This window comes from Hemiscyllium ocellatum, unplaced genomic scaffold (assembly GCF_020745735.1).
Source record: "Hemiscyllium ocellatum isolate sHemOce1 unplaced genomic scaffold, sHemOce1.pat.X.cur. scaffold_776_pat_ctg1, whole genome shotgun sequence".
Lineage (NCBI taxonomy): Eukaryota > Metazoa > Chordata > Chondrichthyes > Orectolobiformes > Hemiscylliidae > Hemiscyllium > Hemiscyllium ocellatum.
This window is the reverse complement of record NW_026869228.1, coordinates 54,948-196,708: the sequence shown is the minus strand read 5'-3', so window position 1 is coordinate 196,708 and position 141,761 is coordinate 54,948. Positions and strand designations below refer to the sequence as shown.

General features: G+C 53.3%; 1 protein-coding gene across 1 annotated transcript; it reads left to right on the top strand.

The window, feature by feature from the left end:
• The first annotated feature begins 33,091 nt into the window (after window positions 1-33,091).
• prpf19 (pre-mRNA processing factor 19) lies at window positions 33,092-106,292 on the top strand. Its single transcript, XM_060823457.1, has 16 exons — window positions 33,092-33,159; window positions 39,939-40,088; window positions 44,799-44,875; window positions 46,944-47,085; window positions 86,777-86,850; window positions 89,066-89,128; window positions 90,050-90,091; window positions 91,610-91,684; window positions 92,534-92,609; window positions 94,561-94,670; window positions 95,681-95,836; window positions 96,622-96,691; window positions 100,849-100,934; window positions 101,850-102,020; window positions 103,486-103,591; window positions 104,789-106,292. The coding sequence occupies exons 1-16, from the start codon at window positions 33,141-33,143 to the stop codon at window positions 104,884-104,886; spliced, it is 1,515 nt and encodes a 504-aa protein (XP_060679440.1). The 5' UTR covers window positions 33,092-33,140; the 3' UTR covers window positions 104,887-106,292.
• The last annotated feature ends 35,469 nt before the right edge of the window (window positions 106,293-141,761 follow it).

The window sequence follows — 141,761 nt, the reverse complement described above, 5'->3', positions numbered from 1 at the left end:
CAAAATTGTCGCACAGTGTTCAGGGATGTGTAGGTTAGGGTGGATTGGCCGTGCTAAATTGTCCCACAGTGTTCAGGATGTGTAGGTTAGGGTGGATTGGCCGTGCTAAATTGTCCCACAGTGTTCAGGGATGTGTAGGTTAGGGTGGATTGGCCGTGCTAAATTGTCCCATAGTGTTCAGGGATGTGTAGGTTAGGGTGGATTGGCCGTGCTAAATTGTCCCACAGTGTTCAGGGATGTGTAGGTTAGGGTGGATTGGCCGTGCTAAATTGTCCCACAGTGTTCAGGGATGTGTAGGTTAGGGTGGATTGGCCGTGCTAAATTGTCCCATCGTGTTCAGGGATGTGTAGGTTAGGGTGGATTGGCCGTGCTAAATTGTCCCACAGAGTTTAGGGATGTGTAGGTTAGGGTGGACTGGGCGTGCTAATTTGTCCCACAGTGTTCAGGGATGTGTCGGTTATGGTGGATTGACCGTGCTAAATTGTCTCATTCTGTTTAGGGATGTTTAGGTTATGGTGTATTGGCCGTCCTAAATTGTCCCATAGTGTTCAGGGATGTGTAGGTTATGGTAGATTGGCCGTGCTAAATTGTCCCATAGTGTTCAGGGATGTGCAGTTTAGGGTGGATTGGCCGTGCTAAATTGTCCCACAGTGTTTGGGGATGTGTAGGTTAGGGTGGATTGGCCGTGCTAAATTGTCCCATAGTGTTCAGGGATGTGTAGGTTAGGGTGGATTGGCCGTGCTAAATTGTCCCACAGTGTTTAGGGATGTGTAGGTTAGGGTGGAATGGCCGTGCTAAACTGTCCCATAGTGTTCAGGGATGTGTAGGTTAGGGTGGATTGGCGTGCTAAATTGTCCCATAGTGTTCAGGGATGTGTAGGTTAGGGTGGATTGGCCGTGCTAAATTGTCCCACAGTGTTCAGGGATGTGTAGGTTAGGGTGGATTGGCCGTGCTAAATTGTCCCACAGTGTTTAGGGATGTGTAGGTTAGGGTGGATTGGCCGTGCTAAATTGTCCCACAGTGTTCAGGGATGTGTAGGTTAGGGTGGATTGGCCGTGCTAAATTGTCCCACAGTGTTCAGGGATGTGTAGGTTAGGGTGGATTGCCCGCGCTAAATTGTCCCACAGTGTTCAGGGATGTGTAGGTTAGGGTGGATTGGCCGTGCTAAATTGTCCCGTAGTGTTCAGGGATGTTTAGTTTAGGGTGGATTGGCCGTGCTAAATTGTCCCATAGTGTTCAGGGATGTGTAGGTTAGGGTGGATTGGCCGTGCTAAATTGTCCCATAGTGTTCAGGGATGTGTAGGTTAGGGTGGATTGGCCGTGCTAAATTGTCCCATAGGGTTTAGGGATGAGTAAGTTAGGGTGGATTGGCCATGCAAATTTGTCGCACAGTGTTCAGGGATGTGTAGGTTAGGGTGGATTGGCCGTGCTAAATTGTCCCATAGTGTTCAGGGATGTGTAGGTTAGGGTGGATTGGCCGTGCTAAATTGTCCCACAGTGTTAGGGATGTGTAGGTTAGGGTGGATTGGCCGTGCTAAATTGTCCCACAGTGTTCAGGGATGTGTAGGTTAGGGTGGATTGGCCGTGCTAAATTGTCCCACAGTGTTCAGGGATGTGTAGGTTAGGGTGGATTGGCCGTGCTAAATTGTCCCACAGTGTTCAGGGATGTGTAGGTTAGGGTGGATTGGCCGTGCTAAATTGTCCCACAGTGTTCAGGGATGTGTAGGTTAGGGTGGATTGGCCGTGCTAAATTGTCCCATAGTGTTCAGGGATGTGTAGTTTAGGGTGGATTGGCAGTGCTAAATTGTCCCACAGTGTTCAGGGATGTGTAGGTTAGGGTGGATTGGCCGTGCTAAATTGTCCCATAGTGTTCAGGGATGTGTAGGTTAGGGTGGATTGGCCATGCTAAATTGTCCCATAGTGTTCAGGGATGTGTAGGTTAGGGTGGATTGGCAGTGCTAAATTGTCCCACAGTGTTCAGGGATGTGTAGTATAGGGTGGATTGGCCGTGCTAAATTGTCCCACAGTGTTCAGGGATGTGTAGTTAGGGTGGATTGGCCGTGCTAAATTGTCCCATAGTGTTCAGGGATGTGTAGGTTAGGGTGGATTGGCCGTGCTAAATTGTCCCATAGTGTTCAGGGATGTGTAGTTTAGGTTGGATTGGCCGTGCTAAATTGTCCCACAGTGTTCAGGGATGTGTAGGTTAGGGTGGATTGCCCGTGCTAAATTGTCCCATAGTGTTCAGGGATGTGTAGGTTAGGGTGGATTGGCCGTGCTAAATTGTCCCACAGTGTTCAGGGATGTGTAGGTTAGGGTGGATTGGCCGTGCTAAATTGTCCCATAGTGTTCAGGGATGTGTAGGTTAGGGTGGATTGGCCGTGCTAAATTGTCCCATAGTGTTCAGGGATGTGTAGGTTAGGGTGGATTGGCCGTGCTAAATTGTCCCGTAGTGTTCAGGGATGTTTAGTTTAGGGTGGATTGGCCGTGCTAAATTGTCCCATAGTGTTCAGGGATGTGTAGGTTAGGGTGGATTGGCCGTGCTAAATTGTCCCATAGTGTTCAGGATGTGTAGGTTAGGGTGGATTGGCCGTGCTAAATTGTCCCACAGTGTTTAGGGATGTGTAGATTAGGGTGGATTAGCCGTGCTAAATTGTCCCATAGTGTTCAGGGATGTGTAGGTTAGGGTGGATTGACCGTGCTAAATTGTCCCATAGTGTTCAGGGTTGTGTAGGTTAGGGTGCATTGGCCGTGCTAAATTGTACCACAGTGTTCAGGGATGTGTAGGTTAGGGTGGATTGGCCGTGCTAAATTGTCCCACAGTGTTCAGGGATGTGTAGGTTAGGGTGGATTGGCCGTGCTAAATTGTCCCATAGTGTTCAGGGATGTGTAGTTTAGGGTGGATTGGCCGTGCTAAATTGTCCCACAGTGTTCAGGGATGTGTAGGTTAGGGTGGATTGGCCGTGCTAAATTGTCCCACAGTGTTTAGGGATGTGTAGTATAGGGTGAATTGCCCGTGCTAAACTGTCCCACAGTGTTCAGGGATGTGAAGGTTAGGGTCGATTGGCCGCGCTAAATTGTCCCACAGTGTTCAGGGATGTGTAGGTTAGGGTGGATTGGCCGTGCTAAATTGTCCCACAGTGTTCAGGGATGTGTAGGTTAGGGTGGATTGGCCGTGCTAAATTGTCCCACAGTGTTTAGGGATGAGTAGGTTAGGGTGGATTGGCCGTGCTAAATTGTCCCACAGTGTTCAGGGATGTGTAGGTTAGGGTGGATTGGCCGTGCTAAATTGTCCCATAGTGTTCAGGGATGTGTAGGTTAGGGTGGATTGGCCGTGCTAAATTGTCCCACAGTGTTCAGGGATGTGTAGGTTAGGGTGGATTGGCCGTGCTAAATTGTCCCATAGTGTTCAGGGATGTGTAGGTTAGGGTGGATTGGCCGTGCTAAATTGTCCCACAGTGTTCAGTGATGTGTAGGTTAGGGTGGATTGGCCGTGCTAAATTGTCCCATTGTGTTCAGGGATGTGTAGTTTAGGTGGATTGGCCGTGCTAAATTGCCCATAGTGTTCAGGGATGTGTAGGTTAGGGTGGATTGGCCGTGCTAAATTGTCCCACAGTGTTCAGGGATGTGTAGTTAGGGTGGATTGGCCGTGCTAAATTGTCCCATAGTGTTCAGGGATGTGTAGGTTAGGGTGGATTGGCCGTGCTAAATTGTCCCATAGTGTTCAGGGATGTGTAGGTTAGGGTGGATTGGCCGTGCTAAATTGTCCCATAGTGTTCAGGGATGTGTAGGTTAGGGTGGATTGGCAGTGCTAAATTGTCCCACAGTGTTCAGGGATGTGTAGTATAGGGTGGATTGGCCGTGCTAAATTGTCCCACAGTGTTCAGGGATGTGTAGTTAGGGTGGATTGGCCGTGCTAAATTGTCCCATAGTGTTCAGGGATGTGTAGGTTAGGGTGGATTGGCCGTGCTAAATTGTCCCATAGTTTTCAGGGATGTGTAGTTTAGGTTGGATTGGCCGTGCTAAATTGTCCCACAGTGTTCAGGGATGTGTAGGTTAGGGTGGATTGCCGTGCTAAATTGTCCCATAGTGTTCAGGGATGTGTAGGTTAGGGTGGATTGGCCGTGCTAAATTGTCCCACAGTGTTTAGGGATGAGTAGGTTAGGGTGGATTGGCCGTGCTAAATTGTCCCACAGTGTTCAGGGATGTGTAGGTTAGGGTGGATTGGCCGTGCTAAATTGTCCCATAGTGTTCAGGGATGTGTAGGTTAGGGTGGATTGGCCGTGCTAAATTGTCCCGTAGTGTTCAGGGATGTTTAGTTTAGGGTGGATTGGCCGTGCTAAATTGTCCCATAGTGTTCAGGGATGTGTAGGTTAGGGTGGATTGGCTGGCCTAAATTGTCCCATAGTGTTCTGGGATATGTAGGTGAGGGTGGATTGGCCGTGCTAAATTGTCCCATAGTGTTTAGGGATGTGTAGGTTAGGGTGGATTGGCCATGCAAAATTGTCGCACAGTGTTCAGGGATGTGTAGGTTAGGGTGGATTGGCCGTGCTAAATTGTCCCACAGTGTTTGGGGATGTGTAGGTTAGGGTGGATTGGCCGTGCTAAATTGTCCCATAGTGTTCAGGGATGTGTAGGTTAGGGTGGATTGGCCGTGCTAAATTGTCCCACAGTGTTCAGGGATGTGTAGGTTAGGGTGGATTGGCCGTGCTAAATTGTCCCATAGTGTTCAGGGATGTGTAGGTTAGGGTGGATTGGCCGTGCTAAATTGTCCCATAGTGTTCAGGGATGTGTAGGTTAGGGTGGATTGGCCGTGCTAAATTGTCCCACAGTGTTCAGGGATGTGTAGGTTAGGGTGGATTGGCCGTGCTAAATTGTCCCACAGTGTTTAGGGATGTGTAGGTTAGGGTGGATTGGCCGTGCTAAATTGTCCCACAGTGTTCAGGGATGTGTAGGTTAGGGTGGATTGGCCGTGCTAAATTGTCCCACAGTGTTCAGGGATGTGTAGGTTAGGGTGGATTGCCCGCGCTAAATTGTCCCACAGTGTTCAGGGATGTGTAGGTTAGGGTGGATTGGCCGTGCTAAATTGTCCCGTAGTGTTCAGGGATGTTTAGTTTAGGGTGGATTGGCCGTGCTAAATTGTCCCATAGTGTTCAGGGATGTGTAGGTTAGGGTGGATTGGCCGTGCTAAATTGTCCCATAGTGTTCAGGGATGTGTAGGTTAGGGTGGATTGGCCGTGCTAAATTGTCCCATAGGGTTTAGGGATGTGTAGGTTAGGGTGGATTGGCCATGCAAATTTGTCGCACAGTGTTCAGGGATGTGTAGGTTAGGGTGGATTGGCCGTGCTAAATTGTCCCATAGTGTTCAGGGATGTGTAGGTTAGGGTGGATTGGCCGTGCTAAATTGTCCCACAGTGTTTAGGGATGTGTAGGTTAGGGTGGATTGGCCGTGCTAAATTGTCCCACAGTGTTCAGGGATGTGTAGGTTAGGGTGGATTGGCCGTGCTAAATTGTCCCACAGTGTTCAGGGATGTGTAGGTTAGGGTGGATTGGCCGTGCTAAATTGTCCCACAGTGTTCAGGGATGTGTAGGTTAGGGTGGATTGGCCGTGCTAAATTGTCCCACAGTGTTTAGGGATGAGTAGGTTAGGGTGGATTGGCCGTGCTAAATTGTCCCACAGTGTTCAGGGATGTGTAGGTTAGGGTGGATTGGCCGTGCTAAATTGTCCCATAGTGTTCAGGGATGTGTAGGTTAGGGTGGATTGGCCGTGCTAAATTGTCCCATATGTTCAGGGATGTGTAGGTTAGGGTGGATTGGCCGTGCTAAATTGTCCCACAGTGTTCAGGGATGTGTAGGTTAGGGTGGATTGGCCGTGCTAAATTGTCCCACAGTGTTCAGGGATGTGTAGGTTAGGGTGGATTGGCCGTGCTAAATTGTCTCACAGTGTTTAGGGATGTGTAGGTTAGGGTGGATTGGCCGTGCTAAATTGTCCCATAGTGTTCAGGGATGTGTAGTTTAGGGTCGATTGGCAGTGCTAAATTGTCCCACAGTGTTTAGGGATGTGTAGTATAGGGTGAATTGCCCGTGCTAAATTGTCCCACAGTGTTCAGGGATGTGTAGGTTAGGGTCGATTGGCCGCGCTAAATTGTCCCACAATGTTCAGGGATGTGTAGGTTAGGGTGGATTGGCCGTGCTAAATTGTCCCACAGTGTTCAGGGATGTGTAGGTTAGGGTGGATTGGCCGTGCTAAATTGTCCCATAGTGTTCAGGGATGTGTAGGTTAGGGTGGATTGGCCGTGCTAAATTGTCCCACAGTGTTCAGGGATGTGTAGGTTAGGGTGGATTGGCCGTGCTAAATTGTTCCACAGTGTTTTGGGATGTGTAGGTTAGGGTGGATTGGGCGTGCTAAATTGTCCCACAGTGTTCAGGGATGTGTAGTATAGGGTGGATTGCCCGTGCTAAATTGTCCCACAGTGTTCAGGGATGTGTAGGTTAGGGTGGATTGGCCGTGCTAAATTGTCCCACAGTGTTTAGGGATGTGTAGGTTAGGGTGGATTGGCCGTGCTAAATTGTCCCACAGTGTTCAGGGATGTGTAGGTTAGGGTGGATTGGCCGTGCTAAATTGTCCCACAGTGTTCAGGGATGTGTAGGTTAGGGTGGATTGGCCGTGCTAAATTGTCCCATAGTGTTCAGGGATGTGTAGGTTAGGGTGGATTGGCCGTGCTAAATTGTCCCATAGTGTTCAGGGATGTGTAGTTTAGGGTGGATTGGCCGTGCTAAATTGTCTCACAGTGTTTAGGGCTGTGTAGGTTAGGGTGGATTGGCCGTGCTAAATTGTCCCATAGTGTTCAGGGATGTGTAGGTTAGGGTGGATTGGCCGTGCTAAATTGTCCCATAGTGTTCAGGGATGTGTAGGTTAGGGTGGATTGGCCGTGCTAAATTGTCCCATAGTGTTCAGGGATGTGTAGGTTAGGGTGGATTGGCCGTGCTAAATTGTCCCACAGTGTTTAGGGATGTGTAGGTTAGGGTGGATTGGCCGTGCTAAATTGTCCCACAGTGTTCAGGGATGTGTAGGTTAGGGTGGATTGGCCGTGCTAAATTGTCCCATAGTGTTCAGGGATGTGTAGGTTAGGGTGGATTGGCCCGTGCTAAATTGTCCCACAGTGTTTAGGGATGTGTAGGTTGGGTGGATTGGCCGTGCTAAATTGTCCCATAGTGTTCAGGGATGTGTAGGTTAGGGTGGATTGGCCGTGCTAAATTGTCCCATAGTGTTCAGGGATGTGTAGGTTAGGGTGGATTGGCCGTGCTAAATTGTCCCATTGTGTTAGGGATGTGTAAGTTAGGGTGGATTGGCCGTGCTAAATTGTCCCACAGTGTTCAGGGATGTGTAGGTTAGGGTGGATTGGCCGTGCTAAATTGTCCCATAGTGTTCAGGGATGTGTAGGTTAGGGTGGATTGGCCGTGCTAAATTGTCCCACAGTGTTTAGGGATGTGTAGGTTAGGGTGGATTGGCCGTGCTAAATTGTCCCACAGTGTTAGGGATGTGTAGGTTAGGGTGGATTGGCCGTGCTAAATTGTCCATAGTGTTCAGGGATGTGTAGGTTAGGGTGGATTGGCCGTGCTAAATTGTCCCACAGTGTTCAGGGATGTGTAGGTTAGGGTGGATTGGCCGTGCTAAATTGTCCCATAGTGTTCAGGGATGTGTAGTTTAGGGTGGATTGGCTGTGCTAAATTGTCACACAGTGTTCAGGGTTGTGTAGGTTAGGGTGGATTGGCCGTGCTAAATTGTCCCACAGTGTTCAGGGATGTGTAGGTTAGGGTGGATTGGCCGTGCTAAATTGTCCCACAGTGTTTAGGGATGTGTAGGTTAGGGTGGATTGGCCGTGCTAAATTGTCCCATAGTGTTCAGGGATGTGTGGTTAGGGTGGATTGGCCGTGCTAAATTGTCCCATAGTGTTCAGGGATGTGTAGGTTAGGGAGGATTGGCAGTGCTAAATTGTCCCATAGTGTTCAGGGATGTGTAGGTTAGGGAGGATTGGCAGTGCTAAATTGTCCCACAGTGTTCAGGGATGTGTAGGTTAGGTTGGATTGCCGTGCTAAATTGTCCCATAGTGTTCAGGGATGTGTAGGTTAGGGTGGATTGGCACTGCTAAATTGTCCCATAGTGTTTAGGGATGTGTAGGTTTGGGTGGATTGGCCGTGCTAAATTGTCCCACAGTGTTCAGGGATGTGTAGGTTAGGTTGGATTGGCCGTGCTAAATTGTCCCATAGTGTTCAGGGATGTGTAGGTTAGGGTGGATTGGCAGTGCTAAATTGTCCCACAGTGTTTAGGGATGTGTAGGTTAGGGTGGATTGACCGTGCTAAATTTTCCCATAGTGTTCAGGGATGTGTAGGTTAGGGTGGATTGGCCGTGCTAAATTGTCCCTTAGTGTCAGGGATGTGTAGGTTAGGGTGGATTGGCCGTGCTAAATTGTCCCATAGTGTTCAGGGATGTGTAGGTTAGGGTGGAACGGCCATGTTAAATTATCGCATATGTTCAGGGATGTGTAGGTTAGGGTGGATTGGCCGTGCTAAATTGTCCCACAGTGTTTAGGGATGTGTAGGTTAGGGTGGATTGGCCGTGCTAAATTGTCCCATAGTGTTCAGGGATGTGTAGGGTAGGGTGGATTGGCCGTGCTAAATTGTCCCACAGTGTTCAGGGATGTGTAGGTTAGGGTGGATTGGCCGTGCTAAATTGTCCCATAGTGTTCAGGGATGTGTAGTTTAGGTGGATTGGCAGTGCTAAATTGCCCATAGTGTTCAGGGATGTGTAGGTTAGGGTGGATTGGCGTGCTAAATTGTCCCATAGTGTTTAGGGATGTGTAGGTTAGGGTGGATTGGCCGTGCTAAATTGTCCCACAGTGTTTAGGGATGTGTAGGTTAGGGTGGATTGGCCGTGCTAAATTGTCCCATAGTGTTCAGGGATGTGTAGTTAGGTGGATTGGCCGTGCTAAATTGTCCCATAGTGTTCAGGGATGTGTAGGTTAGGGTGGATTGGCCGTGCTAAATTGTCCCATAGTGTTCAGGGATGTGTAGGTTAGGGTGGATTGGCCGTGCTAAATTGTCCCATAGTGTTCAGGGATGTGTAGGTTAGGGTGGATTGGCAGTGCTAAATTGTCCCATAGCATTTAGGGATGTGTAGATTAGGGTGGATTGGCCGTGCTAAATTGTCCCACAGTGTTTAGGGATGTGTAGGTTAGGGTGGATTGGCCGTGCTAAATTGTCCCACAGTGTTCAGGGATGTGTAGTTAGGGTGGATTGGCCGTGCTAAATTGTCCCATAGTGTTCAGGGATGTGTAGGTTAGGGTGGATTGGCCGTGCTAAATTGTCCCATAGTGTTCAGGGATGTGTAGGTTAGGGTGGATTGGCCGTGCTAAATTGTCCCATAGTGTTCAGGGATGTGTAGGTTAGGGTGGATTGGCCGTGCTAAATTGTCCCATAGTGTTCAGGGATGTGTAGGTTAGGGAGGATTGGCAGTGCTAAATTGTCCCATAGTGTTCAGGGATGTTTAGTTTAGGGTGGATTGGCCGTGCTAAATTGTCCCATAGTGTTCAGGGATGTGTAGGTTAGGGTGGATTGGCCGTGCTAAATTGTCCCATAGTGTTCAGGGATGTGTAGGTTAGGGTGGATTGGCCGTGCTAAATTGTCCCATAGGGTTTAGGGATGTGTAGGTTAGGGTGGATTGGCCATGCAAAATTGTCGCACAGTGTTCAGGGATGTGTAGGTTAGGGTGGATTGGCCGTGCTAAATTGTCCCATAGTGTTCAGGGATGTGTAGGTTAGGGTGGATTGGCCGTGCTAAATTGTCCCACAGTGTTAGGGATGTGTAGGTTAGGGTGGATTGGCCGTGCTAAATTGTCCCACAGTGTTCAGGGATGTGTAGGTTAGGGTGGATTGCCGTGCTAAATTGTCCCACAGTGTTCAGGGATGTGTAGGTTAGGGTGGATTGGCCGCGCTAAATTGTCTCACAGTGTTTAGGGATGTGTAGGTTAGGGTGGATTGGCCGTGCTAAATTGTCCCATAGTGTTCAGGGATGTGTAGGTTAGGGTGGATTGGCCGTGCTAAATTGTCCCATAGTGTTCAGGGATGTGTAGGTTAGGTGGATTGGCCGTGCTAAATTGTCCCACAGTGTTCAGGGATGTGTAGGTTAGGGTGGATTGGCCGTGCTAAAATGTCCCACAGTGTTTAGGGATGTGTAGGTTAGGGTGGATTGGCCGTGCTAAATTGTCCACAGTGTTCAGGGATGTGTAGTTAGGGTGGATTGGCCGTGCTAAATTGTCCCATAGTGTTCAGGGATGTGTAGGTTAGGGTGGATTGCCTGCGCTAAATTGTCCCACAGTGTTCAGGGATGTGTAGGTTAGTGTGGATTGGCCGTGCTAAATTGTCCCATAGTGTTCAGGGATGTGTAGTTAGGGTGGATTGGCCGTGCTAAATTGTCCCACAGTGTTCAGGGATGTGTAGGTTAGGGTGGATTGCCCGCGCTAAATTGTCCCACAGTGTTCAGGGATGTGTAGGTTAGGGTGGATTGGCCGTGCTAAATTGTCCCATAGTGTTCAGGGATGTGTAGGTTAGGGTGGATTGGCCGTGCTAAATTGTCCCATAGTGTTCAGGGATGTGTAGGTTAGGGTGGATTGGCCGTGCTAAATTGTCCCATAGGGTTTAGGGATGTGTAGGTTAGGGTGGATTGGCCATGCAAAATTGTCGCACAGTGTTCAGGGATGTGTAGGTTAGGGTGGATTGGCCGTGCTAAATTGTCCCATAGTGTTCAGGAATGTGTAGGTTAGGGTGGATTGGCCGTGCTAAATTGTCCCACAGTGTTTAGGGATGTGTAGGTTAGGGTGGATTGGCCGTGCTAAATTGTCCCACAGTGTTCAGGGATGTGTAGGTTAGGGTGGATTGGCCGTGCTAAATTGTCCCATAGTGTTCAGGGATGTGTAGGTTAGGGTGGATTGGCCGTGCTAAATTGTACCACAGTGTTCAGGGATGTGTAGGTTAGGGTGGATTGCCCGTGCTACATTGTCCCACAGTGTTCAGGGATGTGTAGGTTAGGGTCGATTGGCCGCGCTAAATTGTCCCATAGTGTTCAGGGATGTGTAGGTTTGGGTGGATTGGCCGTGCTAAATTGTCCCATAGTGTTCAGGGATGTGTAGTTTAGGGTGGATTGGCAGTGCTAAATTGTCCCACAGTGTTCAGGGATGTGTAGGTTAGGGTGGATTGGCCGTGCTAATTTGTCCCACAGTGTTTAGGGATGTGTAGTATAGGGTGAATTGCCGTGCTAAATTGTCCCACAGTGTTCAGGGATGTGAAGGTTAGGGTCGATTGGCCGCGCTAAATTGTCCCACAATGTTCAGGGATGTGTAGGTTAGGGTGGATTGGCCGTGCTAAATTGTCCCACAGTGTTTAGGGATGTGTAGGTTAGGGTGGATTGGCCGTGCTAAAATGTCCCACAGTGTTTAGGGATGAGTAGGTTAGGGTGGATTGGCCGTGCTAAATTGTCCCACAGTGTTCAGGGATGTGTAGGTTAGGGTGGATTGGCCGTGCTAAATTGTCCCATAGTGTTCAGGGATGTGTAGGTTAGGGTGGATTGGCCGCGCTAAATTGTCCCACAGTGTTCAGGGATGTGTAGGTTAGGGTCGATTGGCCACGCTAAATTGTCCCACAGTGTTCAGTGATGTGTAGGTTAGGGTGGATTGGCCGTGTTAAATTGTCCCATAGTGTTCAGGGATGTGTAGATTAGGTGGATTGGTCGTGCTAAATTGCCCATAGTGTTCAGGGATGTGTAGGTTAGGGTGGATTGGCAGTGCTAAATTGTCCCATAGCATTTAGGGATGTGTAGATTAGGGTGGATTGGCCGTGCTAAATTGTCCCACAGTGTTTTGGGATGTGTAGGTTAGGGTGGATTTGCCGTGCTAAATTGTTCCATAGTGTTCAGGGATGTGTAGGTTAGGGTGGGTTGGCAGTGCTAAATTGTCCCATAGCGTTCAGGGATGTGTAGGTTAGGGTGGACTGGCCATGCTAAATTGTCCCATAGTGTTCAGGGATGTGTAGGTTAGGGTGGATTGGCAGTGCTAAATTGTCCCACAGTGTTTAGGGATGTGTAGGTTAGGGTGGATTGGCCGTGCTAAATTGTCCCACAGTGTTCAGAGATGTGTAGTTAGGGTGGATTGGCCGTGCTAAATTGTCCCATAGTGTTCAGGCATGTGTAGGTTAGTGTGGATTGGCCGTGCTAAATTGTCCCATAGTGTTCAGGGATGTGTAGGTTAGGGTGGATTGGCCGTGCTAAATTGTCCCACAGTGTTCAGGGATGTGTAGGTTAGGGTGGATTGGCCGTGCTAAATTGTCCCACAGTGTTCAGGGATGTGTAGGTTAGGGTGGATTGGCCGTGCTAAATTGTCCCATAGTGTTCAGGGATGTTTAGTTTAGGGTGGATTGGCCGTGCTAAATTGTCCCATAGTGTTCAGGGATGTGTAGGTTAGGGTGGATTGGGCGTGCTAAATTGTCCCACAGTGTTTAGGGATGTGTAGGTTAGGGTGGATTAGCCGTGCTAAATTGTCCCACAGTGTTCAGGGATGTGTAGGTTAGGGTGGATTGCCCGTGCTAAATTGTCCCACAGTGTTCAGGGATGTGTAGGTTAGGGTCGATTGGCCGCGCTAAATTGTCTCACAGTGTTTAGGGATGTGTAGGTTAGGGTGGATTGGCCGTGCTAAATTGTCCCATAGTGTTCAGGGATGTGTAGTTTAGGGTGGAATGGCAGTGCTAAATTGTCCCACAGTGTTTCGGGATGTGTAGGTTAGGGTGGATTGGCCGTGCTAAATTTGTCCCACAGTGTTCAGGGATGTGTAGTTTAGGGTGGATTGGCCGTGCTAATTTGTCCCACAGTGTTCAGGGATGTGTAGTATAGGGTGAATTGTCCGTGCTAAATTGTCCCACAGTGTTCAGGGATGTGAAGGTTAGGGTCGATTGGCCGCGCTAAATTGTCCCACGATGTTCAGGGATGTGTAGGTTAGGGTGGATTGGCTGTGCTAAATTGTCTCACAGTGTTTAGGGATGTGTAGGTTAGGGTGGATTGGCCGTGCAAATTGTCCCATACTGTTCAGGGATGTGTAGGTTATGGTGGATTGGCCGTGCTAAATTGTCCCATAGTGTTCAGGGATGTGTAGTTTAGGGTGGATTGGCCGTGCTAGATTTTCCCATAGTGTTCAGGGATGTGTAGGTTATGGTGGATTGGCGATGCTAAATTGTCCCACAGTGTTCAGGGATGTGTAGTTTTGGGTGGATTGGCCGTGCTAAATTGTCCCATAGTGTTCAGGGATGTGTAGGTTAGGGTGGATTGGCCATGCTAAATTGTCCCACAGTGTTCAGGGATGTGCAGTTTAGAGGGGATTGGCCGTGCTAAATTGTCCCGTAGTGTTCAGGGATGTGTAGGTTACGGTGGATTGGCCGTGCTAAATTGTCCCACTGTGTTCAGGGATGTGTAGGTTAGGGTGGATTGGCATGCTAATTTGTCCCACAGTGTTCAGGGATGTGTAGTATAGGGTGGATTACCCGTGCTAAATTGTCCCACAGTGTTCAGGGATGTGTAGGTTATGGTCGATTGGCCGTGCTAAATTGTCCCACAGTGTTTAGGGATGAGTAGGTTAGGGTGGATTGGCCGTGCTAAATTGTCCCATAGTGTTCAGGGATGTGCAGGTTAGGGTTTAATTGGCCGTGCTAAATTGTCCCATAGTGTTCAGGGATGTGCAGGTTAGGGTGGATCGGCCATGCTAAATTATCGCATAGTGTTCAGGTATGTGTAGGTTAGAGTGGATTGGCCGTGCTAAATTGTTCCACAGTGTTTAGGGATGTGTAGGTTAGGGTGGATTGGCCGTGCTAAATTGTCTCACAGTGTTCATGGATGTGTAGGTTAGGGTGGATTGGCCGTGCTAAATTGTCCCACAGTGTTTAGGGATGTGTAGGTTAGGGTGGACTGGGCGTGCTAATTTGTCCCACAGTGTTCAGGGATGTGTAGGTTATGGTGGATTGGCCGTGCTAAATTGTCTCATACTGTTTAGGGATGTTTAGGTTAGGGTGTATTGGCCGTGCTAAATTGTCCCATAGTATTCAGGGATGTGTAGGTTATGGTGGATTGGCCGTGCTAAATTGTCCCATAGTGTTCAGGGATGTGCAGTTTAGGGTGGATTGGCCGTGCTAAATTGTCTCACAGTGTTTAGGGATGTGTAGGTTAGGGTGGATTGGCCGTGCAAATTGTCCCATACTGTTCAGGGATGTGTAGGTTATGGTGGATTGGCCGTGCTAAATTGTCCCATAGTGTTCAGGGATGTGTAGTTTAGGGTGGATTGGCCGTGCTAGATTTTCCCATCGTGTTCAGGGATGTGTACGTTAGGGTGGATTGACCGTGCTAAATTGTCCCGTATTGTTTAGGGATGTGTGGGTTATGGTGGATTGGCGATGCTAAATTGTCCCACAGTGTTCAGGGATGTGTAGTTTTGGGTGGATTGGCCATGCTAAATTGTCCCACAGTGTTCAGGGATGTGCAGTTTAGGGGGATTGGCCGTGCTAAATTGTCCCGTAGTGTTCAGGGATGTATAGGTTACGGTGGATTGGCCGTGCTAAATTGTCCCACTGTGTTTAGGGATGTGTAGGTTAGGGTGGATTGGGCATGCTAATTTGTTCGACAGTGTTCAGGGATGTGTAGTATAGGGTGGATTACCCGTGCTAAATTGTCCCACAGTGTTCAGGGATGTGTAGGTTATGGTCGATTGGCCGCGCTAAATTGGCCCACAGTGTTCAGGAATGTGTAGGTTAGGGTGGATTGGCCGTGCTAAATTTCCCATAGTGTTCAGGGATGTGTAGGTTAGGGTGGATTGGCAGTGCTAAATTGTCCCATAGCGTTTAGGGATGTGTAGATTAGGGTGGATTGGCCGTGCTAAATTGTCCCACAGTGTTTAGGGATGTGTAGTATAGGGTGGATTAGCCGTGCTAAATTGTCCCAGTGTGTTCAGGGATGTGTAGGTTAGGGTGGATTGCCCGCACTAAATTGTCCCACAGTGTTCAGGAATGTGTAGGTTAGTGTGGATTGGCCATGCTAAATTGTCCCATAGTGTTCAGGGATGTTTAGTTTAGGGTGAATTGGCCGTGCTAAATTGTCCCATAGTGTTCAGGGATGTGTAGGTTAGGGTGGATTGGCCGTGCTAAATTGTCCCATAGTGTTCAGGGATGTGTAGGTTCGGGTGGATTGGCTGTGCTAAATTGTCCCATAGGGTTTAGAGATGTGTAAGTTAGGGTGTATTGGCCATGGTAAATTGTCCCACAGTGTTTAGGGATGTGTAGGTTAGGGTGGAGTGGCCGTGCTAAATTGTCCCATAGTGTTCAGGAATGTGTAGGTTAGGGTGGATTGGCCGTGCTAAATTGTCCCATAGTGTTCAGGGATGTGTAGGTTAGGGTGGATTGGCAGTGCTAAATTGTCCCACAGTGTTTAGGGATGTGTAGGTTAGGGTGGATTGACCGTGCTAAATTGTCCCATGGTGTTCAGGGATGTGTAGGTTAGGGTGGATTGGCCGTGCTAAATTGTCCCACAGTGTTTAGGGATGAGTAGGTTAGGATGGATTGGCCATGCTAAATTGTCCCATAGTGTTCAGGGATGTGCAGGTTAGGGTTTAATTGGCCGTGCTAAATTGTCCCATAGTGTTCAGGGATGTGCAGGTTAGGGTGGATCGGCCATGCTAAATTATCGCATAGTGTTCAGGGATGTGTAGGTTATGGTGGATTGGCTGTGCTAAATTGTCCCATAGGGTTTAGGGATGTGTAAGTTAGGGTGTATTGGCCATGGTAAATTGTCCCACAGTGTTTAGGGATGTGTAGGTTAGGGTGGAGTGGCCGTGCTAAATTGTCCCATAGTGTTCAGGGATGTGTAGGTTAGGGTGGATTGGCCGTGCTAAATTGTCCCCCAGTGTTTAGGGATGTGTAGGTTATGGTGGATTGGCCATGCTAAATTGTCCCATAGTGTTCAGGGATGTGTAGATTAGGGTGGATTGGCAGTGCTAAATTGTCCCACAGTGTTTAGGGATGTGTAGGTTAGGGTGGATTGACCGTGCTAAATTGTCCCATGGTGTTCAGGGATGTGTAGGTTAGGGTGGATTGGCCGTGCTAAATTGTTCCACAGTGTTTAGGGATGTGTAGGTTAGGGTGGATTGGCCGTGCTAAATTGTCCCACAGTGTTCAGGGATGTGTAGGTTAGGGTGGATTGGCCGTGCTAAATTGTCCCATACTGTTCAGGGATGTGTAGGTTATGGTGGATTGGCCGTGCTAAATTGTCCCATAGTGTTCAGGGATGTGTTGTTTAGGGTGGATTGGCCATGCTAAATTGTCCCATATTGTTTAGGGTTGTGTAGGTTATGGTGGATTGGCGATGCTAAATTGTCCCACAGTATTCAGGGATGTGTAGGTTAGGGTGGATTGGCCGTGCTAAATTGTCCCACAGTGTTTAGGGATGTGTAGGTTAGGGTGGACTGGGCGTGCTAATTTGTCCCACAGTGTTCAGGGATGTGTAGGTTATGGTGGATTGGCTGTGCTAAATTGTCCCATAGGGTTTAGGGATGTGTAAGTTAGGGTGTATTGGCCATGGTAAATTGTCCCACAGTGTTTAGGGATGTGTAGGTTAGGGTGGGGTGGCCGTGCTAAATTGTCCCATAGTGTTCAGGGATGTGTAGGTTAGGGTGGATTGGCCGTGCTAAATTGTCCCCCAGTGTTTAGGGATGTGTAGGTTATGGTGGATTGGCCATGCTAAATTGTCCCATAGTGTTCAGGGATGTGTAGGTTAGGGTGGATTGGCAGTGCTAAATTGTCCCACAGTGTTTAGGGATGTGTAGGTTAGGGTGGATTGACCGTGCTAAATTGTCCCATGGTGTTCAGGGATGTGTAGGTTAGGGTGGATTGGCCGTGCTAAATTGTCCCACAGTGTTTAGGGATGAGTAGTTTAGGATGGATTGGCCGTGCTAAATTGTCCCATAGTGTTCAGGGATGTGCAGGTTAGGGTTTAATTGGCCGTGCTAAATTGTCCCATAGTGTTCAGGGATGTGCAGGTTAGGGTGGATCGGCCATGCTAAATTATCGCATAGTGTTCAGGTATGTGTAGGTTAGAGTGGATTGGCCGTGCTAAATTGTTCCACAGTGTTTAGGGATGTGTAGGTTAGGGTGGATTGGCCGTGCTAAATTGTCTCACAGTGTTCAGGGATGTGTAGGTTAGGGTGGATTGGCCGTGCTAAATTGTCCCATACTGTTCAGGGATGTGTAGGTTATGGTGGATTGGCCGTGCTAAATTGTCCCATAGTGTTCAGGGATGTGTTGTTTAGGGTGGATTGGCCATGCTAAATTGTCCCATATTGTTTAGGGTTGTGTAGGTTATGGTGGATTGGCGATGCTAAATTGTTCCACAGTATTCAGGGATGTGTAGGTTAGGGTGGATTGGCCGTGCTAAATTGTCCCACAGTGTTTAGGGATGTGTAGGTTAGGGTGGACTGGGCGTGCTAATTTGTCCCACAGTGTTCAGGGATGTGTAGGTTATGGTGGATTGGCCGTGCTAAATTGTCTCATACTGTTTAGGGATGTTTAGGTTAGGGTGTATTGGCCGTGCTAAATTGTCCCATAGTATTCAGGGATGTGTAGGTTATGGTGGATTGGCCGTGCTAAATTGTCCCATAGTGTTCAGGGATGTGCAGTTTAGGGTGGATTGGCCGTGCTAAATTGTCTCACAGTGTTTAGGGATGTGTAGGTTAGGGTGGATTGGCCGTGCAAATTGTCCCATACTGTTCAGGGATGTGTAGGTTATGGTGGATTGGCCGTGCTAAATTGTCCCATAGTGTTCAGGGATGTGTAGTTTAGGGTGGATTAGCCGTGCTAGATTTTCCCATAGTGTTCAGGGATGTGTAGGTTATGGTGGATTGGCGATGCTAAATTGTCCCACAGTGTTCAGGGATGTGTAGTTTGGGTGGATTGGCCGTGCTAAATTGTCCCATAGTGTTCAGGGATGTGTAGGTTAGGGTGGATTGGCCATGCTAAATTGTCCCACAGTGTTCAGGGATGTGCAGTTTAGGGGGATTGGCCGTGCTAAATTGTCCCGTAGTGTTCAGGGATGTATAGGTTACGGTGGATTGGCCGTGCTAAATTGTCCCACTGTGTTTAGGGATGTGTAGGTTAGGGTGGATTGGGCATGCTAATTTGTTCCACAGTGTTCAGGGATGTGTAGTATAGGGTGGATTACCCGTGCTAAATTGTCCCACAGTGTTCAGGGATGTGTAGGTTATGGTCGATTGGCCGCGTTAAATTGGCCCACAGTGTTCAGGAATGTGTAGGTTAGGGTGGATTGGCCGTGCTAAATTTCCCATAGTGTTCAGGGATGTGTAGGTTAGTGTGGATTGGCCGTGCAAAATTTCCCATAGTGTTCAGGGATGTGTAGGTTAGGGTGGATTGGCAGTGCTAAATTGTCCCATAGCGTTTAGGGATGTGTAGATTAGGGTGGATTGGCCGTGCTAAATTGTCCGACAGTGTTTAGGGATGTGTAGTGTAGGGTGGATTAGCCGTGCTAAATTGTCCCACAGTGTTCAGGGATGTGTAGGTTAGCGTGGATTGCCCGCACTAAATTGTCCCACAGTGTTCAGGAATGTGTAGGTTAGTGTGGATTGGCCATGCTAAATTGTCCCATAGTGTTCAGGGATGTTTAGTTTAGGGTGAATTGTCCGTGCTAAATTGTCCCATAGTGTTCAGGGATGTGTAGGTTAGGGTGGATTGGCCGTGCTAAATTGTCACATAGTGTTCAGGGATGTGTAGGTTCGGGTGGATTGGCTGTGCTAAATTGTCCCATAGGGTTTAGGGATGTGTAAGTTAGGGTGTATTGGCCATGGTAAATTGTCCCACAGTGTTTAGGGATGTGTAGGTTAGGGTGGATTGGCCGTGCTAAATTGTCCCATAGTGTTCAGGAATGTGTAGGTTAGGGTGGATTGGCCGTGCTAAATTGTCCCATAGTGTTCAGGGATGTGTAGGTTAGGGTGGATTGGCAGTGCTAAATTGTCCCACAGTGTTTAGGGATGTGTAGGTTAGGGTGGATTGACCGTGCTAAATTGTCCCATGGTGTTCAGGGATGTGTAGGTTAGGGTGGATTGGCCGTGCTAAAGTGTCCCACAGTGTTTAGGGATGAGTAGGTTAGGATGGATTGGCCGTGCTAAATTGTCCCATAGTGTTCAGGGATGTGCAGGTTAGGGTTTAATTGGCCGTGCTAAATTGTCCCATAGTGTTCAGGGATGTGCAGGTTAGGGTGGATCGGCCATGCTAAATTATCGCATAGTGTTCAGGTATGTGTAGGTTAGAGTGGATTGGCCGTGCTAAATTGTTCCACAGTGTTTAGGGATGTGTAGGTTAGGGTGGATTGGCCGTGCTAAATTGTCTCACAGTGTTCAGGGATGTGTAGGTTAGGGTGGATTGGCCGTGCTAAATTGTCCCATACTGTTCAGGGATGTGTAGGTTATGGTGGATTGGCCGTGCTAAATTGTCCCATAGTGTTCAGGGATGTGTTGTTTAGGGTGGATTGGCCATGCTAAATTGTCCCATATTGTTTAGGGTTGTGTAGGTTATGGTGGATTGGCGATGCTAAATTGTCCCACAGTATTCAGGGATGTGTAGGTTAGGGTGGATTGGCCGTGCTAAATTGTCCCACAGTGTTTAGGGATGTGTAGGTTAGGGTGGACTGGGCGTGCTAATTTGTCCCACAGTGTTCAGGGATGTGTAGGTTATGGTGGATTGGCCGTGCTAAATTGTCTCATACTGTTTAGGGATGTTTAGGTTAGGGTGTATTGGCCGTGCTAAATTGTCCCATAGTATTCAGGGATGTGTAGGTTATGGTGGATTGGCCGTGCTAAATTGTCCCATAGTGTTCAGGGATGTGCAGTTTAGGGTGGATTGGCCGTGCTAAATTGTCTCACAGTGTTTAGGGATGTGTAGGTTAGGGTGGATTGGCCGTGCAAATTGTCCCATACTGTTCAGGGATGTGTAGGTTATGGTGGATTGGCCGTGCTAAATTGTCCCATAGTGTTCAGGGATGTGTAGTTTAGGGTGGATTGGCCGTGCTAGATTTTCCCATAGTGTTCAGGGATGTGTACGTTAGGGTGGATTGGCCGTGCTAAATTGTCCAATATTGTTTAGGGATGTGTAGGTTATGGTGGATTGGCGATGCTAAATTGTCCCACAGTGTTCAGGGATGTGTAGTTTTGGGTGGATTGGCCGTGCTAAATTGTCCCATAGTGTTCAGGGATGTGTAGGTTAGGGTGGATTGGCCATGCTAAATTATCGCATAGTGGTCAGGGATGTGTAGGTTAGGGTGGATTGGCCGTGCTAAATTGTCCCACTGTGTTTAGGGATGTGTAGGTTAGGGTGGATTGGCCGTCCTAAATTGTCCCACTGTGTTTAGGGATGTGTAGGTTAGGGTGGATTGGCCGTGCTAAATTGTCCCATAGTGTTCAGGGATGTGTAGGTTAGGGTGGATTGGCCGTGCTAAATTGTCCCACTGTGTTTAGGGATGTGTAGGTTAGGGTGGATTGGCCGTGCTAAATTGTCCCATAGTGTTCAGGGATGTGTAGTTTAGGTGGATTGGCCGTGCTAAATTGTCCCATAGTGTTCAGGGATGTGTAGGTTAGGGTGGATTGGCCGTGCTAAATTGTCCCACAGTGTTCAGGGATGTGTAGGTTAGGGTGGATTAGCCGTGCTAAATTGTCCCATAGTGTTCAGGGATGTGTAGATTAGGGTGGATTGGCCGTGCTAGTTTGTCCCATAGGGTTTAGGGATGTGTAAGTTAGGGTGGATTGGCCGTGCTAAATTGTCCCACAGTGTTCAGGGATGTGTAGGTTATGGTGGATTGGCGATGCTAAATTGTCCCACAGTGTTCAGGGATGTGTAGTTTTGGGTGGATTGGCCGTGCTAAATTGTCCCATAGTGTTCAGGGATGTGTAGGTTAGGGTGGATTGGCCATGCTAAATTGTCCCACAGTGTTCAGGGATGTGCAGTTTAGGGGGGATTGGCCGTGCTAAATTGTCCCGTAGTGTTCAGGGATGTGTAGGTTACGGTGGATTGGCCGTGCTAAATTGTCCCACTGTGTTTAGGGATGTGTAGGTTAGGGTGGATTGGGCATGCTAATTTGTCCCACAGTGTTCAGGGATGTGTAGTATAGGGTGGATTACCCGTGCTAAATTGTCCCACAGTGTTCAGGGATGTGTAGGTTATGGTCGATTGGCCGTGCTAAATTGTCCCACAGTGTTTAGGGATGAGTAGGTTAGGGTGGATTGGCCGTGCTAAATTGTCCCATAGTGTTCAGGGATGTGCAGGTTAGGGTTTAATTGGCCGTGCTAAATTGTCCCATAGTGTTCAGGGATGTGCAGGTTAGGGTGGATCGGCCATGCTAAATTATCGCATAGTGTTCAGGTATGTGTAGGTTAGAGTGGATTGGCCGTGCTAAATTGTTCCACAGTGTTTAGGGATGTGTAGGTTAGGGTGGATTGGCCGTGCTAAATTGTCCCACTGTGTTTAGGGATGTGTAGGTTAGGGTGGATTGGCCGTCCTAAATTGTCCCACTGTGTTTAGGGATGTGTAGGTTAGGGTGGATTGGCCGTGCTAAATTGTCCCATAGTGTTCAGGGATGTGTAGGTTAGGGTGGACTGGCCATTCTAAATTGTCCCATAGTGTTCAGGGATGTGCAGGTTAGTGTGGATTGGCCGTGCAAAATTTTCTCACAGTTTTCAGGAATGTGAAGGTTAGGGTGGATTGGCCGTGCTAAATTGTCCCACAGTGTTTAGGGATGTGTAGGTTAGTGTGGATTGACCGTGCTAAATTTTCCCATAGAGTTCAGGGATGTGCAGGTTAGGGTTTAATTGGCCGTGCTAAATTGTCCCACAGTGTTCAGGGATGTGTAGGTTAGGGTGGATTGGCCGTGCTAAATTATCGCATAGTGTTCAGGGATGTGTAGTTTAGGGTGGATCGGCCATGCTAAATTATCGCATAGTGGTCAGGGATGTGTAGGTTAGGGTGGATTGGCCGTGCTAAATTGTCCCACTGTGTTTAGGGATGTGTAGGTTAGGGTGGATTGGCCGTCCTAAATTGTCCCACTGTGTTTAGGGATGTGTAGGTTAGGGTGGATTGGCCGTGCTAAATTGTCCCATAGTGGTCAGGGATGTGTAGGTTAGGGTGGATTGGCCGTGCTAAATTGTCCCACTGTGTTTAGGGATGTGTAGGTTAGGGTGGATTGGCCGTGCTAAATTGTCCCATAGTGTTCAGGGATGTGTAGTTTAGGTGGATTGGCCGTGCTAAATTGTCCCATAGTGTTCAGGGATGTGTAGGTTAGGGTGGATTGGCCACGCTAAATTGTCCCACAGTGTTCAGGGATGTGTAGGTTATGGTGGATTGGCCGTGCTAAATTGTCCCACAGTGTTCAGGGATGTGCAGGTTAGGGTGGATTGGCCGTGCTAAATTGTCCCTAAGTGTTCAGGGATGTGTAGGTTAGGGTGGATTGGCCGTGCTAAATTGTCCCACAGTGTTCAGGGATGTGTAGGTTAGGGTGGATTGGGCATGCTAATTTGTCCCACAGTGTTCAGGGATGTGTAGTTTAGGGTGGATTGGCAGTTCTAAATTGTCCCATAGTGTTCAGGGATGTGTAGGTTAGGGTGGATTGGCCGTGCTAAATTGTCCCACAGTGTTCAGGGATGTGTAGGTTAGGGTGGATTAGCCGTGCTAAATTGTCCCATAGTGTTCAGGGATGTGTAGATTGGGGTGGATTGGCCGTGCTAGTTTGTCCCATAGGGTTTAGGGATGTGTAAGTTAGGGTGGATTGGCCGTGCTAAATTGTCCCACAGTGTTCAGGGATGTGTAGGTTAGGGTGGATTGGCCATGCTAAATTGTCCCACAGTGTTCAGGGATGTGTAGGTTAGGGTGGATTGGCAGTGCAAAATTGTCCCATAGTGTTCAGGGTTGTGTACGTTAGGGTACATTGGCCGTGCTAAATTGTCCCACAGTGTTCAGGGATGTGCAGGTTAGGGTGGATTGCCCGTGCTAAATTGTCCCACAGTGTTCAGGGATGTGTAGGTTAGGGTCGATTGGCCGCGCTAAATTGTCTGACAGTGTTTAGGGATGTGTAGGTTAGGGTGGATTGGCCGTGCTAAATTGTCCCACAGTGTTCAGGGATGTGTAGGTTATGGTGGATTGGCCGTGCTAAATTGTCCCATAGTGTTCAGGGATGTGCAGTTTAGGGTGGATTGGCCGTGCTAAATTGTCTCACAGTGTTTAGGGATGTGTAGGTTAGGGTGGATTGGCCGTGCAAATTGTCCCATACTGTTCAGGGATGTGTAGGTTATGGTGGATTGGCCGTGCTAAATTGTCCCATAGTGTTCAGGGATGTGTAGTTTAGGGTGGATTGGCCGTGCTAGATTTTCCCATAGTGTTCAGGGATGTGTACGTTAGGGTGGATTGGCCGTGCTAAATTGTCCCATATTGTTTAGGGATGTGTAGGTTATGGTGGATTGGCGATGCTAAATTGTCCCACAGTGTTCAGGGATGTGTAGTTTTGGGTGGATTGGCCGTGCTAAATTGTCCCATAGTGTTCAGGGATGTGTAGGTTAGGGTGGATTGGCCATGCTAAATTATCGCATAGTGGTCAGGGATGTGTAGGTTAGGGTGGATTGGCCGTGCTAAATTGTCCCACTGTGTTTAGGGATGTGTAGGTTAGGGTGGATTGGCCGTCCTAAATTGTCTCACTGTGTTTAGGGATGTGTAGGTTAGGGTGGATTGGCCGTGCTAAATTGTCCCATAGTGGTCAGGGATGTGTAGGTTAGGGTGGATTGGCCGTGCTAAATTGTCCCACTGTGTTTAGGGATGTGTAGGTTAGGGTGGATTGGCCGTGCTAAATTGTCCCATAGTGTTCAGGGATGTGCAGTTTAGGTGGATTGGCCGTGCTAAATTGTCCCATAGTGTTCAGGGATGTGTAGGTTAGGGTGGATTGGCCGTGCTAAATTGTCCCACAGTGTTCAGGGATGTGTAGGTTAGGGTGGATTAGCCGTGCTAAATTGTCCCATAGTGTTCAGGGATGTGTAGATTAGGGTGGATTGGCCGTGCTAGTTTGTCCCATAGGGTTTAGGGATGTGTAAGTTAGGGTGGATTGGCCGTGCTAAATTGTCCCACAGTGTTCAGGGATGTGTAGGTTATGGTGGATTGGCGATGCTAAATTGTCCCACAGTGTTCAGGGATGTGTAGTTTTGGGTGGATTGGCCGTGCTAAATTGTCCCATAGTGTTCAGGGATGTGTAGGTTAGGGTGGATTGGCCATGCTAAATTGTCCCACAGTGTTCAGGGATGTGCAGTTTAGGGGGATTGGCCGTGCTAAATTGTCCCGTAGTGTTCAGGGATGTGTAGGTTACGGTGGATTGGCCGTGCTAAATTGTCCCACTGTGTTTAGGGATGTGTAGGTTAGGGTGGATTGGGCATGCTAATTTGTCCCACAGTGTTCAGGGATGTGTAGTATAGGGTGGATTACCCGTGCTAAATTGTCCCACAGTGTTCAGGGATGTGTAGGTTATGGTCGATTGGCCGTGCTAAATTGTCCCACAGTGTTTAGGGATGAGTAGGTTAGGGTGGATTGGCCGTGCTAAATTGTCCCATAGTGTTCAGGGATGTGCAGGTTAGGGTTTAATTGGCCGTGCTAAATTGTCCCATAGTGTTCAGGGATGTGCAGGTTAGGGTGGATCGGCCATGCTAAATTATCGCATAGTGTTCAGGTATGTGTAGGTTAGAGTGGATTGGCCGTGCTAAATTGTTCCACAGTGTTTAGGGATGTGTAGGTTAGGGTGGATTGGCCGTGCTAAATTGTCCCACTGTGTTTAGGGATGTGTAGGTTAGGGTGGATTGGCCGTCCTAAATTGTCCCACTGTGTTTAGGGATGTGTAGGTTAGGGTGGATTGGCCGTGCTAAATTGTCCCATAGTGTTCAGGGATGTGTAGGTTAGGGTGGACTGGCCATTCTAAATTGTCCCATAGTGTTCAGGGATGTGCAGGTTAGTGTGGATTGGCCGTGCAAAATTTTCTCACAGTTTTCAGGAATGTGTAGGTTAGGGTGGATTGGCCGTGCTAAATTGTCCCACAGTGTTTAGGGATGTGTAGGTTAGTGTGGATTGACCGTGTTAAATTTTCCCATAGAGTTCAGGGATGTGCAGGTTAGGGTTTAATTGGCCGTGCTAAATTGTCCCACAGTGTTCAGGGATGTGTAGGTTAGGGTGGATTGGCCGTGCTAAATCATCGCATAGTGTTCAGGGATGTGTAGTTTAGGGTGGATCGGCCATGCTAAATTATCGCATAGTGGTCAGGGATGTGTATGTTAGGGTGGATTGGCCGTGCTAAATTGTCCCACTGTGTTTAGGGATGTGTAGGTTAGGGTGGATTGGCCGTCCTAAATTGTCCCACTGTGTTTAGGGATGTGTAGGTTAGGGTGGATTGGCCGTGCTAAATTGTCCCATAGTGGTCAGGGATGTGTAGGTTAGGGTGGATTGGCCGTGCTAAATTGTCCCATAGTGTTCAGGGATGTGTAGGTTAGGGTGGATTGGCCGTGCTAAATTGTTCCATAGTGTTCAGGGATGTGTAGGTTAGGGTGGATTGGCCGTGCTAAATTGTCCCATAGTGTTCAGGGATGCGGAGGTTAGGGTGGATTGGCCGTGCTAAATTGTCCCACAGTGTTCAGGGATGCGTAGGTTAGGGTGGATTGGCCGTGCTAAATTGTCCCACAGTGTTCAGGGATGTGCAGGTTAGGGTGGATTGGCCGTGCTAAATTGTCCCTTAGTGTTCAGGGATGTGTAGGTTAGGGTGGATTGGCCGTGTTAAATTGTCCCACAGTGTTCAGGGATGTGTAGGTTAGGGTGGATTGGGCATGCTAATTTGTCCCACAGTGTTCAGGGATGTGTAGGTTAGGGTGGATTGGGCATGCTAATTTGTCCCACAGTGTTCAGGGATGTGTAGTTTAGGGTGGATTGGCAGTTCTAAATTGTCCCATAGTGTTCAGGGATGTGTAGGTTAGGGTGGATTGGCCGTGCTAAATTGTCCCACAGTGTTCAGGGATGTGTAGGTTAGGGTGGATTAGCCGTGCTAAATTGTCCCATAGTGTTCAGGGATGTGTAGATTAGGGTGGATTGGCCGTGCTCGTTTGTCCCATAGGGTTTAGGGATGTGTAAGTTAGGGTGGATTGGCCGTGCTAAATTGTCCCACAGTGTTCAGGGATGTGTAGGTTAGGGTGGATTGGCCATGCTAAATTGTCCCACAGTGTTCAGGGATGTGTAGGTTAGGGTGGATTGGCAGTGCAAAATTGTCCCATAGTGTTCAGGGTTGTGTACGTTAGGGTACATTGGCCGTGCTAAATTGTCCCACAGTGTTCAGGGATGTGCAGGTTAGGGTGGATTGCCCGTGCTAAATTGTCCCACAGTGTTCAGGGATGTGTAGGTTAGGGTCGATTGGCCGCGCTAAATTGTCTGACAGTGTTTAAGGATGTGTAGGTTAGGGTGGATTGGCCGTGCTAAATTGTCCCACAGTGTTCAGGGATGTGTAGGTTAGGGTGGATTGGCCGTGCTAAATTGTCCCACAGTGTTCAGGGATGTGTAGTTTAGGGTGGATTGGCCGTGCTAAATTGTCTCACAGTGTTTAGGGATGTGTAGGTTAGGGTGGATTGGCCGTGCTAAATTGTCCCATACTGTTCAGGGATGTGTAGTTTACGGTGGATTGGCCGTGCTAAATTGTCCCATAGTGTTCAGGGATGTGTAGGTTAGGGTGGATTGGCCGTGCTAAATTGTCCCACAGTTTTCAGGGATGTGTAGGTTAGGGTGGATTGGCCGTGCTAAATTGTCCCATAGTGTTCAGGGATGTGTAGGTTAGGTTGGATTGGCCGTGCTAAATTGTCCCACAGTGTTCAGGGCTGTGTAGGTTAGGGTGGATTGGCCGTGCTAAATTGTCCCATAGTGTTCAGGGATGTGTAGGTTAGGTTGGATTGGCCGTGCTAAATTGTCCCACAGTGTTCAGGGCTGTGTAGGTTAGGGTGGATTGGCCGTGCTAAATTGTCCCACAGTGTTCAGGGATGTGTAGGTTAGGGTGGATTGGCCGTGCTAAATTGTCACATAGTGTTCAGGGATGTGTAGGTTAGGGTGGATTGGCCGTGCTAAATTGTCCCATAGTGTTCAGGGATGTGTCGGTTAGGGTGGATTGGCCGTGCTAAATTGTCCCATAGTGTTCAGGGATGTGTAGGTTAGGGTGGATTGGCCGTGCTAAATTGTTCCATAGTGTTCAGGGATGTGTAGGTTAGGGTGGATTGGCCGTGCTAAATTGTCCCATAGTGTTCAGGGATGTGTCGGTTAGGGTGGATTGGCCGTGCTAAATTGTCCCATAGTGTTCAGGGATGTGTAGGTTAGGGTGGATTGGCCGTGCTAAATTGTTCCATAGTGTTCAGGGATGTGTAGGTTAGGGTGGATTGGCCGTGCTAAATTGTCCCATAGTGTTCAGGGATGTGGAGGTTAGGGTGGATTGGCCGTGCTAAATTGTCCCACAGTGTTCAGGGATGCGTAGGTTAGGGTGGATTGGCCGTGCTAAATTGTCCCATAGTGTTCAGGGATCTGTAGGTTAGGGTGGATTGGCCATGCTAAATTGTCCCACAGTGTTCAGGGTTGTGTAGGTTAGGGTGGATTGGCCGTGCTAAATTGTCCCATAGTGTTCAGGGATGTGCAGGTTAGGGTGGATTGGCCGTGCTAAATTGTCCCACAGTGTTCAGGGATGCGTAGGTTAGGGTGGATTGGCCGTGCTAAATTGTCCCATAGTGTTCTGGGATGTGCAGGTTAGGATGGATTGGCCGTGCTAAATTGTCCCACAGTGTTCAGGGATGTGCAGGTTAGGGTGGATTGGCCGTGCTAAATTGTCCCACAGTGTTCAGGGATGTGCAGGTTAGGATGGATTGGCCGTGCTAAATAGGTCTTGCAAGGGGTGAGCGTGGGTAAGTGGCGTTGAAATGCCCATCATCCATAACTGAATGGCGAGTGGACTCGATGGGCCAATTGGTCTTATCTCTGCTCCTATGTCTTATGGTCTAAGGTCGTAAAACACAGAATTTATAGCAAAAGACGACAGTGTGGTGAAACCGAAGTGATTTACTGACCAAATCTGGATTGTTATTTTTCCTCTTTCTTGCTTTTATGCAGAAATGTGATCTCTGTGTCGATGTGTGCGATTTATTCACTCCCCGCTGAGCCGGCAGCTCGTGGTGTCGAAAGTTTAAATATCAGACAGCACTGGGTTCTCGTGTAACCTGATTTTATCGTCCACAACTACCTGATGAAGAAGCGTCGCTCCAAAAGCTAGTGCTTCCAATTAAACCTGTCGGACTATAACCTGGTATCTGTGAATTTTTAACCAGAAGATAATAAGAGGCCATAAGACATAGGAGTGGAAGTAAGGCCATTCGGCCCATCGAGTCCACTCCGCCATTCAATCATGGCTAATGGGCATTTCAACTCCACTTACCCGCATTCTCCCCGTTGCCCTTAATTCCTTGTGACATCAAGAATCTATCAATCTCTGCCTTGAAGACATTTAGCGTCCCTGCCTCCACTGCGCTCTGCGGCAATGAATTCCACAGGCCCACCACTCTCTGGCTGAAGAAATGTCTCCGCATTTCTGTTCTGAATTGACCCCCTCTCATTCTAAGGCTGTGTCCGCAGGTCCTAGTCTCCTCACCTAACGGAAACAATTTCCTAGCGTCCACCCTTTCCAAGCCTCTCCCTCTCTCTCCCCTCCCCCTCCCCCATCCCTCTCTCTCTCTCTCTCTCCCCCATCTCTCTCCCTCTCCCCCATCTCTCTCCCTCTCCCTCCCTCCCTTTCTCTCTCCCTCCCTCTCTCTCCTCACCTCTCCCTCCTCCCTTTCTCTTGTAAGTTTCTATTAAATCTCCCCTTAATCTTCTAAACTCCAATGAATACAATCCCAGGATCCTCAGCCGTTCCTCGTATGTTGGACCAACCATTCCAGGGATCATCCGTGTGAATCTCCACTGGACATGTTCCAGTGCCAGTATATCCTTCCTGAGGTGTGGGGACCAAAACTGGACACAGTACTCCAAATGGGGCCTAACCAGAGCTTTATAAAGTCTCAGTAGCACAACGGTGCTTTTATATTCCAACCCTCTTGAGATAAATGACAACATTGCATTCGCTTTCTTAATCACGGAGTCAACCTGCATGTTTACCTTTAGAGAATCCTCGACTAGCGCTCCCAGATCTAGACAGTATCCAGGCTTGGGCTGACAGGTAGTTAGTAACATTCCCACCACACAAATGGGCACCTCCAGAGACAGCCCCTCAGCGTTACCATCAACTCTCAACCTCCTGGAGGGAAACCCAACTGGACTCTCCGCATAAACCCAGTGGCTACCAGAGCAGGGTCAGGGGCCGGGAATCCTGCAGCGAGTAACTCCCCTCCTGACTCTCCCCCCGAAGCCTGTCCCACCATCTACACGGCAAGAATGAATTAAGGAAAAAAGTGGTTTTGTGTTGAAGGCAAAATGGAGGTGACCAGGCCCAGAGACCGGAATATGTGAATGGAAATGGGAAAACAAGGAGATAACGGACAGTGGGCCGGCAGAGGGGAACACAGTGAGGACACGGGTGAGTGGGACTGAAAACCAAGCAGTGGTTACAACTCAATCCTGGGGGAGCAGACTCTGTGCCAAAGGGGAGCATTGGAGGCTGCGGACGGGTGATGTGAGATGGCTAGGCCTGGAGTGTGGGGGTGAGGACAGGGCCTGGTGTGTGTGGGGGTGGGGACAGGGCACGGTGTGTGTGAGGGTGGGAGCAGGGCCTGCTGTGTGTGAGGGTGGGGACAGGGCCTGGTGTGTGTGGGGGGGTGGGGACAGGGCCTGGTGTGAGTGTGGGGGGGTGGGGACAGGGCCTGGTGTGTGTGGGGGGTGGGGACAGGGCCTGGTGTGTGTGAGGGTGGGGACAGGGCCTGGTGTGTGTGGGGGTGGGGACAGGGCCTGGTGTGTGTGAGGGAGGGGACAGGGCCTGGTGTGTGTAGGGGTTGGGGGCTGGGCTGGGGTGGATAGATAAATGTGAGGGGTGTGTGGGCCAAAGATAGCATAGAGTACAATAGGTGAGGGGGGAGGGGATGGAGGTGATAGGTCATGGCGAGGGTGGGGGGTGGATAGGTGGGAAAGGAGACAGGCAGGTAGGACAGGTCATGGGGACAGTGCTGAGCTGGAAGTTTGGAACTAGAGTGTTGTGGGGGGAAGGGGGAATGAGGAAGCTGTTGAAGTCCACATTGATGCCCTGGGGTTGAAGTGTTCCAAGGTGGAAGATGAGGTGTTCTTCCTCCAGATGTCTGGTGGTGAGGGAGCGGTGGTGAAGGAGGCCCAGGACCTCCATATTCCTCAGCAGAGTGGGAGGGGGAGTTGAAATGTTGGGCCACAGGGCGGTGTGGTTGATTGGTGCGGGTGTCCCGGAGATGTTCCCTAAAGCGCTCTGCTGGGAGGTGTCCAGTCTCCCCAATGTAGAGGAGACCGCATCAGGAGCAACGGATACAATAAATGATATTGGCGGATGTGCAGGTAAAAACTTTGATGGATGTGGAAGGCTCCTTTAGGGCCTTGGATGGAGGTGAGGGAGGAGGTGTGGGTGCAGGTTTTACAGTTCCTGCGGTGGCAGGGGAAGGTGCCAGGACGGGAGGGTGGGTTGAAGGGGGGCGTGGACCTGACCAGGTCGTCACAGAGGGAAGGGTCTGTGTGGAAGGCAGAAATGGGTGCGGAGGGAAATATATCCCTGGTGGTGGGGTTTGTTTGGAGGTGGCGGAAATGTTGGCGGATGATTTGGTTTGTGCGAAGGTTGGTAGGGTGGAAGGTGAGCACCAGGCGTGTTCTGTCCTTGTTATGGTTGGAGGGGTGGGGTCTGAGGACGGAGGTGTGGGATGTGGACGAGATGTGTTGGAGGGCATCTTTAACCACGTGGGAAGGGAAATTGCAGTTTCTGAAGGAGGCCATCTGGTGTGTTCTGTGGTGGAACGGGTCCTCCTGGGAGCAGTTATGGGATGGCATTTTTGTAAGAGGAAGGGTGGGTAGAGGTGTAATCCAGGTAGCTGTGGGAGTCAGTGGGTTTGTAAAAAATGTCAGTGTCAAGTCGGTCGTCATTAATGGAGATGGAGGGGTCCAGGAAGGGGAGGGAGGTGTCAGAGATGGTCCAGGTAAATTTTAAGGTCAGGGTGGAATGTATTGGTGAAGTTGATGAATTGCTCAACCTCCTCGTGAGAGCACGAGGTGGCGCCAAGGCAGTCATCAATGTCGCGGAGGAAGAAGTGGGGTGTGGTGCTGGTGTAATTACAAAAGATCGACTGTTCTATATAGCCAGCAAAGAGATTGGCATAGCTGGGGCTCATACGGGTGCCCATGGCAACCCCTTTGGTCTGGAGGAAGTGGGAGGATTCGAAGGAGAAATTGTTAATGGTGAGGACCGGTTCTGCCAAACGAATGAGTGTCGGCGTAAGGGTACTCTTGGAGAAGTTGGGAGAGGAAGAACTGGAGAGCTTGGAGGCCCTGGTCATGGCGGATGGAGTTGTAGAGGGATGGGATATCCATGGTGAAGATGAGGCGTTGGGGGTTGGGGAAACGGAAGTCTTGGAGGAGGTGGAGGGCGTGGGTGGTGTTTCGAACGTATGTGGGGAGTTCCTGAACTGGGGGGGAATAGGACAGTGTCGAGGTAGGTAGAAATGAGTTCAGTGGGACAGGTGCATGCTGGGACAATGGGTCGGCCAGAGCGGCCAGAGCGGTCAGGCTTGTGGGCCTCGGGAAGGGGGTACGGGTGGGAGAGTCCACCCCCCCACCACCCCCCCGGGCGGAGAACGTGTTTGTTTTGTGTCGATTGTCGCTGGAGACCCCACTCCAGGCCCCAGGCCCAGGGGGGTCAGGGGTCAGGGGTCAGGGGAGGACGGTGCGGGGGGAGGGGGGGGTGGAAGCTCGGGGCCGTTCCTGTGTTACATTGGTGTCCCGGACACCAACGGTCCATCCCGCCTTTCCAAAAGCCCAATGGACAGAGAGACAGTGGGGGGGGGGCGAGCACATGGCCAACTGCATGGGGGCTGAATGGCCTCCTCTGGCTCTGATCACGTGCTCCTGAGTCAAGGGGGCGGGGCCCGTCTGCCTTTTACGTGTCTCCTGTTGGCGCTGCATTTCAACCCCGCCCCCTTTACCCCAAGCATGATGATGTTTCGACACTGCTCCGCCCCCTTTACCCCAAGGATAATGACGATTAGACACTGCCCCGCCCCTTTACCCCAAGCGTGATGACGTTTGGACATTGTTGCGCCCTGGCGCGCTGACGCTCAGTCCAGTACCGCCCCCTTCACCACAAGCGTGATGACGTTTAGACAATGCCCCACCCCTGGTACCCCTCCGCGATGACGCTCAGTCCAGCACCGCCGCCTTTACCCCGAGCGTGATGACGTTTAGACACCGCCCCGCCCCCCTTTACACCTCAGCGCGATGACGCACCCGCCAGCACCGACCCCTTTGCCGCAGTATGATCACGCTTTCCAGCAGTCTCCGCCCCCTTCATCCCCGGCGTGATGACGCCGAGCGAAGTCCCCGCCCCGTGTTCCCAGGCGTGATGACGCCAGAGCGCAGTCACCACCCCAAGTCCCCCAGCGTGATGACGCTTCCTCACAGTCCCCGCCCTCAGCGTGCCGATGACGCACCCGCCAGCCGCGCCGTACCACCCCCAGCGTGATGACGTATCCTACAGCGGCCCTGCGAGGTGACGCTGACCGACAGCGTCCCCGCCCCCTGAAACCCTCGGCGTGATGACGCTTCCCACCTTGTACCGCCCACTTTACCCTGCGCGATGACGCTACCCTTCAGTCCCCGCCCTCTTCCCACCCGGTGCGGTGACGCTGACTGGCGGTCCCCGCCCCTTTCCGTCAACTCGATGACGCTGCGCTCTGGCTCCGCCCCTCCAATGACGTCACATCCCCTCCCGCCATTTTGCAGTTGCCCCGGGAGCCGCCGCCGCCGCCGCCGCCATGTCGCTGCTTTGCTGGAGTAAGTGAGAGGGACCGGGACCGGGACCGGGGGGAGGGACACACCCCCACCCCCACCCCCACCCCCACCCCCCACCCCCACCCCCACCCCCCCACCCCCACCCCCACCCCCACCCCCACCCCCACCCCCCACCCTCACTCCCGGGGCCTACTCCAGGGGCATGGGGCCTGGGGCCTACTCCAGGGACGGGGGCCCGGGGCCTACTCCAGGGACGGGGGCCCGGGGCCTATTCCAGGGTCTGGGGCCCGGGGCCTACTCCAGGGACTGGGGCCCGGGGCCTATTCCAGGGACTGGGGCCCGGGGCCTACTCCAGGGACGGGGGCCCGGGGCCTTCTCCAGGGCCCGGGGCTCACTCCAGGGCCCGGGGCTCGGGGCTTACTCCAGGGTCTGGGGCCCGGGGCCTATTCCAGGGACTGGGGCCCGGGGCCTACTCCAGGGACGGGGGCCCGGGGCCTACTCCAGGGACGGGGGCCCGGGGCCTACTCCAGGGACGGGGGCCCGGGGCCTACTCCAGGGTCTGGGGCCCGGGGCCTACTCCAGGGTCTGGGGCCCGGGGCCTACTCCAGGGACTGGGGCCCGGGGCCTACTCCAGGGACTGGGGCCCGGGGCCTACTCCAGGGACGGGGGCCCGAGGCCTACTCCAGGGACGGGGGCCCGGGGCCTACTCCAGGGTCTGGGGCCCGGGGCCTACTCCAGGGCCATGGGTGTGGGAAGGTAGGCCCTGCCACCCTTGGAAGGGGCAGACTGTGCTGTCAGGATCCTCCCCCCTCCCCCCGACACAGACAGACAGGCGTCATGAAGCTGTAGGTGGTCTCTGTTGTGTCGTGTGGGGTCGGTGGGGGGAGGGGGGGGGAGGGTGACACTCACTCCCACAGCCTCCAGTCACACCCCTCAGAGAGAGAGGGGAATCTGGCCGACCTCGGGAAGGTGATGGGCTGACCATCCTTAGGGGAGGGGGCTCATGTGGACCCTTCTCCCCAAAATACGTGCGCAGCCACACCATCTCTGTGCTCTCCCTCCGCTATCATTCCCTCAGGGGTGTGGGGTGGGGGACCCTCACACAGGGATTCACACACCCTCACAGACAGCTCTGCAGACTCCAACCTCCTGGCGGTACATACCAGTTCAGTATCAGACGGACTCTGCCTTCCTGTGGGTAAGACAGTCCCCTTTACCTCCTCTGCTCAGTCACACAGGGAGGCCGGTATAATTATCAATGAAACCACCGACTGAACAGTTCCTGACTTCCGACAAGTTAAATAGCTTTCGCTGCTCTCAAGAAGTGCTAATGAGAGACGTCCAGCAGGGAAACAGACCCTTCGGCCCGACAGGTCCATGCCGACCCAGATATCCCAACCCAATCTAGTCCCACCTGCCAGCACCCACCCCCCAAACCCTTCCTATCCATATCCCCATCCAAATGCCTCCTAAATGTTGTCATTGTACCAGCCCCCACCACATCCTCTGGCAGCTCATTCCACACACGTACCACCCTCTGGGGGAAAAAGTTGCCCCTTAGGTCCCTTTTATATCTTTCCCCTCTCACCCTAAACCTATGCCCCTCTAGTTCTGGACTCCCCCACCCCAGGGAAAAGACTTTGCCTATTTACCCTATCCATGCCCCTCATGATTTTATAACCCTCTATAAGGTCACCCCTCAGCCTCCGACGCTCCAGGGAAAACAGCCCCAGCCTGTTCAGCCTCTCCCTGTAGCTCAGACCCTCCAACCCTGGCAACATCCTTGTAAATCTTTCCTGAACCCTTTCAAGTTTCACAACATCTTTCCGATAGAAGGGAGACCAGAATTCATATTCCATTTATATATTAATATAAAATGACCATTTGCCTACACACACATGGATATATGATTAGATTAGATTCCCTACAGTGTGGAAACAGACCCTTCGGCCCAACTAGTCCACACCGACCCTCCGAAAAGTAACCCACCCTGACCTGTTTCCCTCTGACTAATGCACCTACACTGTGGGACAATTTATCACGGCCAATCCACCCTAACCTGCACATCCCTGAACACTGTGGGACAATTTAGCACGGCCAATCCACCCTAACCTGCTCATCTTTGGACTGTGGGAGGAAACCGGAGCACCCGGAGGACACAGACACGGGGAGAATGTGTAAACTCCACACAGTCACTCTCACGCCCCCTCAGGCTGGGATCGAACCTGGGGCCCTGGTGCTGTGAGGCAGCAGCACTCACCACTGAGCCACTGTGCTGCCTACGTATATAGATTTGAAAAACTAATTGACGGGATGAGTATTCCTTGCCTATCCCTACTTGCCCAGAGGGCAGGTAAGTTCCACCCACATTGCTGTGGGTCACATGTAGGCCAGAGCAGGTGAGGCTGGCATATCCCCCTCCCCCCCAGCCCCCAAAAGGACATTAATAAATGATTTTTCCTACCAGCAGTGGTGAAGTAGTCACCATTACGTTGTATCTCTGATTGAAATCAGCTCTCACCATCTACCATCATGTCCCTGGAACACTCATGTGGGCTTCCGGATTGCTAGCCCAGAGACCTCACCAGGGCCCAATCCCGGAGTCTTTTTATTGGCATCAATATATTTACCGTACATGTGTTCTTTCAAGTTAACATCTGAACACAATTATCAGTGAGGAGAAAGCGAGGACTGCAGATCAGAGCTGAAAATGTGTTGCTGGAAAAGCGCAGCAGGTCAGGCAGCATCCAAGGAGCAGGAGAGTCGATGTTTCGGGCACAAGCCCTTCATCACAAATTCCTGATGAAGGGCTTGTGCCCGAAACGTCGATTCTCCTGCTCCTTGGATGCTGCCTGACCTGCTGCGCTTTTCCAGCAACACATTTTCAGCCGTAATTATCAGTGTGTAAAGAGATATGAAAATGTTACCTGACTTGATTCAGTTTTTGCGACAACAAACCATGTTTCATTCGATTATTTGTCCAGCTCCCCAGTGCTTCCCAAACACCTTCTACACCAAAGCAGGACACACCGGGAGATATTGGATCACCTTGGCTGGAGGCCAGGTGAACGAGGGAGGGTTTGAGGGGGTCTCGGGAAGAGGGGGGGCTTCACGGCTGGCAGTGGTGGGGTGAGCTTGGTATACATCAGTGCGCACAATGCAGGTTGGGGGGTGGGGGTGAAGGACTGTGCTTTACGACATGGGGTTGATGATGGGGTGGGATCAGTGAAACCTTCTGGGTGGACGGGGGTCTGTCCTTTGGAAAACCGGAGGATTCGCATTGGCAGCTGCTCAGAGGCATCTGCAGTGAGATCTGAATCAAACAAGAGATCAGCAACTCTGGCAGCGTCACGGACAGAAGTCAAGAGTTAACGTTTTGAGAGTCACAGGATGAGACTGTACAGCATGACCTGCCAGCCCCTGTCCTCAGTACCAGGGCAGCTCAGTGGTTAACCCTGCTGCCTCACGGTTCCAGGGGACCCGGGTTCAATTCCAGCCTCAAGCAACTGGGTGGAGTTTCCACATTCTCGCCCCGTGTCTGCGTGCATCTCTTGCGGGTGTTATGGTTTCCTCCCACACTCCAAAGATGTGCAGGTCAGGGTGGATTGGCCGTGCTAAATTGTCCCACAGTGTTCAGGGATGTGTAGGTTAGGGTGGATTGGCCGTGCTAAATTGTCCCACAGTGTTCAGGGATGTGTAGGTTAGGCCCCATAGGATTAGGTGCATTAGTCAGAGGGCGATACAGGATGGTTTACTCTTCAGAGGGTCACTGTGGACCTGTTGGGCCTGTTTCCAGACTGTAGGGAATGTAAGTAATCTGGTTTGGCTGTGTGTGGGCTCATACCTGCGAGAAATGGTGTAGCCTTCTGAGAAAGTATGTGGTCCGTATCCACTGGAACTCAGAGGGACGTACAGTTAGCTTTCTGACACACGTCAGACCGTCAGGGTGAATACTGGAAGGTCGGTTCCCGTTATCGGGGACCGTTTATTCATGGGGGGTGTAAGGAAGAAGGTTTATCTCTGATGAGGCGAAGGGTTCCTGCAGACCAGGGGACGTGGAGGCCGTTGTAATTTTGTTGAGCTGGAGGTGTGTCAACTCTTGGCCAGAACAACCGAGCCAAAGGTGATTGGGGACAGACAGGAAAGGATGGTCGGCCTGACACCAGGGATGGAGTGAACCCGACAAGACGGGAGAAACTGGCATTGTTTCCCTCAGAGAGGGGAGGGAGGTGGTCCCCGGGGAGATTGAATTGAGGGGAGAGGTCGGAGTCAATGGGGCGGAACTGTTCCCAGTGCCGGGGGAGTTGGGGAGCAGAGGGACGCTGATTGAAGTGGGAAGGCAGGTTACGTTGATCACGACAGGCAGCTGGGAGTAGAGGGAGACACCGACAGGGGGAGTTAGATATCCACCGGAGGGCAAACATGGCAGTGCAATGGAACAGGGAGCCCGGACACACCTGGCTGAGTGGCCTCATCCCAGTTTTTCACTATCTCACACCCTCTCTCCCTCCCCCCACCCTCTCTCTCTCTCCCCCCCCACCCTCTCTCTCCCTCCCCCACCCTCTCTCTCTCCCCCCCCCACCCTCTCTCTCTCTCCCCCCCACCCTCTCTCTCCCTCGCCCCACCCTCTCTCTCTCTCTCCCCCCCACCCTCTCTCTCTCTCCCCCCACCCTCTCTCTCTCTCTCTCCCCCACCCTCTCTCTCTCTCTCCCCCCACCCTCTCTCTCTCTCCCCCCCACCCTCTCTCTCTCTCCCCACCCTCTCTCTCTCTCCCCCCACCCTCTCTCTCTCTCCCCCCCACCCTCTCTCTCTCTCCCCCCCACCCTCTCTCTCTCTCTCCCCCCCCCCCTCTCTCTCTCTCCCCCCCCCACCCTCTCTCTCTCTCCCCCCCCACCCTCTCTCTCTCCACCCCCACCCTCTCTCTCTCCCCCCCCCCCTCTCTCTCTCTCTCCCCCCCACCCTCTCTCTCTCTCCCCCACCCTCCCTCTCTCTCCCCCCCACCCTCCCTCTCTCTCCCCCCCACTCTCTCTCTCTCCCCCCCCACCCTCTCTCTCTCCCCCCCCCACCCTCTCTCTCTCTCCCCCCACCCTCTCTCTCTCTCCCCCCCACCCTCTCTCTCTCTCCCCCCCCACCCTCTCTCTCTCTCCCCCCACCCTCTCTCTCTCCCTCCCTCCACCCTCTCTCTCTCTCCCTCCCCCCACCCTCTCTCTCTCCCCCCCACCCTCTCTCTCCCCCCCCACCCTCTCTCTCTCTCTCTCTCCCCCCACCCTCTCTCTCTCTCTCTCCTCCCCCCACCCTCTCTCTCTCTCCCCCCCACCCTCTCTCTCTCCCCCCCACCCTCTCTCTCTCCCCCCCACCCTCTCTCTCTCCATCACACTCTCTCCCCCCACTTCCCGTGTGTGTGTTTTTCTCTCTCTGTCCGGCCCCCCCCCAATCTCACTCTCTCTCTCTCACACACACTTTTTTTCTCCTCTCCCTCCCTCTTTCTCTCTCACTCCCCTGACTCTTCTCTCTCCCTCATCCCCCTTCCCCTTCTCTCCCTGTCCCTCACCCCCTCCCCCTTCTCTCACCCCCCTCCCCCTTCTCTCACCCCCCCTCCCCCTTCTCTCACCCCCCCTCCCCCTTCTCTCACCCCCCTCCCCCTTCTCTCACCCCCCTCCCCCTTCTCTCACCCCCGTTCCCCCTTCTCTCACCCCCCTCCCCCTTCTCTTACCCACCCTCCCCCTTCTCTCACCCCCTCCCCCTTCTCTCTCCCCCGCCCCCTTCTCTCTCCCCCCCCTTTCTCTCTCCTCCCCCTTCTCTCTCTCCCCTCCCTGTGTCTGACAGAGCGATGTGAGATCAGTGATTGTGCCAGAGCACAGATGGCGTCGAGAGTTACCCCGGCGTTTTCTGTGTGTGTTTGAAATTGATGAGGCGCCCCTTGTTTATTTTTTAGGGGGGGGGGTGTGTAGGGGGCTGGATCCACTCGGAGATGTGGTGTTTGCGGGAGCACTTACTTTGCTCTTGCTGCTGTCCCAGGTGTCAGTGCCCACTGTCTGGGTCTTTCACAGGCAGCCTTTCCTCAGGGAAAACAGCATTCCCTGTTTTCCATGATCTTCCCTCACGGCTTTCTGATTTAATGGGATCCGCACGTCCCTTTGGGAAGGTGGGTTTCCGCTCTGTCCCAAATGGGTTATAATCATCCCAACACAGGGTCAGGTAGGACAGCAGGTTACACTCTCAGCCAGGAGGGGCTGGAGGGGGGTTACAGAGATAGGGAGGGGGTGTAGGGGCTGGAGGGGGTTACAGAGATAGGGAGGGGGTGTAGGGGCTGGAGGGGGTTACAGAGATAGGGAGGGGGGGGTAGGGGCTGGAGGGGGTTACAGAGATAGGGAGGGGGTGTAGGGGCTGGAGGGGGTTACAGAGATAGGGAGGGGGTGTAGGGGCTGGAGGGGGTTACAGAGATAGGGAGGGGGTGTAGGGGCCAGAGGGGGGTTACAGAGATAGGGAGGGGGTGTAGGGGCTAGAGGGGGGTTACAGAGATAGGGAGGGGGTGTAGGGGCTGGAGGGGGTGACAGAGATAGGGAGGGGGTGTAGGGGCTGGAGGGGGTTACAGAGATAGGGAGGGGGTGTAGGGGCCTGAGGGGGGTTACAGAGATAGGGAGGGGGTGTAGGGGCCTGAGGGGGGTTACAGAGATAGGGAGGGGGTGTAGGGGCTGGAGGGGGTTACAGAGATGGGGAGGGGGTGTAGGGGGTTACAGAGATAGGGAGGGGGTTCCAGCCCCCCTGGTTCTCCCCCTTTGCCCGGGTATTGAGACTGTGTCCCCTGTGTGCCTGTGCAGTTTCGAACGAGGTGCCGGAACATCCGTGCGTGTCTCCGGTCTCCAACCACGTGTTCGAGCGGCGGCTGATCGAGAAGTACATTGTGGAGAATGGAACCGATCCCATCAACGGGCAGCCCCTGTCTGAGGACCAACTCATCGACATCAAAGGTAAGGCCTGGGCCGCACTGCGCTGCGCCTCGCGGGGGCTCCTGGGGAACCGGGGCCGGGCTGGGGGAATGGGCCCAGACCAAACACGGTGAGCCCAGGCCTGCCCACCGGACCCACCCACCCCCAGATTGACCCCGTTCCCTCCCGGCGCCAGTGCCTGCCACCCCACCCGGTGGTCCAGAAGTCTGACTCAGTCTGTCTGAGGCCATTTGTCATCTCCCCATCCCCGTACCCTCATAGGCTGCTCATCGCTGCGTCAGCCCCTGGCTCTGTTTTGGGAGGGGTTCCTCAGAACTAGGTGGGTGCTCACCACGCCTCGTTGACAAGGACGGGGCAAGGAACGCCGGCTAAGCAAAACTAGAGATGGAGGACTCTGCAAGTGATAGGGCCAAAGGCAGTGCCTCGTCTCCGTCTGGAGGATGTGGCCATTCCTTGCTCCTGGAGGTGGGGTCAGCTGCTTTCCCAAACCTCCTGGGCCAGGCGGAAAGCTGCTGTGCAGTTCAGACGGCTCTCCCAGGGCTACGCGACGCACTGTCTGAGACCCCCAGGCAGCGTCTTCCCATCCCCACAGCCCACTTCCATCTCAATTGGCCCCATACCCACCCCCACACACAGCCCCTCCCTCCCACCACCGACGCTCAGTAGCAGCAGGGGGGACCATCTACAAGGGGCACTGCAGAAACTCCCCAAAGACCCTCAGGCAGCACCTTCCCCCAAACCCCACAGCCCCCTCCCATCCAGAAGGGCAAGGGGGCAGCAGGTACATGGGAACACCCCCCCCCCCCCCCGCAAGTTCCCCTCCGAGACACTCCCCATCCCGACTCGGAAACATATTGCCGTTCCCTTCACGGTCAGAATCCTGGAATTCCCTCCCTCAGGGGCATTGTGGGTCTGCCCACAGCTGCAGCGGGTCAAGATGGCCGGTTTTGGACATCTCTTTCAGAAAGGGGGCAGAGCTTTGGGTAGACGGAATAATTACAGTCCCCCCTTTATCATGGGCAAATGGTTATACTCCGTTCTGAGAGACAGGACGAAGTGTCACTCATTAAAAGAGGGTGGTACGGTGGCTCAGTGGTTACTGCTGCTGCCTCATGGAGCCAGGGTCCTGGGTTCGATCCCAGCCTCAGGGGGGGACTGTCTGTATGGAGTTTGCACATTCTCCCCGTGTCTGTGTGGGTTTGCTCCGGGTGCTCCGGTTTCCTCCCACAGTCCAAATGTGTGTAGGTTAGGGTGGATTGGCCGTGCTAAATTGTCCCACAGTGTTCAGGGATGTGCAGGTTAGGGTGGATTGGCCGTGCTAAATTGTCCCAGAGTGTTCAGGGATGTGTAGGTTAGGGTGGATTGGCCGTGCTAAATTGTCCCACAGTGTTCAGGGATGTGCAGGTTAGGGTGGATTGGCCGTGCTAAATTGTCCCACAGTGTTCAGGGATGTGTAGGTTAGGGTGGATTGGCCGTGCTAAATTGCCCCACAGTGTTCAGGGATGTGTAGGTTAGGGGGGATTAGTGAGGGGGAAGTGTAGAGTCATGGGGAATGGGTCTGGGTGGGTTACTCTTCTGAGGATCGGTGTGGACGTGTTGGACTAAGGGGCCTGTTTCCGCACTGTGTGTGTGTTGGAAATGGTGTGGATTGATCAAAAGGAGAGGTTACGTCTGAGGAAGTAATGAGCATTTGTGTGCAGGATTGTGGATTGTGTTTGTCTTTTGTTTAAACGGACTCCCAGGTGACAGGCTGTTGTGCACAGGAGAGAAACAAGCAAGGACCGCTCCCAGGATCCAGGGCAATGTCACAAGGCACACACAGGAATAGCTCAGGGACAGGGTCAAAGGTGACTGGCGTGTTTTTGAGCCCATAATGTTCAAGTTGGGGAGGAGGCCGAGGTGAGACGCTGGGCCGTCTGCCCGGTGGCCGATGAGACGGGGTGGGCTGGTCGAATCGAAGCACAATACTGGCCCGTTCACTGGAGAATGCCGCGCGGTGCGCAGGACATGAGGGAGCGCCCGTGCCCAGCCCCCTTGGAGGCACATCGGTCAAAGGAGTTGGGCAGCTGGAAGGACCGAAGTGTTGAAGGAGGAAGGGCACATTCAAACAAAGGCACAAGTGGCTGGAGAAACGCCGCAAGTTTGGACAGAGTTACTGTTGCGTGGCCAGTGATCCGGGACCACACTTAAGGCCTGTCCCTTCTTACACGTGAGGGGTCAGAAGGATCCAAAGGAGAGGCAGATTGGACTCCGAACATTAACACACACGCTCTGTCTCACTCTCACTGTCTCTCTCTCTCTCTCTCTCTCTCTCACTTACTCACTTTGTCTCACTCACTCTCTGTTTCACTCTCTGTCTCTGACTCACACTGTCTGTCTCTCTCACTGTCACGCACACTCTCTCTCACTCTCTCTGTTTCTCACTCTGTCTCTCTCACACGCACACTCTCTGTCTCTCTCAATCACTCTTGTCTTTCACTCTCACGCACACTCTCTCTCACTCTGTTTCTCACTCTGTCTCTCCCTCACACGCACACTGTCTCACACTCTGTCTCTCACACGCTCTCACTCTCTCTCTCACTCTCTCTGTCTCTCTCACTCTCACGCACACTCTCTCTCACTCTCTGTTTCTCACTCCGTCTCTCTCTCACACGCACACTCTCTGTGTCTCTCTCTCTCTCTCTCACACTCACACGCACACTCTCTGTCTCTCTCACTCTCTCACACGCACACTCTCTGTCTCTCTCACTCTCTCTGTCTCTCTCACACGCTCTCACTCTCTCTGTCTCTCTTCCTCCCCCCCCCTCTCTCTCTCTCTCTCTCTCTTTCCCCCCACGGATGGTGCCAGTCGTGCTGATTCTCTCCAGCCTTTTCTGTGCGAGGTTCAGACCGCGGTATTCTCTTCGCACTCTGATAAATCATCTGTCAGCTCGAAGCCGAGATGCTGCGTTTGGTTATGCACCTCTCGGCATCGAGTGGACGGAGAGGAGATTTTCCTGGAAAATGCTCCACCATTTTTATTAAAAACCCCCCAAAGAACTGCGGACACTGGAAATGAGAAACAGCCGGGAGAAACTCCGCAGATCTGACAGCGTCCGTGCGCAGAGAGAGAGAGGAAGCCGAGTTAGCGTGGTGGATAGCGATCTTCCTTCACAACAGGAAAACAGTGTCGCCCTGAGGCAGGGGGTGAGGCAGCTCCCCAGTGGGGAGCTCCAGGAGGGCCCAAGGGGGGGTGGAATCCTACTGAGGTTTGGGGACCCTGGAGGGAACAGGTGGGGACGGACCTGTTTGTGTCAGCGTTTGTCAGGGTGAGCTTGGAAACGCAGGCTGGAAAGGTTTTGAGAGAAAACGAGGCTGATAAGATCCTGGAGTGCAGAGGAAAGGCCCGAACTCTCGACCGGGTTAAAACCCCATCCTCATGGTGCACCCCGGAGGGTTTCTAACTAACTCTTCGGAGATATCGGGGTGGATATGAAGTCCGACCCGGAGTTATAGAGATGTACAGCATGGGAACAGACCCTTCGGCCCATCTCATCCATGCCGACCTGATAGCCCAACCAATTAAACTCCACCTGCCACTTCTCAGCCCATTGGGCCCTCTACTTTTTGTCATTTACATAAATGATTTGGATGTGACCATAAGAGGTACAGTTAGTAAGTTTGCAGATGACCCCAAAATTGGAGGGTGTAGTGGACAGCGAAGAGGGTTCCCTCAGATTACACCAGGATCTGGACCAGATGGGCCAATGGGCTGAGAAGTGGCAGATGGAGTTTAAATCAGATAAATGTGAGGTGCTGCATTTTGGGAAAGCAAATCTTAGCAGGACTTATACACTTAATGGTAAGGTCCTGGGGAGTGTTGCTGAACAAAGAGACCTTGGAGAGCAGGTTCATAGCTCCTTGAAAGTGGAGTCGCAGGTAGATAGGATAGTGAAGGCAGCGTTTGGTATGCTTTCCTTTATTGGTCAGAGTATTGAGTACAGGAGTTGGGAGGTCATGTTGCGGCTGTACAGGACATTGGTTAGGCCCCTGTTGGAATATTGGGTGCAATTCTGGTCTCCTTCCTATCGGAAAGATGTTGTGAAACTTGAAAGGGTTCCGGAAAGATTTACAAGGATGTTGCCAGGGTTGGAGGGTCTGAGCTACAGGGAGAGGCTGAACAGGCTGGGGCTGTTTTCCTTGGAGCGTCGGAGGCTGAGGGGTGACCTTATAGAGGTTTATAAAATCATGAGGGGCATGGATAGGGTAAATAGACAAAGTCTTTTCCCTGGGGTGGGGGAGTCCAGAACTAGAGGGGCATAGGTTTAGGGTGAGAGGGGAAAGATATAAAAGGGACCTAAGGCGCAACTTTTTCCCCCAGAGGGTGGTACGTGTATGGGATGAGCTGCCAGAGGATGTGGTGGGGGCTGGTACAATGACAACATTTAAGAGGCATTTGGATGGGGATATGGATAGGAAGGGTTTGGGGGGATATGGGCCGGGGGCTGGCAGGTGGGACTAGATTGGGTTGGGATGGACAGGTTGGGCCGAAGGGTCTGTTTGTGTGCTGTGTGACTCTCAATGCCCTCCTGACCCTCCTGTGCAGGAGCTGTTGTGGTTGTATATGCTGTTGCATCCAACGAGGTGCAGCCCCAGGGGCGGCAGGGGATCCGGTTTCTCCGGCACTGACCAGCGGTTGCTCAGGCAGCACTAAGTCCCGGTGTTTATTTGAGGATTTCTTTGTGTCTGTAGCGAGCCACCCCATCAGACCGAAGCCTCCGTCAGCGACCAGCATCCCAGCAATCCTCAAAGCTCTGCAGGACGAGTGGGTAAGTGAATCTCCGTCAAACAGCACTCCGCGCCCCTTTCTGTCCATCGTTCACCCAATTCATACCCCACAAAGGGCATCATCTCCAGGCCCTCCCGAACCTCACACGTCTTTCATCTCACACACACACACCAGCGAGGGCAGGCCAGGGAGAATAACTCATACCCCGGGAGGGAGTTACAGACTGGAATCTAATCGAGGGGTTCAGGGTGGGTTATATACAGAATAACAGATACCCCGGGAGTGAGTTACAGACTGGAATCTAATCGAGCGGTTCAGGATGGGTTATATACAGAATAACAGATACCCCGGGAGTGAGTTACAGACTGGAATCTAATCAAGGGGTTCAGGGTGGGTTATATACAGAATAACAGATACCCCGGGAGTGAGTTACAGACTGGAATCTAATCGAGGGGTTCAGGGTGGGTTATATACAGAATAACAGATACCCGGGAGGGAGTTACAGACTGGAATCTAACCGAGGGGTTCAGGGTGGGTTATATACAGAATAACAGATACCCCAGGAGTGAGTTACAGCCTGGAATCTGATGGAGGGGTTCAGGGTGGGTTATATACAGAATAACAGATACCCCGGGAGTGAGTTACAGCCTGGAATCTAATCGAGGGGTTCAGGGTGGGTTATATACAGAATAACAGATACCCGGGAGTGTGTTACAGACTGGAATCTAATCGAGGGGTTCAGGGTGGGTTATATACAGAATAACAGATACCCCGGGAGGGAGTTACAGACTGGAATCTAATCGAGGGGTTCAGGGTGGGTTATATACAGAATAACAGATACCCCGGGAGGGAGTTACAGACTGGAATCTAATCGAGGGGTTCAGGGTGGGTTATATACAGAATAACAGATACCCCGGGAGGGAGTTACAGACTGGAATCTAATCGAGGGGTTCAGGGTGGGTTATATACAGAATAACAGATACCCCGGGAGGGAGTTACAGACTGGAATCTAATCGAGGGGTTCAGGGTGGGTTATATACAGAAAACAGATACCCCGGGAGGGAGTTACAGACTGGAATCTAATCGAGGGGTTCAGGGTGGGTTATATACAGAATAACAGATACCCCGGGAGGGAGTTACAGACTGGAATCTAATCGAGGGGTTCAGGGTGGGTTATACACAGAATAACAGATACCCCGGGAGTGAGTTACAGACTGGAATCTGATGGAGGGGTTCAGGGTGGGTTATATACAGAATAACAGATACCCCGGGAGTGAGTTACAGACTGGAATCTAATCGAGGGGTTCAGGGTGGGTTATATACAGAATAACAGATACCCGGGAGGGAGTTACAGACTGGAATCTAACCGAGGGGTTCAGGGTGGGTTATATACAGAATAACAGATACCCCGGGAGGGAGTTACAGACTGGAATCTGATGGAGGGGTTCAGGGTGGGTTATATACAGAATAACAGATACCCCGGGAGTGAGTTATAGACTGGAATCTGATGGAGGGGTTCAGGGTGGGTTATATACAGAATAACAGATACCCCGGGAGTGAGTTACAGACTGGAATCTAATCGAGGGGCTCAGGGTGGGTTATATACAGAATAACAGATACCCCGGGAGTGAGGTACAGACTGGAATCTGATGGAGGGGTTCAGGGTGGGTTATATACAGAATAACAGATACCCCGGGAGTGAGTTACAGCCTGGAATCTAATCGAGGGGTTCAGGGTGGGTTATATACAGAATAACAGATACCCGGGAGTGTGTTACAGACTGGAATCTAATCGAGGGGTTCAGGGTGGGTTATATACAGAATAACAGATACCCCGGGAGTGAGTTACAGACTGGAATCTAATCGAGGGGTTCAGGGTGGGTTATATACAGAATAACAGATACCCCGGGAGTGAGTTACAGACTGGAATCTGATCGAGGGGTTCAGGGTGGGTTATTTATAGAGTACGTGATACCCGGGAGGTTACTGTGTGTCTCTCTGTCTCTGTGCTGTCTGTGTTGGTGGGCCCACCCCTATCACTGCCTGTGTGAGGTGGGTAAATCTCCCAGCAGAACGGTCCTGACCGTGTATTTGCCATGTTGTCTGCAGGATGCCGTGATGTTGCACAGCTTCACTCTCCGACAGCAGCTGCAGACCACCCGCCAGGAGCTATCTCATGCCCTATACCAACACGATGCTGCCTGCAGAGTCATAGCACGTCTCACCAAGGAGGTGACCGCAGCTCGAGAAGGTGAGGCCATGGTCATCATCAGCAGGAGGGGCTCAGAGAGAGAGTGGGAGGGTGGGTTACACAGAGACAGAAAGGCTGGCAGGGTGGGTTAGAGAGGGAGGGAGAGGGTCACAGTGTGGGTTAGAGAGAGGGAGAGAGTAGGTCACAGTGTGGGGTAGAGAGAGAGAAAGAGAGAGGGTCACAGTGTGCGTTAGAGAGAGAGAGAGTCACAGTGTGGGTTAGAGAGGGAGAGGGTCACTGTGGTTTAGAGAGAGAGAGAGAGGGTCACAGTGTGGGTTAGTGAGAGGGAGAGGGTCACAGTGTGGGTTAGAGAGAGAGAGAGGGTCACAGTGTGGGTTAGTGAGAGGGAGAGGGTCACAGTGTGGGTTAGAGAGAGAGAGAGAGGGTCACAGTGTGGGTTAGGGAGAGAGAGAGGGTCACAGTGTGGGTTAGAGAGAGGGTCACAGTGTGGGTTAGAGAGAGAGAGAGTCACAGTGTGGGTTAGAGAGAGAGTCACAGTGTGGGTTAGAGAGAGGGTCACAGTGTGGGTTAGAGAGAGAGAGAGAGTCACAGTGTGGGTTAGAGAGAGAGTCACTGTGGGTTAGAGAGAGGGTCACAGTGTGGGTTAGAGAGAGAGAGAGTCACAGTGTGGGTTAGAGAGAGAGTCACAGTGTGGGTTAGAGAGAGAGAGAGTCACAGTGTGGGTTAGAGAGAGGGTCACAGTGTGGGTTAGAGAGAGAGTCACAGTGTGGGTTAGAGAGAGAGAGAGTCACAGTGTGGGTTAGAGAGAGAGTCACAGTGTGGGTTAGAGAGAGAGAGAGTCACAGTGTGGGTTAGAGAGAGGGAGAGAGTCACAGTGTGGGTTAGAGAGAGAGAGGGTCACAGTGTGGGTTAGAGAGAGAGAGGGTCACTGTGGGTTAGAGAGAGAGAGAGGGTCACAGTGTGGGTGAGAGAGAGGGTCACAGTGTGGGTTAGAGAGAGAGAGAGAGGGTCACAGTGTGGGTTAGAGAGGGAGAGAGAGGGTCACAGTGTGGGTTAGAGAGAGGGTCACAGTGTGGGTTAGAGAGAGAGAGGGGGTCCCAGTGTGGGTGAGAGAGAGAGAGGGTCACAGTGTGGGTTAGAGAGAGGGTCACAGTGTGGGTGAGAGAGAGAGAGAGGGTCACAGTGTGGGTTAGAGAGAGAGGGTCACAGTGTGGGTTAGAGAGAGGGAGAGGGTCACAGTGTGGGTTAGAGAGAGAGAGGGGGACACAGTGTGGGTTAGAGAGAGAGAGAGGGGGTCCCAGTGTGTGTGAGAGAGAGAGAGAGGGTCACAGTGTGGGTTAGAGAGAGAGGGTCACAGTGTGGGTTAGAGAGGGAGAGAGTAGGTCACAGTGTGGGTTAGAGAGAAGGAGAGTCACAGTGTGGGTTAGAGAGAGGGAGAGAGAGGGTCACAGTGTGGGTGAGAGAGGGAGAGGGTCACAGTGTGGGTTAGAGAGAGGGAGAGGGTCACAGTGTGGGTTAGAGAGAGAGAGAGGGTCACAGTGTGGGTTAGAGAGAGAGGGTCACAGTGTGGGTTAGAGAGGGAGAGGGTCACAGTGCGGGTTAGAGAGAGAGAGAGGGTCACTGTGGGTTAGAGAGGGAGAGGGTCACAGTGTGGGTTAGAGAGAGAGAGAGGGTCACAGTGTGGGTTAGAGAGAGAGAGGGTCACAGTGTGGGTTAGAGAGAGAGAGAGGGTCACAGTGTGGGTTAGAGAGAGAGTAGGTCACAGTGTGGGTTAGAGAGGGAGAGAGGAGGTCACAGTGTGGGTTAGAGAGAGAGGGTCACAGTGTGGGTTAGAGAGGGAGAGAGTAGGTCACAGTGTGGGTTAGAGAGGGAGAGAGAGGGTCACAGTGTGGGTTAGAGAGGGAGAGAGAGGGTCACAGTGTGGGTTAGAGAGAGAGAGAGGGTCACAGTGTGGGTTAGAGAAAGGGTCACAGTGTGGGTTAGAGAGGGAGAGAGAGGGTCACAGTGTGGGTTAGAGAGAGAGGGGGTCACAGCGTGGGTTAGAGAGGGAGAGAGTAGGTCACAGTGTGGGTTAGAGAGGGAGAGAGAGGGTCACAGTGTGGGTTAGAGAGAGAGAGAGAGAGAGTCACAGTGTGGGTTAGAGAGAGAGAGGGTCACAGCGTGGGTTAGAGAGGGAGAGAGTAGGTCACAGTGTGGGTTAGAGAGGGAGAGAGTAGGTCACAGTGTGGGTTAGAGAGAGAGAGGGTCACAGTGTGGGTTAGAGAGAGGGTCACAGTGTGGGTTAGAGAGAGAGAGGGTCACAGTGTGGGTTAGAGAGAGAGAGGGTCACAGTGTGGGTTAGAGAGAGGGTCACAGTGTGGGTTAGAGAGAGAGAGGGTCACAGTGTGGGTTAGAGAGAGGGAGAGAGAGGGTCACAGTGTGGGTTAGAGAGAGAGAGAGTCACAGTGTGGGTTAGAGAGAGAGAGGGTCACAGTGTGGGTTACAGAGAGGGAGAGAGTAGGTCACGGTGTGGGTTAGAGAGAGAGAGAGGGAGAGAGTCACAGTGTGGGTTAGAGAGGGAGAGAGTAGGTCACAGTGTGGGTTAGAGAGAGAGAGGGTCACAGTGTGGGTTAGAGAGGGAGAGAGAGGGTCACAGTGTGGGTTAGAGAGAGAGAGAGTCACAGTGTGGGTTAGAGAGAGGGTCACAGTGTGGGTTAGAGAGAGGGTCACAGTGTGGGTTAGAGAGAGAGAGGGTCACAGTGTGGGTTAGAGAGGGAGAGGGTCACAGTGTGGGTTAGAGAGAGGGTCACAGTGTGGGTTAGAGAGAGAGAGAGGGTCACAGTGTGGGTTAGAGAGAGGGTCACAGTGTGGGTTAGAGAGGGAGAGAGTAGGTCACAGTGTGGGTTAGAGAGAGGGTCACAGTGTGGGTTAGAGAGAGAGAGAGGGTCACAGTGTGGGTTAGAGAGGGAGAGGGTCACAGTGTGGGTTAGAGAGAGAGAGGGTCACAGTGTGGGTTAGAGAGAGTGAGAGAGTAGGTCACGGTGTGGGTTAGAGAGAGAGAGAGAGAGGGTCACAGTGTGGGTTAGAGAGAGGGAGAGAGTAGGTCACGGTGTAGGTTAGAGAGAGAGAGAGGGTCACAGTGTGGGTTAGAGAGAGGGAGAGAGTAGGTCACGGTGTGGGTTAGAGAGAGAGAGAGGGTCACAGTGTGGGTTAGAGAGAGAGTCACAGTGTGGGTTAGAGAGGGAGAGAGTATGTCACAGTGTGGGTTAGAGAGAGAGAGAGGGTCACAGTGTGGGTTAGAGAGAGAGAGAGTCACAGTGTGGGTTAGAGAGGGAGAGGGTCACAGTGTGGGTTAGAGAGAGAGAGGGTCACAGTGTGGGTTAGAGAGAGAGGGTCACAGTGTGGGTTAGAGAGAGAGTCACAGTGTGGGTTAGAGAGAGAGAGGGTCACAGTGTGGGTTAGAGAGGGAGTCACAGTGTGGGTTAGAGAGAGAGAGGGTCACAGTGTGGGTTAGAGAGAGAGAGAGTAGGTCACAGTGTGGGTTAGAGAGGGAGAAGAGAGTCACAGTGTGGGTTAGAGAGAGAGTAGGTCACAGTGTGGGTTAGAGAGGGAGAGAGAGGGTCACAGTGTGGGTTAGAGAGAGAGAGAGAGAGTAGGTCACAGTGTGGGTTAGAGAGGGAGAGGGTCACAGTGTGGGTTAGAGAGAGGGAGAGAGTAGGTCACAGTGTGGGTTAGAGAGAGGGAGAGAGTAGGTCACGGTGTGTGTTAGAGAGAGAGAGAGGGTCACAGTGTGGGTTAGAGAGAGGGAGAGAGTCACAGTGTGGGTTCGAGAGGGAGAGAGTAGGTCACAGTGTGGGTTAGAGAGAGAGAGAGGGTCACAGTGTGGGTTAGAGAGAGAGGGTCACAGTGTGGGTTAGAGAGAGAGAGAGTAGGTCACAGTGTGGGTTAGAGAGAGGGAGAGAGTAGGTCAGAGTGTGGGTTAGAGAGAGGGTCACAGTGTGGGTTAGAGAGAGAGAGGGTCACAGTGTGGGTTAGAGAGGGAGAGAGTAGGTCACAGTGTGGCTTTGAGAGAGGGTCACAGTGTGGGTTAGAGAGAGAGAGAGGGTCACAGTGTGGGTTAGAGAGAGGGTCACAGTGTGGGTTAGAGAGGGAGAGGGTCACAGTGTGGGTTAGAGAGGGAGAGAGAGGGTCACAGTGTGGGTTAGAGAGGGAGAGGGTCAAAGTGTGGGTTAGAGAGAGAGAGAGTAGGTCACAGTGTGGGTTAGAGAGAGAGAGTCACAGTGTGGGTTAGAGAGGGAGAGAGTAGGTCACAGTGTGGGTTAGAGAGAGAGAGAGTAGGTCACAGTGTGGGTTAGAGAGGGAGAGGGAGGGTCACGGTGTGGGTTAGAGAGAGAGAGGGTCACAGTGTGGGTTAGAGAGGGAGAGGGTCACAGTGTGGGTTAGAGAGAGGGAGAGAGTAGGTCACAGTGTGGGGTAGAGAGAGAGAAAGAGAGAGGGTCACAGTGTGCGTTAGAGAGAGAGAGAGTCACAGTGTGGGTTAGAGAGGGAGAGGGTCACTGTGGTTTAGAGAGAGAGAGAGAGGGTCACAGTGTGGGTTAGTGAGAGGGAGAGGGTCACAGTGTGGGTTAGAGAGAGAGAGAGGGTCACAGTGTGGGTTAGTGAGAGGGAGAGGGTCACAGTGTGGGTTAGAGAGAGAGAGAGAGGGTCACAGTGTGGGTTAGGGAGAGAGAGAGGGTCACAGTGTGGGTTAGAGAGAGGGTCACAGTGTGGGTTAGAGAGAGAGAGAGTCACAGTGTGGGTTAGAGAGAGAGTCACAGTGTGGGTTAGAGAGAGGGTCACAGTGTGGGTTAGAGAGAGAGAGAGAGTCACAGTGTGGGTTAGAGAGAGAGTCACTGTGGGTTAGAGAGAGGGTCACAGTGTGGGTTAGAGAGAGAGAGAGTCACAGTGTGGGTTAGAGAGAGAGTCACAGTGTGGGTTAGAGAGAGAGAGAGTCACAGTGTGGGTTAGAGAGAGGGTCACAGTGTGGGTTAGAGAGAGAGTCACAGTGTGGGTTAGAGAGAGAGAGAGTCACAGTGTGGGTTAGAGAGAGAGTCACAGTGTGGGTTAGAGAGAGAGAGAGTCACAGTGTGGGTTAGAGAGAGGGAGAGAGTCACAGTGTGGGTTAGAGAGAGAGAGGGTCACAGTGTGGGTTAGAGAGAGAGAGGGTCACTGTGGGTTAGAGAGAGAGAGAGGGTCACAGTGTGGGTGAGAGAGAGGGTCACAGTGTGGGTTAGAGAGAGAGAGAGAGGGTCACAGTGTGGGTTAGAGAGGGAGAGAGAGGGTCACAGTGTGGGTTAGAGAGAGGGTCACAGTGTGGGTTAGAGAGAGAGAGGGGGTCACAGTGTGGGTTAGAGAGAGAGAGAGGGGGTCCCAGTGTGGGTGAGAGAGAGAGAGGGTCACAGTGTGGGTTAGAGAGAGGGTCACAGTGTGGGTGAGAGAGAGAGAGAGGGTCACAGTGTGGGTTAGAGAGAGAGGGTCACAGTGTGGGTTAGAGAGAGGGAGAGGGTCACAGTGTGGGTTAGAGAGAGAGAGGGGGACACAGTGTGGGTTAGAGAGAGAGAGAGGGGGTCCCAGTGTGTGTGAGAGAGAGAGAGAGGGTCACAGTGTGGGTTAGAGAGAGAGGGTCACAGTGTGGGTTAGAGAGGGAGAGAGTAGGTCACAGTGTGGGTTAGAGAGAAGGAGAGTCACAGTGTGGGTTAGAGAGAGGGAGAGAGAGGGTCACAGTGTGGGTTAGAGAGGGAGAGGGTCACAGTGTGGGTTAGAGAGAGGGAGAGGGTCACAGTGTGGGTTAGAGAGAGAGAGAGGGTCACAGTGTGGGTTAGAGAGAGAGGGTCACAGTGTGGGTTAGAGAGGGAGAGGGTCACAGTGCGGGTTAGAGAGAGAGAGAGGGTCACTGTGGGTTAGAGAGGGAGAGGGTCACAGTGTGGGTTAGAGAGAGAGAGAGGGTCACAGTGTGGGTTAGAGAGAGAGAGGGTCACAGTGTGGGTTAGAGAGAGAGAGAGGGTCACAGTGTGGGTTAGAGAGAGAGTAGGTCACAGTGTGGGTTAGAGAGGGAGAGAGGAGGTCACAGTGTGGGTTAGAGAGAGAGGGTCACAGTGTGGGTTAGAGAGGGAGAGAGTAGGTCACAGTGTGGGTTAGAGAGGGAGAGAGAGGGTCACAGTGTGGGTTAGAGAGGGAGAGAGAGGGTCACAGTGTGGGTTAGAGAGAGAGAGAGGGTCACAGTGTGGGTTAGAGAAAGGGTCACAGTGTGGGTTAGAGAGGGAGAGAGAGGGTCACAGTGTGGGTTAGAGAGAGAGGGGGTCACAGCGTGGGTTAGAGAGGGAGAGAGTAGGTCACAGTGTGGGTTAGAGAGGGAGAGAGAGGGTCACAGTGTGGGTTAGAGAGAGAGAGAGAGAGAGTCACAGTGTGGGTTAGAGAGAGAGAGGGTCACAGCGTGGGTTAGAGAGGGAGAGAGTAGGTCACAGTGTGGGTTAGAGAGGGAGAGAGTAGGTCACAGTGTGGGTTAGAGAGAGAGAGGGTCACAGTGTGGGTTAGAGAGAGGGTCACAGTGTGGGTTAGAGAGAGAGAGGGTCACAGTGTGGGTTAGAGAGAGAGAGGGTCACAGTGTGGGTTAGAGAGAGGGTCACAGTGTGGGTTAGAGAGAGAGAGGGTCACAGTGTGGGTTAGAGAGAGGGAGAGAGAGGGTCACAGTGTGGGTTAGAGAGAGAGAGAGTCACAGTGTGGGTTAGAGAGAGAGAGGGTCACAGTGTGGGTTACAGAGAGGGAGAGAGTAGGTCACGGTGTGGGGTAGAGAGAGAGAGAGGGAGAGAGTCACAGTGTGGGTTAGAGAGGGAGAGAGTAGGTCACAGTGTGGGTTAGAGAGAGAGAGGGTCACAGTGTGGGTTAGAGAGGGAGAGAGAGGGTCACAGTGTGGGTTAGAGAGAGAGAGAGTCACAGTGTGGGTTAGAGAGAGGGTCACAGTGTGGGTTAGAGAGAGGGTCACAGTGTGGGTTAGAGAGAGAGAGGGTCACAGTGTGGGTTAGAGAGGGAGAGGGTCACAGTGTGGGTTAGAGAGAGGGTCACAGTGTGGGTTAGAGAGAGAGAGAGGGTCACAGTGTGGGTTAGAGAGAGGGTCACAGTGTGGGTTAGAGAGGGAGAGAGTAGGTCACAGTGTGGGTTAGAGAGAGGGTCACAGTGTGGGTTAGAGAGAGAGAGAGGGTCACAGTGTGGGTTAGAGAGGGAGAGGGTCACAGTGTGGGTTAGAGAGAGAGAGGGTCACAGTGTGGGTTAGAGAGAGGGAGAGAGTAGGTCACGGTGTGGGTTAGAGAGAGAGAGAGGGTCACAGTGTGGGTTAGAGAGAGGGAGAGAGTAGGTCACGGTGTGGGTTAGAGAGAGAGAGAGGGTCACAGTGTGGGTTAGAGAGAGAGTCACAGTGTGGGTTAGAGAGGGAGAGAGTAGGTCACAGTGTGGGTTAGAGAGAGAGAGAGGGTCACAGTGTGGGTTAGAGAGAGAGAGAGTCACAGTGTGGGTTAGAGAGGGAGAGGGTCACAGTGTGGGTTAGAGAGAGAGAGGGTCACAGTGTGGGTTAGAGAGAGAGGGTCACAGTGTGGGTTAGAGAGAGAGTCACAGTGTGGGTTAGAGAGAGAGAGGGTCACAGTGTGGGTTAGAGAGGGAGTCACAGTGTGGGTTAGAGAGAGAGAGGGTCACAGTGTGGGTTAGAGAGAGAGAGAGTAGGTCACAGTGTGGGTTAGAGAGGGAGAAGAGAGTCACAGTGTGGGTTAGAGAGAGAGTAGGTCACAGTGTGGGTTAGAGAGGGAGAGAGAGGGTCACAGTGTGGGTTAGAGAGAGAGAGAGAGAGTAGGTCACAGTGTGGGTTAGAGAGGGAGAGGGTCACAGTGTGGGTTAGAGAGAGGGAGAGAGTAGGTCACAGTGTGGGTTAGAGAGAGGGAGAGAGTAGGTCACGGTGTGTGTTAGAGAGAGAGAGAGGGTCACAGTGTGGGTTAGAGAGAGGGAGAGAGTCACAGTGTGGGTTCGAGAGGGAGAGAGTAGGTCACAGTGTGGGTTAGAGAGAGAGAGAGGGTCACAGTGTGGGTTAGAGAGAGAGGGTCACAGTGTGGGTTAGAGAGAGAGAGAGTAGGTCACAGTGTGGGTTAGAGAGAGGGAGAGAGTAGGTCAGAGTGTGGGTTAGAGAGAGGGTCACAGTGTGTGTTAGAGAGAGAGAGGGTCACAGTGTGGGTTAGAGAGGGAGAGAGTAGGTCACAGTGTGGCTTTGAGAGAGGGTCACAGTGTGGGTTAGAGAGAGAGAGAGGGTCACAGTGTGGGTTAGAGAGAGGGTCACAGTGTGGGTTAGAGAGGGAGAGGGTCACAGTGTGGGTTAGAGAGGGAGAGAGAGGGTCACAGTGTGGGTTAGAGAGTGAGAGGGTCAAAGTGTGGGTTAGAGAGAGAGAGAGTAGGTCACAGTGTGGGTTAGAGAGAGAGAGTCACAGTGTGGGTTAGAGAGGGAGAGAGTAGGTCACAGTGTGGGTTAGAGAGAGAGAGAGTAGGTCACAGTGTGGGTTAGAGAGGGAGAGGGAGGGTCACGGTGTGGGTTAGAGAGAGAGAGGGTCACAGTGTGGGTTAGAGAGGGAGAGGGTCACAGTGTGGGTTAGAGAGAGAGAGAGTAGGTCACAGTGTGGGTTAGAGAGAGGGAGAGAGTAGGTCACAGTGTGGGTTAGAGAGAGAGAGGGTCACAGTGTGGGTTAGAGAGAGAGTAGGTCACAGTGTGGCTTAGAGAGAGGGTCACAGTGTGGGTTAGAGAGAGAGAGGGTCACAGTGTGGGTTAGAGAGAGAGTAGGTCACAGTGTGGGTTAGAGAGAGAGAGGGTCACAGTGTGGGTTAGAGAGAGGGTCACAGTGTGGGTTAGAGAGAGAGAGAGTAGGTCACAGTGTGGGTTAGAGAGGGAGAGGGAGGGTCACGGTGTGGGTTAGAGAGAGAGAGGGTCACAGTGTGGGTTAGAGAGAGGGAGAGTAGGTCACAGTGTGGGTTAGAGAGGGAGAGAGGGTCACAGTGTGGGTTAGAGAGAGAGAGAGTAGGTCACAGTGTGGGTTAGAGAGGGAGAGGGAGGGTCACGGTGTGGGTTAGAGAGAGAGAGGGTCACAGTGTGGGTTAGAGAGAGGGTCACAGTGTGGGTGAGAGAGAGAGAGAGAGGGTCACAGTGTGGGTTAGAGAGAGGGTCACAGTGTGGGTTAGAGAGAGAGAGGGTCACAGTGTGGGTTAGAGAGAGGGTCACAGTGTGGGTTAGAGAGAGAGAGAGGGTCACAATGTGGGTGAGAGAGAGGGTCACCGTGTGGGTTAGAGAGAGAGAGAGGGGGTCACAGTGTGGGTTAGAGAGGGAGAGGGTCACAGTGTGGGTTAGAGAGAGAGAGAGAGGGTCACAGTGTGGGTTAGAGAGAGGGAGAGGGTCACAGTGTGGGTTAGAGAGAGAGAGAGAGGGTCACAGTGTGGGTTAGGGAGAGAGAGAGGGTCACAGTGTGGGTTAGAGAGAGGGTCACAGTGTGGGTTAGAGAGAGAGAGAGTCACAGTGTGGGTGAGAGAGAGAGTCACAGTGTGGGTGAGAGAGAGGGTCACAGTGTGGGTTAGAGAGAGAGAGAGAGTCACAGTGTGGGTTAGAGAGAGAGTCACTGTGGGTTAGAGAGAGGGTCACAGTGTGGGTTAGAGAGAGAGAGAGTCACAGTGTGGGTTAGAGAGAGAGTCACAGTGTGGGTTAGAGAGAGAGAGAGTCACAGTGTGGGTTAGAGAGAGGGTCACAGTGTGGGTTAGAGAGAGAGTCACAGTGTGGGTTAGAGAGAGAGAGAGTCACAGTGTGTGTGAGAGAGAGAGTCACAGTGTGGGTTAGAGAGAGAGAGAGTCACAGTGTGGGTTAGAGAGAGGGAGAGAGTCACAGTGTGGGTTAGAGAGAGAGAGGGTCACAGTGTGGGTTAGAGAGAGAGAGGGTCACTGTGGGTTAGAGAGAGAGAGAGAGTCACAGTATGGGTTAGAGAGAGAGAGAGAGAGAGGATCACAGTGTGGGTTAGAGAGAGGGTCACAGTGTGGGTTAGAGAGAGAGAGGGTCACAGTGTGGGTTAGAGAGAGAGAGAGGGTCACAGTGTGGGTTAGAGAGAGAGAGTCACAGTGTGGGTTAGAGAGAGAGAGAGAGTCACAGTGTGGGTTAGAGAGAGAGAGTCACAGTGTGGGTTAGAGAGAGAGAGAGTAGGTCACGGTGTGTGTTAGAGAGAGAGAGAGGGTCACAATGTGGGTTAGAGAGAGGGAGAGAGTCACAGTGTGGGTTCGAGAGGGAGAGAGTAGGTCACAGTGTGGGTTAGAGAGAGAGAGAGGGTCACAGTGTGGGTTAGAGAGAGAGGGTCACAGTGTGGGTGAGAGAGAGAGAGAGAGTAGGTCACAGTGTGGGTTAGAGAGAGGGAGAGAGTAGGTCACAGTGTGGGTTAGAGGGAGGGTCACAGTGTGGGTTAGAGAGAGAGAGGGTCACAGTGTGGGTTAGAGAGAGGCTCACAGTGTGGGTTAGAGAGAGAGAGAGAGTAGGTCACAGTGTGGGTTAGAGAGAGGGAGAGAGTAGGTCAGAGTGTGGGTTAGAGAGAGGGTCACAGTGTGGGTTAGAGAGAGAGAGGGTCACAGTGTGGGTTAGAGAGGGAGAGAGTAGGTCACAGTGTGGCTTTGAGAGAGGGTCACAGTGTGGGTTAGAGAGAGAGAGAGGGTCACAGTGTGGGTTAGAGAGAGGGTCACAGTGTGGGTTAGAGAGAGGGTCACAGTGTGGGTTAGAGAGGGAGAGGGTCACAGTGTGGGTTAGAGAGGGAGAGAGAGGGTCACAGTGTGGGTTAGAGAGGGAGAGGGTCAAAGTGTGGGTTAGAGAGAGAGAGAGTAGGTCACAGTGTGGGTTAGAGAGAGAGAGTCACAGTGTGGGTTAGAGAGGGAGAGAGTAGGTCACAGTGTGGGTTAGAGAGAGAGAGAGTAGGTCACAGTGTGGGTTAGAGAGGGAGAGGGAGGGTCACGGTGTGGGTTAGAGAGAGAGAGGGTCACAGTGTGGGTTAGAGAGGGAGAGGGTCACAGTGTGGGTTAGAGAGGGAGAGAGTAGGTCAGAGTGTGGGTTAGAGAGAGGGTCACAGTGTGGGTTAGAGAGAGAGAGGGTCACAGTGTGGGTTAGAGAGGGAGAGAGGGTCACAGTGTGGGTTAGAGAGAGGGTCACAGTGTGGGTTAGAGAGAGAGAGAGGGTCACAGTGTGGGTTAGAGAGAGGGTCACAGTGTGGGTTAGAGAGAGGGTCACAGTGTGGGTTAGAGAGGGAGAGGGTCACAGTGTGGGTTAGAGAGGGAGAGAGGGTCACAGTGTGGCTTTGAGAGAGGGTCACAGTGTGGGTTAGAGAGAGAGAGAGGGTCACAGTGTGGGTTAGAGAGAGGGTCACAGTGTGGGTTAGAGAGAGGGTCACAGTGTGGGTTAGAGAGGGAGAGGGTCACAGTGTGGGTTAGAGAGGGAGAGAGAGGGTCACAGTGTGGGTTAGAGAGGGAGAGGGTCAAAGTGTGGGTTAGAGAGAGAGAGAGTAGGTCACAGTGTGGGTTAGAGAGAGAGAGTCACAGTGTGGGTTAGAGAGGGAGAGAGTAGGTCACAGTGTGGGTTAGAGAGAGAGAGAGTAGGTCACAGTGTGGGTTAGAGAGGGAGAGGGAGGGTCACGGTGTGGGTTAGAGAGAGAGAGGGTCACAGTGTGGGTTAGAGAGGGAGAGGGTCACAGTGTGGGTTAGAGAGAGAGAGAGTAGGTCACAGTGTGGGTTAGAGAGAGGGAGAGAGTAGGTCACAGTGTGGGTTAGAGAGAGAGAGGGTCACAGTGTGGGTTAGAGAGAGAGTAGGTCACAGTGTGGCTTAGAGAGAGGGTCACAGTGTGGGTTAGAGAGAGAGAGGGTCACAGTGTGGGTTAGAGAGAGGGAGAGAGTAGGTCACAGTGTGGGTTAGAGGGAGGGTCACAGTGTGGGTTAGAGAGAGAGAGGGTCACAGTGTGGGTTAGAGAGAGAGAGGGTCACAGTGTGGGTTAGAGAGAGGGTCACAGTGTGGGTTAGAGAGAGAGAGAGAGTAGGTCACAGTGTGGGTTAGAGAGAGGGAGAGAGTAGGTCAGAGTGTGGGTTAGAGAGAGGGTCACAGTGTGGGTTAGAGAGAGAGAGGGTCACAGTGTGGGTTAGAGAGGGAGAGAGTAGGTCACAGTGTGGCTTTGAGAGAGGGTCACAGTGTGGGTTAGAGAGAGAGAGAGGGTCACAGTGTGGGTTAGAGAGAGGGTCACAGTGTGGGTTAGAGAGGGAGAGGGTCACAGTGTGGGTTAGAGAGGGAGAGAGAGGGTCACAGTGTGGGTTAGAGAGAGGGGGTCACAGTGTGGGTTAGAGAGGGAGAGGGTCAAAGTGTGGGTTAGAGAGAGAGAGAGTAGGTCACAGTGTGGGTTAGAGAGGGAGAAGAGAGTCACAGTGTGGGTTAGAGAGAGAGTAGGTCACAGTGTGGGTTAGAGAGGGAGAGAGAGGGTCACAGTGTGGGTTAGAGAGAGAGAGAGAGAGTAGGTCACAGTGTGGGTTAGAGAGGGAGAGGGTCACAGTGTGGGTTAGAGAGAGGGAGAGAGTAGGTCACAGTGTGGGTTAGAGAGAGGGAGAGAGTAGGTCACGGTGTGTGTTAGAGAGAGAGAGAGGGTCACAGTGTGGGTTAGAGAGAGGGAGAGAGTCACAGTGTGGGTTCGAGAGGGAGAGAGTAGGTCACAGTGTGGGTTAGAGAGAGAGAGAGGGTCACAGTGTGGGTTAGAGAGAGAGGGTCACAGTGTGGGTTAGAGAGAGAGAGAGTAGGTCACAGTGTGGGTTAGAGAGAGGGAGAGAGTAGGTCAGAGTGTGGGTTAGAGAGAGGGTCACAGTGTGGGTTAGAGAGAGAGAGGGTCACAGTGTGGGTTAGAGAGGGAGAGAGTAGGTCACAGTGTGGCTTTGAGAGAGGGTCACAGTGTGGGTTAGAGAGAGAGAGAGGGTCACAGTGTGGGTTAGAGAGAGGGTCACAGTGTGGGTTAGAGAGGGAGAGGGTCACAGTGTGGGTTAGAGAGGGAGAGAGAGGGTCACAGTGTGGGTTAGAGAGGGAGAGGGTCAAAGTGTGGGTTAGAGAGAGAGAGAGTAGGTCACAGTGTGGGTTAGAGAGAGAGAGTCACAGTGTGGGTTAGAGAGGGAGAGAGTAGGTCACAGTGTGGGTTAGAGAGAGAGAGAGTAGGTCACAGTGTGGGTTAGAGAGGGAGAGGGAGGGTCACGGTGTGGGTTAGAGAGAGAGAGGGTCACAGTGTGGGTTAGAGAGGGAGAGGGTCACAGTGTGGGTTAGAGAGAGAGAGAGTAGGTCACAGTGTGGGTTAGAGAGAGGGAGAGAGTAGGTCACAGTGTGGGTTAGAGAGAGAGAGGGTCACAGTGTGGGTTAGAGAGAGAGTAGGTCACAGTGTGGCTTAGAGAGAGGGTCACAGTGTGGGTTAGAGAGAGAGAGGGTCACAGTGTGGGTTAGAGAGAGAGTGGGTCACAGTGTGGGTTAGAGAGAGAGAGGGTCACAGTGTGGGTTAGAGAGAGGGTCACAGTGTGGGTTAGAGAGAGAGAGAGTAGGTCACAGTGTGGGTTAGAGAGGGAGAGGGAGGGTCACGGTGTGGGTTAGAGAGAGAGAGGGTCACAGTGTGGGTTAGAGAGAGGGAGAGTAGGTCACAGTGTGGGTTAGAGAGGGAGAGAGGGTCACAGTGTGGGTTAGAGAGAGAGAGAGTAGGTCACAGTGTGGGTTAGAGAGGGAGAGGGAGGGTCACGGTGTGGGTTAGAGAGAGAGAGGGTCACAGTGTGGGTTAGAGAGAGGGTCACAGTGTGGGTTAGAGAGAGAGAGAGAGGGTCACAGTGTGGGTTAGAGAGAGGGTCACAGTGTGGGTTAGAGAGAGAGAGGGTCACAGTGTGGGTTAGAGAGAGGGTCACAGTGTGGGTTAGAGAGAGAGAGAGGGTCACAATGTGGGTGAGAGAGAGGGTCACCGTGTGGGTTAGAGAGAGAGAGAGAGGGGGTCACAGTGTGGGTTAGAGAGGGAGAGGGTCACAGTGTGGGTTAGAGAGAGAGAGAGAGGGTCACAGTGTGGGTTAGAGAGAGGGAGAGGGTCACAGTGTGGGTTAGAGAGAGAGAGAGAGGGTCACAGTGTGGGTTAGGGAGAGAGAGAGGGTCACAGTGTGGGTTAGAGAGAGGGTCACAGTGTGGGTTAGAGAGAGAGAGAGTCACAGTGTGGGTTAGAGAGAGAGTCACAGTGTGGGTTAGAGAGAGGGTCACAGTGTGGGTTAGAGAGAGAGAGAGAGTCACAGTGTGGGTTAGAGAGAGAGTCACTGTGGGTTAGAGAGAGGGTCACAGTGTGGGTTAGAGAGAGAGAGAGTCACAGTGTGGGTTAGAGAGAGAGTCACAGTGTGGGTTAGAGAGAGAGAGAGTCACAGTGTGGGTTAGAGAGAGGGTCACAGTGTGGGTTAGAGAGAGAGTCACAGTGTGGGTTAGAGAGAGAGAGAGTCACAGTGTGGGTTAGAGAGAGAGTCACAGTGTGGGTTAGAGAGAGAGAGAGTCACAGTGTGGGTTAGAGAGAGGGAGAGAGTCACAGTGTGGGTTAGAGAGAGAGAGGGTCACAGTGTGGGTTAGAGAGAGAGAGGGTCACTGTGGGTTAGAGAGAGAGAGAGAGTCACAGTATGGGTTAGAGAGAGAGAGAGAGAGAGGATCACAGTGTGGGTTAGAGAGAGGGTCACAGTGTGGGTTAGAGAGAGAGAGGGTCACAGTGTGGGTTAGAGAGAGAGAGAGGGTCACAGTGTGGGTTAGAGAGAGAGAGTCACAGTGTGGGTTAGAGAGAGAGAGTCACAGTGTGGGTTAGAGAGAGAGAGAGTAGGTCACGGTGTGTGTTAGAGAGAGAGAGAGGGTCACAGTGTGGGTTAGAGAGAGGGAGAGAGTCACAGTGTGGGTTCGAGAGGGAGAGAGTAGGTCACAGTGTGGGTTAGAGAGAGAGAGAGGGTCACAGTGTGGGTTAGAGAGAGAGGGTCACAGTGTGGGTTAGAGAGAGAGAGAGAGTAGGTCACAGTGTGGGTTAGAGAGAGGGAGAGAGTAGGTCACAGTGTGGGTTAGAGGGAGGGTCACAGTGTGGGTTAGAGAGAGAGAGGGTCACAGTGTGGGTTAGAGAGAGGCTCACAGTGTGGGTTAGAGAGAGAGAGAGAGTCGGTCACAGTGTGGGTTAGAGAGAGGGAGAGAGTAGGTCAGAGTGTGGGTTAGAGAGAGGGTCACAGTGTGGGTTAGAGAGAGAGAGGGTCACAGTGTGGGTTAGAGAGGGAGAGAGTAGGTCACAGTGTGGCTTTGAGAGAGGGTCACAGTGTGGGTTAGAGAGAGAGAGAGGGTCACAGTGTGGGTTAGAGAGAGGGTCACAGTGTGGGTTAGAGAGAGGGTCACAGTGTGGGTTAGAGAGGGAGAGGGTCACAGTGTGGGTTAGAGAGGGAGAGAGAGGGTCACAGTGTGGGTTAGAGAGGGAGAGGGTCAAAGTGTGGGTTAGAGAGAGAGAGAGTAGGTCACAGTGTGGGTTAGAGAGAGAGAGTCACAGTGTGGGTTAGAGAGGGAGAGAGTAGGTCACAGTGTGGGTTAGAGAGAGAGAGAGTAGGTCACAGTGTGGGTTAGAGAGGGAGAGGGAGGGTCACGGTGTGGGTTAGAGAGAGAGAGGGTCACAGTGTGGGTTAGAGAGGGAGAGGGTCACAGTGTGGGTTAGAGAGGGAGAGAGTAGGTCAGAGTGTGGGTTAGAGAGAGGGTCACAGTGTGGGTTAGAGAGAGAGAGGGTCACAGTGTGGGTTAGAGAGGGAGAGAGGGTCACAGTGTGGGTTAGAGAGAGGGTCACAGTGTGGGTTAGAGAGAGAGAGAGGGTCACAGTGTGGGTTAGAGAGAGGGTCACAGTGTGGGTTAGAGAGAGGGTCACAGTGTGGGTTAGAGAGGGAGAGGGTCACAGTGTGGGTTAGAGAGGGAGAGAGGGTCACAGTGTGGCTTTGAGAGAGGGTCACAGTGTGGGTTAGAGAGAGAGAGAGGGTCACAGTGTGGGTTAGAGAGAGGGTCACAGTGTGGGTTAGAGAGAGGGTCACAGTGTGGGTTAGAGAGGGAGAGGGTCACAGTGTGGGTTAGAGAGGGAGAGAGAGGGTCACAGTGTGGGTTAGAAAGGGAGAGGGTCAAAGTGTGGGTTAGAGAGAGAGAGAGTAGGTCACAGTGTGGGTTAGAGAGAGAGAGTCACAGTGTGGGTTAGAGAGGGAGAGAGTAGGTCACAGTGTGGGTTAGAGAGAGAGAGAGTAGGTCACAGTGTGGGTTAGAGAGGGAGAGGGAGGGTCACGGTGTGGGTTAGAGAGAGAGAGGGTCACAGTGTGGGTTAGAGAGGGAGAGGGTCACAGTGTGGGTTAGAGAGAGAGAGAGTAGGTCACAGTGTGGGTTAGAGAGAGGGAGAGAGTAGGTCACAGTGTGGGTTAGAGAGAGAGAGGGTCACAGTGTGGGTTAGAGAGAGAGTAGGTCACAGTGTGGCTTAGAGAGAGGGTCACAGTGTGGGTTAGAGAGAGAGAGGGTCACAGTGTGGGTTAGAGAGAGGGAGAGAGTAGGTCACAGTGTGGGTTAGAGGGAGGGTCACAGTGTGGGTTAGAGAGAGAGAGGGTCACAGTGTGGGTTAGAGAGAGAGAGGGTCACAGTGTGGGTTAGAGAGAGGGTCACAGTGTGGGTTAGAGAGAGAGAGAGAGTAGGTCACAGTGTGGGTTAGAGAGAGGGAGAGAGTAGGTCAGAGTGTGGGTTAGAGAGAGGGTCACAGTGTGGGTTAGAGAGAGAGAGGGTCACAGTGTGGGTTAGAGAGGGAGAGAGTAGGTCACAGTGTGGCTTTGAGAGAGGGTCACAGTGTGGGTTAGAGAGAGAGAGAGGGTCACAGTGTGGGTTAGAGAGAGGGTCACAGTGTGGGTTAGAGAGGGAGAGGGTCACAGTGTGGGTTAGAGAGGGAGAGAGAGGGTCACAGTGTGGGTTAGAGAGAGGGGGTCACAGTGTGGGTTAGAGAGGGAGAGGGTCAAAGTGTGGGTTAGAGAGAGAGAGAGTAGGTCACAGTGTGGGTTAGAGAGAGAGAGTCACAGTGTGGGTTAGAGAGGGAGAGAGTAGGTCACAGTGTGGGTTAGAGAGAGAGAGAGTAGGTCACAGTGTGGGTTAGAGAGGGAGAGGGAGGGTCACAGTGTGGGTTAGAGAGAGAGAGGGTCACAGTGTGGGTTAGAGAGAGAGTAGGTCACAGTGTGGCTTAGAGAGAGGGTCACAGTGTGGGTTAGAGAGAGAGAGGGTCACAGTGTGGGTTAGAGAGAGAGTAGGTCACAGTGTGGGTTAGAGAGAGAGAGGGTCACAGTGTGGGTTAGAGAGAGGGTCACAGTGTGGGTTAGAGAGAGAGAGAGTAGGTCACAGTGTGGGTTAGAGAGGGAGAGGGAGGGTCACGGTGTGGGTTAGAGAGAGAGAGGGTCACAGTGTGGGTTAGAGAGAGGGAGAGTAGGTCACAGTGTGGGTTAGAGAGGGAGAGAGGGTCACAGTGTGGGTTAGAGAGAGAGAGAGTAGGTCACAGTGTGGGTTAGAGAGGGAGAGGGAGGGTCACTGTGTGGGTTAGAGAGAGAGAGAGTCACAGTGTGGGTTAGAGAGAGAGGGTCACAGTGTGGGTTAGAGAGAGAGAGGGTCACAGTGTGGGTGAGAGAGAGGGTCACAGTGTGGGTTAGAGAGAGGGTCACAGTGTGGGTTAGAGAGAGAGAGAGAGGGTCACAGTGTGGGTTAGAGAGAGGGTCACAGTGTGGGTTAGAGAGAGAGAGGGTCACAGTGTGGGTGAGAGAGAGGGTCACAGTGTGGGTTAGAGAGAGGGTCACAGTGTGGGTTAGAGAGAGAGAGAGAGGGTCACAGTGTGGGTGAGAGAGAGGGTCACAGTGTGGGTTAGAGAGAGAGAGAGAGGGGGTCACAGTGTGGGTTAGAGAGGGAGAGGGTCACAGTGTGGGTTAGAGAGAGAGAGAGAGGGTCACAGTGTGGGTTAGAGAGAGGGAGAGGGTCACAGTGTGGGTTAGAGAGAGAGAGAGAGGGTCACAGTGTGGGTTAGGGAGAGAGAGAGGGTCACAGTGTGGGTTAGAGAGAGGGTCACAGTGTGGGTTAGAGAGAGAGTCACAGTGTGGGTTAGAGAGAGGGTCACAGTGTGGGTTAGAGAGAGAGAGTCACAGTGTGGGTTAGAGAGAGAGTCACTGTGGGTTAGAGAGAGGGTCACAGTGTGGGTTAGAGAGAGAGAGAGTCACAGTGTGGGTTAGAGAGAGAGTCACAGTGTGGGTTAGAGAGAGAGAGAGTCACAGTGTGGGTTAGAGAGAGGGTCACAGTGTGGGTTAGAGAGAGAGTCACAGTGTGGGTTAGAGAGAGAGAGAGTCACAGTGTGGGTTAGAGAGAGAGTCACAGTGTGGGTTAGAGAGAGAGAGAGTCACAGTGTGGGTTAGAGAGAGGGAGAGAGTCACAGTGTGGGTTAGAGAGAGAGAGGGTCACAGTGTGGGTTAGAGAGAGAGAGGGTCACTGTGGGTTAGAGAGAGAGAGAGAGTCACAGTATGGGTTAGAGAGAGAGAGAGAGAGAGGATCACAGTGTGGGTTAGAGAGAGGGTCACAGTGTGGGTTAGAGAGAGAGAGGGTCACAGTGTGGGTTAGAGAGAGAGAGAGGGTCACAGTGTGGGTTAGAGAGAGAGAGTCACAGTGTGGGTTAGAGAGAGAGAGAGAGTCACAGTGTGGGTTAGAGAGAGAGAGTCACAGTGTGGGTTAGAGAGAGAGAGAGAGAGGGTCACAGTGTGGGTTAGAGAGGGTCACAGTGTGGGTTAGAGAGAGAGAGAGTCATAGTGTGGGTTAGAGAGAGAGTCACAGTGTGGGTTAGAGAGAGAGAGAGAGGGTCACAGTGTGGGTTAGAGAGGGAGAGGGTCACAGTGTGGGTTAGAGAGAGAGAGAGAGGGTCACAGTGTGGGTTAGAGAGAGAGAGGGTCACAGTGTGGGTGAGAGAGAGGGTCACAGTGTGGGTTAGAGAGAGAGAGAGAGGGTCACAGTGTGGGTTAGAGAGGGAGAGAGAGGGTCACAGTGTGGGTTAGAGAGAGAGAGGGTCACAGTGTGGGTGAGAGAGAGGGTCACAGTGTGGGTTAGAGAGAGAGAGGGAGGGTCACAGTGTGGGTTAGAGAGGGAGAGAGAGGGTCACAGTGTGGGTTAGAGAGAGGGTCACAGTGTGGGTTAGAGAGAGAGAGGGGGTCACAGTGTGGGTTAGAGAGAGAGAGAGTGGGTCCCAGTGTGGGTGAGAGAGAGAGAGGGTCACAGTGTGGGTTAGAGAGAGGGTCACAGTGTGGGTGAGAGAGAGAGAGAGGGTCACAGTGTGGGTTAGAGAGAGAGGGTCACAGTGTGGGTTAGAGAGAGGGAGAGGGTCACAGTGTGGGTTAGAGAGAGAGAGTGGGTCACAGTGTGGGTTAGAGAGAGAGAGAGGGGGTCCCAGTGTGGGTGAGAGAGAGAGAGAGGGTCACAGTGTGGGTTAGAGAGAGAGGGTCACAGTGTGGGTTAGAGAGGGAGAGAGTAGGTCACAGTGTGTGTTAGAGAGAAGGAGAGTCACAGTGTGGGTTAGAGAGAGGGAGAGAGAGGGTCACAGTGTGGGTTAGAGAGGGAGAGGGTCACAGTGTGGGTTAGAGAGAGGGAGAGGGTCACAGTGTGGGTTAGAGAGAGAGAGAGGGTCACAGTGTGGGTTAGAGAGAGAGGGTCACAGTGTGGGTTAGAGAGGGAGAGGGTCACAGTGTGGGTTAGAGAGGGAGAGAGTAGGTCACAGTGCGGGTTAGAGAGAGAGAGAGGGTCACTGTGGGTTAGAGAGGGAGAGGGTCACAGTGTGGGTTAGAGAGAGAGAGGGGTCACAGTGTGGGTTAGAGAGAGAGAGGGTCACAGTGTGGGTTAGAGAGAGAGAGAGGGTCACAGTGTGGGTTAGAGAGAGAGAGAGGGTCACAGTGTGGGTTAGAGAGAGAGAGAGGGTCACAGTGTGGGTTAGAGAGGGAGAGAGTAGGTCACAGTGTGGGTTAGAGAGAGAGGGTCACAGTGTGGGTTAGAGAGGGAGAGAGTAGGTCACAGTGTGGGTTAGAGAGGGAGAGAGAGGGTCACAGTGTGGGTTAGAGAGGGAGAGAGAGGGTCACAGTGTGGGTTAGAGAGAGAGAGAGGGTCACAGTGTGGGTTAGAGAAAGGGTCACAGTGTGGGTTAGAGAGGGAGAGAGAGGGTCACAGTGTGGGTTAGAGAGAGAGCGGGTCACAGTGTGGGTTAGAGAGAGAGAGAGGGTCACAGTGTGGGTTAGAGAGAGAGTAGGTCACTGTGTGGGTTAGAGAGGGAGAGAGTTGGTCACAGTGTGGGTTAGAGAGAGAGGGTCACAGTGTGGGTTAGAGAGGGAGAGAGTAGGTCACAGTGTGGGTTAGAGAGGGAGAGAGAGGGTCACAGTGTGGGTTAGAGAGAGAGAGAGAGAGAGTCACAGTGTGGGTTAGAGAGAGAGAGGGTCACAGCGTGGGTTAGAGAGGGAGAGAGTAGGTCACAGTGTGGGTTAGAGAGGGAGAGAGTAGGTCACAGTGTGGGTTAGAGAGAGAGAGGGTCACAGTGTGGGTTAGAGAGAGGGTCACAGTGTGGGTTAGAGAGAGAGAGGGTCACAGTGTGGGTTAGAGAGAGAGAGGGTCACAGTGTGGGTTAGAGAGAGGGTCACAGTGTGGGTTAGAGAGAGAGAGGGTCACAGTGTGGGTTAGAGAGAGGGAGAGAGAGGGTCACAGTGTGGGTTAGAGAGAGAGAGAGTCACAGTGTGGGTTAGAGAGAGAGAGGGTCACAGTGTGGGTTACAGAGAGGGAGAGAGTAGGTCACGGTGTGGGTTAGAGAGAGAGAGAGGGAGAGAGTCACAGTGTGGGTTAGAGAGGGAGAGAGTAGGTCACAGTGTGGGTTAGAGAGAGAGAGGGTCACAGTGTGGGTTAGAGAGGGAGAGAGAGGGTCACAGTGTGGGTTAGAGAGAGAGAGAGTCACAGTGTGGGTTAGAGAGAGGGTCACAGTGTGGGTTAGAGAGAGGGTCACAGTGTGGGTTAGAGAGAGAGAGGGTCACAGTGTGGGTTAGAGAGGGAGAGGGTCACAGTGTGGGTTAGAGAGAGGGTCACAGTGTGGGTTAGAGAGAGAGAGAGGGTCACAGTGTGGGTTAGAGAGAGGGTCACAGTGTGGGTTAGAGAGGGAGAGAGTAGGTCACAGTGTGGGTTAGAGAGAGGGTCACAGTGTGGGTTAGAGAGAGAGAGAGGGTCACAGTGTGGGTTAGAGAGGGAGAGGGTCACAGTGTGGGTTAGAGAGAGAGAGGGTCACAGTGTGGGTTAGAGAGAGGGAGAGAGTAGGTCACGGTGTGGGTTAGAGAGAGAGAGAGAGAGGGTCACAGTGTGGGTTAGAGAGAGGGAGAGAGTAGGTCACGGTGTGGGTTAGAGAGAGAGAGAGGGTCACAGTGTGGGTTAGAGAGAGGGAGAGAGTAGGTCACGGTGTGGGTTAGAGAGAGAGAGAGGGTCACAGTGTGGGTTAGAGAGAGAGTCACAGTGTGGGTTAGAGAGGGAGAGAGTAGGTCACAGTGTGGGTTAGAGAGAGAGAGAGGGTCACAGTGTGGGTTAGAGAGAGAGAGAGTCACAGTGTGGGTTAGAGAGGGAGAGGGTCACAGTGTGGGTTAGAGAGAGAGAGGGTCACAGTGTGGGTTAGAGAGAGAGGGTCACAGTGTGGGTTAGAGAGAGAGTCACAGTGTGGGTTAGAGAGAGAGAGGGTCACAGTGTGGGTTAGAGAGGGAGTCACAGTGTGGGTTAGAGAGAGAGAGGGTCACAGTGTGGGTTAGAGAGAGAGAGAGAGTAGGTCACAGTGTGGGTTAGAGAGAGAGAGAGTAGGTCACAGTGTGGGTTAGAGAGGGAGAGGGTCACAGTGTGGGTTAGAGAGAGGGAGAGAGTCACAGTGTGGGTTAGAGAGGGAGAGAGAGTAGGTCACAGTGTGGGTTAGAGAGGGAGAGGGTCACAGTGTGGGTTAGAGAGAGGGAGAGAGTAGGTCACAGTGTGGGTTAGAGAGAGGGAGAGAGTAGGTCACGGTGTGTGTTAGAGAGAGAGAGAGGGTCACAGTGTGGGTTAGAGAGAGGGAGAGAGTCACAGTGTGGGTTCGAGAGGGAGAGAGTAGGTCACAGTGTGGGTTAGAGAGAGAGAGAGGGTCACAGTGTGGGTTAGAGAGAGAGGGTCACAGTGTGGGTTAGAGAGAGAGAGAGAGTAGGTCACAGTGTGGGTTAGAGAGAGGGAGAGAGTAGGTCACAGTGTGGGTTAGAGGGAGGGTCACAGTGTGGGTTAGAGAGAGAGAGGGTCACAGTGTGGGTTAGAGAGAGGCTCACAGTGTGGGTTAGAGAGAGAGAGAGAGTAGGTCACAGTGTGGGTTAGAGAGAGGGAGAGAGTAGGTCAGAGTGTGGGTTAGAGAGAGGGTCACAGTGTGGGTTAGAGAGAGAGAGGGTCACAGTGTGGGTTAGAGAGGGAGAGAGTAGGTCACAGTGTGGCTTTGAGAGAGGGTCACAGTGTGGGTTAGAGAGAGAGAGAGGGTCACAGTGTGGGTTAGAGAGAGGGTCACAGTGTGGGTTAGAGAGAGGGTCACAGTGTGGGTTAGAGAGGGAGAGGGTCACAGTGTGGGTTAGAGAGGGAGAGAGAGGGTCACAGTGTGGGTTAGAGAGGGAGAGGGTCAAAGTGTGGGTTAGAGAGAGAGAGAGTAGGTCACAGTGTGGGTTAGAGAGAGAGAGACACAGTGTGGGTTAGAGAGGGAGAGAGTAGGTCACAGTGTGGGTTAGAGAGAGAGAGAGTAGGTCACAGTGTGGGTTAGAGAGGGAGAGGGAGGGTCACGGTGTGGGTTAGAGAGAGAGAGGGTCACAGTGTGGGTTAGAGAGGGAGAGGGTCACAGTGTGGGTTAGAGAGAGAGAGAGTAGGTCACAGTGTGGGTTAGAGAGAGGGAGAGAGTAGGTCACAGTGTGGGTTAGAGAGAGAGTAGGTCACAGTGTGGCTTAGAGAGAGGGTCACAGTGTGGGTTAGAGAGAGAGAGGGTCACAGTGTGGGTTAGAGAGAGGGAGAGAGTAGGTCACAGTGTGGGTTAGAGGGAGGGTCACAGTGTGGGTTAGAGAGAGAGAGGGTCACAGTGTGGGTTAGAGAGAGAGAGGGTCACAGTGTGGGTTAGAGAGAGGGTCACAGTGTGGGTTAGAGAGAGAGAGAGAGTAGGTCACAGTGTGGGTTAGAGAGAGGGAGAGAGTAGGTCAGAGTGTGGGTTAGAGAGAGGGTCACAGTGTGGGTTAGAGAGAGAGAGGGTCACAGTGTGGGTTAGAGAGGGAGAGAGTAGGTCACAGTGTGGCTTTGAGAGAGGGTCACAGTGTGGGTTAGAGAGAGAGAGAGGGTCACAGTGTGGGTTAGAGAGAGGGTCACAGTGTGGGTTAGAGAGGGAGAGGGTCACAGTGTGGGTTAGAGAGTGAGAGAGAGGGTCACAGTGTGGGTTAGAGAGAGGGGGTCACAGTGTGGGTTAGAGAGGGAGAGGGTCAAAGTGTGGGTTAGAGAGAGAGAGAGTAGGTCACAGTGTGGGTTAGAGAGAGAGAGTCACAGTGTGGGTTAGAGAGGGAGAGAGTAGGTCACAGTGTGGGTTAGAGAGAGAGAGAGTAGGTCACAGTGTGGGATAGAGAGGGAGAGGGAGGGTCACGGTGTGGGTTAGAGAGAGAGAGGGTCACAGTGTGGGTTAGAGAGGGAGAGGGTCACAGTGTGGGTTAGAGAGAGAGAGAGTGGGTCACAGTGTGGGTTAGAGAGAGGGAGAGAGTAGGTCACAGTGTGGGTTAGAGAGAGAGAGGGTCACAGTGTGGGTTAGAGAGAGAGTAGGTCACAGTGTGGCTTAGAGAGAGGGTCACAGTGTGGGTTAGAGAGAGAGAGGGTCACAGTGTGGGTTAGAGAGAGAGTGGGTCACAGTGTGGGTTAGAGAGAGAGAGGGTCACAGTGTGGGTTAGATAGAGGGTCACAGTGTGGGTTAGAGAGAGAGAGAGTAGGTCACAGTGTGGGTTAGAGAGGGAGAGGGAGGGTCACGGTGTGGGTTAGAGAGAGAGAGGGTCACAGTGTGGGTTAGAGAGAGGGAGAGTAGGTCACAGTGTGGGTTAGAGAGGGAGAGAGGGTCACAGTGTGGGTTAGAGAGAGAGAGAGTAGGTCACAGTGTGGGTTAGAGAGGGAGAGGGAGGGTCACGGTGTGGGTTAGAGAGAGAGAGAGTCACAGTGTGGGTTAGAGAGAGAGGGTCACAGTGTGGGTTAGAGAGAGAGAGGGTCACAGTGTGGGTTAGAGAGAGGGTCACAGTGTGGGTTAGAGAGAGAGAGAGAGGGTCACAGTGTGGGTTAGAGAGAGGGTCACAGTGTGGGTTAGAGAGAGAGAGGGTCACAGTGTGGGTGAGAGAGAGGGTCACAGTGTGGGTTAGAGAGAGGGTCACAGTGTGGGTTAGAGAGAGAGAGAGAGGGGGTCACAGTGTGGGTTAGAGAGGGAGAGGGTCACAGTGTGGGTTAGAGAGAGAGAGAGAGGGTCACAGTGTGGGTTAGAGAGAGAGAGAGAGGGTCACAGTGTGGGTTAGAGAGGGAGAGGGTCACAGTGTGGGTTAGAGAGGGAGAGGGTCACAGTGTGGGTTAGAGAGAGAGAGAGAGGGTCACAGTGTGGGTTAGAGAGGGAGAGAGAGGGTCACAGTGTGGGTTAGAGAGAGAGAGGGTCACAGTGTGGGTTAGAGAGGGAGAGGGAGGGTCACAGTGTGGGTTAGAGAGGGAGAGAGAGGGTCACAGTGTGGGTTAGAGAGAGAGAGGGTCACAGTGTGGGTTAGAGAGGGAGAGGGAGGGTCACAGTGTGGGTTAGAGAGAGGGTCACAGTGTGGGTTAGAGAGAGAGAGAGGGTCACAGTGTGGGTTAGAGAGAGAGAGTCACAGTGTGGGTTAGAGAGAGAGAGAGAGTCACAGTGTGGGTTAGAGAGAGAGAGTCACAGTGTGGGTTAGAGAGAGAGAGAGAGAGGGTCACAGTGTGGGTTAGAGAGGGTCACAGTGTGGGTTAGAGAGAGAGAGAGTCATAGTGTGGGTTAGAGAGAGAGTCACAGTGTGGGTTAGAGAGAGAGAGAGAGGGTCACAGTGTGGGTTAGAGAGGGAGAGGGTCACAGTGTGGGTTAGAGAGAGAGAGAGAGGGTCACAGTGTGGGTTAGAGAGAGAGAGGGTCACAGTGTGGGTGAGAGAGAGGGTCACAGTGTGGGTTAGAGAGAGAGAGAGAGGGTCACAGTGTGGGTTAGAGAGGGAGAGAGAGGGTCACAGTGTGGGTTAGAGAGAGAGAGGGTCACAGTGTGGGTGAGAGAGAGGGTCACAGTGTGGGTTAGAGAGAGAGAGAGAGGGTCACAGTGTGGGTTAGAGAGGGAGAGAGAGGGTCACAGTGTGGGTTAGAGAGAGGGTCACAGTGTGGGTTAGAGAGAGAGAGGGGGTCACAGTGTGGGTTAGAGAGAGAGAGAGGGGGTCACAGTGTGGGTGAGAGAGAGAGAGGGTCACAGTGTGGGTTAGAGAGAGGGTCACAGTGTGGGTGAGAGAGAGAGAGAGGGTCACAGTGTGGGTTAGAGAGAGAGGGTCACAGTGTGGGTTAGAGAGAGGGAGAGGGTCACAGTGTGGGTTAGAGAGAGAGAGGGGGACACAGTGTGGGTTAGAGAGAGAGAGAGGGGGTCCCAGTGTGGGTGAGAGAGAGAGAGAGGGTCACAGTGTGGGTTAGAGAGAGAGGGTCACAGTGTGGGTTAGAGAGGGAGAGAGTAGGTCACAGTGTGGGTTAGAGAGAAGGAGAGTCACAGTGTGGGTTAGAGAGAGGGAGAGAGAGGGTCACAGTGTGGGTTAGAGAGGGAGAGGGTCACAGTGTGGGTTAGAGAGAGGGAGAGGGTCACAGTGTGGGTTAGAGAGAGAGAGAGGGTCACAGTGTGGGTTAGAGAGAGAGGGTCACAGTGTGGGTTAGAGAGGGAGAGGGTCACAGTGTGGGTTAGAGAGGGAGAGAGTAGGTCACAGTGCGGGTTAGAGAGAGAGAGAGGGTCACTGTGGGTTAGAGAGGGAGAGGGTCACAGTGTGGGTTAGAGAGAGAGAGAGGGTCACAGTGTGGGTTAGAGAGAGAGAGGGTCACAGTGTGGGTTAGAGAGAGAGAGAGGGTCACAGTGTGGGTTAGAGAGAGAGTAGGTCACAGTGTGGGTTAGAGAGGGAGAGAGTAGGTCACAGTGTGGGTTAGAGAGAGAGGGTCACAGTGTGGGTTAGAGAGGGAGAGAGTAGGTCACAGTGTGGGTTAGAGAGGGAGAGAGAGGGTCACAGTGTGGGTTAGAGAGGGAGAGAGAGGGTCACAGTGTGGGTTAGAGAGAGAGAGAGGGTCACAGTGTGGGTTAGAGAAAGGGTCACAGTGTGGGTTAGAGAGGGAGAGAGAGGGTCACAGTGTGGGTTAGAGAGAGAGCGGGTCACAGTGTGTGTTAGAGAGAGAGAGAGGGTCACAGTGTGGGTTAGAGAGAGAGTAGGTCACAGTGTGGGTTAGAGAGGGAGAGAGTAGGTCACAGTGTGGGTTAGAGAGAGAGGGTCACAGTGTGGGTTAGAGAGGGAGAGAGTAGGTCACAGTGTGGGTTAGAGAGGGAGAGAGAGGGTCACAGTGTGGGTTAGAGAGAGAGAGAGAGAGAGTCACAGTGTGGGTTAGAGAGAGAGAGGGTCACAGCGTGGGTTAGAGAGGGAGAGAGTAGGTCACAGTGTGGGTTAGAGAGGGAGAGAGTAGGTCACAGTGTGGGTTAGAGAGAGAGAGGGTCACAGTGTGGGTTAGAGAGAGGGTCACAGTGTGGGTTAGAGAGAGAGAGGGTCACAGTGTGGGTTAGAGAGAGAGAGGGTCACAGTGTGGGTTAGAGAGAGGGTCACAGTGTGGGTTAGAGAGAGAGAGGGTCACAGTGTGGGTTAGAGAGAGAGAGAGTCACAGTGTGGGTTAGAGAGAGAGAGGGTCACAGTGTGGGTTACAGAGAGGGAGAGAGTAGGTCACGGTGTGGGTTAGAGAGAGAGAGAGGGAGAGAGTCACAGTGTGGGTTAGAGAGGGAGAGAGTAGGTCACAGTGTGGGTTAGAGAGAGAGAGGGTCACAGTGTGGGTTAGAGAGGGAGAGAGAGGGTCACAGTGTGGGTTAGAGAGAGAGAGAGTCACAGTGTGGGTTAGAGAGAGGGTCACAGTGTGGGTTAGAGAGAGGGTCACAGTGTGGGTTAGAGAGAGAGAGGGTCACAGTGTGGGTTAGAGAGGGAGAGGGTCACAGTGTGGGTTAGAGAGAGGGTCACAGTGTGGGTTAGAGAGAGAGAGAGGGTCACAGTGTGGGTTAGAGAGAGGGTCACAGTGTGGGTTAGAGAGGGAGAGAGTAGGTCACAGTGTGGGTTAGAGAGAGGGTCACAGTGTGGGTTAGAGAGAGAGAGAGGGTCACAGTGTGGGTTAGAGAGGGAGAGGGTCACAGTGTGGGTTAGAGAGAGAGAGGGTCACAGTGTGGGTTAGAGAGAGGGAGAGAGTAGGTCACGGTGTGGGTTAGAGAGAGAGAGAGAGAGGGTCACAGTGTGGGTTAGAGAGAGGGAGAGAGTAGGTCACGGTGTGGGTTAGAGAGAGAGAGAGGGTCACAGTGTGGGTTAGAGAGAGGGAGAGAGTAGGTCACGGTGTGGGTTAGAGAGAGAGAGAGGGTCACAGTGTGGGTTAGAGAGAGAGTCACAGTGTGGGTTAGAGAGGGAGAGAGTAGGTCACAGTGTGGGTTAGAGAGAGAGAGAGGGTCACAGTGTGGGTTAGAGAGAGAGAGAGTCACAGTGTGGGTTAGAGAGGGAGAGGGTCACAGTGTGGGTTAGAGAGAGAGAGGGTCACAGTGTGGGTTAGAGAGAGAGGGTCACAGTGTGGGTTAGAGAGAGAGTCACAGTGTGGGTTAGAGAGAGAGAGGGTCACAGTGTGGGTTAGAGAGGGAGTCACAGTGTGGGTTAGAGAGAGAGAGGGTCACAGTGTGGGTTAGAGAGAGAGAGAGAGTAGGTCACAGTGTGGGTTAGAGAGAGAGAGAGTAGGTCACAGTGTGGGTTAGAGAGGGAGAGGGTCACAGTGTGGGTTAGAGAGAGGGAGAGAGTCACAGTGTGGGTTAGAGAGGGAGAGAGAGTAGGTCACAGTGTGGGTTAGAGAGGGAGAGGGTCACAGTGTGGGTTAGAGAGAGGGAGAGAGTAGGTCACAGTGTGGGTTAGAGAGAGGGAGAGAGTAGGTCACGGTGTGTGTTAGAGAGAGAGAGAGGGTCACAGTGTGGGTTAGAGAGAGGGAGAGAGTCACAGTGTGGGTTCGAGAGGGAGAGAGTAGGTCACAGTGTGGGTTAGAGAGAGAGAGAGGGTCACAGTGTGGGTTAGAGAGAGAGGGTCACAGTGTGGGTTAGAGAGAGAGGGTCACAGTGTGGGTTAGAGAGAGAGAGAGAGTAGGTCACAGTGTGGGTTAGAGAGAGGGAGAGAGTAGGTCACAGTGTGGGTTAGAGGGAGGGTCACAGTGTGGGTTAGAGAGAGAGAGGGTCACAGTGTGGGTTAGAGAGAGAGAGGGTCACAGTGTGGGTTAGAGAGAGGCTCACAGTGTGGGTTAGAGAGAGAGAGAGAGTAGGTCACAGTGTGGGTTAGAGAGAGGGAGAGAGTAGGTCAGAGTGTGGGTTAGAGAGAGGGTCACAGTGTGGGTTAGAGAGAGAGAGAGGGTCACAGTGTGGGTTAGAGAGAGAGAGGGTCACAGTGTGGGTTAGAGAGAGAGAGGGTCACAGTGTGGGTTAGAGAGAGGCTCACAGTGTGGGTTAGAGAGAGAGAGAGAGTAGGTCACAGTGTGGGTTAGAGAGGGAGAGAGTAGGTCACAGTGTGGCTTTGAGAGAGGGTCACAGTGTGGGTTAGAGAGAGAGAGAGGGTCACAGTGTGGGTTAGAGAGAGGGTCACAGTGTGGGTTAGAGAGGGAGAGGGTCACAGTGTGGGTTAGAGAGGGAGAGAGAGGGTCACAGTGTGGGTTAGAGAGGGAGAGGGTCAAAGTGTGGGTTAGAGAGAGAGAGAGTAGGTCACAGTGTGGGTTAGAGAGAGAGAGTCACAGTGTGGGTTAGAGAGGGAGAGAGTAGGTCACAGTGTGGGTTAGAGAGGGAGAGGGAGGGTCACGGTGTGGGTTAGAGAGAGAGAGGGTCACAGTGTGGGTTAGAGAGGGAGAGGGTCACAGTGTGGGTTAGAGAGAGAGAGAGTAGGTCACAGTGTGGGTTAGAGAGAGGGAGAGAGTAGGTCACAGTGTGGGTTAGAGAGAGAGTAGGTCACAGTGTGGCTTAGAGAGAGGGTCACAGTGTGGGTTAGAGAGAGAGAGGGTCACAGTGTGGGTTAGAGAGAGGGAGAGAGTAGGTCACAGTGTGGGTTGGAGGGAGGGTCACAGTGTGGGTTAGAGAGAGAGAGGGTCACAGTGTGGGTTAGAGAGAGAGAGGGTCACAGTGTGGGTTAGAGAGAGGGAGAGAGTAGGTCAGAGTGTGGGTTAGAGAGAGGGTCACAGTGTGGGTTAGAGAGAGAGAGGGTCACAGTGTGGGTTAGAGAGGGAGAGAGTAGGTCACAGTGTGGCTTTGAGAGAGGGTCACAGTGTGGGTTAGAGAGAGAGAGAGGGTCACAGTGTGGGTTAGAGAGAGGGTCACAGTGTGGGTTAGAGAGGGAGAGGGTCACAGTGTGGGTTAGAGAGGGAGAGAGAGGGTCACAGTGTGGGTTAGAGAGAGGGGGTCACAGTGTGGGTTAGAGAGGGAGAGGGTCAAAGTGTGGGTTAGAGAGAGAGAGAGTAGGTCACAGTGTGGGTTAGAGAGAGAGAGTCACAGTGTGGGTTAGAGAGGGAGAGAGTAGGTCACAGTGTGGGTTAGAGAGAGAGAGAGTAGGTCACAGTGTGGGTTAGAGAGGGAGAGGGAGGGTCACGGTGTGGGTTAGAGAGAGAGAGGGTCACAGTGTGGGTTAGAGAGGGAGAGGGTCACAGTGTGGGTTAGAGAGAGAGAGAGTAGGTCACAGTGTGGGTTAGAGAGAGGGAGAGAGTAGGTCACAGTGTGGGTTAGAGAGAGAGTCACAGTGTGGGTTAGAGAGAGAGAGGGTCACAGTGTGGGTTAGATAGAGGGTCACAGTGTGGGTTAGAGAGAGAGAGAGTAGGTCACAGTGTGGGTTAGAGAGGGAGAGGGAGGGTCACGGTGTGGGTTAGAGAGAGAGAGGGTCACAGTGTGGGTTAGAGAGAGGGAGAGTAGGTCACAGTGTGGGTTAGAGAGGGAGAGAGGGTCACAGTGTGGGTTAGAGAGAGAGAGAGTAGGTCACAGTGTGGGTTAGAGAGGGAGAGGGAGGGTCACGGTGTGGGTTAGAGAGAGAGAGAGTCACAGTGTGGGTTAGAGAGAGAGGGTCACAGTGTGGGTTAGAGAGAGAGAGGGTCACAGTGTGGGTGAGAGAGAGGGTCACAGTGTGGGTTAGAGAGAGGGTCACAGTGTGGGTTAGAGAGAGAGAGAGAGGGTCACAGTGTGGGTTAGAGAGAGGGTCACAGTGTGGGTTAGAGAGAGAGAGGGTCACAGTGTGGGTGAGAGAGAGGGTCACAGTGTGGGTTAGAGAGAGGGTCACAGTGTGGGTTAGAGAGAGAGAGAGAGGGTCACAGTGTGGGTGAGAGAGAGGGTCACAGTGTGGGTTAGAGAGAGAGAGAGAGGGGGTCACAGTGTGGGTTAGAGAGGGAGAGGGTCACAGTGTGGGTTAGAGAGAGAGAGAGAGGGTCACAGTGTGGGTTAGAGAGAGAGAGAGAGGGTCACAGTGTGGGTTAGAGAGGGAGAGGGTCACAGTGTGGGTTAGAGAGGGAGAGGGAGGGTCACAGTGTGGGTTAGAGAGAGAGAGTCACAGTGTGGGTTAGAGAGGGAGAGAGTAGGTCACAGTGTGGGTTAGAGAGAGAGAGAGTAGGTCACAGTGTGGGTTAGAGAGGGAGAGGGAGGGTCACGGTGTGGGTTAGAGAGAGAGAGGGTCACAGTGTGGGTTAGAGAGGGAGAGGGTCACAGTGTGGGTTAGAGAGAGAGAGGGTCACAGTGTGGGTTAGAGAGAGAGAGGGTCACAGTGTGGGTTAGAGAGAGAGAGAGTAGGTCACAGTGTGGGTTAGAGAGAGGGAGAGAGTAGGTCACAGTGTGGGTTAGAGAGAGAGAGGGTCACAGTGTGGGTTAGAGAGAGAGTAGGTCACAGTGTGGCTTAGAGAGAGGGTCACAGTGTGGGTTAGAGAGAGAGAGGGTCACAGTGTGGGTTAGAGAGAGAGTAGGTCACAGTGTGGGTTAGAGAGAGAGAGGGTCACAGTGTGGGTTAGAGAGAGGGTCACAGTGTGGGTTAGAGAGAGAGAGAGTAGGTCACAGTGTGGGTTAGAGAGGGAGAGGGAGGGTCACGGTGTGGGTTAGAGAGAGAGAGGGTTATAGTGTGGGTTAGAGAGAGGGAGAGTAGGTCACAGTGTGGGTTAGAGAGGGAGAGAGGGTCACAGTGTGGGTTAGAGAGAGAGAGAGTAGGTCACAGTGTGGGTTAGAGAGGGAGAGGGAGGGTCACGGTGTGGGTTAGAGAGAGAGAGAGTCACAGTGTGGGTTAGAGAGAGAGGGTCACAGTGTGGGTTAGAGAGAGAGAGGGTCACAGTGAGGGTGAGAGAGAGGGTCACAGTGTGGGTTAGAGAGAGGGTCACAGTGTGGGTTAGAGAGAGAGAGAGAGGGTCACAGTGTGGGTTAGAGAGAGGGTCACAGTGTGGGTTAGAGAGAGAGAGGGTCACAGTGTGGGTGAGAGAGAGGGTCACAGTGTGGGTTAGAGAGAGGGTCACAGTGTGGGTTAGAGAGAGAGAGAGAGGGTCACAGTGTGGGTGAGAGAGAGGGTCACAGTGTGGGTTAGAGAGAGAGAGAGAGGGGGTCACAGTGTGGGTTAGAGATGGAGAGGGTCACAGTGTGGGTTAGAGAGAAGGAGAGTCACAGTGTGGGTTAGAGAGAGGGAGAGAGAGGGTCACAGTGTGGGTTAGAGAGGGAGAGGGTCACAGTGTGGGTTAGAGAGAGGGAGAGGGTCACAGTGTGGGTTAGAGAGAGAGAGAGGGTCACAGTGTGGGTTAGAGAGAGAGGGTCACAGTGTGGGTTAGAGAGGGAGAGGGTCACAGTGTGGGTTAGAGAGGGAGAGAGTAGGTCACAGTGCGGGTTAGAGAGAGAGAGAGGGTCACTGTGGGTTAGAGAGGGAGAGGGTCACAGTGTGGGTTAGAGAGAGAGAGAGGGTCACAGTGTGGGTTAGAGAGAGAGAGTTTCACAGTGTGGGTTAGAGAGAGAGAGAGGGTCACAGTGTGGGTTAGAGAGAGAGTAGGTCACAGTGTGGGTTAGAGAGGGAGAGAGTAGGTCACAGTGTGGGTTAGAGAGAGAGGGTCACAGTGTGGGTTAGAGAGGGAGAGAGTAGGTCACAGTGTGGGTTAGAGAGGGAGAGAGAGGGTCACAGTGTGGGTTAGAGAGGGAGAGAGAGGGTCACAGTGTGGGTTAGAGAGAGAGAGAGGGTCACAGTGTGGGTTAGAGAAAGGGTCACAGTGTGGGTTAGAGAGGGAGAGAGAGGGTCACAGTGTGGGTTAGAGAGAGAGCGGGTCACAGTGTGGGTTAGAGAGAGAGAGAGGGTCACAGTGTGGGTTAGAGAGAGAGTAGGTCACAGTGTGGGTTAGAGAGGGAGAGAGTAGGTCACAGTGTGGGTTAGAGAGAGAGGGTCACAGTGTGGGTTAGAGAGGGAGAGAGTAGGTCACAGTGTGGGTTAGAGAGGGAGAGAGAGGGTCACAGTGTGGGTTAGAGAGAGAGAGAGAGAGAGTCACAGTGTGGGTTAGAGAGAGAGAGGGTCACAGCGTGGGTTAGAGAGGGAGAGAGTAGGTCACAGTGTGGGTTAGAGAGGGAGAGAGTAGGTCACAGTGTGGGTTAGAGAGAGAGAGGGTCACAGTGTGGGTTAGAGAGAGGGTCACAGTGTGGGTTAGAGAGAGAGAGGGTCACAGTGTGGGTTAGAGAGAGAGAGGGTCACAGTGTGGGTTAGAGAGAGGGTCACAGTGTGGGTTAGAGAGAGAGAGGGTCACAGTGTGGGTTACAGAGAGGGAGAGAGTAGGTCACGGTGTGGGTTAGAGAGAGAGAGAGGGAGAGAGTCACAGTGTGGGTTAGAGAGGGAGAGAGTAGGTCACAGTGTGGGTTAGAGAGAGAGAGAGGGTCACAGTGTGGGTTAGAGAGAGGGTCACAGTGTGGGTTAGAGAGGGAGAGAGTAGGTCACAGTGTGGGTTAGAGAGAGAGAGAGGGTCACAGTGTGGGTTAGAGAGGGAGAGGGTCACAGTGTGGGTTAGAGAGAGAGAGGGTCACAGTGTGGGTTAGAGAGAGGGAGAGAGTAGGTCACGGTGTGGGTTAGAGAGAGAGAGAGAGAGGGTCACAGTGTGGGTTAGAGAGAGGGAGAGAGTAGGTCACGGTGTGGGTTAGAGAGAGAGAGAGGGTCACAGTGTGGGTTAGAGAGAGGGAGAGAGTAGGTCACGGTGTGGGTTAGAGAGAGAGAGAGGGTCACAGTGTGGGTTAGAGAGAGAGTCACAGTGTGGGTTAGAGAGGGAGAGAGTAGGTCACAGTGTGGGTTAGAGAGAGAGAGAGGGTCACAGTGTGGGTTAGAGAGAGAGAGAGTCACAGTGTGGGTTAGAGAGGGAGAGGGTCACAGTGTGGGTTAGAGAGAGAGAGGGTCACAGTGTGGGTTAGAGAGAGAGGGTCACAGTGTGGGTTAGAGAGAGAGTCACAGTGTGGGTTAGAGAGAGAGAGGGTCACAGTGTGGGTTAGAGAGGGAGTCACAGTGTGGGTTAGAGAGAGAGAGGGTCACAGTGTGGGTTAGAGAGAGAGAGAGAGTAGGTCACAGTGTGGGTTAGAGAGGGAGAGAGAGGGTCACAGTGTGGGTTAGAGAGAGAGTAGGTCACAGTGTGGGTTAGAGAGGGAGAGAGAGGGTCACAGTGTGGGTTAGAGAGAGAGAGAGAGAGTAGGTCACAGTGTGGGTTAGAGAGAGGGAGAGAGTCACAGTGTGGGTTAGAGAGGGAGAGAGAGTAGGTCACAGTGTGGGTTAGAGAGGGAGAGGGTCACAGTGTGGGTTAGAGAGAGGGAGAGAGTAGGTCACAGTGTGGGTTAGAGAGAGGGAGAGAGTAGGTCACGGTGTGTGTTAGAGAGAGAGAGAGGGTCACAGTGTGGGTTAGAGAGAGGGAGAGAGTCACAGTGTGGGTTCGAGAGGGAGAGAGTAGGTCACAGTGTGGGTTAGAGAGAGAGAGAGGGTCACAGTGTGGGTTAGAGAGAGAGGGTCACAGTGTGGGTTAGAGAGAGAGAGAGAGTAGGTCACAGTGTGGGTTAGAGAGAGGGAGAGAGTAGGTCACAGTGTGGGTTAGAGGGAGGGTCACAGTGTGGGTTAGAGAGAGAGAGGGTCACAGTGTGGGTTAGAGAGAGAGAGGGTCACAGTGTGGGTTAGAGAGAGGCTCACAGTGTGGGTTAGAGAGAGAGAGAGAGTAGGTCACAGTGTGGGTTAGAGAGAGGGAGAGAGTAGGTCAGAGTGTGGGTTAGAGAGAGGGTCACAGTGTGGGTTAGAGAGAGAGAGGGTCACAGTGTGGGTTAGAGAGGGAGAGAGTAGGTCACAGTGTGGCTTTGAGAGAGGGTCACAGTGTGGGTTAGAGAGAGAGAGAGGGTCACAGTGTGGGTTAGAGAGAGGGTCACAGTGTGGGTTAGAGAGAGGGTCACAGTGTGGGTTAGAGAGGGAGAGGGTCACAGTGTGGGTTAGAGAGGGAGAGAGAGGGTCACAGTGTGGGTTAGAGAGGGAGAGGGTCAAAGTGTGGGTTAGAGAGAGAGAGAGTAGGTCACAGTGTGGGTTAGAGAGAGAGAGTCACAGTGTGGGTTAGAGAGGGAGAGAGTAGGTCACAGTGTGGGTTAGAGAGAGAGAGAGTAGGTCACAGTGTGGGTTAGAGAGGGAGAGGGAGGGTCACGGTGTGGGTTAGAGAGAGAGAGGGTCACAGTGTGGGTTAGAGAGAGAGAGAGTAGGTCACAGTGTGGGTTAGAGAGAGGGAGAGAGTAGGTCACAGTGTGGGTTAGAGAGGGAGAGGGAGGGTCACGGTGTGGGTTAGAGAGAGAGAGGGTCACAGTGTGGGTTAGAGAGAGAGAGAGTAGGTCACAGTGTGGGTTAGAGAGAGGGAGAGAGTAGGTCACAGTGTGGGTTAGAGAGAGAGAGGGTCACAGTGTGGGTTAGAGAGAGAGTAGGTCACAGTGTGGCTTAGAGAGAGGGTCACAGTGTGGGTTAGAGAGAGAGAGGGTCACAGTGTGGGTTAGAGAGAGAGTAGGTCACAGTGTGGGTTAGAGAGAGAGAGGGTCACAGTGTGGGTTAGATAGAGGGTCACAGTGTGGGTTAGAGAGAGAGAGAGTAGGTCACAGTGTGGGTTAGAGAGGGAGAGGGAGGGTCACGGTGTGGGTTAGAGAGAGAGAGGGTCACAGTGTGGGTTAGAGAGAGGGAGAGTAGGTCACAGTGTGGGTTAGAGAGGGAGAGAGGGTCACAGTGTGGGTTAGAGAGAGAGAGAGTAGGTCACAGTGTGGGTTAGAGAGGGAGAGGGAGGGTCACGGTGTGGGTTAGAGAGAGTCACAGTGTGGGTTAGAGAGAGAGGGTCACAGTGTGGGTTAGAGAGAGAGAGGGTCACAGTGTGGGTGAGAGAGAGGGTCACAGTGTGGGTTAGAGAGAGGGTCACAGTGTGGGTTAGAGAGAGAGAGAGAGGGTCACAGTGTGGGTTAGAGAGAGGGTCACAGTGTGGGTTAGAGAGAGAGAGGGTCACAGTGTGGGTGAGAGAGAGGGTCACAGTGTGGGTTAGAGAGAGGGTCACAGTGTGGGTTAGAGAGAGAGAGAGAGGGTCACAGTGTGGGTGAGAGAGAGGGTCACAGTGTGGGTTAGAGAGAGAGAGAGAGGGGGTCACAGTGTGGGTTAGAGAGGGAGAGGGTCACAGTGTGGGTTAGAGAGAGAGAGAGAGGGTCACAGTGTGGGTTAGAGAGAGAGAGAGAGGGTCACAGTGTGGGTTAGAGAGGGAGAGGGTCACAGTGTGGGTTAGAGAGGGAGAGGGAGGGTCACAGTGTGGGTTAGAGAGGGAGAGGGTCACAGTGTGGGTTAGAGAGAGAGAGAGAGGGTCACAGTGTGGGTTAGAGAGGGAGAGAGAGGGTCACAGTGTGGGTTAGAGAGAGAGAGGGTCACAGTGTGGGTTAGAGAGGGAGAGGGAGGGTCACAGTGTGGGTTAGAGAGGGAGAGAGAGGGTCACAGTGTGGGTTAGAGAGAGAGAGGGTCACAGTGTGGGTTAGAGAGGGAGAGGGAGGGTCACAGTGTGGGTTAGAGAGAGGGTCACAGTGTGGGTTAGAGAGAGAGAGAGGGTCACAGTGTGGGTTAGAGAGAGGGTCACAGTGTGGGTTAGAGAGAGAGAGAGAGGGTCACAGTGTGGGTTAGAGAGAGAGAGAGGGTCACAGTGTGGGTTAGAGAGGGAGAGAGAGTCACAGTGTGGGTTAGAGAGGGTCACAGTGTGGGTTAGAGAGAGGGTCACAGTGTGGGTTAGAGAGAGAGAGAGGGTCACAGTTTGGGTTAGAGAGAGGGTCACAGTGTGGGTTAGAGAGAGAGAGAGGGTCACAGTGTGGGTTAGAGAGAGGGTCACAGTGTGGGTTAGAGAGAGAGGGTCACAGTGTGGGTTAGAGAGAGAGAGAGGGTCACAGTGTGGGTTAGAGAGAGGGTCACAGTGTGGGTTAGAGAGGGAGAGAGAGGGTCACAGTGTGGGTTAGAGAGAGAGAGGGTCACAGTGTGGGTTAGAGAGAGGGTCACAGTGTGGGTTAGAGAGAGAGAGAGAGGGTCACAGTGTGGGTTAGAGAGGGAGAGAGGGGGTCACAGTGTGGGTTAGAGAGAGAGAGAGAGGGTCACAGTGTGGGTTAGAGAGAGAGAGAGAGGGTCACAGTGTGGGTTAGAGAGAGGGTCACAGTGTGGGTTAGAGAGAGAGAGAGGGGGTCACAGTGTGGGTTAGAGAGAGGGTCACAGTGTGGGTTAGAGAGGGAGAGGGAGGGTCACAGTGTGGGTTAGAGAGGGAGAGGGTCACAGTGTGGGTTAGAGAGAGAGAGAGAGGGTCACAGTGTGGGTTAGAGAGGGAGAGAGAGGGTCACAGTGTGGGTTAGAGAGAGAGAGGGTCACAGTGTGGGTTAGAGAGGGAGAGGGAGGGTCACAGTGTGGGTTAGAGAGGGAGAGAGAGGGTCACAGTGTGGGTTAGAGAGAGAGAGGGTCACAGTGTGGGTTAGAGAGGGAGAGGGAGGGTCACAGTGTGGGTTAGAGAGAGGGTCACAGTGTGGGTTAGAGAGAGGGTCACAGTGTGGGTTAGAGAGAGAGAGAGGGTCACAGTGTGGGTTAGAGAGAGGGTCACAGTGTGGGTTAGAGAGAGAGAGAGAGGGTCACAGTGTGGGTTAGAGAGAGAGAGAGGGTCACAGTGTGGGTTAGAGAGGGAGAGAGAGTCACAGTGTGGGTTAGAGAGGGTCACAGTGTGGGTTAGAGAGAGGGTCACAGTGTGGGTTAGAGAGAGAGAGAGGGTCACAGTGTGGGTTAGAGAGAGGGTCACAGTGTGGGTTAGAGAGAGAGAGAGGGTCACAGTGTGGGTTAGAGAGAGGGTCACAGTGTGGGTTAGAGAGAGAGAGAGGGTCACAGTGTGGGTTAGAGAGAGGGTCACAGTGTGGGTTAGAGAGAGAGGGTCACAGTGTGGGTTAGAGAGAGGGTCACAGTGTGGGTTAGAGAGAGAGAGAGGGTCACAGTGTGGGTTAGAGAGAGGGTCACAGTGTGGGTTAGAGAGGGAGAGAGAGGGTCACAGTGTGGGTTAGAGAGAGAGAGGGTCACAGTGTGGGTTAGAGAGAGGGTCACAGTGTGGGTTAGAGAGAGAGAGAGAGGGTCACAGTGTGGGTTAGAGAGGGAGAGAGAGGGTCACAGTGTGGGTTAGAGAGAGAGAGAGAGGGTCACAGTGTGGGTTAGAGAGAGGGTCACAGTGTGGGTTAGAGAGAGAGAGAGGGGGTCACAGTGTGGGTTAGAGAGAGGGTCACAGTGTGGGTTAGAGAGGGAGAGAGAGGGTCACAGTGTGGGTTAGAGAGAGAGAGGGTCACAGTGTGGGTTAGAGAGAGGGTCACAGTGTGGGTTAGAGAGAGAGAGAGAGGGTCACAGTGTGGGTTAGAGAGGGAGAGAGGGGGTCACAGTGTGGGTTAGAGAGAGAGAGAGAGGGTCACAGTGTGGGTTAGAGAGAGAGAGAGAGGGTCACAGTGTGGGTTAGAGAGAGGGTCACAGTGTGGGTTAGAGAGAGAGAGAGGGGGTCACAGTGTGGGTTAGAGAGAGGGTCACAGTGTGGGTTAGAGAGGGAGAGAGAGGGTCACAGTGTGGGTTAGAGAGAGAGAGTCACAGTGTGGGTTAGAGAGAGAGAGAGAGGGTCACAGTGTGGGTTAGAGAGGGAGAGAGAGGGTCACAGTGTGGGTTAGAGAGAGGGTCACAGTGTGGGTTAGAGAGAGAGAGGGTCACAGTGTGGGTTAGAGAGAGAGAGGGTCACAGTGTGGGTTAGAGAGAGGGTCACAGTGTGGGTTAGAGAGAGAGAGGGTCACAGTGTGGGTTAGAGAGAGAGAGGGTCACAGTGTGGGTTAGAGAGAGGGTCACAGTGTGGGTTAGAGAGAGAGAGAGGGTCACAGTGTGGGTTAGAGAGAGGGTCACAGTGTGGGTTAGAGAGAGAGAGAGAGAGAGGGTCACAGTGTGGGTTAGAGAGAGAGAGAGGGTCACATTGTGGGTTAGAGAGAGAGAGAGAGGGTCACAGTGTGGGTTAGAGAGGGAGAGAGAGGGTCACAGTGTGGGTTAGAGAGAGAGAGAGAGGGTCACAGTGTGGGTTAGAGAGAGGGTCACAGTGTGGGTTAGAGAGAGAGAGAGAGGGTCACAGTGTAGGTTAGAGAGGGAGAGAGAGGGTCACAGTGTGGGTTAGAGAGAGGGTCACAGTGTGGGTTAGAGAGAGAGAGAGTAGGTCATAGTGTGGGTTAGAGAGAGTCACAGTGTGGGTTAGAGAGAGCGAGAGGGTCACAGTGTGGGTTAGAGAGAGAGGGTCACAGTGTGGGTTAGAGAGAGGGTCACAGTGTGGGTTAGAGAGAGAGAGAGTAGGTCATAGTGTGGGTTAGAGAGAGTCACAGTGTGGGTTAGAGAGAGAGGGTCACAGTGTGGGTTAGAGAGAGGGTCACAGTGTGGGTTAGAGAGAGAGAGAGTAGGTCATAGTGTGGGTTAGAGAGAGTCACAGTGTGGGTTAGAGAGAGCGAGAGGGTCACAGTGTGGGTTAGAGAGAGAGGGTCACAGTGTGGGTTAGAGAGAGGGTCACAGTGAGGGTTAGATCGGGCAGTGTTAGTGGGGGGAAGGCCAGTCCCCCCCTCTAGCCCCCGGAGTGCGTGTCCATGGGTCTGATCTGATGTGGGGTTCCCTGGGTTAATGCTCCCTGTCGGTAACCCCACACAGCCCGGATCCCCTGTTGTGCCTGGCCAGTGATTGGCAGTGAACCTTCTCTCTCTGGGACTATCTCCGCTGTTTGTGTGTGTAACTCTCTCTCCCCCCTCTCTCTCTCTGCCCTCAGCTCTGGCCACGCTGAAGCCCCAGGCTGGTTTGGCCGTGCCCCAAGCAGCACCAGTTACTCCTGCTGCAGCTCCTGTGAGTACACTGTCTACTGTCTTCCCCTCCTGTCGGGCTGGGCTGTCTCTCTGTGTGTGTCTCTGTGTCTGTGAGAATGTGTGTGTGTGTGTGAGAGAGAGTGGGTCTGTATGTGTCTCTCTGTGTGTGGGTGTCTGTCTCTGTGTGCATGTGTGTCTCTGTCTCTGTGTGAGTGTCTCTGTCCCTGTGCGAGTGTTTTTGTCTCTGTATCTGTCTCTGTGAGCGTGTCTGTCTGTGAGAGTGCGTCAGTCTCTGTCAGTGTGTGTGTTTTTGTCTGTGTGCATGTCTGTCTGTGTGTGTGTGTGTCTCTGTGTGTGTCTGTCTGTGTCTGTGTGTGTGCATGTCTCTCCTTGTGCGTGTCTGTCTCTGTACGAGTGTTTTTGTCTCTGTGCCTGTCTGTGTGTGTGTGTGTGTCTGTCTGTGTGTGTGTGTGTCTGTCACTGTGAGAGTGCGTCTGTCTCTGTGTGTCTGCGTATCTGTCTGTCTCTGCACATCTGTCTCTGTGCGCTTGTCTGTCTGCATGTGTGTCTGTGTGCGCATGCGTGTCTGTGTGTGTCTGTCTCTGTGCGCTTGTCTATGTGTGCCTGTCTGTCTCTGTGTGTGTGTGTGTGTGTGTGTGTGTGTCTGTCTCTGTGTGTGTGTGTGTCTGTCTGTCTGCCTGTGTTTGGGTCTGTCTCTGTGTGTGTGTGTGTGTGTGTGTGTGTGTGTCTGTCTCTGTGTCTGTGTGTGTCTGTCTCTGTGCGCTTGTCTATGTGTGCCTGTCTGTCTCTGTGTGTGTGTGTGTGTGTGTGTCTGTCTCTGTGTGTGTGTGTGTGTGTGTGTGTGTGTGTCTGTCTCTGTGTCTGTGTGTGTCTGTCTCTGTGCGCTTGTCTATGTGTGCCTGTCTGTCTCTGTGTGTGTGTGTGTGTGTGTGTGTGTGTCTGTCTCTGTGTCTGTGTGTGTCTGTCTCTGTGCGCTTGTCTATGTGTGCCTGTCTGTCTCTGTGTGTGTGTGTGTGTGTGTGTGTGTGTCTGTCTCTGTGTGTGTGTGTGTGTGTGTGTGTGTGTCTGTCTCTGTGTGAGTGTGTGTGTGTGTCTGTCTGTCTGCCTGTGTTTGGGTCTGTCTCTGTGTGTGTGTGTGTGTGTGTCTGTCTCTGTGTGTGTGTCTGTCTGTCTGCCTGTGTTTGGGTCTGTCTCTGTGTGAGTGTGTGTGTGTGTCTGTCTGTCTGCCTGTGTTTGGGTCTGTCTCTGTGTGAGTGTGTGTGTGTGTCTGTCTGTCTGCCTGTGTTTGGGTCTGTCTCTGTGTGAGTGTGTGTGTCTGTCTGTCTGCCTGTGTTTGGGTCTGTCTCTGTGTGAGTGTGTGTGTGTGTGTGTGTGTGTCTGTCTGCCTGTGTTTGGGTCTGTCTCTGTGTGAGTGTGTGTGTCTGTCTGTCTGCCTGTGTTTGGGTCTGTCTCTGTGTGAGTGTGTGTGTCTGTCTGTCTGCCTGTGTTTGGGTCTGTCTCTGTGTGAGTGTGTGTGTCTGTCTGTCTGCCTGTGTTTGGGTCTGTCTCTGTGTGAGTGCATGTGTGTCTCTGTCTGCCTCTGAGAGAGAGAGAGAGAGAGAGTGCACGTCTGTGTTAGTCAGACAACACGTCCCTTTGGTCGGCTTTGTCCCGTGACCCCCGCGCCCCCTTCCCTTCCCTTCCCTCTCTGCTCCTGCGCCTTCTCCCACCCCGTTCCCTTACTTCTCCAAGGCCCACTCTGGGAATGTTGCTGGGCAGTTGGCTTCCACATCACGCCGACTGCCCGGCCTCAGACAACCCGAGCCCTCCCTCCGGAATTCCTTCCGTCTGTCGTTGTTGGATCCCGGCTCGGACAGGCAATGTTCCCCGATAGCCGGGCGGGCGGTATTCCGCAGTCTGGGAGCAGCATCCGAGCCGAGGAGAGTTCGCTCGGAGTGCAGCCTGGCCTTTGGCGTTGTGTGCTGCAGAAGCCTGGAAAGGGTCAGTCTGAGGGGGGAAGGGGTTAACTGTGGGGACGTGGGGGGGCTGCGATGGTGGTTACCTGCCCGCGATCACTCCTTCACCCCCCACCTCGGCTCCGAGGAGCAGAGTCCAAGCGACCTCCCGGCGTTCCGGCCTCCCTGGTGTGTGGGGGTGTTTCTGTCCCCAGGAGGGAGCGTCCCGTCCCCCCGACACCGCCCATCGAATGCGCCTGATCTCTCAACTCTTAACCTCTGCCTGGTCTTCCCGCGCAGGGTGCTGGGGAGCCGATGGACGTGGGCGAACAGGTCGGAATGACGCCGGAGATCATACAGAAGGTGGGTCCGGCAGGGGGAGGGGACGCTGGGACCCTCCGACAGTCGCCTATCGGAGAGGCTGGGCAGGGCCCGTCTGGGATGGAGTCACGCTCCCTCCCTCTCCACCCAGTGGGAAACCAGACTGGGGCTCACAGCGAGATATCAGGCAGCACCTTCAAACCAGGGCAGAGGGAGGTGGGGAGGGGGGATTCCAGATCTTCAGGGCTGAGGAAGCTGAGAGGACAGAGATAGGGAGGGGCTGGAGGGGGTTACAGAGATAGGGAGGGGGTGTAGGGGCTGGAGGGGGTTACAGAGATAGGGAGGGGGTGTAGGGGCTGGAGGGGGTTACAGAGATAGGGAGGGGGTGTAGGGGCTGGAGGGGGTTACAGAGATAGGGAGGGGGTGTAGGGGCTGGAGCGGGTTACAGAGATAGGGAGGGGGTGTAGGGGCTGGAGGGGGTTTACAGAGGTAGGGAGGGGGTGTACGGGGTTACAGAGATAGGGAGGGGGTGTAGGGGTTACAGAGGTAGGGAGGGGGTGTAGGGGGTTACAGAGGTAGGGAGGGGGTGTACGGGGTTACAGAGGGAGGGAGGGGGTGTACGGGGTTACAGAGGTAGGGAGGGGGTGGACGGGGTTACAGAGGTAGGGAGGGGGTGTACGGGGTTACAGAGGTAGGGAGGGGGTGTACGGGGTTACAGAGATAGGGAGGGGGTGTAGGGGTTACAGAGGTAGGGAGGGGGTGTACGGGGTTACAGAGGTAGGGAGGGGGTGTACGGGGTTACAGAGGTAGGGAGGGGGTGTACGGGGTTACAGAGGTAGGGAGGGGGTGGACGGGGTTACAGAGGTAGGGAGGGGGTGTACGGGGTTACAGAGGTAGGGAGGGGGTGGTGGAGGGGGGGTTAATGACGATATCCGTGCTGATTTGTTCTCTCCGTTGTTACAGCTCCAAGACAAGGCCACGGTGCTGACGACGGAGCGTAAGAAGGTAGGTGGGATACCGGGCCCCCCTCTTCCCCGGGCAGCCCCCCTCGGTGCGCCTGGGGTCTGCGGCCCCCACCTTCCGCACTACCTCCTGGCGGGACGCAACTCGCCCCGGGGTTAAGGGAGAGCTCCCCGAATCGGGAACTAGAGTGGGGGGACTCCCCCGGGAATGGGATCTCCACGGTGTCGCCCTCTTTAACCGAAGGCTAGGGGAAACTCTGGGGAGAGTCAGGCCTGAACCCAGCAGAGCCCAGTGTGTGCAAAAGGTTGGGGGGGGCGGGGTGAGGGGAGACACTGAGCTGTCCGTTATGTAACGCGAGGGGGTGGGAGAAATGCCTCCTCCTGTGGTCCTCAGCTTCGCAGAGCCCAGTCTCCGTGATATCGAGGAACAGCCGGAGATACTGGACAGAGCCGAGACTACAGGGCCCAGGCAATATTCCTGAAACACACCAAGGATGTGTGCTCCAGAACCCGCTGCTCCCCTCGCCAACGTGTTCCAGCACAGCTCCAACACTGGCATCTACCCCCGACAATGCCCAGGCACGTCCCGTACGTTAAAAACCAGGGCGAATCCAACCCACAGCACCACTCTCCTCTCGATCATCAGTAACGTGACAGAAGGGAATCGTCAACACTGCTCTCAGTCAGCACCCGCTCGGCAATAACCCGCTCGGTGATGCCCAGTTCGCCCCCACTCAGCTCCTGACCCCCTACCAGCCTTGGTTCAGTCACGGACAGGAGAGAGGGGGGCAGGGGAGAGGGAAGGCCCGTGATACCAAGGCTGCCTCTTGCCTGAGTGTGGCATCAGGGAGCCCTGGCAAAACCAGCATCGATGGGTATCGGGAAGGGCAAACTCTCCACTGGTTAGGGTCACGCCTGGCGTGATGGTCGGGGTTACTGGGACGGTCACCCCCCTCCCTGCAAGTTCCCCTCCGAGACACTCCCTATCCCGACTCGGAAACATATCGCCGTTCCCTTCAGGGTCAGAATCCCGGAATTCTCTCCCTCAGGGGCATTGTGGGTCTGCCCACAGCGGGTCAAGATGGCCGCTCACCCTCACCACCTTCTCAAAGGTCGGGGGTCAACTAGGGACGGGGCAATAAATACTGGGCCCAGGCAGCGACGCCCACACCCCAGGATTGAATTAAAAACAAAATTGAACACTCCATTTTATAATTGGGTGGGTGGGGGGGGCAGGCCATTTTATTATGGGGGGGGCAGCTGATTGGAGCTGATTATGTTGTCGGGGGAGTGGGGGGGTAGATGGAACAGTGTGAGGTAGCAGGGAGTAAAAGAGGGAGGGGGTTGGCGGGCTTCGGGGGGGGGGTGGGGGCGAATGGAGAGTGACACAGCAGACCAGGCCATCTCTGAAACAGGGGCGTCATTTCGAACGCACCGTGTCTCTGAGCGGACCCGACGGCTGGGAAGGTCGATGGGGTGGTGGTGGGGGGGTGCGAACGGGCTGCTATATAAATGCAGAGTCGCTGCAGCCCCTCTGATGTTGCCTGGTCGTCTCTTCCAGAGAGGCAAGACCGTCCCCGAGGAGCTGGTGAGAGGCGAAGATCTCAGCAAGTACCGCCAGGTGGCTTCCCACGTGGTAAGTTCCTCCCCCCTCACCTCACCGGCACCGCCACGTTGCATTTCCATAGCGCCTGGCCTGGCCTTAAAGCACCCTGGGGCTCCCCGATCAAACCAGTTCACCCCCGAGCCAGGTAGGCCGCCATGAGGGAGGGGGTGTAGGGGCTGGAGGGGGTTACAGAGATAGGGAGGGGGTGTAGGGGCTGCAGGGGGTTACAGAGATAGGGAGGGGGTGTAGGGGCTGGAGGGGGGTTACAGAGATAGGGAGGGGGTGTAGGGGCTGGAGGGGATTACAGAGATAGGGAGGGGGTGTAGGGGCTGGAGGGGGTTACAGAGATAGGGAGGGGGTGTAGGGGCTGGAGGGGGGTTACAGAGATAGGGAGGGGGTGTAGGGGCTGGAGGGGGGTTACAGAGATAGGGAGGGGGTGTAGGGGCTGGAGGGGGGTTACAGAGACAGGGAGGGGGTGTAGGGGGGTTACAGAGATAGGGAGGGGGTGTAGGGGGTTACAGAGATCGGGAGGGGGTGTAGGGGGTTACAGAGATCGGGAGGGAGGACGGAGAGCTGTGTGGTCGAGTCACGAGGGTTTGGACACTGAGGGCGGTGAGTGGGACAGCGACGATGGTTCCGGGTGGTGGGCTTAGCTGACGTGGAGTGGTGTGACCCTCGGCTCGCGAGGTGGTGCAAGCGGTTGTGAGTGTGTGGTGTGTCTGTCTGTGTGTGTCTGCCTGTGTCCGTGTGTGTGTGTCTGTCTGTGTGTGTCTGTGTGTGTCTGTGTGTGTGTGTGTGTGTGAGAGACCGGGACTGTGTTCCCTGTGTAAAGCAGCGCTGCCTCTCACTGGGCCTTCTGTCTCTCGCTCTCGTTTCCAGGGTCTGCACAGCGCCAGCGTCCCGGGCATCCTGGCCCTCGACCTTTGCCCCTCGGACACTGCCAAAGTGCTTACAGGTAGGTACAAGCTGGTGGGTGGTCTGGCACTGTGTCTCTCTCTCACCCCTGACCCCGCCCCGGTCAGCATGGCCTGGCTGCTCGGTGGGCCTCCCCGTCATCACCTCCCTGGGAGAGTGGGCCGCGGTTACCCGGTAACAGGGCGCCGCTTGGCACTGGCACAGCCTTGGCATTCTCACTCACGAAGCAGGCACGGCCGATCCCCAAAGTTAGGTGAACGGGCACGGATCGGGTAACTTCGTGGGCAAGCGTAAAACTGCCCATTTGGGGGCAAAAGCGTGAATTCGAAAGGCGCTTTGTCTGAGGTTCCCGGGTTCGATTCCCAGCCTCGGGAGTAACTGTCCGGGTGGGAGTTTGCACATTCTCCCCGTGTCTGCGTGGGTTTCCTCCGGGTGCTCCAGTTTCCTCCCACAGTCCAAAGGTGTGTAGGTCAGGGTGGATTGGCCGTGCTAAATTGTCCCACAGTGTTCAGGGATGTGTAGGTCAGGGTGGATTGGCCGTGCTAAATTGTCCCACAGTGTTCAGGGATGTGTAGGTTAGGGTGGATTGGCCGTGCTAAATTGTCCCACAGTGTTCAGGGATGTGTAGGTTAGGGTGGATTAGTCAGAGGGAAATGGGTCTGGATGGTTTCCTTCTCAGAGGGTCGGCGTGGACTGGTTGGGCTGTAGGGCCTGTTTCCACCCTGTAGGGAATATAATGTAAGATTCCAGTGCTCCGCACTGCAGAGGGCTTTGGCCAGCCCAGGGCATGAGTCCTCAGGGAAGCTGATGGGATATAATTATGTTTCTGAAGGCAGATGACCCGCAGCGTTAAGCTGTTTCAGTTACACGGGGCTGCCTCTGGAGTGCTGCCTGCAGCGTTGGTCTCCTCATCTCAGGGTTTGGAGGGATATGGGCCGGGTGCTGGCAGGTGGGACCCGATTGGTTTGGGATATCCGGGTCAGCATGGACGGGTCGGGCCGAAGGGTCTGTTTCTGTGCTGGACATCTCCGTGACTCTGGGTGGAGCGGCTGGTGTTGGACTGAGGTGGACAAGATGAAAAATCACACAACGCCATGTTATAGTCCCGCTGGTTTGCAGGGACGCACTAGCTTTCGGAGCACTGCTCCTGATCCTGTTGGAGTATAACCTGGTGGTGTGTGGTTTTTTTTAACTCTTATTTCAGGAAACCATTTTGTGAAAGATTCCCAGACTAGAGTCACTGGTGTTTCAATTCCATCCGAGCAAGAATAAGCTGCTGAGACTGAAAGGCCTTAATAACCTCCAGCGAAAAACATTGAAACGGAATTGAATTGATTGGCCCGAGACACAGTGAAAAGTTTTGCCTTGCGAGCGATCCCGGCCGCTCACAGAGTTAAGGAGCATAGCTCAGTAACTAACAGGGAAACAGCGGCTAAAACACACTCACAGGGACAGGCGGATGTGACTCCGTTCAGTATTCTCACACCAGGAGGGTAGGAACTGCCCTGAAACCGGCTGGTGGCTGTGTCCAGGCCTCTGTCCCTTCTCCCCCCGATGGTAGAGGTTGGAGAAAGGCCTTCCCAGGGAGGGATGGATCTGGGAGAACGCTCCCGGCCTGTCCCTGACAGCGGGGCCTGGGAGATGGATTCGATCGATGGGAGGTTGGCCTTTGTGAGTGTCCGGGCCTAGTCCCCCGCTCTCTGTAACCCTCCCCGATCCCGAATGGTACAGTTACCGTCCCAGGTAGTGACACACCCGGGCAGGAGGCCCTCGCTGGCGCACCCTATAAGAGTTGGTGAGGGTTTTCCCCAAATCCCCTCAGCTGCCTGAGGAAGGGGAGACGCTGCTGGGCCGTTGTAACCACATGGAGAGTCCCCAGAAAGCGTGTAGTGGGTGACCACTCCCAGGAGCTCTCCCCTCTCCCCTCGTCGCCCCCTCGGTGCTGCTCCTGTGGCTCTCACCTGTTTAACCCTTTCCTCCCCGACGCTCAGGCGGAGCCGACAAGAACGTGGTGGTGTTCGACAAGAACTCCGAGCAGATCCTGGCCACGCTGAAGGGTCACGGCAGGAAGGTGACCAACGTAGTCTACCATCCCAGCGAGGTGAGCGGCGGCCGCGATGCCGCAGGGATTGCGCCTGGGCGCTGCCTCCCTTCTCATCGGGCCACGGGGCACAATGGGCTTTTCCAAACCCATCAAGGGTAACTCGGGAGAGAATAGGGCCCCTCAAAGATCAGCAAGGCGGCCTTTGTGTGGGGGAGATACTAAACAGGTATTTTTGGATCAGTACTTACTGTGGAAAAGGATATGGAAGATATAGACTGTAGGGAAATAGATGGTGACATCTCGCAAAATGTCCAGGTTGCAGAGGAGGAAGTGCTGGAGGTCTTGAAACAGGTAAAGGTGGATAAATCCCCAGGACCTGATCAGGTGTACCCGAGGCTGAGGGGGGACCTTATAGAGGTTTATACAATCATGAGGGACATGGATAGGATAAATAGACAAAGTCTTTTCCCTGGGGTGGGGGAGTCCAGAACTAGAGGGGCATAGGTTTAGGGTGAGAGGGGAAAGATATAAAAGGGACCTAAGGGGTAACTTTTTCCCCCAGAGGGTGGTACGTGTATGGAATGAGCTGCCAGAGGATGTGGTGGGGGCTGGTACAATGACAACATTTAAGAGGCATTTGGATGGGGATATGGATAGGAAGGGTTTGGGGGGATATGGGCCGGGTGCTGGCAGGTGGGACTAGATTGGGTTGGGATATCTGGGTCGGCATGGATGGGTTGGGCCAAAGGGCCTATTTCCATGCTGTACATCTCTATGATTCAATGACTTTAATTGCAATTCTCTCTCTCTCTCTGTGCCCATGTCTCTCTGTCTATCTCTCTTGCTCACTCTCTCTTTTGTTCTCTCCGTCCCCTCGTCTCTCTCGTCTCTCTCTCTCCCCCCTCTCCATCCCCTGTCCCTCTCTCCCGCCACTCTCTCTCTCTCTCTCTCTCTCCCTCCCTCCCGTCTGTCTCTGTCTCTCTCTCCCCCCACCTCTCTGTCTGTCTCTCTTTCTCTTGTCTCTGTGTGTCTCTCTCTCTCTCGCTCTCTCCCCCACCCCCGAACAGAACATTGTCTTCTCAGCCTCCCCCGACACGACAATCCGGATCTGGTCAGTGTCCAGTGCGTCCTGTGTGCAGGTGGTCAGGGCTCATGAGGGCTCAGTGACCGGCCTGAGTCTCCACGCCACCGGCGATTACCTGCTCAGCGCGTCCGATGATCAGGTGAGTGCTGTGCGGCTCTGTCCCGAGACACCGAGGGTAGTGCTGTGGAGGGGGCTTGGACAGGCCAGGAGGGAGGGCCGCACTGTCGGAGGGTCAGTGCTGAGGGAGGGCCGCACTGTCGGAGGGTCAGTGCTGAGGGAGGGCCGCACTGTCGGAGGGTCAGTGCTGAGGGAGTGCCACACTGTCAGGGGGTCAGGGCTGAGGGAGGGCCTCACTGTCGGAGGGTCAGTGCTGAGGGAGGGCGACACTGTCGGAGGGTGGGCTGAGGGAGGGCCGCACTGTTGGAGAGTCAGTGCTGAGGGAGGGTCGCACTGTCGGAGAGTCAGTGCTGAGGGAGGGCCGCACTGTCGGAGGGTCAGTGCTGAGGGAGGGCCGCACTGTCGGAGGGTCAGTGCTGAGGCAGGGCCGCACTGTCGGAGGGTCAGTGCTGAGGGAGGGCCGCACTGTCGGAGGGTCAGTGCTGAGGGAGGGCCGCACTGTCGGAGGGTCAGTGCTGAGGCAGGGCCGCACTGTCGGAGGGTCAGTGCTGAGGGAGGGCCGCACTGTCGGAGGGTCAGTGCTGAGGGAGGGCCGCACTGTTGGAGGGTCAGTGTGTCTGAGCCCTCTGACACCGTTGTGTTTGGGCTGAGCTGGAGTGAGCAGAATCCGTGAGACCAGTGTGTTCGGTGCTGACTGTACAGAACGCCTCGCGGCTTGTTGTGTCATTGCACACTGACTGAATCTTCTCTCTCTCTCTCTCTCTCTCTCTCTCTCTCCCCCTCTCTCTCCTTCCCCCCCCCCACCAGTATTGGGCCTTCTCTGATATCCGTACAGGCCGTGTTCTCACGAAGGTGACGGACGAAGCTGCTGGCTGTGGTAAGGCGTGCGCTCTGTAACCGGACACCGAATCCCCGCCCTGAGGGAGGGGCTCACCCAGCGGCCGCAGCCCCTGGTTCAAACCGAGACCCTCGTCACTCCCAAACGGAAGGGCCCTGGGCCTTAAGGATGAGAACCGTGGGGGAAGTGGGCCATTCAGCCCCTTGAGCCTGCACCCCTATCCTGCGCAGTCATGGCTGGTCTTGTCTCCGGCCTTCCTGCCCTCGTCTCCTCACTCTTCCGCTCGTTCCGCATGGAAGACCGGGCCTCCTCTTAATTCACAGCACTCTGCACATTCCGCACGTTGGAGGGTGGCAGGCCATTGGACCTCCCTTCCGCACAGCCTTGCCGTCTCCCCTCTCACCTTTAACCTTTGCCCTCCAGTGCGGGGGTCTCCCTCACCCTGGGGAAAAGGCCGTTGCTGTTTGCCACATCTATACCCCTCTGCGTCCAGTGGATCACCTGGTCCTTTTAAACCTGGGCCTGATACATGTTTGTTCACCCGTAATAAGGGAGTGAACCAAAGGCTGGATTGTGGGTTCCTACGATAGGAAAGATGTTGATAAACTTGAAAAAAGACTGACAAGGATGTTTAGATTAGATTCCCTGCAGTGTGGAAACAGGCCCTTCGGCCCAACCAGTCCACACTGACACTCCGAGGAGCAGCCCACCCATACCCATTCCCCCACATTTACCCCCTGACTAATTTGAGGATTATGGGGCTGTTGCTGGCGGGTAGGACGAGATTGGGTTGGGATATCTGGTCGGCATGGATGGGTTGGACCGAAGGGTCTGTTTCCGTGCTGTACATCTCTATAATGCACCAAACGCTATGGGACAATTTAGCACGGCCAATCCACCCTAACCTACACATCCCTGAACACTGTGGGACAATTTAGCACGGCCAATCCACCCTAACCTACACATCCCTGAACACTGTGGGACAATTTAGCATGGCCAATCCACCCTAACCTACACATCCCTGAACACTATGGGACAATTTAGCACGGCCAATCCACCCTAACCTACACATCCCTGAACACTGTGGGACAATTTAGCACGGCCAATCCACCCTAACCTACACATCCCTGAACACTATGGGACAATTTAGCACGGCCAATCCACCCTAACCTAAACATCCCTGAACACTATGGGACAATTTAGCACGGCCAATCCACCCTAACCTACACATCCCTGAACACTATGGGACAATTTAGCACGGCCAATCCACACTAACCTACACATCCCTGAACACTATGGGACAATTTAGCACGGCCAATCCACCCTAACCTACACATCCCTGAACACTGTGGGACAATTTAGCACGGCCAATCCACCCTAACCTACACATCCCTGAACACTATGGGACAATTTAGCACGGCCAATCCACCCTAACCTGCACATCCCTGAACACTGTGGGACAATTTAGCACGGCCAATCCACCCTAACCTACACATCCCTGAACACTATGGGACAATTTAGCACGGCCAATCCACCCTAACCTAAACATCCCTGAACACTATGGGACAATTTAGCACGGCCAATCCACACTAACCTACACATCCCTGAACACTATGGGACAATTTAGCACGGCCAATCCACCCTAACCTACACATCCCTGAACACTATGGGACAATTTAGCACGGCCAATCCACCCTAACCTAAACATCCCTGAACACTATGGGACAATTTAGCACGGCCAATCCACACTAACCTACACATCCCTGAACACTATGGGACAATTTAGCACGGCTAATCCACCCTAACCTACACATCCCTGAACACTGTGGGACAATTTAGCACGGCCAATCCACACTAACCTACACATCCCTGAACACTATGGGACAATTTAGCACGGCCAATCCACACTAACCTACACATCCCTGAACACTATGGGACAATTTAGCACGGCCAATCCACCCTAACCTACACATCCCTGAACACTATGGGACAATTTAGCACGGCCAATCCACCCTAACCTACACATCCCTGAACACTATGGGACAATTTAGCACGGCCAATCCACCCTAAACTACACACCCCTGTACACTGTGGGACAATTTAGCACGGCCAATCCACACTAACCTACACATCCCTGAACACTATGGGACAATTTAGCACGGCCAATCCACCCTAACCTACACATCCCTGAACACTGTGGGACAATTTAGCACGGCCAATCCACCCTCACCTACACATCCCTGAACACTGTGGGACAATTTAGCACGGCCAATCCACCCTAACCTACACATCCCTGAACACTATGGGACAATTTAGCACGGCCAATCCACCCTAACCTACACATCCCTGAACACTATGGGACAATTTAGCACGGCCAATCCACACTAACCTACACATCCCTGAACACTATGGGACAATTTAGCACGGCCAATCCACCCTAACCTACACATCCCTGAACACTGTGGGACAATTTAGCACGGCCAATCCACCCTAACCTACACATCCCTGAACACTATGGGACAATTTAGCACGGCCAATCCACCCTAACCTACACATCCCTGAACACTGTGGGACAATTTAGCACGGCCAATCCACCCTAACCTACACATCCCTGGACACTAGGGGACAATTTAGCACGGCCAATCCACCCTAACCTACACATCCCTGAACACTATGGGACAATTTAGCACGGCCAATCCACCCTAACCTACACATCCCTGAACACTGTGGGACAATTTAGTACGGCCAATCCACCCTAACCTACACATCCCTGAACACTATGGGACAATTTAGCACGGCCAATCCACCCTAACCTACACACCCCTGAACACTGTGGGACAATTTAGCACGGCCAATCCACCCTAACCTACACATCCCTGAACACTATGGGACAATTTAGCACGGCCAATCCACCCTAACCTACACATCCCTGAACACTATGGGACAATTTAGCACGGCCAATCCACCCTAACCTACACATCCCTGAACACTTTGGGACAATTTAGCACGGCCAATCCACCCTAACCTACACATCCCTGAACACTGTGGGACAATTTAGTACGGCCAATCCACCCTCACCTACACATCCCTGAACACTATGGGACAATTTAGCACGGCCAATCCACCCTAACCTACACATCCCTGAACACTGTGGGACAATTTAGCACGGCCAATCCACCCTAACCTGCACATCCCTGAACACTATGGGACAATTTAGCACGGCCAATCCACCCTAACCTACACATCCCTGAACACTGTGGGACAATTTAGCACGGCCAATCCACCCTAACCTGCACATCCCTGAACACTGTGGGACAATTTAGCACGGCCAATCACCCCTAACCTACACATCCCTGAACACTGTGGGACAGTTTAGCACGGCCAATCCCCCCTAACCTGGACACCTTTGGACTGTGGGAGGAAACCGGAGCACCCGGCAGAAACCCACGCAGAGACGGGGAGAATGTGCAAACTCCCACACGAACAGTCACCCCCGAGGCTGGGATTGAACCCGGGTCCCTGGCGCCGTGAGGCAACAGCACTAACCACTGAGCCACCATGTTGCCAGGGTTGGAGGGTCTGAGCTACAGGGAGAGGGTGAACAGGCTGGGGCTGTTTTCCCTGGAGTGTCGAAGGCTGAGGGGATGCCTCTTAAATGTTGTCATTGTACCAGCCCCCACCACATCCTCTGGCAGCTCATTCCATACACGTACCACCCTCTGGGGGAAAAAGTTGCCCCTTAGGTCCCTTTTATATCTTTCCCCTCTCACCCTAAACCTATGCCCCTCTAGTTCTGGACTCCCCCACCCCAGGGAAAAGACTTTGTCTATTTACCCTATCCATGTCCCTCATGATTTTATAAACCTCTATAAGGTCACCCCTCAGCCTCCGACGCTCCAGGGAAAACAGCCCCAGCCTGTTCAGCCTCTCCCTGTAGCCCAGACCCTCCAACATCCCTGTAAAGCTGGCTGCAGGGATGGCCGTCGGGAAAGTTGGTATCAGAATTCCGAGCGGGGAGTCAGAGGCTGGTGTTGATGTTTGCACAGAGCTCCCATGGTGAGGGGGGTCCTTCCCCAGTGCTCAGGCCAGAGGGGGATAGACAGTGAGGGGGACTCGGTGCAGATTGGGCTGTGTTTCAGGAGGGTGTGTTGGCCTGTTACTGACCCCTGCACTGCCTTTCCCCCCCCTCCCTCCAGCCCTGACCTGTGCCCAGTTCCATCCCGATGGCCTCATCTTTGGCACCGGCACCATTGACTCACAGATCAAGATCTGGGACCTGAAGGTGGGTGACGGCAAAACCTCTGGCATTGGTGTACGCCAGGGGAACCAGCACGGAGAGGCGCGAACTAACCCCCACACCCTCTCCCTCTCCCTCTCCCTCTCCCTCACCCTCACCCTCACCCTCACCCTCTCCCTCTCCCTCACCCTCTCCCTCTCCCTCACCCTCTCCCCACCCTCCTCTCCCTCTCCCTCTCCCTCTCCCTCACCCTCACCCTCTCCCTCTCCCTCACCCTCACCCTCTCCCTCTCCCTCACCCTCACCCTCACCCTCACCCTCTCCCTCACCCTCTCCCTCTCCCTCTCCCTCACCCTCTCCCTCACCCTCTCCCCCTCCCTCTCCCCCTCCCTCTCCCTCTCCCCCTCTCCCTCCCCCTCCCTGGGGACTGCGTTCCCTCTCTCCCCTCCCCGGTGACTGCGTTCCCTCCCCGGTGACTGCGTTCCCCCTCCCCGGTGACTGCGTTCCCCCCCCCCGGTGACTGCGTTCCCCCCCCCGGTGACTGCGATCCCCCTCCCCGGTAACTGCGATCCCCCTCCCCGGTGACTGCGTTCCCCCTCCCCGGTGACTGCGTTCCCTCCCCGGTGATGGCGTTCCCCCTCCCCCTCCCCGGTGACGGTGTGCCCTCCCCTGTCCCTGGCTGGGTCCCCATTCCCTCGGTGGTGAGCGCCTGCCCACACGGTCAGGGCTGATTCCAGTGTCTGTCCCTCCCCCACCCACAGCCCACCCGTGGGTGTAGGTGGGTTGGGGGGAGACTGCCCGCTGTGGAAGCGGGCACCATCACTGACCACCTGCGCCCGACCGACGAGCTGCCCCTCCCTGGGTCCGGCCATCGCTGGCTGCTCCGGTGACCTGGTGAGTGAGGGGGCGGGTCAGTCACCGTGTCCCAAGGTTCACGCTCTCTCTCTCTCCCCCTCCCCAGGAACGGACAAATGTGGCCAACTTCCCCGGTCACTCGGGCCCCATCACCAGCATCGCCTTCTCCGAGAACGGCTACTACCTGGCCACGGCTGCTGACGACTCCCAGGTCAAACTCTGGGACTTACGCAAGCTCAAGAACTTCAAGACCATCCAACTGGATGACCATTACGAGGTAAGGGAGTCCGGGTCAGCGCTGAGGGAGCCCCACACTGTCGGAGGGTCAGTGCTGAGGGAGGGCCGCACTGTCGGAGGGTCAGTGCTAAGGGAGGGCCGCACTGTCGGAGGGTCAGTGCTGAGGGAGGGCCGCACTGTTGGAGGGTCAGTGCTGAGGGAGGGCCGCACTGTCGGAGGGTCAATGCTGAGGGAGGGCCGCACTGTCGGAGGGTCAGTGCTGAGGGAGTTCCGCACTGTCGAAGGGTCAGTGCTGAGGGAGTGGGTACTGTCGGAGGGTCAGTGCTGAGGGAGTGCCACACTGTCGGAGGGTCAGTGCTGAGGGAGCCTGGCACTGTCGGAGGGTCAGTGCTGAGGGAGTGCCGCACTGTCGGAGGGTCAGTACTGAGGGAGGGCCGCACTGTGGGAGGGTCAGTGCTGAGGGAGGGCCGCACTGTCGGAGGGTCAGTGCTGAGGGAGTGCAGCACTGTCGGAGGGTCAGTGCTGAGGGAGGGCCGCACTGTCGGAGGGTCAGTGCTGAGAGAGGGCCGCACTGTCGGAGGGTCAGTGCTGAGGGAGGGCCGCACTGTCGGAGGGTCAGTGCTGAGGGAGGGCTGCACTGTCGGAGGGTCAGTGCTGAGGGATTGCCGCACTGTCGGAGGGTCAGTGCTGAGGGAGGGTCGCACTGTCGGAGGGTCAGTGCTGAGGGAGGGCCGCACTGTGGGAGGGTCAGTGCTGAGGGAGCGCTGCACTGTCGGAGGGTCAGTGCTGAGGGAGGGCCGCACTGTCGGAGGGTCAGTGCTGAGGGAGTGCCGCACTGTCGGTGGGTCAGTGCTGAGGGAGGGCCGCACTGTCGGTGGGTCAGTGCTGAGGGAGGGCCGCACTGTCGGAGGGTCAGTGCTGAGGGAGGGCCGCACTGTCGGAGGGTCAGTGCTGAGGGAGGGCCGCACTGTCGGAGGGTCAGTGCTGAGGGAGTGCCGCACTGTCGGTGGGTCAGTGCTGAGGGAGGGCCGCACTGTCGGAGGGTCAGTGCTGAGGGAGGGCCGCACTGTCGGTGGGTCGTCACCCTCCCCAGTGTCCTTCAGGGAAGGAAAGTTACATCCCCGCCTTGGTCTGGGTCTACACGTGACTCCAGTCCCTCATCCTTTGAAGGAATGAATTACGAAGAAAAAGATTAATTAGAGAAATAGAGATAAAAGCTGCCTCCTCAAGTACAAACTGTCTCCCCCACCCCCCACCTACCCCCCCTGACCCGGCAACTCCCCAGCTCATGGGTTTGATCGGCCGGTCTCTCTCTCTCACACCGTCTGGGCAGTGGGTGCTGTCACTGACCGTCCTGCCCGGACCCTGGCCCCGAGTAAAGCCCAGCAGCCCCTTCCCGCCTGTCCTGGCTCCTCCGCCCCGGCCTGCCACCCCCCTCGCTCCCGTTTCGGGAAGGCTGCCTGCTGCAGCCCCTCTCACGCCTGTGACCTCTCCCCTTTCCCCAGGTGAAATGTTTGACCTTTGACCAGAGCGGCACTTACCTGGCTGTGGCCGGTACAGATATCCGAGTGTACGTGTGTAAGCAGTGGGCCGAGGTGTTGCACTTCACAGGTAAGCGCCCCGTCACCCCTCCCTCACTCCCTCCCTCCCTCACTCCCACCCTCCCTCACTCCCTCCCTCACTCCCTCCCTCACTCACTCACTCACTCCCTCACTCACTCCCTCCCTCCCTCCCTCACTCCCTCCCTCACTCCCTCCCTCACTCCCTCCCTCACTCCCTCACTCCCTCCCTCACTCTCTCCCTCACTCTCCCTCACTCACTCCCTCACTCTCCCTCACTCACTCTCTCCCTCACTCCCTCACTCTCTCGCTCCCTCACTCACTCCCTCACTCACTCCCTCACTCTCTCGCTCCCTCACTCCCTCCCTCACTCCCTCCCTCACTCCCTCCCTCACTCACTCCCTCCCTCACTCCCTCCCTCACTCCTTCACTCCCTCCCTCACTCTCTCCCTCACTCTCCCTCCCTCACTCCCTCACTCTCCCTCACTCACTCTCTCCCTCACTCCCTCCCTCCCTCACTCCCTCCCTCACTCCCTCCCTCACTCCCTCACTCCCTCCCTCACTCTCTCCCTCACTCTCCCTCACTCACTCCCTCACTCTCCCTCACTCACTCTCTCCCTCACTCCCTCACTCTCTCGCTCCCTCACTCACTCCCTCCCTCACTCTCACTCACTCCCTCCCTCACTCCCTCACTCTCTCCCTCACTCCCTCACTCCCTCCCTCACTCACTCCCTCCCTCACTCCCTCACTCTCTCGCTCCCTCACTCACTCCCTCACTCACTCCCTCACTCACTCACTCTCTCCCTCACTCTCTCCCTCACTCTCTCCCTCACTCTCTCCCTCCCTCACTCTCTCCCTCCCTCACTCCCTCCCTCACTCGCACTCTCTCTCACACGGTCTCACTCTCTCTCTCTCGCGCTCTCTCTCTCGTTCTCTCTCTCTCTCACACACACACACTCTCACACTTTCTCTCTCTCGCGTTCTCTCACGCTCTCTCTCTCTCTCTCCCCCTTCTTGCTGCCCTACCTCTCTCTCACTGTCTGTATACCTCCTCCCCACTCCGCCTCTCTCTCTCTCTCTCTCTCTCTCTCGCTCGCTGCCTGTCCGTGTGCGTCTCCCCCCACCCCCCCACCTCACTTTCCCCGCAGTGACCACCCCGTCCCTGTGTCCCCTGAGCCCCCATCCTGCGGTGTACCTGGGTGAGTGTGTGAATAACGCTGGCTTTCTGTCCTCTCCTCCCCCTGCCCAGAGCACAGTGCGCAGACCACGGGCGTGGCATTTGGTGAACATTCTCGCTTCCTCGCTTCCAGCAGCATGGATCGGAGCCTGAAACTCTACAGCCAGTAGGCGCAGTGTTTCCATGGTAACCTGCTACCATGGACACTTCTCTTCGTCGGTGACCCCGAGACCCTTCCCGTGACCCTGAGACCTTTCCCCTCCCGTAACCCACAGCCCCTTCCCCCTCCTGTGACCCCCCTCCCCGGCCTCTTCCCCCTCCCGTAACCTCCAGCCCCCTCTAGTAGCCCTCAGACTCTCTTCCCCCCTCTCATTCCGGTAAAGCCAAGACCGTCTGTCCCTCCCTCCCTCCCTCTCCCCATTTCTGTGCAGTCCTCCTTTGTCCAGCACAGCTGGCTCTGGCATCTTGGCTGGATTCCCCCCACTCCCCAGGACCCAGGTGCCAGCCTTTTGTCCCACCCTTCCCCCCCCCCCCCCGCCCAGCAGTTGGGAGAGGGCGAGTAGGTGTTGAGAGTCTGAGGGACAGGGCCACAGTCAGGTAGACAGCCATGAACACACACACACACACACACACACACACACACAAACCTGGACTATCCCCTGTCCCTCCTGAACCCTCCAACCCCTCGAGAGCAGCTCCATGGACACACACGCACACACAAACACACGCACACACTGGTGCACACACAGACACACGCACGCACGCGCACAGTCACACACACACATATTCATGCAAATATAAGCACACTTCTGCACAGACGCATGCACACACTTTCACATGTATACACATACTTTCACACGTGTACACACTTTCACGTGTATACGCGCACTCTCACACGCATATGCACACACTTTCACACATATACGCATGCACACTGTCTGTCTCGCACATACTTTGTCTCTCACACACACACACACACATACAAACACTATCTGTCTCTCATCCACACACTTTCACACACACACATTCTCTCTCACTCTCTCTCTCCCCCCCCCCCACACACACACACACACACACACACACTCTCACTCTCTCTCTCTCTCTCTCTCTCCCTCCCTCACACACACACACACACACACTCCCCATCTCTCTCTCCCCCTTACACACACACACACACACACACACACACAGTCCCTCACCCCCATCCCCAGCCCAGCTTGTACCCAGTACACCTTCCCTGCCTCTGGCGATTGTGTGTGACCTCCCCTCCCCACCCCACGGCCACTGACCCCCTCCCTTTAGTGGGAGGGCGTTGGTGAAATCCCTGCGTCCTGCTGTAACTGGGTAACAGGAGGGAGGGGAGGGGAGGGGGAAGTGAGCGAGGCTGACCAATCGGTATTGAGCCCGTTGACGAGATGCCCCTGTGTGGTGGGGGGGTGGGGGGCTGAGGTTCCTGAGAGTGGGGATCTAGCTGCCAAGTCCCCCTCGATGAGTGTTGATGAAATCATTTCCAAAGTACTGTGAAGGCCGTGTGTGTTCGTGTTTTCTAAAAATAAAATGGCGAAACGCCCCGTGATTTGCGGCGGAGGTTTTATTTTCTCGGTTGGATCTCAATCCTAGGCCCCCACCACCTCCAGCGGCTTCCTCAAAGACCTTCCCTCCATCATAACTAAGGTCCTGGGGAGACCTTGGAGAGCAGGTTCATAGCTCCTTGAAAGTGGAGTCGCAGGTAGATAGGATAGTGAAGGCAGCGTTTGGTATGCTTTCCTTTATTGGTCAGAGTATTGAGTACAGGAGTTGGGAGGTCATGTTGCGGCTGTACAGGACATTGGTTAGGCCCCTGTTGGAATATTGGGTGCAATTCTGGTCTCCTTCCTATCGGAAAGATGTTGTGAAACTTGAAAGGGTTCAGGAAAGATTTACAAGGATGTTGCCAGGGTTGGAGGGTCTGAGCTACAGGGAGAGGCTGAACAGGCTGGGGCTGTTTTCCCTGGAGCGTCGGAGGCTGAGGGGTGACCTTATAGAGGTTTATAAAATCATGAGGGGCATGGATAGGGTAAATAGACAAAGTCTTTTCCCTGGGGTGGGGGAGTCCAGAACTAGAGGGGTATAGGTTTAGGGTGAGAGGGGAAAGATATAAAAGGGACCTAAGGGGCAACTTTTTCCCCCAGAGGGTGGTACGTGTGTGGAATGAGCTGCCAGAGGATGTGGTGGGGGCTGGTACAACATTTAAGAGGCATTTGGATGGGGATATGGATAGGAAGGGTTTGGGGGGATATGGGCCGGGTGCTGGCAGGTGGGACTAGATTGGGTTGGGATATCTGGGTCAGCATGGACGGGTTGGACCGAAGGGTCTGTTTCCGTGCTGGACATCTCTATGACTCTATAAGATCTGAAGTGGGGGTGTTCACCAATGGCTGCACAGCGTTCAGCCCCATTCCCCACCCCTAAGGTCCTGAAGCGGTCCGTGTCCAAACACAGAGAGACCCGGACAATATCCAGGCTGGGGTGAAAATGTGTTGCTGGGTAAAGCACAGCAGGTCAGGCAGCATCCGAGGATCAGGAAATTCGACGTTTCGGGCCAGAGCCCTTCATCAGGAATGAGGAAAGTGTGTCCAGCAGGCTAAGATAAAAGGTAGGGAGGAGGGACTTGGGGGAGGGGCGATGGAGGTGGGATAGGTGGAAGGAGGTCAAGGTGAGGGTGATAGGCCGGAGTGGGGTGGGGGCGGAGAGGTCAGGAAGAGGATTGCAGGTTAGGAAGGCGGTGCTGAGTTCGAGGGAATCGACTGAGACAAGGTGGGGGGAGGGGAAATGAGGAAACTGGAGAAATCCGAGTTCATCCCTTGTGGTTGGAGGGTTCCCAGACGGAAGATGAGGCGCTCTTCCTCCAACCGTCGTGTTGTTATGTTCTAGCGATGGAGGAGTCCAAGGACCTGCATGTCCTTGGTGGAGTGGGAGGGAGAGTTAAAGTGTTGAGCCAAGGGGTGGTTGGGTTGGTTGGTTGACCTGCTGTGCTTTAACCAGCAACACATTTTCAGCTCTGATCTGCAGGCCTCACTTTTTACTAGAATATCCAGGCTGGGGCAGACAACTGGTGAGGAACACGTGCTCAGGTGAGGGCCGAGGAGAGAGAACCTGACCGCCGTCCCTTGACATCCAGTGCTCGGGTGACGGGAGAAAGTTCTGAAAACGACATGGGGGAGGGGGGGAATTTTTTTATATAAACACAGAGTGTGGACCGAGCTTCCTGAGGAAGTGGGGGACGCAGATAGAGTTTGGATAAGTTGATGGGTAAGACACATTGGGATGGATGTGGAGCAGGCAGGCGTGAGACGGGGTAGAGTTAGTACGGCCGAGACTGGTTGAACTGAAGCGCTGTAGGCTGTGTTAGCCGAGGACGGGAGCCAGGCAGGCAGGTCTTTAAGGAATAGCCTGTTTGTTTAATTCCAGGATGACTGAATTCAGACCGCCCCCCATCTCCCAGTATCAGGATTACAGCCCAGTGAGGCCGCTGCTCCCAGTCGTAACGTGTCCCTACCCCACCCTTATCCCCATCTATTCAAGCAATTAACTGGGGAATAAGATCCAGCTGCTGGAGGAGGCTGTTCGGCCCATCCAGCCTGCTTTCTGTAAGCTCTCTACATGCCCTCACGCCCACCTGCCCGCCCTCTCGCCGTAACCCCCGATGTTTTTCCAAGAAAAATCGACCTTAGCTTTAGAAACATTGACTGACGTGGCGTCAATTACTTCCCTGGGCAAAGTTTTTTTAAAAACTCCCACAACACCAGGTTAGAGTCCCAACAGGTTTAATTGGAAGCACACTAGCTTTCAGAGCGACGCTCCTTCATCAGGCGGTAGTCCCTGGGCAAGGAATTCCACAGCTTGACCACCCCCTGGGTGAAGACGTTCCCTCTCAATTCAGTCCGAAATCTGCTCCTCCTAATCTGGAGGCTATGCCCTCTTGCCTGAGTCTCACCCGCCAGTGGAAACATCCTCCGTCAGCGGGTTTTTGAGAAGCTCAGGTTGAGATTTTGGAGGTAGGTTAGCTCGCGAGGCTGGAAGGCTCATTTTCAGACGTTTCGCCACCATACTGGGTAACATCTTCAGTGGGCCTCCGGGTGAAGCACTGCTGACAGGTCCTTTGTAACCTTGGGTTGGTGACGTCATCTCCTGCGGTGAAGTCACTTCCTGCAGTTTCTCTCAGGGGGCGGTAGATGGGGGTCTAACTCGATGTGTTTGTTGATAGAAACAGCAAATGCATTGAGTTAGACCCCAATCTACCGCCCCCTGAGAAAAAGAACAGGAAGTGACTTCACCACAGGAGATGACATCACCTCAGGAAATGACATCACCAACCCAAAGAAACCCAAATATCATAATAGCAGGAATTATCGGTAGTGTTTTACCCGTACAGCTGATGGACCTTATACCAAGCTGCAAGGTTGCTTTTCAGATGTTTTGTTACCCTGAGTTGGTAACACCATCGGTGAGACTCTCCGGTGAAGAGCTGGTGATATGTCCCACCTCTCTAGCACGGCCAATCCACCCTAACCTACACATCCCTGAACACTGTGGGACAATTTAGCACGGCCAATCCACCCTAACCTACACATCCCTGAACACTATGGGACAATCTAGCACGGCCAATCCACCCTAACCTGCACATCCCTGAACACTATGGGACAATCTAGCACGGCCAATCCACCCTAACCTACACATCCCTGAACACTGTGGGACAATTTAGCACGGCCAATCCACCCTAACCTACACATCCCTGTACACTGTGGGACAATTTAGCACGGCCAATCCACCCTAACCTACATATCCCTGAACACTGTAGGACAATTTAGCACGGCCAATCCACCCTAACCTACATATCCCTGAACACTGTGGGACAATTTAGCACGGCCAATCCACCCTAACCGACACATCCCTGAACACTGTGGGACAATTTAGCACGGCCAATCCACCCTAACCTACATATCCCTGAACACTGTGGGACAATTTAGCACGGCCAATCCAGCCTAACCTACACATCCCTAAACACTATGGGACAATTTAGCACGGCCAATCCACCCTAACCTACATATCCCTGAACACTGTAGGACAATTTAGCACGGCCAATCCACCCTAACCTACACATCCCTGAACACTGTAGGACAATTTAGCACGGCCAATCCACCCTAACCTACACATCCCTGAACACTGTGGGACAATTTAGCACGGCCAATCCACCCTAACCTACACATCCCTGAACACTGTGGGACAATTTAGCATGGCCAATCCACACTAACCTACACATCCCTGAACACTGTGGGACAATTTAGCACGGCCAATCCACCTTAACCTACACATTCCTGAACACTGTGGGACAATTTAGCACGGCCAATCCACCCTACCCGACACATCCCTGAACACTATGGGACAATTTAGCACGGCCAATCCACCCTAACCTACACATCCCTGAACACTGTGGGACAATTTAGCACGGCCAATCCACCCTAACCTGCACATCCCTGAACACTATGGGACAATTTAGCACGGCCAATCCACCCTAACCTACACATCCCTGAACACTATGGGACAATTTAGCACGGCCAATCCACCCTAACCTACACATCCCTGAACACTATGGGACAATTTAGCACAGCCAATCCACCCTAACCTACACATCCCTGAACACTATGGGACAATTTAGCACGGCCAATCCACCCTAACCTACACATCCCTGAACACTATGGGACAATTTAGCACGGCCAATCCACCCTAACCTACGTATCCCTGAACACTGTAGGACAATTTAGCACGGCCAATCCACCCTAACCTACACATCCCTGAACACTGTAGGACAATTTAGCACGGCCAATCCACCCTAACCAACATATCCCTGAACACTGTGGGACAATTTAGCACGGTCAATCCACCCTAACCTACACATCCCTGAACACTGTGGGACAATTTAGCATGGCCAATCCACACTAACCTACACATCCCTGAACACTGTGGGACAATTTAGCACGGCCAATCCACCTTAACCTACACATCCCTGAACACTGTGGGACAATTTAGCACGGCCAACCCACCTTAACCTACACATTCCTGAACACTGTGGGACAATTTAGCACGGCCAATCCACCCTACCCGACACATCCCTGAACACTATGGGACAATTTAGCACGGCCAATCCACCCTAACCTACACATCCCTGAACACTGTGGGACAATTTAGCACGGCCAATCCACCCTAACCTGCACATCCCTGAACACTATGGGACAATTTAGCACGGCCAATCCACCCTAACCTACACATCCCTGAACACTATGGGACAATTTAGCACGGCCAATCCACCCTAACCTACACATCCCTGAACACTGTGGGACAATTTAGCACGGCCAATCCACCCTAACCTACACATCCCTGAACACTGTGGGACAATTTAGCACGGCCAATCCACCCTAACCTGCACATCCCTGAACACTATGGGACAATTTAGCACGGCCAATCCACCCTAACCTACACATCCCTGAACACTATGGGACAATTTAGCACGGCCAATCCACCCTAACCTACACATCCCTGAACACTGTGGGACAATTTAGCACGGCCAATCCACCCTAACCTACACATCCCTGAACACTGTGGGACAATTTAGCACGGCCAATCCACCCTAACCTGCACATCCCTGAACACTATGGGACAATTTAGCACGGCCAATCCACACTAACCTACACATCCCTGAACTCTGTGGGACAATTTAGCACGGCCAATCCACCCTAACTTACAACATCCCTGAACACTGTGGGACAATTTAGCTCGGCCAATCCACCCTAACTTACAACATCCCTGAACACTGTGGGACAATTTAGCACGGCCAATCCACCCTAACCTACACATCCCTGAACACTATGGGACAATTTAGCACGGCCAATCCACCCTAACTTACAACATCCCTGAACACTGTGGGACAGTTTACCACGGCCAATCCACCCTAACCTACACATCCCTGAACACTGTAGGACAATTTAGCACGGCCAATCCACCCTAACCTACATATCCCTGAACACTGTGGGACAATTTAGCACGGCCAATCCACCCTAACCTACACATCCCTGAACACTATGGGACAATTTAGCACGGCCAATCCACCCTAACCTACATATCCCTGAACACTGTAGGACAATTTAGCACGGCCAATCCACCCTAAACTACACATCCCTGAACACTGTAGGACAATTTAGCACGGCCAATCCACCCTAACCTACACATCCCTGAACAGTGTGGGACAATTTAGCACGGCCAATCCACCCTAACCTGCACATCCCTGAACACTGTGGGACAATTTAGCACGGCCAATCCACCCTAACCTTCACATCCCTGAACACTGTGGGACAATTTAGCACGGCCAATCCACCTTAACCTACACATCCCTGAACACTGTGGGACAATTTAGCACGGCCAACCCACCTTAACCTACACATTCCTGAACACTATGGGACAATTTAGCACGGCCAATCCACCCTAACCTACACATCCCTGAACACTACGGGACAATTTAGCACGGCCAATCCACCCTACCCTACACATCCCTGAACACTATGGGACAATTTAGCACGGCCAATCCACCCTAACCTACACATCCCTGAACACTGTGGGACAATTTAGCACGGCCAATCCACCCTAACCTGCACATCCCTGAACACTATGGGAAAATATAGCACGGCCAATCCACCCTAACCTACACATCCCTGAACACTATGGGACAATTTAGCACGGCCAATCCACCCTAACCTACACATCCCTGAACACTGTGGGACAATTTCGCACGGCCAATCCACCCTAACCTACACCTCCCTGAACACTGTGGGACAATTTAGCACGGCCAATCCCCCCTAACCTACACATCCCTGAACACTATGGGACAATTTAGCACGGCCAATCCACCCTAACCTACACATCCCTGAACACTGTGGGACAATTTAGCACGGCCAATCCACCCTAACCTACACATCCCTGAACACTGTGGGACAATTTAGCACGGCCAATCCACCCTAACCTACACATCCCTGAACACTGTGGGACAATTTAGCACGGCCAATCCACCCTACCCTACACATCCCTGAACACTATGGGACAATTTAGCGCGGCCAATCCACCCTACCCTACACATCCCTGAACACTGTGGGACAATTTAGCACGGCCAATCCACCCTAACCTGCACATCCCTGAACACTACGGGACAATTTAGCACGGCCAATCCACCCTAACCTGGACATCCCTGAACACTGTGGGACAATTTAGCACGGCCAATCCACCCTAACCTACACATCCCTGAACACTGTGGGACAATTTAGCACGGCCAATCCACCCTAACCTATACATCCCTGAACACTGTGGGACAATTTAGCACGGCCAATCCACCCTAACCTACACATCCCTGAACACTGTGGGACAATTTAGCACGGCCAATCCACCCTAACCTACACATCCCTGAACACTGTGGGACAATTTAGCACGGCCAATCCACCCTAACCTGGACATCCCTGAACACTGTGGGACAATTTAGCACGGCCAATCCACCCTAACCTACACATCCCTGAACACTGTGGGACAATTTAGCACGGCCAATCCACCCTAACCTACACATCCCTGAACCGTGTGGGACAATTTAGCACGGCCAATCCACCCTACCCTACACATCCCTGCACACTATGGGACAATTTAGCACGGCCAATCCACCCTACCCTACACATCCCTGAACACTGTGAGACAATTTAGCACGGCCAATCCACCCTAACCTGCACATCCCTGAACACTACGGGACAATTTAGCACTGCCAATCCACCCTAACCTGGACATCCCTGAACACTGTGGGACAATTTAGCACGGCCAATCCACCCTAACCTACACATCCCTGAACACTGTGGGACAATTTAGCACGGTCAATCCACCCTAACCTACACATCCCTGAACACTACGGGACAATTTAGCACGGCCAATCCACCCTACCCTACACATCCCTGAACACTATGGGACAATTTAGCACGGCCAATCCACCCTAACCTACACATCCCTGAACACTGTGGGACAATTTAGCACGGCCAATACCCCCTAACCTACACATCCCTGAACACTGTGGGACAATTTAGCACGGCCAATCCACCCTAACCTGCACATCCCTGAACACTGTGGGACAATTTAGCACGGCCAATCCACCCTAACCTACACATCCCTGAACACTGTGGGACAATTTAGCACGGCCAATACCCCCTAACCTCCACATCCCTGAACACTGTGGGACAATTTAGCACGGCCAATCCACCCTAACCTCCACATCCCTGAACACTGTGGGACAATTTAGCACGGTCAATCCACCCTAACCTACACATCCCTGAACACTACGGGACAATTTAGCACGGCCAATCCACCCTACCCTACACATCCCTGAACACTATGGGGCAATTTAGCACGGCCAATCCACCCTAACCTACACATCCCTGAACACTGTGGGACAATTTAGCACGGCCAATACCCCCTAACCTACACATCCCTGAACACTGTGGGACAATTTAGCACGGCCAATCCACCCTAACCTCCACATCCCTGAACACTGTGGGACAATTTAGCACGGCCAATCCACCCGAACCTTCACATCCCTGAACACTGTGGGACAATTTAGCACGGCCAATCCACCCTAACCTGCACATCCCTGAACACTGTGGGACAATTTAGAACGGCCAATCCACCCTAACCTGCACATCCCTGAACACTGTGGGACAATTTAGCACGGCCAATCCACCCTAACCTACACATCCCTGAACACTGTGGGACAATTTAGCACGGCCAATCCACCCTAACCTACACATCCCTGAACACTATGGGACAATTTAGCACGGCCAATACCCCCTAACCTACACATCCCTCCCAACTTGTTTGGATAATCTGAAGTTCGGATATCTGACATTTGGATAGCCAAGGTTATACCGTTGATATGTATAAACCCAGGAGGGGGCATCGGTGGGGTATATAGACAAGATCAGAGTGAGTGAGCCCAGAATGAGATTTTAAGGGAACCTTTTTCTTCCCCCAGAGGGTGGTACCTGTATGGAATGAGCTGCCAGAGGATGTGGTGGGAGCTGGTACAATTTCAGAGGCATTTGGATGGGGATATGATTAGGGAGGGATATGGGCCGGGCGCTGGCAGGTGGGACTGGATTGGGTTGGGATATCTGGGTCGGCATGGACGGGACGGGCCGAAGGGTCTGTTTCCCTGCTGGACATCTGGATGACATGACAACAGCTATGAAAACAGCAGCACCCCAACGCTCCACGTACCTTCCCCAGGGGATGGGCTAGGCTTTCTGCATCGGTTTGCAATAACAACTCATTGGCTGAAGGGGTGTTGTTTACAGAGAGTGGAAACCTGTGCAGTGAGATGGGTTGTTTTTCCAGGTTTACTGAGCTCTGTTTTCTGAATATGGAAACGTAAACATTTATAATTCGATGTTACTGACTCCGCTAACCATTTATCCCGTCGTTATTTAATATGTTGTGTTTAAATCATCGTCCCGTCACTGTCTTTATTTAGAAAACTGATCAGCAAAGCTCCTCTGACAGAACAGGGAGAAACCTCTCTACACTGTCCCCCATCAAACACTCCCAGGGACAGGGACAGTACGGGGTTAGATACAGAGTAAAGCTCCCTCTACACTGTCCCCCATCAAACACTCCCAGGGACAGGGACAGCACGGGGTTAGATACAGAGTACAGCTCCCTCTACACTGTCCCCCATCAAACACTCCCAGGGACAGGGACAGCACGGGGTTAGATACAGAGTAAAGCTCCCTCTACACTGTCCCCCATCAAACGCTCCCAGGGACAGGGACAGCACGGGGTTAGATACAGAGTAAAGCTCCCTCTACACTGTCCCCCATCAAACGCTCCCAGGGACAGGGACAGCACGGGGTTAGATACAGAGTAAAGCTCCCTCTACACTGTCCCCCATCAAACGCTCCCAGGGACAGGGACAGCACGGGGTTAGATACAGAGTAAAGCTCCCTCTACACTGTCCCCCATCAAACCCTCCCAGGGACAGGGACAGCGCGGGGTTAGATACAGAGTAAAGCTCCCTCTACACTGTCCCCCATCAAACACTCCCAGGGACAGGGACAGCGCGGGGTTAGATACAGAGTAAAGTTCCCTCTACACTGTCCCCCATCAAACACTCCCAGGGACAGGGACAGCGCGGGGTTAGATACAGAGTAAAGCTCCATCTACACTGTCCCCCATCAAACACTCCCAGGGACAGGGACAGCACGGGGTTAGATACAGAGTAAAGCTCCATCTACACTGTCCCCCATCAAACACTCCCAGGGACAGGGACAGCACGGGGTTAGATACAGAGTAAAGCTCCCTCTACACTGTCCCCCCATCAAACACTCCCAGGGACAGGGACAGCACGGGGTTAGATACAGAGTAAAGCTCCCTCTACACTGTCGCCCATCAAACACCCCCAGGGACAGGGACAGCACGGGGTTAGATACAGAGTAAAGCTCCCTCTACACTGTCCCCCATCAAACACTCCCAGGACAGGGACAGCACAGGGTTAGATACAGAGTAAAGCTCCATCTACACTGTCCCCCATCAAACACTCCCAGGGACAGCACGGGGTTAGATACAGAGTAAAGCTTCCTCTACACTGTCCCCCATCACACACTCCCAGGGACAGGGACAGCACGGGGTTAGATACAGAGTAAAGTTCCCTCTACACTGTCCCCCATCAAACACTCCCAGGGACAGGGACAGCGCGGGGTTAGATACAGAGTAAAGCTCCCTCTACACTGTCCCCCATCACACACTCCCAGGGACAGGGACAGCACGGGGTTAGATACAGAGTAAAGCTCCCTCTACACTGTCCCCCATCACACACTCCCAGGGACAAGGACAGCACGGAGTTAGATACAGAGTAAAGCTCCCTCTACACTGTCCCCCATCAAACACCCCCAGGGACAGGGACAGCACGGGGTTAGATACAGAGTAAAGCCTCCCAGGGCCCTCCTTTTCTGTAGGCCAGGCAGACCATGATCTCGGGTGTGGGTCGGTCCTGGTGAGGTCTCTGTGCTGGAGGATCCCTATTTCCTGTCAGAGAGGTCTGGGGACAGTCTCGATGTCCGACCCTGTACAAACCAGCACCCAAAAACCATCGACATTCCGTACTCCCTGTGTCCGGCACCAGTGGAGAGAGTGTACCTCATCTGAAGACAGTGATTGAGACTGGGTTTGCCAAGGGAGAGAGTGATCGAGAGAGACACAGGGAAGGGAACTGGGACAAGGGGAAATACCTTTATTGGTCAGAGTATTGAGTACAGGAGTTGGGAGGTCACGTTGCGGCTGTACAGGACATTGGTTAGGCCCCTGTTGGAATATTGGGTGCAATTCTGGTCTCCTTCCTATCGGAAAGATGTTGTGAAACTTGAAAGGGTTCAGGAAAGATTGACAAGGATGTTGCCAGGGTTGGAGGGTCTGAGCTACAGGGAGAGGCTGAACAGGCTGGGGCTGTTTTCCCTGGAGCGTCGGAGGCTGAGGGGTGACCTTATAGAGGTTTATAAAATCATGAGGGGCATGGATAGGGTAAATAGGCAAAGTCTTTTCCCTGGGGTGGGGGAGTCCAGAACTAGAGGGGCATAGGTTTAGGGAGAGAGGGGAAAGATATAAAAGGGACCTAAGGGGCAACTTTTTCCCCCAGAGGGTGGTACGTGTATGGAATGAGCTGCCAGAGGATGTGGTGGAGGCTGGTACAATGACAACATTTAAGAGGCATTTGGATGGGGATATGGATAGGAAGGGTTTGGGGGGATATGAGCAGGGGGCTGGCAGGTGGGACTAGACTGGGTTGGTATATCTGGGTCAGCATGGACGGGTCGGGCCGAAGGGTCTGTTTCCGTGCTGGACATCTTTCTGACAATAAAGAATTGTCCCTGTGTGTGAATGTCAGAAACTAACACACAGCAAACGACAGGAAACAGCTCACCGAGTGTGACAGATTCCTCGGATGAACAACCATGTGGGGTGTGGTTTTCCGGAGTTTGGGAGAATGTGCACGGAAGTGTTCCACATCCTTGGTGAGGTTTGACCGGGTGAGTGTGAGGAGGCTGACCCGTCTGACAACGGCACAGAGTAGAGCGTGGAAAGTCAGGCTCAGCGGGGAGGCCATTTTGGGGGTAGGCCGAGGTGGAATGTCTTCCCTTCCGTGCACACGTGCAGATGCACACCCACTCACGCTCACACTCCCATCTACACACACACACACTCACGCTCACACTCCCATATCCAAACAGTAACTCTCTCAGACATGCTCGCACACCCTGTCTCAGACACACTCTCTCACACTCACAATCCCACGCAGTCACTCTCTCTCTGTCATTCACGCTCTGTCACACACGTACACACTCACTCCCACTCTCACACACACAGTCACTCTCTGACACACACACTCACAAGCACTCCCACTGCGACACACACACACACACAGTTTCACAAACACTCCCACTCCGACACACTCACTCACACACAAACCCCCCCCACACCGACACACTCACTCACACACTCCCACTCAAACACACAAAAGTCACTCTCTCTGAAACTCTCACACTGACACACATACAGTCTCATACACACACGCACACACACACACCCCACCCACTCCGACACACACACACATCCCCCACTCCGACACACTCACTCACGCACACACACACAAACGCTCACTCCCACTCAGACAGACACACAGTCTCTCACTCTCACAGACACTTCCACAGACACACCATCTCTAGCGCACACACTCACACACACACACACTCACTCACACACACACACGCGCACACACGCACTCACACACACACACACACGCGCACACACACACACACACTCGCTCACACACTCACACACACACTCACACACACACGTGACTTTATCGATGTCTGGGATGGAGAGATTGTTGGATACCAGGGTGACAGAGGGAGAGCGGAGTTGAGGTCGAAGGTCAGCCCTGATAGTGCAGTAGATTAGCCGGGGTGGGGGTAGGGAGGGGAGCTGGGGTGAGGTGGAAATGGGGAGGGGTATTTGTCACGGTCGGGCTGCTTGGACTCTAACCAGGCCCAACCGCAAACCCCCGACTGGGGAGCTGCCAGCTCAGAGGGGCAAACGGCCTCCTGCTGCTGCTGCTGCCGCTGTCCAGGTGGGGGTGGGGTGGGATTGGTGGGTGGGGCCTATACGGCCATTCCCTATCCACACCTAGCCCCTTCCCCCAAACGCCCAACTGAGCCCAATCGCCGTGGAAACGGCCACCGTCTAGGCCGGGCCACCAGACATCAACTGGGAGGGGTCAGAGGTTAGAAGGTTCAAGCCGTGAGAGGTTCGTGGTTCCGGGTATCCAGTGTTTCCAAACACCCTTGTTTATGGATCAAATTCCTCCCAGCACCCGAACCTACACATCCCTGAACACTATGGGACAATTTAGCACGGCCAATCCACCCTAACCTACACATCCCTGAACACTATGGGACAATTTAGCACGGCCAATCCACACTAACCTACACATCCCTGAACACTATGGGACAATTTAGCACGGCCAATCCACCCTAACCTACACATCCCTGAACACTGTGGGACAATTTAGCACGGCCAATCCACCCTAACCTACACATCCCTGAACACTATGGGACAATTTAGCACGGCCAATCCACCCTAACTTATACACCTTTGGACTGTGGGAGTGAACCGGAGCACCCGGAGGAAACTCACTCAGCCACGGGGAGAATGTGCAAACTCCCACCCAGACATTCGCCCCTGAGGCTGGGATCGAACCAGGGTCCCTGGCGCTGTGAGGCAGCGGCACGAACCACTGAGACACCGGGCCACCCTTGAGCACAGAGGGGCCTGGTCCGGACGTATGTTCGAGGCTGAGGAGGGAATCAAGGTTGTATTGGAGTGGGTGGTGGGGGTGCGGGTGGAGTTGGAGAAATACCATCGTCTCGTTAGAGGGTGTAGCAGACGATAGATGGGCTGAACAGCCTCCTTCAGCACCCTTGGCCTGGAGGACGCGGTTACCATGACGACTGGAAAAAGAAGGAGCTGGGGCTGCTGGGTACCAGCTCAGGGTCACATGACAAAGCAGACTCATAGAATATTGAGGGTGTGGAAACAGGCCGTTCGGCCCAGCAAATCCTAACCTACTCATGGGGTCCTGTCATGGGATGGGGAGCCAGTTGGCATTGACTGGTGCTGGGGAAAAGCATCAACATCTTTGTAATCGCCCAGATAGGGAGGGCACTCACCATCGCTATGTTCCCATCACTGGATCCCCCTCCCACCCCCACCCACTGTCCACATCCTGGGGGTTCCCATTAACCCCAAACCCAACTGGATCCTCCACATAAACCCAGCGGCTACCAGAGCAGGGTCAGGGGCCGGGAATCCTGCAGCGAGTAACTCCCCTCCTGACTCTCCCCCCGAAGCCTGTCCCACCATCTACACGGGGTCAGGAGGGGGGAGGGAATACTCCCCCCTTGCCCCTGGGTGGGGGCAGCTCCAACAACACTCGAGAAGCTCCACCCCATCCAGGGACAAAGCAGCCCCCCACCCCTCCCTCTGCTGGATTGGCCCCACACCCACACACACCCCCTCCCTCCCTCCCTCCCTCGCCCCCACCGACGCTCAGTAGCAGCAGGGGGGGACCATCTACAAGGGGCACTGCAGAAACTCCCCAAAGACCCTCAGGCAGCACCTTCCCCCAAACCCCACAGCCCCCTCCCATCCAGAAGGACAAGGGGACAGCAGGTACATGGGAACACCACCCCCCCCCACCTCCCTCCCTGCAAGTTCCCCTCCGAGACACTCCCCATCCCGACTCGGAAACATATCGCCGTTCCCTTCAGGGTCAGAATCCCGGAATTCCCTCCCTCAGGGGCATTGTGGGTCTGCCCACAGCACATGGGCTGCAGCGGGTCAAGATGGCCGCTCACCCTCCCCACCTTCTCAAGGGGAGGGTAACTAGTGACAGGGCAGTAAATACTGGGGCAGGTGGATGAAAATCTCTTACTGACCCTCCGACAGTGCGGCCCTCCCTCAGCACTGACCCTCCGACAGTGCGGCCCTCCCTCAGCACTGACCCTCCGACAGTGCGGCCCTCCCTCAGCACTGACCCTCCGACAGTGCGGCCCTCCCTCAGCACTGACCCTCCGACAGTGCGGCCCTCCCTCAGCACTGACCCTCCGACAGTGCGGCCCTCCCTCAGCACTGACCCTCCGACAGTGCGGCCCTCCCTCAGCACTGACCCTCCGACAGTGCGGCACTCCCTCAGCACTGACCCTCCGACAGTGCGGCCCTCCCTCAGCACTGACCCTCCGACAGTGCGGCACTCCCTCAGCACTGACCCTCCGACAGTGCGGCCCTCCCTCAGCACTGACCCTCCGACAGTGCACCCCTCCCTCAGCACTGACCCTCCGACAGTGCGGCACTCCCTCAGCACTGACCCTCCGACAGTGCGGCCCTCCCTCAGACTGACCCTCACACAGTGCGGCGCTCCCTCAGCACTGACCCTCCAACAGTGCGGCCCTCCCTCAGCACTGACCCTCCGACAGTGCGGCCCTCCCTCAGCACTGACCCTCCGACAGTGCGGCACTCCCTGGGTGGGTCCTGTTCCCTGTAAGTGTGTGTCACGGTGGGAGTTATCCCTAATCCCTGAGGGTCTGCTGTCAGTGTTGGATGGAGTGTGGGAAGCTGATGGATGTCAGTTCCCATCGTTCTGACCCCCCTCGGGAATCTCTGTGTGTTGCTCCCTCGATAGCGTTATTTTTCACTGTGATCTCTCGACTCTGTCTCTGGGATAAACAGCTCCTGCCTCACACTCAGGTGATTCGCAACGTCTGTACCCGAAAATAAACAAAAATAAACTGCAGTTCGAGAGAACACACTGAGACACACAGAGAGGCACTCACACAGGTACACTCCCACACAGAGAGAGAGCATCTCACACAGGTACACTCCCACACAGAGAGAGAGAGAGAGAGAGCATCTCACACAGGTACACTCCCACACAGAGAGAGAGAGAGAGAGCATCTCACACAGGTACACTCCCACACAGAGAGAGAGAGAGAGAGCATCTCACACAGGTACACTCCCACACAGAGAGAGAGAGAGAGAGCATCTCACACAGGTACACTCCCACACAGAGAGAGAGAGCATCTCACACAGGTACACTCCCACACAGAGAGAGAGAGAGAGAGCATCTCACACAGGTACACTCCCTCACAGAGAGAGAGAGAGAGCATCTCACACAGGTACACTCCCACACAGAGAGAGAGCATCTCACACAGGTACACTCCCACACACAGAGAGAGAGAGCATCTCACACAGGTACACTCCCACACAGAGAGAGAGCATCTCACACAGGTACACTCCCACACAGAGAGAGAGAGCATCTCACACAGGTACACTCCCACACAGAGAGAGAGCATCTCACACAGGTACACTCCCACACAGAGAGAGAGAGCATCTCACACAGGTACACTCCCACACAGAGAGAGAGCATCTCACACAGGTACACTCCCACACAGAGAGAGAGAGAGAGAGACCATCTCACACAGGTACACTCCCACACAGAGAGAGAGCATCTCACACAGGTACACTCCCACACAGAGAGAGAGAGAGAGAGCATCTCACACAGGTACACTCCCACACAGAGAGAGAGCATCTCACACAGGTACACTCCCACACTGAGAGAGAGAGAGAGCATCTCACACAGGTACACTCCCACACACAGAGAGAGAGAGAGAGAGCATCTCACACAGGTACACTCCCACACAGAGAGAGAGAGAGAGAGAGCATCTCACACAGGTACACTCCCACACACAGAGAGAGAGAGAGAGCATCTCACACAGGTACACTCCCACACAGAGAGAGAGAGTGAGCATCTCACACAGGTACACTCCCACACAGAGAGAGAGAGAGAGAGCATCTCACACAGATACACTCCCACACAGAGAGAGAGCATCTCACACAGGTACACTCCCACACAGAGAGAGAGAGACCATCTCACACAGGTACACTCCCACACAGAGAGAGAGAGAGCATCTCACACAGGTACACTCCCACAGAGAGAGAGAGAGAGAGCATCTCACACAGGTACACTCCCACACAGAGAGAGAGCATCTCACACAGGTACACTCCCACACAGAGAGAGAGAGCACCTCACACAGGTACACTCCCACAGAGAGAGAGAGAGAGCATCTCACACAGGTACACTCCCACAGAGAGAGAGAGAGCATCTCACACAGGTACACTCCCACACAGAGAAAGAGAGAGAGCATCTCACACAGGTACACTCCCACACAGAGAGAGAGAGCATCTCACACAGGTACACTCCCACACACAGAGAGAGAGAGCATCTCACACAGGTACACTCCCACACACAGAGAGAGAGAGAGAGCATCTCAGACAGGTACACTCCCACACAGAGAGAGAGAGAGAGAGCATCTCACACAGGTACACTCCCACTCAGAGAGAGAGAGAGAGAGAGCATCTCACACAGGTACACTCCCACAGAGAGAGAGAGAGCATCTCACACAGATACACTCCCACACAGAGAGAGAGAGAGAGAGAGAGAGCATCTCACACAGGTACACTCCCACACACAGAGAGAGAGAGCATCTCACACAGGTACACTCCCACACAGAGGGAGAGAGAGCATCTCACACAGGTACACTCCCACACAGAGAGAGAGAGAGAGCATCTCAAACAGGTACACTCCCACTCAGAGAGAGAGAGAGAGAGAGAGCATCTCACACAGGTACACTCCCACAGAGAGAGAGAGAGAGCATCTCACACAGGTACACTCCCACACAGAGAGAGAGAGAGAGCATCTCACACAGGTACACTCCCACACAGAGAGTGAGAGAGCATCTCACACAGGTACACTCCCACACAGAGAGAGAGAGAGAGCATCTCACACAGGTACACTCCCACACAGAGAGAGAGAGAGAGAGCATCTCACACAGGTACACACCCACAGAGAGAGAGAGAGAGCATCTCACACAGGTACACTCCCACACAGAGAGAGAGAGAGAGAGAGAGCATCTCACACAGGTACACTCCCACACAGAGAGAGAGAATCTCACACAGATACACTCCCACACAGAGAGAGAGAGAGCATCTCACACAGATACACTCCCACACAGAGAGAGAGAGAGCATCTCACACAGGTACACTCCCACACACAGAGAGAGAGAGCATCTCACACAGGTACACTCCCACACAGAGAGAGAGAGAGCATCTCACACAGATTCACTCCCACAGAGAGAGAGAGAGAGCATCTCACACAGGTACACTCCCACAGAGAGAGAGAGAGAGAGAGAGCATCTCACACAGGTACACTCCCACACAGAGAGAGAGAGAGCATCTCACACAGATACACTCCCACAGAGAGAGAGAGAGAGCATCTCACACAGGTACACTCCCACACAGAGAGAGAGAGAGAGCATCTCACACAGGTACACTCCCACAGAGAGAGAGAGAGAGAGCATCTCACACAGGTACACTCCCACACAGAGAGAGAGAGAGCATCTCACACAGGTACACTCCCACACAGAGAGAGAGAGAGAGCATCTCACACAGGTACACTCCCACACAGAGAGAGAGCATCTCACACAGGTACACTCCCACACAGAGAGAGAGAGAGAGCATCTCACACAGGTACACTCCCACACAGAGAGAGAGCATCTCACACAGGTACCCTCCCACACAGAGAGGGAGAGCATCTCACACAGATACACTCCCACACAGAGAGAGAGCATCTCACACAGGTACACTCCCACAGAGAGAGAGAGAGAGCATCTCACACAGATACACTCCCACACAGAGAGAGAGAGCATCTCACACAGGTACACTCCCGCACAGAGAGAGAGAGCATCTCACACAGGTACACTCCCACACAGAGAGAGAGACCATCTCACACAGGTACACTCCCACTGAGAGAGAGAGAGAGAGAATCTCACACAGGTACACTCCCACACAGAGAGAGAGAGAGAGAGCATCTCACACAGATACACTCCCACACAGACAGAGAGAGAGCATCTCACACAGGTACACTCCCACACAGAGAGAGAGAGAGCATCTCACACAGATACACTCCCACAGAGAGAGAGAGAGAGCATCTCACACAGGTACACTCCCACAGAGAGAGAGAGAGAGCATCTCACACAGGTACACTCCCACACAGAGAGAGAGAGAGAGCATCTCACACAGGTACACTCCCACAGAGAGAGAGAGAGAGAGAGCATCTCACACAGGTACACTCCCACACAGAGAGAGAGAGAGCATCTCACACAGGTACACTCCCACACAGAGAGAGAGAGAGAGCATCTCACACAGGTACACTCCCACACAGAGAGAGACCATCTCACACAGGTACACTCCCACACAGAGAGAGAGCATCTCACATAGGTACACTCCCACACAGAGAGAGAGAGAGAGCATCTCACACAGGTACACTCCCACACAGAGAGAGAGCATCTCACACAGGTACCCTCCCACACAGAGAGGGAGAGCATCTCACACAGATACACTCCCACACAGAGAGAGAGCATCTCACACAGGTACACTCCCACACAGAGAGAGAGAGAGCATCTCACACAGATACACTCCCACACAGAGAGAGAGAGCATCTCACACAGGTACACTCCCGCACAGAGAGAGAGAGAGAGCATCTCACACAGGTACACTCCCGCACAGAGAGAGAGAGAGAGCATCTCACACAGGTACACTCCCACACAGAGAGAGAGACCATCTCACACAGGTACACTCCCACACAGAGAGAGAGAGAGAGCATCTCACACAGGTACACTCCCACACAGAGAGAGAGAGCATCTCACACAGGTACACACCCACACAGAGAGAGAGCATCTCACACAGGTACACTCCCACACAGAGAGAGAGAGCATCTAACACAGGTACACTACCACACAGAGAGAGAGAGAGAGAGAGCATCTCACACAGGTACACTCCCACAGAGAGAGAGAGAGAGAGAGAGCATCTCACACAGGTACACTCCCACACAGAGAGAGAGAGAGCATCTCACACAGGTACACTCCCACACAGAGAGAGAGAGAGAGAGAGCATCTCACACAGGTACACTCCCACACACAGAGAGAGAGAGAGCATCTCACACAGGTACACTCCCACACAGAGAGAGAGAGCATCTCACACAGGTACACTCCCACAGAGAGAGAGAGAGAGAGAGCATCTCACACAGGTACACTCCCACACAGAGAGAGAGAGAGAGAGAGAGCATCTCACACAGGTACACTCCCACACAGAGAGAGAGCATCTCACACAGGTACACTCCCACACAGAGAGAGAGAGAGCATCTCACACAGGTACACTCCCACACAGAGAGAGAGAGAGAGAGAGCATCTCACACAGGTACACTCCCACACAGAGAGAGAGAGAGAGAGAGAGCATCTCACACAGGTACACTCCCACACAGAGAGAGAGAGAGAGAGAGCATCTCACACAGGTACACTCCCACACAGAGAGAGAGAGAGAGCATCTCACACAGGTACACTCCCACACAGAGAGAGAGAGAGAGCATCTCACACAGGTACACTCCCACACAGAGAGAGAGAGCATCTCACACAGGTACACTCCCACACAGAGAGAGAGAGAGAGAGCATCTCACACAGGTACACTCCCACACAGAGAGAGAGAGAGAGAGAGCATCTCACACAGGTACACTCCCACACAGAGAGAGAGAGAGCATCTCACACAGGTACACTCCCACACAGAGAGAGAGAGAGAGAGAGCATCTCACACAGGTACACTCCCACAGAGAGAGAGAGAGAGCATCTCACACAGGTACACTCCCACACAGAGAGAGAGCATCTCACACAGGTACACTCCCACACACAGAGAGAGAGAGAGCATCTCACACAGGTACACTCCCACACAGAGAGAGAGCATCTCACACAGGTACACTCCCACACAGAGAGAGAGAGAGAGCATCTCACACAGGTACACTCCCACACAGAGAGAGAGCATCTCACACAGATACACTCCCACACTGAGAGAGAGAGAGCATCTCACACAGGTACACTCCCACACAGAGAGAGAGAGACAGCATCTCACACAGGTACACTCCCACACAGAGAGAGAGAGCATCTCACACAGGTACACTCCCACACACACAGAGAGAGAGAGAGAGAGAGCATCTCACACAGGTACACACCCACACAGAGAGAGAGAGCATCTCACACAGGTACACTCCCACACAGAGAGAGAGAGAGCATCTCACACAGGTACACTCCCACACAGAGAGAGAGAGAGAGCATCTCACACAGGTACACTCCCACACAGAGAGAGAGCATCTCACACAGATACACTCCCACACTGAGAGAGAGAGAGCATCTCACACAGGTACACTCCCACACAGAGAGAGAGCATCTCACACAGATACACTCCCACACTGAGAGAGAGAGAGCATCTCACACAGGTACACTCCCACACAGAGAGAGAGAGACAGCATCTCACACAGGTACACTCCCACACAGAGAGAGAGAGAGAGCATCTCACACAGGTACACTCCCACACAGAGAGAGAGCATCTCACACAGATACACTCCCACACTGAGAGAGAGAGAGCATCTCACACAGGTACACTCCCACACAGAGAGAGAGAGACAGCATCTCACACAGGTACACTCCCACACAGAGAGAGAGAGCATCTCACACAGGTACACTCCCACACACACAGAGAGAGAGAGAGAGAGAGCATCTCACACAGGTACACACCCACACAGAGAGAGAGAGCATCTCACACAGGTACACTCCCACACAGAGAGAGAGAGAGAGCATCTCACACAGGTACACTCCCACACAGAGAGAGAGAGAGAGCATCTCACACAGGTACACTCCCACACAGAGAGAGAGCATCTCACACAGATACACTCCCACACTGAGAGAGAGAGAGCATCTCACACAGGTACACTCCCACACAGAGAGAGAGAGACAGCATCTCACACAGGTACACTCCCACACAGAGAGAGAGAGCATCTCACACAGGTACACTCCCACACACACAGAGAGAGAGAGAGAGAGCATCTCACACAGGTACACACCCACACAGAGAGAGAGAGCATCTCACACAGGTACACTCCCACACAGAGAGAGAGAGAGAGCATCTCACACAGGTACACTCCCACACACAGAGAGAGAGAGAGCATCTCACACAGGTACACTCCCACACAGAGAGAGAGAGCATCTCACACAGGTACACTCCCACACAGAGAGAGAGAGAGCATCTCACACAGGTACACTCCCACACACAGAGAGAGAGAGAGAGCATCTCACACAGGTACACTCCCACACAGAGAGAGAGCATCTCACACAGGTACACTCCCACACAGAGAGAGAGAGCATCTCACACAGGTACACTCCCACACACACAGAGAGAGAGAGAGCATCTCACACAGGTACACTCCCACACAGAGAGAGAGAGAGAGAGCATCTCACACAGGTACACTCCCACACAGAGAGAGAGAGAGAGAGCATCTCACACAGGTACACTCCCACACACAGAGAGAGAGAGAGCATCTCACACAGGTACACTCCCACACAGAGAGAGAGCATCTCACACAGGTACACTCCCACACAGAGAGAGAGAGAGCATCTCACACAGGTACACTCCCACACAGAGAGAGAGCATCTCACACAGGTACACACCCACACAGAGAGAGAGAGAGCATCTCACACAGGTACACTCCCACACAGAGAGAGAGAGAGAGAGAGAGAGAGAGCATCTCACACAGGTACACTCCCACACAGAGAGAGAGCATCTCACACAGGTACACTCCCACACAGAGAGAGAGAGAGCATCTCACACAGGTACACTCCCACACAGAGAGAGAGAGAGAGAGAGAGAGAGCATCTCACACAGGTACACTCCCACACAGAGAGAGAGAGAGCATCTCACACAGGTACACTCCCACAGAGAGAGAGAGCATCTCACACAGGTACACTCCCACACAGAGAGAGAGAGAGAGAGAGAGAGCATCTCACACAGGTACACTCCCACACAGAGAGAGAGCATCTCACACAGGTACACACCCACAGAGAGAGAGAGCATCTCACACAGGTACACTCCCACACAGAGAGAGAGAGAGAGAGAGAGAGCATCTCACACAGGTACACTCCCACACTGAGAGAGAGAGAGAGCATCTCACACAGGTGCACTCCCACACAGAGAGAGAGAGAGAGAGCATCTCACATAGGTACACTCCCACACAGAGAGAGAGAGAGAGAGCATCTCACACAGGTACACACCCACACAGAGAGAGAGGGAGAGAGCATCTCACACAGGTACACTCCCACACAGAGAGAGAGAGAGAGAGAGAGCATCTCACAAAGGTACACTCCCACACAGAGAGAGAGAGAGCATCTCACACAGGTACACACCCACACAGAGAGAGAGGGAGAGAGCATCTCACACAGGTACACTCCCACACAGAGAGAGAGAGCATCTCACACAGGTACACACCCACACAGAGAGAGAGAGCATCTCACACAGGTACACTCCCACACAGAGAGAGAGGGAGAGAGCATCTCACACAGGTACACTCCCACACAGAGAGAGAGAGAGAGAGAGAGCATCTCACAAAGGTACACTCCCACACAGAGAGAGAGAGAGCATCTCACACAGGTACACTCCCACACAGAGAGAGAGAGAGAGGGATAGAGCACCTCGCACAGGGATACTACCAGACACACACTCAGTGTCCTTGCTGCTAAAGCACAGAGGCTGCTGCTCCCCTTTCGAATGCAGATCGACAATAAAAGGCATCGCCAGTGCTTAGCATGTCGTCTCAGGGACCGGTAAACCCAGCTGGTTGGCAGGTGAGTGCACAGGGATGAGCTTTCGTCTTCTACACAGGAGGGATACGGCACATTACGATGGAGGGATGGGATCTATGGATTGTAACAGTCAGAAAAACAATAACAAATCCAGCGTTAAACCAACAAACTGGAGGGTCAGTGCTGAGGGATGGCCGCACTGTCAGAGGGTCAGTGCTGAGGGAGGGCCGCACTGTCGGAGGGTCAGTGCTAAGGGAGCGCTGCACTGTCGGAGGGTCAGTGCTGAGGGAGGGCCGCACTGTCGGAGGGTCAGTGCTGAGGGAGGGCCGCACTGTTGGAGGGTCAGTGCTGAGGGAGGGCCGCACTGTCGGAGGGTCAGTGCTGAGGGAGGGCCTCACTGTCGGAGGGTCAGTGCTGAGGGAGGGCCGCACTGTCGGAGGGTCAGTGCTGAGGGAACGTCGCACTGTCGGAGGGTCAGTGCTGAGGGAGGGCCGCACTGTCGGAGGGTCAGTGCTGAGGGAGCGCCGCACTGTCGGAGGGTCAGTGCTGTGGGAGCGCTGCACTGTCGGAGGGTCAGTGCTGAGGGAGGGCCGCACTGTCGGAGGGTCAGTGCTGAGGGAGCGCCGCACTGTCGGAGGGTCAGTGCTGTGGGAGCGCTGCACTGTCAGAGGGTCAGTGCTGAGGGAGCGTCGCACTGTCGGAGGGTCAGTGCTGAGGGAGGGCCGCACTGTCGGAGGGTCAGTGCTGAGGGAGCGTCGCACTGTCGGAGGGTCAGTGCTGAGGGAGCGTCGCACTGTCGGAGGGTCAGTGCTGAGGGAGGGCCGCACTGTCGGAGGGTCAGTGCTGAGGGAGCGTCGCACTGTCGGAGGGTCAGTGCTGAGGGAGCGTCGCACTGTCGGAGGGTCAGTGCTGAGGGAGGGCCGCACTGTCGGAGGGTCAGTGCTGAGGGAGCGTCGCACTGTCGGAGGGTCAGTGCTGAGGGAGCGTCGCACTGTCGGAGGGTCAGTGCTGAGGGAGGGCCGCACTGTCGGAGGGTCAGTGCTGAGGGAGTGGGTGGGATTTATGTGAGGAAAATATTTACCGCGAGTGAACGTTTTAAAAACAGGATGTTGATTAGCTGGTGTTGGACGTGGGTGGGGAATATTGAGCTTGAGAGAAAAGTAGGATTGCGTTCAATGGGATTATAACGTCGTCCTGGATTTCGGAACGCAACTCCTTCGTAACCCTCCCTGAACGATTAATCATGACTGTACGATGTCAGGGTGTCCCAGGGGGAGCGGGGAGAGTGTGAGTATTTACAGGGTGTTCCCTGCCCCAACACCCCCCAGTGCGGGGTGAGGGGGACGTGCGTCTGTGTCATATTTATATAAACTGGGATGTTGGGGTGTTTAATGTAATCCTTTCCCTTCAACGGTGTAGATTTAGTCTCAGTGGCTCCACCCTCATCAACCCAGCGTGATGTGTCGTCATTGCTGAAGGTGTTATATTTTTAGATCAGATTCGATTCTCTCCAGTGTGGAAAATCTCCAAACAACCCAACAGGTCCACACGGACTCTCGGAAGAGTAATCCTCCCTAACCTACACATCCCTGAACACTGTGGGACAATTTAGCACGGCCAATCCACCCTAACCTGCACATCCCTGAACACTATGGGGACAATTTAGCACGGCCAATCCACCCTAACCTGCACATCCCTGAACACTATGGGGACAATTTAGCATGGCCAATCCACCCTAACCTGCACATCCCTGAACACTGTGGTAATATTTACCACGGCCAATCCACCCTAACCTACACATCCCTGAACACTATGGGGACAATTTAGCACGGCCAATCCACCCTAACCTGCACATCCTGAACACTATGGGACAATTTAGCACGGCCAATCCACCCTAACCTACACATCCCTGAACACTGTGGGACAATTTAGCACGGCCAATCCACCCTAACCTGCACATTCCTGAACACTGTGGTAATATTTACCACGGCCAATCCACCCTAACCTACAAATCCCTGAACACTGTGGGAAAATTTAGCACGGCCAATCCACCCTAACCTGCACATCCCTGAACACTGTGGGACAATTTAGCACGGCCAATCCACCCTAACCTACACATCCCTGAACACTATGAGACAATTCAGCACGGCCAATCCACCCTAACCTGCACATCCCTGAACACTGTGGTAATATTTACCACGGCCATTGCACCCTAACCTACAAATCCCTGAACACTGTGGGAAATTTTACCACGGCCAATCCACCCTAACCTGCACATCCCTGAACACTGTGGGACAATTTAGCACGGCCAATCCACCCTAACCTACACATCCCTGAACACTGTGGGAAAATTTACCACGGCCAATCCACCCTAACCTACACATCCCTGAACACTATGAGACAATTTAGCACGGCCAATCCACCCTAACCTGCACATTCCTGAACACTGTGGGACAATTGATCACGGCCAATCCACCCTAACCTACACATCCATGAAAACTATGGGACAATTTAGCACGGCCAATCCACCCTCAACTGCACATCCCTGAACACTGTGGGAAAATTTACCACGGCCAATCCACCCTAACCTGCACATCCCTGAACACTGTGGGACAATTTAGCATGGCCAATCCACCCTAACCTACACATCCATGAAAACTATGGGACAATTTAGCACGGCCAGTCCACCCTAACCTGCACATCCCTGAACACTGAGGGGCAATTTAGCACGGCCAATCCACCCTAACATACAAATCCCAGAACAGTGTGGGACAATTTAGCACGGCCAATCCACCCTAACCTACACATCCCTGAACACTATGGGACAATTTAGCACGGCCAATCCACCCAAAACTACACATCCCTGAATACTATGGGACAATTTATCACGGCCAATCCACCCAAACCTACACATCCCTGAACACTATTGGACAATTTATCACGGCCAATCCACCCAAACCTGCACATCCCTGAACACTACGGGACAATTTAGCACGGCCAATCCACCCTAACCTTCACATCCCTGAACACTGTGGGACAATTAAGCACGGGCAATCCACCCTAACCTACACATCCCTGAACACAATGGGACAATTTAGCACAGCCAATCCACCCTAACCTCCACATCCATGAACACTGTGGGACAATTAAGCACGGCCAATCCACCCTAACCTGCACATCCCTGAACACAATGGGACAATTTAGCACAGCCAATCCACCCTAACCTGCACATCCCTGAACACTATGGGACAATTTAGCACGGCCAATCCACCCTAACCTACACATCCCTGAACACTGTGGGACAATTTAGCATGGCCAATCCACCCTAACCTATACATCCCTGAACACTGTGGGACAATTTAGCACGGCTAATCCACCCTAACCTACACATCCCTGAACACTATGAGACAATTCAGCACGGCCAATCCTCCCTAACCTACACATCCCTGAACACTGTGGGACAATTTAGCACGGCCAATCCACCCTAACCTGCACATTCCTGAACACTGTGGGACAATTTAGCATGGCCAATCCACCCTAACCTACACATCCCTGAACACTGTGGGACAATTTAGCACGGCCAATCCACCCTAACCTACACATCCCTGAACACTATGGGACAATTTAGCACGGCCAATCCACCCTAACCTACACATCCCTGAACACTGTGGGACAATTTAGCACGGCCAATCCACCCTAACCTGCACATCCCTGAACACTGTGGTAATATTTACCACGGCCATTCCACCCTAACCTACAAATCCCTGAACACTGTGGGAAAATTTACCACGGCCAATCCACCCTAACCTGCACATCCCTGACCACTGTGGGACAATTTAGCACGGCCAATCCACCCTAACCTACACATCCCTGAACACTATGAGACAATTCAGCACGGCCAATCCACCCTAACCTGCACATCCCTGAACACTGTGGTAATATTTACCACGGCCATTCCACCCTAACCTACAAATCCCTGAACACTGTGGGAAAATTTACCACGGCCAATCCACCCTAACCTGCACATCCCTGAACACTGTGGGAAAATTTAGCACGGCCAATCCACCCTAACCTACACATCCCTGAACACTGTGGGAAAATTTACCACGGCCAATCCACCCTAACCTACACATCCCTGAACACTATGAGACAATTTAGCACGGCCAATCCACCCTAACCTGCACATTCCTGAACACTGTGGGACAATTGATCACGGCCAATCCACCCTAACCTACACATCCATGAAAACTATGGGACAATTTAGCACGGCCATTCCACCCTAACCTACACATCCCTGAACACTGTGGGACAATTTAGCACGGCCAATCCACCCTAACCTACACATCCCTGAACACTGTGGGACAATTTAGCACGGCCAATCCACCCTAACCTACACATCCCTGAACACTGTGGGTCAATTTAGCACGGCCAATCCACACTAACCTACACATTCCTGAACACTGTGGGACAATTTAGCACGGCCAATCCACCCTAACCTGCACATCCCTGAACACTATGGGACATTTTAGCACGGCCATTCCACCCTAACCTACACATCCCTGAACACTGTGGGACAATTTAGCACGGCCAATCCACCCTAACCTGCACATCCCTGAACACTGTGGTAATATTTACCACGGCCATTCCACCCTAACCTACACATCCCTGAACACTGTGGGACAATTTAGCACGGCCAATCCACCCTAACCTGCACATCCCTGAACACTGTGGTAATATTTACCACGGCCATTCCACCCTAACCTACACATCCCTGAACACTGTAGGACAATTTAACACGGCCAATCCACCCTAACCTTCACATCCATGAAAACTATGGGACAATTTAGAACGGCCAATCCACCCTAACCTGCACATCCCTGAACACTATGGGACAATTTAGCACGGCCAATTCACCCTAACCTACACATCCCTGAGCACTGTGGGACAATTTAGCACGGCCAATCCACCCTAACCTTCACATCCATGAAAACTATGGGACAATTTAGCACGGCCAATCCACCCTAACCTGCACATCCCTGAACACTATGGGACAATTTAGCACGGCCAATTCACCCTAACCTACACATCCCTGAACACAATGGGACAATTTAGCACGGCCAATTCACCCTAACCTGCACATCCCTGAACACTGTGGGACAATTTTGTCCGGCCAATTCACCCTAACCTGCACATCCCTGAACACAATGGGACAATTTAGCACGGCCAATTCACCCTAACCTGCACATCCCTGAACACAATGGGACAATTTAGCACAGCCAATTCACCCTAACCTACACATCCCTGAACACTGTGGGACAATTTAGCACGGCCAATCCACCCTAACCTGCACATCCCTGAACACTGTGGGACAATTTAGCACGGCCAATCCACCCTAACCTACACATCCCTGAACACAATGGGACAATTTAGCACGGCCAATCCACCCTAACCTACACATCCCTGAGCTCTGTGGGACAATTTAGCATGGCCAATCCACCCTAACCTGCACATCCCAGAACACTATGGGACAATTTAGCACGGCCAATCCACCCTAACCTGCACATCCCTGAACACTGTGGGACAATTTAGCACGGCCAATCCACCCTAACCTACACATCACTGAACACTATGGGACAATTTAGCACGGCCAATTCAGCCTAACCTGCACATTGCTGAACAGTGTGGGACAATTTAGCACGGCCAATCCACCCTAAAATGCACATCCCTGAACACTGTGGTAATATTTACCACGGCCATTCCACCCTAACCTACACATCCCTGAACACTGTAGGACAATTTGGCATGGCCAATCCATCCTAATATACACATCCCTGAACACTGTGGGATAATTTAGCACGGCCAATCCACACTAACCTAAACATTCCTGAACACTGTGGGATAATTTAGCACGGCCAATCCACACTAACCTACACATTCCTGAACACTGTGGGACAATTTAGCACGGCCAATCCACCCTAATCTACACATCCCTGAACACTGTGGGATTATTTAGCACGGCCAATCCACCCTAACCTACACATCCCTGAACACTATGGGACAACTTAGCACGGCCAATCCACCCTAACCTGCACATCCCTGAACACTATGGGACTATTTAGCACGGCCAATCCACACTAACCTACACATCCCTGAACACAATGGGACAATTTAGCATGGCCAATCCACCCTAACCTACACATCCCTGAACACTATGGGACTATTTAGCACGGCCAATTCACCCTACCCTGCACATCCCTGAACACTATGGGACAATTTAGCACGGCCAATCCACCCTAACCTACACATCCCTTAACACTGTGGGACAATTTAGCACGGCCAATCCACCCTACCCTACACATCCCTTAACACTGTGGGACAATTTAGCATGGCCAATCCACCCTAACCTGCACATCCCTGAACACTATGGGACAACTTAGCACGGCCAATCCCCCTTAACCTACACATCCCTGAACACTATGGGGACAATTTAACACGGCCAATCCACCCTAACCTACACATCCCTGAACACTGTGGGACAATTTAGCACGGCCAATCCACCCTAACCTACACATCCCTGAACACTGTGGGACAATTTAGCACGGCCAATCCACCCTAAACTACAATTCCTGAACACTGTGGGACAATTTAGCACGGCCAATCCACCCTAACCTGCACATCCCTGCACACTATTGGACAATTGATCACGGCCAATCCACCCTAACCTACACATCCCTGAACACTATGGGACAATTTAGCACGGCCAATCCACCCTAACCTACACATCCCTGAACACTGTGGGACAATTTAGCACGGCCAATCCACCCTAACCTGCACATCCCTGAACACTGTGGTAATATTTACCACGGCCATTCCACCCTAACCTACAAATCCCTGAACACTGTGGGAAAATTTACCACGGCCAATCCACCCTAACCTGCACATCCCTGACCACTGTGGGACAATTTAGCATGGCCAATCCACCCAAACCTACACATCCCTGAACACTATGAGACAATTCAGCACGGCCAATCCACCCTAACCTGCACATCCCTGAACACTGTGGTAATATTTACCACGGCCATTCCACCCTAACCTACAAATCCCTGAACACTGTGGGAAAATTTACCACGGCCAATCCACCCTAACCTGCACATCCCTGAACACTGTGGGACAATTTAGCACGGCCAATCCACCCTAACCTACACATCCCTGAACACTGTGGGAAAATTTACCACGGCCAATCCACCCTAACCTACACATCCCTGAACACTATGAGACAATTTAGCACGGCCAATCCACCCTAACCTGCACATTCCTGAACACTGTGGGACAATTGATCACGGCCAATCCACCCTAACCTACACATCCATGAAAACTATGGGACAATTTAGCACGGCCATTCCACCCTAACCTACACATCCCTGAACACTGTGGGACAATTTAGCACGGCCAATCCACCCTAACCTACACATCCCTGAACACTGTGGGACAATTTAGCACGGCCAATCCACCCTAACCTACACATCCCTGAACACTGTGGGTCAATTTAGCACGGCCAATCCACACTAACCTACACATTCCTGAACACTGTGGGACAATTTAGCACGGCCAATCCACCCTAACCTGCACATCCCTGAACACTATGGGACATTTTAGCACGGCCATTCCACCCTAACCTACACATCCCTGAACACTGTGGGACAATTTAGCACGGCCAATCCACCCTAACCTGCACATCCCTGAACACTGTGGTAATATTTACCACGGCCATTCCACCCTAACCTACACATCCCTGAACACTGTAGGACAATTTAGCACGGCTAATCCACCCTAACCTGCACATCCCTGAACACTGTGGTAATATTTACCACGGCCATTCCACCCTAACCTACACATCCCTGAACACTGTAGGACAATTTAACACGGCCAATCCACCCTAATCTTCACATCCATGAAAACTATGGGACAATTTAGAACGGCCAATCCACCCTAACCTGCACATCCCTGAACACTATGGGACAATTTAGCACGGCCAATTCACCCTAACCTACACATCCCTGAGCACTGTGGGACAATTTAGCACGGCCAATCCACCCTAACCTTCACATCCATGAAAACTATGGGACAATTTAGCACGGCCAATCCACCCTAACCTGCACATCCCTGAACACTATGGGACAATTTAGCACGGCCAATTCACCCTAACCTACACATCCCTGAACACAATGGGACAATTTAGCACGGCCAATTCACCCTAACCTGCACATCCCTGAACACTGTGGGACAATTTTGTCCGGCCAATTCACCCTAACCTGCACATCCCTGAACACAATGGGACAATTTAGCACGGCCAATTCACCCTAACCTGCACATCCCTGAACACAATGGGACAATTTAGCACAGCCAATTCACCCTAACCTACACATCCCTGAACACTGTGGGACAATTTAGCACGGCCAATCCACCCTAACCTGCACATCCCTGAACACTGTGGGACAATTTAGCACGGCCAATCCACCCTAACCTACACATCCCTGAACACAATGGGACAATTTAGCACGGCCAATCCACCCTAACCTACACATCCCTGAGCTCTGTGGGACAATTTAGCATGGCCAATCCACCCTAACCTGCACATCCCAGAACACTATGGGACAATTTAGCACGGCCAATCCACCCTAACCTGCACATCCCTGAACACTGTGGGACAATTTAGCACGGCCAATCCACCCTAACCTACACATCACTGAACACTATGGGACAATTTAGCACGGCCAATTCAGCCTAACCTGCACATTGCTGAACAGTGTGGGACAATTTAGCACGGCCAATCCACCCTAAAATGCACATCCCTGAACACTGTGGTAATATTTACCACGGCCATTCCACCCTAACCTACACATCCCTGAACACTGTAGGACAATTTGGCATGGCCAATCCATCCTAATATACACATCCCTGAACACTGTGGGATAATTTAGCACGGCCAATCCACACTAACCTAAACATTCCTGAACACTGTGGGATAATTTAGCACGGCCAATTCACCCTAACCTACACATCCCTGAACACAATGGGACAATTTAGCACGGCCAATTCACCCTAACCTGCACATCCCTGAACACTGTGGGACAATTTTGTCCGGCCAATTCACCCTAACCTACACATCCCTGAACACAATGGGACAATTTAGCACGGCCAATTCACCCTAACCTGCACATCCCTGAACACAATGGGACAATTTAGCACAGCCAATTCACACTAACCTACACATCCCTGAACACTGTGGGACAATTTAGCACGGCCAATCCACCCTAACCTGCACATCCCTGAACACTGTGGGACAATTTAGCACGGCCAATCCACCCTAACCTACACATCCCTGAGCTCTGTGGGACAATTTAGCATGGCCAATCCACCCTAACCTGCACATCCCAGAACACTATGGGACAATTTAGCACGGCCAATCCACCCTAACCTGCACATCCCTGAACACTGTGGGACAATTTAGCACGGCCAATCCACCCTAACCTACACATCACTGAACACTATGGGACAATTTAGCACGGCCAATTCAGCCTAACCTGCACATTGCTGAACAGTGTGGGACAATTTAGCACGGCCAATCCACCCTAAAATGCACATCCCTGAACACTGTGGTAATATTTACCACGGCCATTCCACCCTAACCTACACATCCCTGAACACTGTAGGACAATTTGGCATGGCCAATCCATCCTAATATACACATCCCTGAACACTGTGGGATAATTTAGCACGGCCAATCCACACTAACCTAAACATTCCTGAACACTGTGGGATAATTTAGCACGGCCAATCCACACTAACCTACACATTCCTGAACACTGTGGGACAATTTAGCATGGCCAATCCACCCTAATCTACACATCCCTGAACACTGTGGGATTATTTAGCACGGCCAATCCACCCTAACCTACACATCCCTGAACACTATGGGACAACTTAGCACGGCCAATCCACCCTAACCTACACATCCCTGAACACTATGGGACTATTTAGCACGGCCAATTCACCCTAACCTACACATCCCTGAACACTATGGGACAATTTAGCACGGCCAATCCACCCTAACCTACACATCCCTTAACACTGTGGGACAATTTAGCACGGCCAATCCACCCTACCCTACACATCCCTTAACACTGTGGGACAATTTAGCATGGCCAATCCACCCTAACCTGCACATCCCTGAACACTATGGGACAACTTAGCACGGCCAATCCCCCTTAACCTACACATCCCTGAACACTATGGGGACAATTTAACACGGCCAATCCACCCTAACCTACACATCCCTGAACACTGTGGGACAATTTAGCACGGCCAATCCACCCTAACCTACACATCCCTGAACACTGTGGGACAATTTAGCACGGCCAATCCACCCTAACCTGCACATCCCTGCACACTATTGGACAATTGATCACGGCCAATCCACCCTAACCTACACATCTCTGAACACGATGGGAACAATTTAGCACAGCCAATCCACCCTAACCTACACATCCCTGAACACTATGAGACAATTTAGCACGGCCAATCCACCCTAACCTATACATCCGTGAACACTGTGAGACAATTTAACACAGCTATTCCACCCTAACCTACACATCCCTGAACACTATGGGACTATTTAGCACGGCCAATTCACCCTAACCTGCACATCCCTGAACACTATGGGAACAATTTAGCACAGCCAATCCACCCTAACCTACACATCCCTGAACACTATGAGACAATTTAGCACGGCCAATCCACCCTAACCTATACATCCCTGAACACTGTGGGACAATTTAACACAGCTATTCCACCCTAACCTAAACATCCCTGAACACTATGGGACTATTTAGGCCGGCCAATTCACCCTAACCTGCACATCCCTGAACACTATGGGACAATTTAGAACGGCCAATCCACCCTGACCTACACATCCCTTAACACTGTGGGACAGTTTAGCACGGCCAATCCACCCTAACCTGCACATCCCTGAACACTGTGGGACAATTTAGCACGGCCAATCCACCCTAACCTACACATCCCTTAACACTGTGGGACAATTTAGCACGGCCAATCCACCCTAACCTGCACATCCCTGAACACTATGGGACAACTTAGCACGGCCAATCCACCCTAACCTACACATCCCTGAACACTATGGGGACAATTTAACACGGCCAATCCACCCTAACGTACACATCCCTGAACACTGTGGGACAATTTAGCACGGCCAATCCACCCTAACCTACACATCTCTGAACACGATGGGACAATTTAACACAGATTTCCACCCTAAACTACACATCCCTGAACACTGTGGGACAATTTAGCACGGCCAATCCACCCTAACCTGCACATCCCTGAACACTGTGGGACAATTTAGCACGGCCAATCCACCCTACCCAGCACATCCCTGAACACTATGGGACAATTTAGCACGGCCAATTCACCCTACCCTGCACATCCCTGAACACTATGGGACAATTTAGCACGGCCAATCCACCCTAACCTACACATCCCTTAACACTGTGGGACAATTTAGCACGGCCAATCCACCCTAACCTACACATCCCTTAACACTGTGGGACAATTTAGCACGGCCAATCCACCCTAACCTGCACATCCCTGAACACTATGGGACAACTTAGCATGGCCAATCCCCCCTAACCTACACATCCCTGAACACTATGGGGACAATTTAACACGGCCAATCCACCCTAACGTACACATCCCTGAACACTGTGGGACAATTTAGCACGGCCAATCCACCCTAAACTACTCATCCCTGAACACTACGGGGACCATTTAGCACGGCCAATCCACCCTAACCTACACATCCCTGAACACTGTGGGACAATTTAGCACGGCCAATCCACCCTAAACTACAATTCCTGAACACTGTGGGACAATTTAGCACGGCCAATCCACCCTAACCTACACATCCCTGAACACTGTGTTCAATTTAGCACGGCCAATCCACACTAACCTACACATTCCTGAACACTGTGGGACAATTTAGCACGGCCAATCCACCCTAACCTGCACATCCCTGAACACTATGGGACATTTTAGCACGGCCATTCCACCCTAACCTACACATCCCTGAACAC

What these genes read in the sequence shown, in the direction of transcription:
- prpf19 (XM_060823457.1), top strand. An exon ending in CCAACTCATCGACATCAAAG is followed by an intron (nt 40,089 to 44,798) that starts GTAAGGCCTGGG and finishes TTGTGTCTGTAG; the next exon opens with CGAGCCACCCCATCAGACCG. An exon ending in TCAGCGCGTCCGATGATCAG is followed by an intron (nt 95,837 to 96,621) that starts GTGAGTGCTGTG and finishes CCCCCCCACCAG; the next exon opens with TATTGGGCCTTCTCTGATAT.